At 38.8% G+C, this 117,313-nt stretch overlaps 1 protein-coding gene across 3 annotated transcripts; it reads left to right on the top strand.

The window, feature by feature from the left end:
• The first annotated feature begins 13,612 nt into the window (after window positions 1-13,612).
• On the top strand, window positions 13,613-115,289 carry LOC131685042 (neuropeptide SIFamide receptor-like). 3 transcript variants are annotated; one of them, XM_058968427.1, is made up of 9 exons: window positions 13,613-13,965; window positions 14,350-14,492; window positions 97,524-97,930; window positions 98,103-98,284; window positions 99,335-99,479; window positions 99,612-99,723; window positions 114,049-114,249; window positions 114,405-114,516; window positions 114,592-115,289. In XM_058968427.1, exons 3-9 carry the CDS (start codon window positions 97,689-97,691, stop codon window positions 114,924-114,926), a joined length of 1,329 nt encoding a protein of 442 aa, XP_058824410.1. In that variant the 5' UTR covers window positions 13,613-13,965; window positions 14,350-14,492; window positions 97,524-97,688; the 3' UTR covers window positions 114,927-115,289. The 3 variants fall into 3 exon arrangements, with proteins under 3 accessions (XP_058824410.1, XP_058824408.1, XP_058824409.1); XM_058968425.1 differs by having other exon boundaries at window positions 13,613-14,356; XM_058968426.1 differs by having other exon boundaries at window positions 13,613-14,492.
• Window positions 115,290-117,313: the final 2,024 nt, after the last annotated feature.

Here is a 117,313-nt window from a genome sequence, read left to right as displayed (position 1 = left end):
GTTACCTCCAGATGTCTTCATCAACCAAGTGGCAACGGAGGCGCTCAGTTCTTGCAACAGTTCTAATAACCAAATACAAAAATATCGAGGGAATTGGATTTCGGTTTGAAAAATGAGAGACAAATCTCGTCCTAACCTTGTACCACCATCCGTCCCCAAATCATAGTCCCAAAACGGTTCGACCTTGAATTTTGGAGAAGCTTTCATCGCCGAAATCGGAAGCCGGGAAGTCCCCCTTCCCCAACAAGCCGACAGAGACGATGTAAATTGATAGATGGAGGAGTGGCCCAGTTGGCATATTTATGTTTCCCCGGTTATCTATCTGCACACTAATGTGTTACTAGAGTGACCTCCGTCCGGTTTCTCGGGTGAGATTATTCCCCATCAGTTACTGATTGCGGCTGGCGATGAAAACAATATGCGGTATGATTAAATGCAACGATGGGGAAATTTCAAGATGTAGAAATATAAAGGCGGGAACAGTTGTCGTGTTTTGAGTGTGTGGGTTTCTGATTTGAGGGATTTATCATGGCGGTCGCGCCCGCGGAATCAATCGAAAGTGTATGTAAGGAGAGTGAAGACAACTGTCATGATTATCTGTCAGTGATATTTCAAACGAACAACCGACCTCTCAAAATATATAGAATTGACTCGTTTGGAATGACACTGACGATTAATCTCATTCACACATAGGTAAATGTAAACACCTTTCATAGTACACCGTGGAGGAATTCAACCATCCGATAGGATCCTTTAATCATCTGTAGTCTTCGCACAGCTTCGGTGGGTTCACTTACACGAACACGTGCCCTGTGCTGTAAATGTTTTTGAAATGTGAGAAACCCGGCGTAGGGAAATCTTAGCGGACGAACATATCGTGTTACAAATATCCAAAAATGGAACCTCTAATCTCTGGAGTATAAATAGACGAGTGATATTTATGATTCAGTATTGCTACCGAAGAAATATGCATTGAATTTCAATCAATCCTTTGTTCTTATGAGAAGTACACGGCAGTTTTGGTACTGTCTCTACCATGATTCGGTTAAGCAAGATTGAAGATTTTATGTAAGCATAATTATCAAAATTACCTAAAGTTTTATAATCACTTGTATCGTTTATTTCAAATATTTGAACAGATTGGACGAATTTTGGCATAAGAGAAAATTGATCTATTTTTTCGAATCTGAGGTGCTGTTCCTGAGATATGAGTTAATCAACTGTCACGTATGAAATTGTCATGTAAACTGATTTTAAAACAATGCAGCCACACTCTATCAATGGCACATTTGCGGAGCTTTTGCGTTCTATTTCAAATGAGTTCGTCGCGGATTCTTGGCGTAACAGAACAAATGCAAGAATAATGTCACGATCTCACCGATACGAAGAAGCTCTCTTGGTTTGGATTGGATACCTAAATCATGACACCTACACCTTACTGTCTGGCCCCTACACCTACAGAAGATTTCCGAGTCCAGTAAAGTCGAATGGTAAGCACCCAGCTGAACTATGTGTTTCCTTTGCTTGCTACTGTATAACTTATTTCTCTTCATTATTTCTCTTGTATATCGGAGTACAATCTTAGCAATACAAGTAATATATAAAAACATGAATCGAGAAAATCGTCAAGATAGTGCTCGAAAGATTAAAAGGACAGGTGCTCTATACCTATGATTCATGCTCGTAAATTCTTTGCACGCAGGATACCTGGTTTCGGATTCTAATCCACGCTCATAGGGTTGCAAACTTTTCTAATCCGAAAAAGTGAAACTTCTATAATCGAAACTAAAGAATAACTATTTGTTGAATAAAGTTGAAATATTGTGCACATAAATAAGAAAGAGAGAATAGTTGTGCGAAAAACAGAGAAGGGTGAACTTATAAGAGTTAACTGAGATCGGTGAACCAAGGAGAGTAAACTGAGAAGAGTAATCTATGAAGAGTAAACAGTGAACATTGAACTGCGAAAAATAAACTGTGAGAAGTAAACTTTGGAGAGTAAACTGTTAAGAGTAAATAGTAGAGAGAAAACTGAGAAGAGTAAACTGAGGAGAGTAAACTGAGAAGAACAAACTGGAACGAGAATATTGTAAAGAGTAAACTGAGCACCATAAACTTTCAAGAGTAAATTCAGAAGAGTAATCGGCAACTAAACTATGAAGAATCAACTGTGGATAGTAACAGGAGAGTAAACTGAGAATAGTAAATCATGAAGAGTAAACTGAGATGAGCGACCTGAGGAGGGTAAACTCAGAAGTAATCTGTGAAATGTAAATTGTGTAAATTGAACTGTGAGGAGATGACTGTGGAAAGTAATCTGTAAAGAGTAGTTTGTGAAAAGAATAAACCTTAATAAGCAAACTGCAAAAAAGCAAGCTGTGTATACAGCATAAACTGTAAAATATAATTAAACGGTGAAAATAGTAAACTTGAAAATAGTAAACCATGAAAAGAAAACGCTGAAAAAGTACTCTGTGAAATGACTAAATTTGAAAAGCATATACTGTGAAATGAATTAACTGTGAAAAAAGGAAATTGTGAAAAGAGTAAGCTGTTAAATGAGTAAAATGTGAAAAGTTAATTGTGGAGAGAGAGCGCTAGATATAGAGAGAGCGAGAGTAAACTGATGAAAGAGTAAACTATCAAAACTGAAACTGTAAGAAAAGTAAACTGTAAAAAGAGTAAACTGTGAAAAGTATGAACAATGATACGAAGAAAACTGTGAAAAAATTAAAATATGAAAGAGGTAAACTGTAAAAAATTAACTGTGAAAAGAGTAAACTGTGAAAAGAATGAAATGTGAGAAAAGTAAACTGTGAAAAAAATAAATTGTGAAAAAGTAAAATTCGTAAAGAGTAAACTGTGGAAAGAGTAAACTGTAGAAAAGTGAACTGTGAAAAGAGTAAACTATAAAAAGAGTTAATGGGTAAAAACAAATCTCTGAAACAAGTCTAATGATAAAGTAAAGTGCAAGTAAAAAGTAAACAGTGCAAAGAGTAGACTGTGATAAGAGTGGAGTATAGAAATAGTAAACTGTGAAAATATTAAATAGAGAAAATAGAGCAAATGGAATTAATAAGCAGGGATGCCAGGTAATATTCTGTGAAATCTACGCGCATCCTATTTAAAAATCTGTGCGAATCGCGCGAGGCAAAAATTGCGCGCGAGCTCAAAAATTGCTAATCTGTGCATTACAGAAGAAAACTGTGGAAATCTGTGCAGCACATTGAAAATCTGTGAAACACAGATTAATCTGTGGCATTCCTGTAAATAAGTAAAGAGTACAAAGTACAAAGTAAAGAGTCGATAACCTAGACTGCAAATAAAACGAATCAGCAAACTGCTTCTGACACATCAGTAGGCTGTTCTTTCTATTTACACCAAACCAATGTATATTAAATTTGCTAAAAAATGTTACTCCATGTGTGATACGGAGTTTTTAAGGAACGCTATCGTTTCTCTTCATATGGACGGAAAACAGAAGACAGAAGACAGAAGACAGAAGACAGAAGACAGAAGACAGAAGATAGAAGACAGAAGACAGAAGACAGAAGACAGAAGACAGAAGACAGAAGACAGAAGACAGAAGACAGAAGACAGAAGACAGAAGACAGAAGACAGAAGACAGAAGACAGAAGACAGAAGACAGAAGACAGAAGACAGAAGACAGAAGACAGAAGACAGAAGACAGAAGACAGAAGACAGAAGAGAGAAGACAGTAGACAGTAGACAGAAGACAGAAGACAGAAGACAGAAGACAGAAGATAGAAGACAGAAGACAGAAGACAGAAGACAGAAGACAGAAGACAGAAGACAGAAGACAGAAGACAGAAGACAGAAGACAGAAGACAGAAGACAGAAGACAGAAGACAGAAGACAGAAGACAGAAGACAGAAGACAGAAGACAGAAGACAGAAGACAGAAGACAGAAGACAGAAGACAGAAGACAGAAGACAGAAGACAGAAGACAGAAGACAGAAGACAGAAGACAGAAGACAGAAGACAGAAGACAGAAGACAGAAGACAGAAGACAGAAGACAGAAGACAGAAGACAGAAGACAGAAGACAGAAGACAGAAGACAGAAGACAGAAGACAGAAGACAGAAGACAGAAGACAGAAGACAGAAGACAGAAGACAGAAGACAGAAGACAGAAGACAGAAGACAGAAGACAGAAGACAGAAGACAGAAGACAGAAGACAGAAGACAGAAGACAGAAGACAGAAGACAGAAGACAGAAGACAGAAGACAGAAGACAGAAGACAGAAGACAGAAGACAGAAGACAGAAGACAGAAGACAGAAGACAGAAGACAGAAGACAGAAGACAGAAGACAGAAGACAGAAGACAGAAGACAGAAGACAGAAGACAGAAGACAGAAGACAGAAGACAGAAGACAGAAGACAGAAGACAGAAGACAGAAGACAGAAGACAGAAGACAGAAGACAGAAGACAGAAGACAGAAGACAGAAGACAGAAGACAGAAGACAGAAGACAGAAGACAGAAGACAGAAGACAGAAGACAGAAGACAGAAGACAGAAGACAGAAGACAGAAGACAGAAGACAGAAGACAGAAGACAGAAGACAGAAGACAGAAGACAGAAGACAGAAGACAGAAGACAGAAGACAGAAGACAGAAGACAGAAGACAGAAGACAGAAGACAGAAGACAGAAGACAGAAGACAGAAGACAGAAGACAGAAGACAGAAGACAGAAGACAGAAGACAGAAGACAGAAGACAGAAGACAGAAGACAGAAGACAGAAGACAGAAGACAGAAGACAGAAGACAGAAGACAGAAGACAGAAGACAGAAGACAGAAGACAGAAGACAGAAGACAGAAGACAGAAGACAGAAGACAGAAGACAGAAGACAGAAGACAGAAGACAGAAGACAGAAGACAGAAGACAGAAGACAGAAGACAGAAGACAGAAGACAGAAGACAGAAGACAGAAGACAGAAGACAGAAGACAGAAGACAGAAGACAGAAGACAGAAGACAGAAGACAGAAGACAGAAGACAGAAGACAGAAGACAGAAGACAGAAGACAGAAGACAGAAGACAGAAGACAGAAGACAGAAGACAGAAGACAGAAGACAGAAGACAGAAGACAGAAGACAGAAGACAGAAGACAGAAGACAGAAGACAGAAGACAGAAGACAGAAGACAGAAGACAGAAGACAGAAGACAGAAGACAGAAGACAGAAGACAGAAGACAGAAGACAGAAGACAGAAGACAGAAGACAGAAGACAGAAGACAGAAGACAGAAGACAGAAGACAGAAGACAGAAGACAGAAGACAGAAGACAGAAGACAGAAGACAGAAGACAGAAGACAGAAGACAGAAGACAGAAGACAGAAGACAGAAGACAGAAGACAGAAGACAGAAGACAGAAGACAGAAGACAGAAGACAGAAGACAGAAGACAGAAGACAGAAGACAGAAGACAGAAGACAGAAGACAGAAGACAGAAGACAGAAGACAGAAGACAGAAGACAGAAGACAGAAGACAGAAGACAGAAGACAGAAGACAGAAGACAGAAGACAGAAGACAGAAGACAGAAGACAGAAGACAGAAGACAGAAGACAGAAGACAGAAGACAGAAGACAGAAGACAGAAGACAGAAGACAGAAGACAGAAGACAGAAGACAGAAGACAGAAGACAGAAGACAGAAGACAGAAGACAGAAGACAGAAGACAGAAGACAGAAGACAGAAGACAGAAGACAGAAGACAGAAGACAGAAGACAGAAGACAGAAGACAGAAGACAGAAGACAGAAGACAGAAGACAGAAGACAGAAGACAGAAGACAGAAGACAGAAGACAGAAGACAGAAGACAGAAGACAGAAGACAGAAGACAGAAGACAGAAGACAGAAGACAGAAGACAGAAGACAGAAGACAGAAGACAGAAGACAGAAGACAGAAGACAGAAGACAGAAGACAGAAGACAGAAGACAGAAGACAGAAGACAGAAGACAGAAGACAGAAGACAGAAGACAGAAGACAGAAGACAGAAGACAGAAGACAGAAGACAGAAGACAGAAGACAGAAGACAGAAGACAGAAGACAGAAGACAGAAGACAGAAGACAGAAGACAGAAGACAGAAGACAGAAGACAGAAGACAGAAGACAGAAGACAGAAGACAGAAGACAGAAGACAGAAGACAGAAGACAGAAGACAGAAGACAGAAGACAGAAGACAGAAGACAGAAGACAGAAGACAGAAGACAGAAGACAGAAGACAGAAGACAGAAGACAGAAGACAGAAGACAGAAGACAGAAGACAGAAGACAGAAGACAGAAGACAGAAGACAGAAGACAGAAGACAGAAGACAGAAGACAGAAGACAGAAGACAGAAGACAGAAGACAGAAGACAGAAGACAGAAGACAGAAGACAGAAGACAGAAGACAGAAGACAGAAGACAGAAGACAGAAGACAGAAGACAGAAGACAGAAGACAGAAGACAGAAGACAGAAGACAGAAGACAGAAGACAGAAGACAGAAGACAGAAGACAGAAGACAGAAGACAGAAGACAGAAGACAGAAGACAGAAGACAGAAGACAGAAGACAGAAGACAGAAGACAGAAGACAGAAGACAGAAGACAGAAGACAGAAGACAGAAGACAGAAGACAGAAGACAGAAGACAGAAGACAGAAGACAGAAGACAGAAGACAGAAGACAGAAGACAGAAGACAGAAGACAGAAGACAGAAGACAGAAGACAGAAGACAGAAGACAGAAGACAGAAGACAGAAGACAGAAGACAGAAGACAGAAGACAGAAGACAGAAGACAGAAGACAGAAGACAGAAGACAGAAGACAGAAGACAGAAGACAGAAGACAGAAGACAGAAGACAGAAGACAGAAGACAGAAGACAGAAGACAGAAGACAGAAGACAGAAGACAGAAGACAGAAGACAGAAGACAGAAGACAGAAGACAGAAGACAGAAGACAGAAGACAGAAGACAGAAGACAGAAGACAGAAGACAGAAGACAGAAGACAGAAGACAGAAGACAGAAGACAGAAGACAGAAGACAGAAGACAGAAGACAGAAGACAGAAGACAGAAGACAGAAGACAGAAGACAGAAGACAGAAGACAGAAGACAGAAGACAGAAGACAGAAGACAGAAGACAGAAGACAGAAGACAGAAGACAGAAGACAGAAGACAGAAGACAGAAGACAGAAGACAGAAGACAGAAGACAGAAGACAGAAGACAGAAGACAGAAGACAGAAGACAGAAGACAGAAGACAGAAGACAGAAGACAGAAGACAGAAGACAGAAGACAGAAGACAGAAGACAGAAGACAGAAGACAGAAGACAGAAGACAGAAGACAGAAGACAGAAGACAGAAGACAGAAGACAGAAGACAGAAGACAGAAGACAGAAGACAGAAGACAGAAGACAGAAGACAGAAGACAGAAGACAGAAGACAGAAGACAGAAGACAGAAGACAGAAGACAGAAGACAGAAGACAGAAGACAGAAGACAGAAGACAGAAGACAGAAGACAGAAGACAGAAGACAGAAGACAGAAGACAGAAGACAGAAGACAGAAGACAGAAGACAGAAGACAGAAGACAGAAGACAGAAGACAGAAGACAGAAGACAGAAGACAGAAGACAGAAGACAGAAGACAGAAGACAGAAGACAGAAGACAGAAGACAGAAGACAGAAGACAGAAGACAGAAGACAGAAGACAGAAGACAGAAGACAGAAGACAGAAGACAGAAGACAGAAGACAGAAGACAGAAGACAGAAGACAGAAGACAGAAGACAGAAGACAGAAGACAGAAGACAGAAGACAGAAGACAGAAGACAGAAGACAGAAGACAGAAGACAGAAGACAGAAGACAGAAGACAGAAGACAGAAGACAGAAGACAGAAGACAGAAGACAGAAGACAGAAGACAGAAGACAGAAGACAGAAGACAGAAGACAGAAGACAGAAGACAGAAGACAGAAGACAGAAGACAGAAGACAGAAGACAGAAGACAGAAGACAGAAGACAGAAGACAGAAGACAGAAGACAGAAGACAGAAGACAGAAGACAGAAGACAGAAGACAGAAGACAGAAGACAGAAGACAGAAGACAGAAGACAGAAGACAGAAGACAGAAGACAGAAGACAGAAGACAGAAGACAGAAGACAGAAGACAGAAGACAGAAGACAGAAGACAGAAGACAGAAGACAGAAGACAGAAGACAGAAGACAGAAGACAGAAGACAGAAGACAGAAGACAGAAGACAGAAGACAGAAGACAGAAGACAGAAGACAGAAGACAGAAGACAGAAGACAGAAGACAGAAGACAGAAGACAGAAGACAGAAGACAGAAGACAGAAGACAGAAGACAGAAGACAGAAGACAGAAGACAGAAGACAGAAGACAGAAGACAGAAGACAGAAGACAGAAGACAGAAGACAGAAGACAGAAGACAGAAGACAGAAGACAGAAGACAGAAGACAGAAGACAGAAGACAGAAGACAGAAGACAGAAGACAGAAGACAGAAGACAGAAGACAGAAGACAGAAGACAGAAGACAGAAGACAGAAGACAGAAGACAGAAGACAGAAGACAGAAGACAGAAGACAGAAGACAGAAGACAGAAGACAGAAGACAGAAGACAGAAGACAGAAGACAGAAGACAGAAGACAGAAGACAGAAGACAGAAGACAGAAGACAGAAGACAGAAGACAGAAGACAGAAGACAGAAGACAGAAGACAGAAGACAGAAGACAGAAGACAGAAGACAGAAGACAGAAGACAGAAGACAGAAGACAGAAGACAGAAGACAGAAGACAGAAGACAGAAGACAGAAGACAGAAGACAGAAGACAGAAGACAGAAGACAGAAGACAGAAGACAGAAGACAGAAGACAGAAGACAGAAGACAGAAGACAGAAGACAGAAGACAGAAGACAGAAGACAGAAGACAGAAGACAGAAGACAGAAGACAGAAGACAGAAGACAGAAGACAGAAGACAGAAGACAGAAGACAGAAGACAGAAGACAGAAGACAGAAGACAGAAGACAGAAGACAGAAGACAGAAGACAGAAGACAGAAGACAGAAGACAGAAGACAGAAGACAGAAGACAGAAGACAGAAGACAGAAGACAGAAGACAGAAGACAGAAGACAGAAGACAGAAGACAGAAGACAGAAGACAGAAGACAGAAGACAGAAGACAGAAGACAGAAGACAGAAGACAGAAGACAGAAGACAGAAGACAGAAGACAGAAGACAGAAGACAGAAGACAGAAGACAGAAGACAGAAGACAGAAGACAGAAGACAGAAGACAGAAGACAGAAGACAGAAGACAGAAGACAGAAGACAGAAGACAGAAGACAGAAGACAGAAGACAGAAGACAGAAGACAGAAGACAGAAGACAGAAGACAGAAGACAGAAGACAGAAGACAGAAGACAGAAGACAGAAGACAGAAGACAGAAGACAGAAGACAGAAGACAGAAGACAGAAGACAGAAGACAGAAGACAGAAGACAGAAGACAGAAGACAGAAGACAGAAGACAGAAGACAGAAGACAGAAGACAGAAGACAGAAGACAGAAGACAGAAGACAGAAGACAGAAGACAGAAGACAGAAGACAGAAGACAGAAGACAGAAGACAGAAGACAGAAGACAGAAGACAGAAGACAGAAGACAGAAGACAGAAGACAGAAGACAGAAGACAGAAGACAGAAGACAGAAGACAGAAGACAGAAGACAGAAGACAGAAGACAGAAGACAGAAGACAGAAGACAGAAGACAGAAGACAGAAGACAGAAGACAGAAGACAGAAGACAGAAGACAGAAGACAGAAGACAGAAGACAGAAGACAGAAGACAGAAGACAGAAGACAGAAGACAGAAGACAGAAGACAGAAGACAGAAGACAGAAGACAGAAGACAGAAGACAGAAGACAGAAGACAGAAGACAGAAGACAGAAGACAGAAGACAGAAGACAGAAGACAGAAGACAGAAGACAGAAGACAGAAGACAGAAGACAGAAGACAGAAGACAGAAGACAGAAGACAGAAGACAGAAGACAGAAGACAGAAGACAGAAGACAGAAGACAGAAGACAGAAGACAGAAGACAGAAGACAGAAGACAGAAGACAGAAGACAGAAGACAGAAGACAGAAGACAGAAGACAGAAGACAGAAGACAGAAGACAGAAGACAGAAGACAGAAGACAGAAGACAGAAGACAGAAGACAGAAGACAGAAGACAGAAGACAGAAGACAGAAGACAGAAGACAGAAGACAGAAGACAGAAGACAGAAGACAGAAGACAGAAGACAGAAGACAGAAGACAGAAGACAGAAGACAGAAGACAGAAGACAGAAGACAGAAGACAGAAGACAGAAGACAGAAGACAGAAGACAGAAGACAGAAGACAGAAGACAGAAGACAGAAGACAGAAGACAGAAGACAGAAGACAGAAGACAGAAGACAGAAGACAGAAGACAGAAGACAGAAGACAGAAGACAGAAGACAGAAGACAGAAGACAGAAGACAGAAGACAGAAGACAGAAGACAGAAGACAGAAGACAGAAGACAGAAGACAGAAGACAGAAGACAGAAGACAGAAGACAGAAGACAGAAGACAGAAGACAGAAGACAGAAGACAGAAGACAGAAGACAGAAGACAGAAGACAGAAGACAGAAGACAGAAGACAGAAGACAGAAGACAGAAGACAGAAGACAGAAGACAGAAGACAGAAGACAGAAGACAGAAGACAGAAGACAGAAGACAGAAGACAGAAGACAGAAGACAGAAGACAGAAGACAGAAGACAGAAGACAGAAGACAGAAGACAGAAGACAGAAGACAGAAGACAGAAGACAGAAGACAGAAGACAGAAGACAGAAGACAGAAGACAGAAGACAGAAGACAGAAGACAGAAGACAGAAGACAGAAGACAGAAGACAGAAGACAGAAGACAGAAGACAGAAGACAGAAGACAGAAGACAGAAGACAGAAGACAGAAGACAGAAGACAGAAGACAGAAGACAGAAGACAGAAGACAGAAGACAGAAGACAGAAGACAGAAGACAGAAGACAGAAGACAGAAGACAGAAGACAGAAGACAGAAGACAGAAGACAGAAGACAGAAGACAGAAGACAGAAGACAGAAGACAGAAGACAGAAGACAGAAGACAGAAGACAGAAGACAGAAGACAGAAGACAGAAGACAGAAGACAGAAGACAGAAGACAGAAGACAGAAGACAGAAGACAGAAGACAGAAGACAGAAGACAGAAGACAGAAGACAGAAGACAGAAGACAGAAGACAGAAGACAGAAGACAGAAGACAGAAGACAGAAGACAGAAGACAGAAGACAGAAGACAGAAGACAGAAGACAGAAGACAGAAGACAGAAGACAGAAGACAGAAGACAGAAGACAGAAGACAGAAGACAGAAGACAGAAGACAGAAGACAGAAGACAGAAGACAGAAGACAGAAGACAGAAGACAGAAGACAGAAGACAGAAGACAGAAGACAGAAGACAGAAGACAGAAGACAGAAGACAGAAGACAGAAGACAGAAGACAGAAGACAGAAGACAGAAGACAGAAGACAGAAGACAGAAGACAGAAGACAGAAGACAGAAGACAGAAGACAGAAGACAGAAGACAGAAGACAGAAGACAGAAGACAGAAGACAGAAGACAGAAGACAGAAGACAGAAGACAGAAGACAGAAGACAGAAGACAGAAGACAGAAGACAGAAGACAGAAGACAGAAGACAGAAGACAGAAGACAGAAGACAGAAGACAGAAGACAGAAGACAGAAGACAGAAGACAGAAGACAGAAGACAGAAGACAGAAGACAGAAGACAGAAGACAGAAGACAGAAGACAGAAGACAGAAGACAGAAGACAGAAGACAGAAGACAGAAGACAGAAGACAGAAGACAGAAGACAGAAGACAGAAGACAGAAGACAGAAGACAGAAGACAGAAGACAGAAGACAGAAGACAGAAGACAGAAGACAGAAGACAGAAGACAGAAGACAGAAGACAGAAGACAGAAGACAGAAGACAGAAGACAGAAGACAGAAGACAGAAGACAGAAGACAGAAGACAGAAGACAGAAGACAGAAGACAGAAGACAGAAGACAGAAGACAGAAGACAGAAGACAGAAGACAGAAGACAGAAGACAGAAGACAGAAGACAGAAGACAGAAGACAGAAGACAGAAGACAGAAGACAGAAGACAGAAGACAGAAGACAGAAGACAGAAGACAGAAGACAGAAGACAGAAGACAGAAGACAGAAGACAGAAGACAGAAGACAGAAGACAGAAGACAGAAGACAGAAGACAGAAGACAGAAGACAGAAGACAGAAGACAGAAGACAGAAGACAGAAGACAGAAGACAGAAGACAGAAGACAGAAGACAGAAGACAGAAGACAGAAGACAGAAGACAGAAGACAGAAGACAGAAGACAGAAGACAGAAGACAGAAGACAGAAGACAGAAGACAGAAGACAGAAGACAGAAGACAGAAGACAGAAGACAGAAGACAGAAGACAGAAGACAGAAGACAGAAGACAGAAGACAGAAGACAGAAGACAGAAGACAGAAGACAGAAGACAGAAGACAGAAGACAGAAGACAGAAGACAGAAGACAGAAGACAGAAGACAGAAGACAGAAGACAGAAGACAGAAGACAGAAGACAGAAGACAGAAGACAGAAGACAGAAGACAGAAGATGGAAAAAATCGTGACCAAAGTAAGTTTAGTTTGTACAGGAAAAAACAAATCCATTTTTACAGAAATCATGAATCCGTTCACTGTTGAAGAATAACTCATACTTGCCTAAAGTCTATTTATCTTGAAGCATTAAAAAAATCTTTGCAACAAGTTTCCATACAAAGACAAGAATTGATTAATCATATCTTGTTTTAGTGGAAGAAGGAAACCTTGCGAAGGGGGCCACATGTTTTATGGGCTATAAAACTGACGAATCATCAACATAAAGCTGACACTGTACAATTAAATTTATTTCCTAATTTGCACCCTTCACCATCTTTGATATTTCAAGGTCAAGGGAATTGAACGAGTATGTTTTGTGCTTAGCATTAGTTTTATTTAAAGCGTGAGAGACACATCATCCAATGGATAAGTTTTGTTATCCATTGTATTGAGAATGAAATTGTCTGATAAATTCAAATTATTTTAATTAGCTGAATATAACAATTTGGATCGATTTTTCAAACTCACCCATACCCAAAAACATTGCATTAAACTTATTTTTTATTTCGCGGGAAGGGATTCAATCAATACTAATTACTCTTTCCGTTCAAGTTCAGCCCGCTAGTTGCTTGATTTGCTACAGATTTAACAGCAGGAATTAAGTTGACACCCACAACGCTTTCAAGCGCAAATCGTATGTATTTCAATTAGTACCTAACCGCAAATATATCGTCATCCCATAACAACCACCCTACCAGGAGCTCCTCCATGCCTTCAAAATCACTCACCGGTCCGTGGGCGCGTCCCACCATTTCAACCATCCTGAGTGCATTCATCTTTGCCACTCACCAGAGCCTTTTTGAGCGCCAGTCTTGTTTACCAGTGCCATGCCAACCATCAGCACCGTCGGCTTGGTGCGTCGCGACGACCTGCCGCAATAGTTTACAACTCGAATGTTTTCACTTTCACTACGACGGCGGCAACCGGCAAGAGTAGACGCGTGTTGTAGCTTGCGAACGAACGGTTTCGCCCGTTACCGTTGGTGTGTGCGTTGGTTGTTTGCGCGGACATGACTCGAAGCGGTTGAGGATTTCGATACAACACCGTCGCGGATGCCAACTCAGTGGACCATCCCGTTTCGAATGATGATGATTGTAATAGATGTTTATTATGTTTTCTGAGTGTGATTGTTGTGCTGTCCAAACCAGTACCGGTGTAATGGTACCAAGTACGAATATTAAGTGAAAGTAATAATAAGCCTCAGGTGAAAAAATTGTTAAATTTATGATGCCAAAAAGTTCTGTGTAGGATACCGTGCTTCAAAGTGCGGCTTACTGAAAAAAAATCTAATCTGTTGTGCTCGGTACATGTGATAAACAGTGCAGTTCCCGCCGAACAATAGGGGTCATGTCGAAGAATGCTTGTGCCGATCTTGAAGCGAACAATTTGCTAATATTATTAGTCCCAAGTGAATGCACCGTACCGGCTATGAAAGAAGCGAAACATTGGATGCCGCTTTTCAGTTCATAATTCCCCCGAAGAGGATTTGTGTTTCAAGTTGACATGAATGCTTCCCGTCGGATTCAAGGTTGCCGCTATTTACAGTGTGGATAACAAAAGACTTGTGGTTTTGTTTTGATCTTTACAGTATATATGTGAGTATGCGTGCACAACGGTCCGGGGGAAAGCGATACAGTGTTTGAAAACGTACGATTATTTATTAATACCAAAATTATGTGGGACTATGACATCTACGGAGGAATTAATTGATATTACCAACTCTTTTCTAAGGTATTTTGATTCCCTCAGCAATTAGATATGTGTATTAGTTTCTTTGTTTACAGGGTGTCGATTCCTGAATAATCATAGAATTTCAAGAATTTCAATATGACCTGGAAAAATCTTGATTTTTTGCATTTAACCCTCAAAAAGGCAAGGTAAAATTGTGACTTCAAGAACCAATGAAACCAAAAGCCTTCTTTCTGTCGTTTTATCAGTGTGAGAGTCGAAAGCCCGAAAGCGCTTGATAATTTCTATTTCAAATTACAAGTTCATTGCATTTACTAACAATTAACAACTTAGCATAATTATGTCTTCGCGAAAGTTTTGGTTGTTCGTGAGCCCATTATTCTGGTTAAAACAACAGTTAGGGTGGTTCCAATTTTACCAAGATCAAAGGATTATTTTTTCAATCATTCTAGATAGAGCACTGCAACCTCCTGTGAAGTTGGAGAACAATTTTTTTAGAAAAGTTTGCTGACAGCATATACGCTTTATTTTTCATACTTTTCATTTTACAGCAAAATTAAATTCGAAGGTTAGGGTGCTTCTTAGAAAAATTGCTTTGTTCAAATAACTTTTGCGGTATTGATTTAAAACTGAAATAATTTTCAGACAACTTTAAGATTGTTTTAAGGCGAATAATATGTTTCGTGGCACCACATATCGAACTATTATCGTTAAAAAGCTAGGAGCATTGTTTCGCCAAAATGGGTTTCTTTGGAATGCTACATATAAGGTCATGATTCGAAGTATAATTGCTAAAAAATGGCAAAAACGTTATTTTTTAAATTTCACAAAGTTGATTTCAAAGAAATCAGATTTCGATATTATAAGTAGGGTAAGGTGGGGCAAACCCGACCGTTGGGTAAACCCGACCCCCCCTCTGTTACCGAAAATCAGAAGCACTACGCGAATTAATATCAATGTTGTCGTGTAGAGCGTCGAAAATAATCATATTGGTGGTATGACAGCATTTTGTTAGTCCACATTGAGATGCTCATACAAAACAAAAAACAACTTTTGATTTGACTTATGTGCATCATTGACTACAGGATATTGCTGATTGTTAAAGTGATTACATAATAAATGTAAGTGGATTTAAATTCTTTGATTGAAGTCCTACAAAGTGCATAGATGTATTTAGTTCAACCTTTTTCATATTTTTTGCCTTTCTCAATAGAAAGGTATTGCAATTGCTCTTAAATACGACTTTTTAACGGAGGCCCGGAGGGCCGAGTGACATATACCATTCGATTCAGTTCGTCGAGTTCGGCAAATGTCTGTGTGTGTGTATGTATGTGTGTATGTATGTATGTGTGTGTACATGTGACCAAAAATGCCACTCATTTTTCTCAGAGATGGCTGAACCGATTTTGACAAACTTAGTCTCAAATGAAAGGTGCAACATTCCCATAGGCTGCTATTGAATTTCTAATGGATCCGACTTCCGGTTCCGGAATTACAGGGTGATAAGTACGAACACGCAGAAAATGTCGATTTTAATAAATTCTGCATTGAATGTATAAAGGTGAAAAATTTTCCAAAATATGACCACAACTGCTTCGATTTGTAGTATTAGGTCACTAACATCCATTCAAAGTCTATTTGACCACATTGGCCACCATCCTCGGTTCCGGAAGCCCCGGCGGAAGTATCTAAATTCAGAATAACAGTCACATCGGTTTCTCGGAGATGGCTAGACCGATTCGACTAAACTTGGCCTCAAATGAAAGGTATTGCGTCCCCGTAAATGGCTATTTAATTTCATCCCGATCCGACTTCCGGTTCCGGAGTTACAGGTTGTGGCGTGCGATCACATAGCAAATTGTGATTCAAACCGATACTCCGATGAAAGCAAAAAAGGTAAAAATTTCGCTAAAATGTCTCTCAAACAACTTAAATTTGTTGTTCTAGGTCACCGACGGCCAACCAAACTTTCGTTGACTACATTGACCACCATAGACGGTTCCGGAAGTGCCCGGGAAAAGCGGCCATCTTTCAAAATTTACGAACTCACATCAGTTTCTCTGAAATGGTTGGGCCGATTTTCACAAACTTAGTTCCAAATGATAGCTATAATATCCCCACAGATGTCTATAAAATTTCGTATGGATCGCTTATATGGGTCCGGAAATATAGACTAAATCGTCCGGTCACATATGAAATTCCCATATAAGCCAGAACTCAATTTTTTTTTCAAAGGGGGACCCCATGAAATTTCAGAAATCGAATTCGTATTTTTGATGCCAAACATCTTTAAAATGCATGAAACGTCGAGATTTTATGTTATCTCGAAAATTTTTTTTTTTTTGTAAAGATCGACTTTTTGGGACTTTGCCGATTTCGCACCTTTTTTCAGTTCAATATTACCGTGGCTGTTTTTTTTTCAAAATTTTAGAACTCGAACTCTTTTAATGAATATAAACAACGCACACATTCTCGTGATTCATAATTGAGAAAGGCACAATTGCACCGTTAGGTGGATTAAAATAGGTTTTTTTTAATTGCATCGCAAAGAAAAATGACGCGGTGGGGTAAATCCGACCGCTTTTTTGCTAAGAAAATTTTTATTGATCAAATTCAAATATCTTTTTATTGTTATTATTTATTATTTTTATGCAAAATGGTACATAATTACAAACGAAAGACACAAAAACGTGATGATTATAGTATTCGTCGAGCAATTGCTCCAATGCAAATGGGAATATCATTACGTGCTGCTGCTCGTGATTTTAGCATTCCAAGATTGATATTGAACTCCATTTTCTTCATGTTACAATTCAATAACACAACATTTATTGATTTATCATTGAAAAACCATAAAATTTGAATAATATCTGCACTCAATCAACCAAAAACATAGGGGGTCAGGTTTACCCCACCATTTTTGAAAACAGCAAAAATAAACATTTTTGTAAAACGCTTGTATCTCAAGATATTCCGAAGATCCAAATAAAATGCTACATACAGAAAGTTGTTCAGGAGTCTAACCTTTAATTTGGTATATAAAACGACTTGATCCTATGTAAAATGAACATTTTACAGCCAAAACCGGATCGGATTTACCCCACCTTACCCTACTTATTAGGGCATCGCAAAAAAATTTTTTTTTTGAATTCTCAAAGGCCCCCCCCCTCTCATATTGTGACAAATGTCAAAGTAAGATCAGATGCCAAATTTCACATCATTTGGACAATTTTAGACCCCCGCCCACTTCGCTTGAAATTTTTTGAAATTGGTAGTATGGGAAAATATGGAGGAAAACTACAATAAATGCTATAACTTTTGAAGTAGCAATCAGAAAATTACAATTTATACCTCTTTTGAAAGGAAATAATCTTAGTATTTGAATGGAGATATTTTTGTTTCTAGAAAAATATGGGAAAGTGGGGTACTGGGTCATCTTGGCCCCAAAATCAATATTTTTCAAGAATTTTTTGCTCCGTGACGCAAATCATACATATTTTGTAGTTTTTCTAATGTGAAAAAATTTCAAAAATCGAAGGGAACCATTTTGACCTTAGCCCGAATACGAGAAGCTGGGGTTATAGGGCTTTTTGTCATTCATATTAAATTTTATCATTTTCTCATACATATATCTCTATTATTCTTCAATCAATTTTCATAAAATGTAACTTGTTGAACGTGTAAAATTCGGAGGAATAAAACAAAAATAAAAACGTTAGAGTTAAAATTCAGAAACATCAAACTTTTTGATATTTACTTAACAAATCTCCAGGAATGAAACTTTTCTCATGTGATCTCTAAGCATATTTTAAACTAAAAGTAGTAAATCAAATAAGAATTTTGTTGTTAAATGGAGTTAATATATACGATTTTATGATAAAAATGTGAAATCGACACTCTATGTCAGATAATTTGATGTTCCTAAATTTTACGGGTAACTAATCTATTTTTGTTATAATTCTAAGCATTTTCCACGTTCAACAAGGTATAGTTTATGAAAATTGAGTGAAGAATAATAGAGATATATGCACGAGAAAATGATGAAGTTTAATATGAATGACAAAAGGCCATTTAACCCCAACTTCTCGTATTTGTACAAAAGTCAAAAAGGCTCCGATCGATTTTTGAGATTTTTTACATTAGAAAAACCATAAAATATGTATGATTTGCATCACGGAGCAGAAAAATCATTAAAAATATAAGATTTTGGGGCCAAAACGACCCAGTACCCCACTTTCCCGTAGTTTCTATAAACAGGAATATCTTTATTCAAATACTAAGATTATTTCCTTTCGAAAGAGGTATAAATTGTAATTTTCTGATTGCTACTTCAAAAGTTATAGCATTTAATGTATTTTTCCTCCATATTTTCCCATACTACCAATTTCAAAAAATTTCAAGCGAAGTGGGCGGGGGTCTAAAATTGTCCAAATGATGTGAAATTTGGCATCTGAGCTTACTTTGACATTTGTCACAATATGAGAGGGGGGGGGGGCTTTGAGAATCCAAAAAAAAAATTTGCAATGCCCTAGTACTTATACATCTTTTAAATAATACAAGATAGAGTTTTGATGTATTAGAAGAAAATATTCGTCTTCAAAACCTCTAAAAACTATCTAGAGGCTATGTGTGATGTGATGTGATATATAGCCACCATCAGCTCAAGGTTTTTCCAGTGCATGCGGGTAGACTTATCGTAGCTCCGAAGTAGTTTATCATTTAACCTTCATATTACTGTTGTTACTGAAGGGGGAACAAAAGGGGTTTGGGCGAACCCGTAAGCAGAGACACTTACGCGCATTCCGCGGGATGGAAAGGTCCTCTTCCAACAATAATATCCAGCCAAAGGGTAAAAAATTTCGCTATACGTGCTTGAACCCACCTGATGGTTTGTTTGGAGAAGGGTGCGTCAAACTCCTATCGGACCTTCTGAAGTTTCCTTCAAGTGACTTAGGCTGGCTACCCACGTTCCTTCGTCCAGTCCTCAATTTGTATGATACCCTGATGCTCCCATCCCCTATGCGACTTCATTTGTTTTGTAATGTAAATATATCATATAATAGAATATAATGCAGTACAGACAGATATAACGAAAATATAATATAATATAGTACAATAAAATGAATATATTGACTGTGAAAACAATATACAGTGTAGTATATATTTAAAAAATGGTAATAATGAATGTTTCGAGTGGATGTCTCCTGCCCTGAAAAACGCAAAGTGATTAACCTAATCCAAATGATGTATACGTAACAAATATAATTAAATGAAGTATGTAGAGTATATAATATGTATACCTGAAAATATACTGATTGTGGCACGAAAATGAAGTGAAGTAACATACAATATGAGTTTAATTGATATAACACATACAATAAGCGAACGTATATAACGGAAAATGAGTAATTAATATAATGCCTACAATAAATTTATGAAACATCTATGAAATTGGCTATAAACATAATAAATATGATATTCAATCTCCATTGTATTGAATGTACACGGATACACCTTCATATTGCGTTAAAATAATGTAGCAATTATATGTGGACATTTCTGTGTATATTTAATTTAAAGTACTATGGTTGCAGCATATTTTTTGAAATGATTCTCATATTATATAAATATTGATGACAAACGTTTTAGCTATATCTAGATAAATGATCCGAAATAAAACAAAAATATCTGAATTTAATTGAGAGGTTTTTCTTCAGGTGATCCTTACAATAGTTCCGAATTGTTTTCTGAACTGTTAGGTTATCGTACATCCCTCCCTACCCAGTACTATTTGTAAATAAAAGCATATGTAATATAATAAATATAATAAATGTAACGAAAATAATATAAGTCTTAAAAATAATTTTAATAAGTATGATAAATTTGGATACTTTTAAGGCAATTTAAAAAGGTGTTGTATATAACGGCAATAATGAGAATAAGGCATTGAACTAAATTAATAAACAAATATACTGAATATAATATGCAAATTCATGAGGCACAAAAATGTAAAATATTTACATTACAATTGTTGGGTACAGTTAATCAAATAAATGTAATAAATATAAGGAACGTAAAATATATACAGTTATATCAGGTATATAATAAAATATTATAAATAGCATAATGTGCATATTCATTCTGCTCTGTTGTATGTTTGCTAATAGATTGTGAATCATTATTTACTACCAAATATACCATTATAAATTAAACGTGATTATTAATAATCTTCGGCATAGGATATAATATATTGATTGTAATAATCATAATGCATATAATGAATGTGATGACTGCAGTACATGTAAAGCATGTAGTGATATGTTATAATTAATTCATAATATAATATATATTATATATAATTTATTATAAACTCCTCGCGGCCTTTCACATGATCAAAATGCCAAATTTATTAGAAACTACTGCATAAACTTCAGAAGCAGTTAAATTATGTAGCGCTACGCCATCCGATTCGACCGAACAGCTGCAAGACAAACCGCACACGTAGAGATATTTACGCACACGACTTCGGCTTACCAAGCCGAACTGTTCTCCGCCGATCACTACTACGCTACTCAAATACTTTCCGCAAATTTCCCTTAACATATCGAAAGACTACGGTTTTTGCTAGTATATTATACAAGGAGTTAAGAGGTAAATGTTGAAATGGCCAATCAATGAACAGAGAAGAAAGCAAACAAAGAGAATCTCTCAACGCCAACCTAGACCTAATGAAAATTTACCCCTGAAATCACGTAAAACAGTCACTAAAATATCCATGGTCACATCCGTAAATCGCTCTCGGAAAATCGTCGCACCAACACACTATGTTGAGACATAATGCAACTTTGTATGAAAAGACCACAGCAATTTCCTCAGCAGCACTCGTCGAACAGGCTATAAAACCCCTCCAACAACAATCCCACATGATTCGCATCATACCTAATGAACCGAGAGATGGGCCTCCTTCGCAGTTCAAGAAAAGACCACTATAAACCTACTTACACGCATAGTCCACCGGAATACCCTTACGTTCAACTGCGTAAATGGCTAACCCTATTTAAGGTGAAGATATGTGGAAGCCACGTTGCTAGGCACCGACTCGCTTGTTTACATTAGGAAAAACTGAAATCTGAAGTGAAATTTCAAATGCACAAATGAGAGTTTCCGAACATTTTCCTTTGGTCATCTGCTCATTGACAGCAAATTTGAAGTTTTGTTAGTAAACGATTAAAGTTTCGCGAGTGTTTTTGCAGTGGTGTGTGAAAATAGTTCATTTGAAAAAGTGCAATGAAAACGAGAAGAAGAGTGTTTCGAAAAGAAACCCCAAGTGAAGAGGGGTGATATTTTCGCACAAAATAGGAGCTACAGATGGCATTCCGTCAAAAATTCGGATTGATTGTATAAGAAAATATTCTAGCTTTCTTAAGTAGCAGTTTCGTGGGACACTAGAAAGGTTAGTGCGTTGAAAAACGTATTTTTATATTTGCTCATGTCAGATACATGGTTAGGCAGGGGAGAGAGGTGTGTGTGGCGTAGGAGCTATGTTGTGGCTCGCATGTATAATGTACTTAAAAGATCAATGCAAGGGTATTCACACATATGGACAATTACAGTCCTGTCTCTCAATACCCACACGGGAAAGTGAGAAATACGATACTCAAACACACTATGCTGAAAAGAACAAAATGATATAATGGTAAATCAGATTGAAATCACCCGTTTGAATTTTGATCCTAGCAGCCTGGATTCTCTCCTCACTCCGCTTCAACGCTCCGCAAACCACACACACCAAGCATGTGGTATTAGCACGTTTTGAATTTTTTTCTTCACTACCACTGCCATACAGACTATTTGTACATACATACACCACTAGGTATTATAGATTTTATTTATATATTTATTTTTTACGGTCATTTCAATTATCCGGCATCACACTTATATCATTATTATCTAGATTCACACCTTGTATTGATATTGGATTGATTTTGAAATGCCAAATATCCACAAAAAGCTCTTAGTTTATTCACTGCAGCAACACGCCATTCAAGCCAAGCAACTTAACTACGCCCGAGAAGCAGAAACAAAAATTGCGTCCGATGCCTTCGGCTCTCCGATCCGAACTGAAAAAAACTATCTAGAGGCTATGTTAGAAAAAATAAGAGCTGCAAAGTTAATATCAAAAATTTGTTTTTTCATGAATTGACCTAGTACACGGAAAAAATCCATTCATAAATCACTATTTCGTGAACTAAGCGATTTACGAAAACCCTCAACAAATTTCCGGAAATTATGAATAATAAACCTCGTATTCATGAAACTATTTGTGTTTCCAAAAAACTAGTTCGCCTTGAATACACACATGGTGTTACATTCTAATGCTTGGTTGGGAGACTGTTGTTCTTTCCTGGGCATGTAGTTCTTGTTATGATTCTTGTTCATAACTATGGAATACAAAACCGACAGTCAAACGATGTTCATGATTTCAGGAGCTTATTCGCGATTTTTCTTTTTACGATTTTCTTTCATGATTTTACTATCGGATTTTTCAATCAGAGTAGCGGGATTTATGTATATGATTTCAAGATCTTAGCTCCAATTTTCGTAATTTCTATCACGTTGGTCATGAGTATAGTAATTCATGTTCATAATTTCAAGATCCTGGTCACGATTTTTGATATTTAAATAACGAGTAATGTGATTTATGTTCGAGTACAGTTTTAGGTTTATTTATGTTAATGATTCCAGAATATTACTTATGTCTACTGCTCGTACTTATTGCACTGGTCGCTGGCAGCTGGACATTTCATGAAAAAGCGAATGGAACAAAAATTCCAAATTCCATGAATAATACTCCATTTTTGTGAAATGGTTCATGTTGAAATTTCATTACCTTGTTCCATAAAATTGAAAAAGTAAAAAAAATGCAAATTAAACTGCCTAAGAACAACGACGTCATACGGTATTTACAAAAATTGCTCCAATGACAACTTTGCTGAAGACCTCAACCATTACACTAAGTCCTTAGATCGTCGCTGTTGTGCTATCTTATGACAAGCGCCATTCAGCACTTTTCGAGAAAAACGTTTGAGATTGAGTATCTTGAAATTTATAAATATTAGAAGGTTTTCGGAAAAGGCACTTGATGCTTCTATGTAGTAATCCCTCGATTTATGCGAAGATCGGTTGACTATATTGACAGTTTTTGCTTAAAATGTAAACCAATGTCGCTCATTACGTGTGTATTGATGTTAAAATGTGTAAAACGTGTAACAAAACTGCACAGAACATTTCTTATAGAAAAGAATCATAAATGATTCGTAAAATTATGCGCCATAGATCGCTATGGTCAATGTTATATTTTTCCATGCGGTAGCAGCATTATCAGGTTACAAAATGATGGTATTGGAATACAATGTTTTTACAATTTTCCTTCTTTATTCGGGAAAAACAATATCTAATTTAGAGACAATATATATCAAACATTGTTATTGTTGTCAGGCGACTAGACGAAAAAAATATTCTTCGTGGATCTTGCATACATCATTACAATTCGGTATACTTTCAAAACTAGTGTAAATCTCAAAAGGAAATTTTATCTTTAAATCACAAGCCAACCATATGCAGAAAAAAAAACTTCGGTAGGAAAAGTGTTGCTCCCAAGGCAAGGACCTAGCTAATGATTATGGTTGATCTGCACAAGAATTACGTATGACATCAGAGACATCTGTTGACTTTTTGGTTTCAATTAGAACTTGATGCTAGGATTGTTGTCTGGTTTTGTGGCAACACTGTGTAGCACAACTCGATATATCGAGAAATTAGCGCTTGTCATAATCGTGTTGCGCTATATCTCAGTAACTCAGCAGAATTAAAAAATTCTGAAAACGCCACCTTGTTGAGATTTTAAAATTCAGTAACATGGCATATCTATCTCAGTTCACCCCAAAATGGCGTTTGTCATATGATAGCTGTCTCAGGAAGATTTATCCAGAAAGTCAGGAGCTTCTAGATGGTTGAAATAATAACTTTGAATTGTCCCACCAGGCGGCGCTAGTGCGAATGCAAATATTCAACTAATGTTAAAATCATTCTTTATTTCAATAACGAGAGAGAGGGGTACAGGCTTCAGTAAAGTTACTCGAGAAATCAACGACTACCAAATAGTGATAGATTAGTTTGGGATACTGTCATTATGTGGCGCTAGTGAGCGTACCAGCTTTCAGCATGTTAAAGAATATGAATGATATTTAAAGTCTAATAATACAGAAAGATGGTGTTTTCGGCAATGTTTTAGAGGAGGTCAAGAACTACCCGATTATGGACAAATCAAACTGAAATAGATCCGACAGGCGGCGCTAGTGAGCTTGCACTATTTTTAAAATATTTCATCTGGAGATCATGATAATTTAGGAGTGTGGTGTCTTCGGCAATATTCATCAGCGGGTCGAGTGCTGTCTGACTGCGAATAGGTAATTTCGAAATTCAGCCACCAGACGGCGCTACGGAGAATACATCTTCCAATACATGTTAGATGATGTTTTATTTCGAAAGTTTAATAATTTAGGAAAATGGCGTATTCTGTAAAGTTTCTGAGGGCGACAAGGGCTGTTTGATAATACAATGGTTGAATTGGATATCTCCCGCTAGGTGGCGCTAGTGAGCATACATTTTCTATTGCACTATCTCAAAATAATGGCAATTTAGGAGAGTGGTGTCTTCAGCAAAAAGAAAAAAACTGAGAAACACGAATGGGAGTTTGTCCGTTACATACAAACACAGACATTGTCCCAAGTCGTCGAGCTGAATCGATTGGTATATAAGACTCGGCCCTTCTTTTCTGCAACGAAGTATTTTCGTGCACTGTAAATAGTAGGTTTCGTTCATTTCATGAACAAGAATGATCGCTTGGTAAACGAAAGTTTTCGTAAATTTCACATATTTAGTGTACACTACACGAATGTTATTGTTGATAACGACATTATTTTTCATGAATGAAACGAAATGTTTCGTTTATTTAAATAAACGTTTGTGTATACACTCAGGTTTTTTTACGCGGGGGATACGAGCCGCGTAAATGAAAACCGCGTAAATGAAAACCGCGTAAATTTCAAAATCCGCGTAAATGAAAACCGCGTAAATTTCAAAATCCGCGTAAATGAAAACCGCGTAAATGAAAACCGCGTAAATTTCAAAATCCGCGTAAATGAAAACCGCGTAAATTTCAAAATCCGCGTAAATGAAGACCACTTAAATTTAAGAATCCGCGATAAAGGGAACCTCATTGATGGGTACCGCGTAAATTCCAAAATCCGCGTAAATGAAAACCGCGTAAATTTCAAAAACCGCGTAAATGAAAACCGCGTAAATTTCAACAACCGCGTAAATGAAAACCGCGTAAATTTCAAAATCCGCGTAAATGAAAACCGCGTAAATTTCAAAATCCGCGCAAAAAAACCGCGTAAAAAAATACCGCGCAAAAAAACCGCGTAAAAAAAAACTTGAGTGTACTACGAACGATTTCGTTGGTCGCACAAATTTATTTCGTTCATATTAGAAATTTTTTCGTATTTTTTAGCATTTTTGTTTTTTTTTCAATTGTTGGTCGCACGAATTTATTTCTTTCATCTAAGATAAGTTTTCGTATTTAATAGCACATTGCTCTGGTAGAGCTGAGTTTCCCGTGATTGATCAAAGCCTGTTGAAATTGTATATTGAACCAATTGTATGATATTTGAGAATAATACATCATACTCAACGTGCAGCCTAAAGAGATTATTATTATAGTATAACCAATAACGTAGATGGCCACGCCCATGCAGGTCAATTTTGGGATGGGAATGAATGTTAGCTCAACACTTGTGACTATTATGACCAAAGAATTTTCTGCATCATCATTTATAGAACTCACGCGCTCAACTCTTTTCATTTTTGATCAAAGTTTTCAGGAGTGCGACCTCCAGTAGAAATATGAATGCCGAATTATTATTCCGCGGAGCGTTATATAACAGGATAAAGTCGCGTGGAATATAATAGAGGTATCTATTCATCTATAGACAATATGATCTTAGCAATATGTACGAAAGTCTCTCGCAATCATTTTCCGATAATTTGTAACTTAAAGTCTTCCCAACAAGCTTCAGCAGCACGTGAATCGAGCTTAGTCGCACGGTCGACGCGCTACTGGGCAAACTGGAGGGATTTCGCGGATTTTTTTTGGTATATAAAACACTCAACTTTCTTAAAGTCTGTAAGTCTATTGTAGTTTCGCGTATCACTGGTGGGTTCACTAGTCACTGGTACGTACCGGATTGTAGACTATGTTGGCAGCTAGATGAATCGGCGAGCGCTCGCTGATCGATTTCGGTCCGAAATTGCCACGATGAATTTCCAATGACTGATTCTTGGGTGCAGGGTTCGATGCTGGGGTGGTGGGTAAAATTGCTGCCCCAGAAAGGCCTTCTGGCCGAGGTGTCCAACAGGCGCTCCCTACGTTGGCGAGATCGGTTGGCGACGGACCGGACCGGCTCTTGCCAGACCGAGTAGGGGTTGCTCTCATTGGTGTTTAGGGCTTTTGCCCGAAAGTCTTTGTTCCCGGTTTTCGTTGGCGACCAGAGGACTGAACAATGGTCTTTTACGGTTAGACGTAGGTGACCGATGCGTGTGCGATGTGTCTCTGTGTGGAGTTCGCAAAATTCCCAAATTATGGCAGGTATCAAAAGGTCCTGTGGTGAAGTGAAGAATAATTCCTTAATTGGAGCGAAGTAGCTCGATGATTTAATTAGGCACCAAGATGGCCTCCCAATGTAGTTACCACCTTAATCTTTATTTTTTATAAAACTGTATTAAAGCTTTAGACACGTCCTACGCACTCGTGCACTTGTTAGGTGTATTGGAGCTGTACTTTGAATCTCGTGTATGTTTTGAGTATATCTTAAGCAACTTGAATGTTTTGATGTTTTAATGTAAATAGCTACGAAAGTGTAGTTTTATTCCTGTAACGTTCGGTTACAAATGCGAAACGAGCAACTTGAACTCCGAACAGCCGGCCATTGCACAGTGGTCCCAAAGAACAAAAAAGGGGTTTTTTTAGATTGCGTCAAAACGGTTGACTTTAGCAATATGGTGTCTTTGAGAAACTTTCTTGGAGTAGAACTCCCCTTCTTTCTGTCTTATCGGATTGATGATTAATCTCCCTAAAAGTGAGTTACGAAATTTATTTTCATCAATAATTCAGATAGACAAATACTTACTTCAGCAAATTTGTAGAGAAACTCGTTACAAATATTTTACCTGAAGACTTCAACTCTCTATCTTTTAAGGTTTTTGAGATATGGGACGTTATTTGCGATAGGCCCCTTAAAAGCAGTTTTTTCATCATAAGTTTTCTTCTAGATTTTTTCCATTATATAAAGGTTCTAGAACATTGTTTAGACTTTTTTTATATTGTAACGACATATAATTAGCAAGGGACTGGAAGGTGAAGTATTTTTCAAATATTAAGAGCCATAGTACTCAAGGGAGAGCAAGGATTTGAAGTAAGAAAGTTTAGAAAAGCGTGGAGTAGGGTCAATGAACAAGCTTAGAGTTTCCCGGTTACTTAGCTTTTTGTCTTCTGCAGCGCAGTAGTCAGGATCTTTTGGCATTAAATGCGAATCACCTGAGTCTGCGGCATGTCCGGACAAGCGTAAAGTTAATTTAATGACCTATGCTGTCGGAGCCGACAGCATAGGTCATTAAATTAACTTTACGCTTGTCCGGACATGCCGCAGACTCAGGTGATTCGCATTTAATGCCAAAAGATCCTGACTACTGCGCTGCAGAAGACAAAAAGCTAAGTAACCGGGAAACTCTAAGCTTGTTCATTGACCCTACTCCACGCTTTTCTAAACTTTCTTACTTCAAATCCTTGCTCTCCCTTGAGTACTATGGCTCTTAATATTTGAAAAATGCTTCATCTTCCAGTCCCTTGCTAATTATATGTCGTTACAATATAAAAAACCTGTTTTAATCCACCTAGCGGTGCAATTGTGCCTTTCTCATTTCTCTAAACTATGGCACGGAGGCTTTTTATGTTCAACATAATTGTGGAAATATCCATTACATTCTTAGTACACTTTGCACTTATACACAATGGCATGCCAGCCACGAACTTGATGAGCTACGTGTCGACGGTGAAACACTTGAAACAAAAAAATATCATACTCCATTAGCCTAATCAGCATTAGATCAATGTTATCTGCTTGCTAACTCATTTTGCCATGCGGGGCTGGGTATGTGAAGAGGGCGAAAGTCCCATGAACGAACGACTCCCCAGCTTAAATTATTATGCTTTGTGATACAGTGGTGGTTTAAAGATGACGGGGTTGAAAGGGAGGGGTATGAGGGCTGGATGGGGTGGTGGTCTGAGGGGTGATTTAAGGAGATTTTTAAAGGAGGGGCGCGAACAGTAGAGGGGGGGGGGGTGTAACCCCTCTCCGTAAACCATCAACTACGCCTCTGTTAAAATCCAGAAACCCTAAACGAGTCGAAAAAAAAATTTGGCCGGGATTAGGTTGACGTTTTTCAGAGTGATTGCATAACCTTTCTATATGAGAAAGGCAAAAATGTGCCAAAATCCAAAAAAGTGAATCGTAGTCAAATTTTTTTTTCGAGTTTGCATCAAATCTCGACGTTTCATGCACCTTGAACACATTTAGCATCAAAAATAAAAATTCTATTTTTAATTTTTCCTATAGTTTATATGAGAAATTTCTGTGTGGCCGTACTCTGAAACCCGTAATTCCGGAACCAGAATTCCGATCGATCCAAAATTCAATAGCAGCCGATGGGAAGGTTGCACCTTTCATTTGAGACTAAGTTTGGGCAAATCGGTCCAGCCATCTCTGAGAAAAATGAGTGACATTATTTGACACATACGCACATACATACACACACACATACACACACATACACACACATACACACACACATACACACACATACACACACACATACATACATACACACACACATACAGACTTTTTCCGATCTCGACGAACTGAGTCGAATGGGATATGACACCCGGCCCTCCGGGCCGGGATTAGGTTGTCGTTTTTCAGAGTGATTGCATAACCTTTCTATATGAGAAAGGCAAAAAAGTGCCAAAATCCAAAAAAGTGAATCGTAGTCAAATTTTTTTTCGAGTTTGCATCAAATCTCGACGTTTCATGCACCTTGAACACATTTAGCATCAAAAATAAAAATTCTATTTTTAATTTTTCCTATAGTTTATATGAGAAATTTCTGTGTGGCCGTACTCTGAAACCCGTAATTCCGGAACCAGAATTCCGATCGATCCAAAATTCAATAGCAGCCGATGGGAAGGTTGCACCTTTCATTTGAGACTAAGTTTGGGCAAATCGGTCCAGCCATCTCTGAGAAAAATGAGTGACATTATTTGACACATACGCACATACATACACACACACATACACACACATACACACACACATACACATACATACACACACACATACAGACTTTTTCCGATCTCGACGAACTGAGTCGAATGGGATATGACACCCGGCCCTCCGGGCCGGGATTAGGTTGACGTTTTTCAGAGTGATTGCATAACCTTTCTATATGAGAAAGGCAAAAAAGGAAAAAGATTGACTCACTATAAGTCGTTAATAAAAAAGGAAAAAATTGTTTGGACTATTAAACTGCATTACTTTGCCGAAGACGGAAACTTGCTATCGCTAGTATGTGTGGAGATATTCACATTTTTTTATTGAAAATAGCTCTTTTTCCAATGCCGATAATTTTTAAACGGGCAAACCACTTTGTAAACAAATTAAAGTACAAGAAAAGCACAACAAATGCTGGAAAAATCAGATCTCCCCAAGGCGGCCCTCTATGGAAATACTTGAGCTGAAGTTTGTCTCATTCCGTCAGCAAATGCAATTGATTACTCGCCGTTTGGTTGCACTTGCGCCATTGTTATGAAGTAGGCGCAAGGGAATTGTCAGTTTCCGGTGTCAGGCGTATGCATTGAGTTTTTGAACAACTGTAACTTTTGACTCAAGCTAACAGAAGTTCGGATAATACTTAAAAAGCACACTTTAAAATTCACAAAAAGTTTTTAGCGAACTTTCAAGCTGCTCAAGCTTTAAGGTTGCACAGAGAATGCGCAAAATTCGCAAACGAAAAATGCAGTTTTTTTCCACAAAGTATGTCAGATCTTCATAAAAATCAATCAGCGTATGTAGAATGTTATTACAGTACTGCTGATTGATTTTTATGAAGATCTGACATACGGTGTGGAAAAAAACTGCTTTTTTCGTTTGCGAATTTTGCGCATTCTCTGTGCAACCTTAATAGAACTGCTTAACCCGCTATTAGAACATAAAACGTGTTGCAAAATTACTTAAGGCCCCCGTCGGGCTTCTTTTTCTTCTTATCTGCAGAATTGAGGATATCAATATAATACGCATATACGATACTCGTATGAATGTATGCGTGCACGCGAATGAAATGAATGATTTCTTCAACCCGCTTTTTCTCTCGCTTTTCCCATAAAACTACCCAAGTATAGTATACCAATGGATTCGTAAGAATCCGAGGAAACTAATGGTAGCAAGTAAAACTTGATTTGGAAAACTTCATAACAGCGTTTTTCAATTTTCCCGTCGCACGCATTATATCGTCGCTTGTTCTGCGCAGTAGAAAAGCACAGGGTTTGTGCTAAATTAGTACTACCCGAAAGCTTGGTGTAGGGGCTATTTATAAATCATGTAACACTTGTATTGAAGGAGGGACAATGATAAATTTCAACATTTTGTGAAATTTGGTGGAAAAAAGTAACCTGAGACATACCAAATGTATTTCTACCGAAGAAAAAAATATTGGACATCTTATTCGTGACTTATTTACCAAGGAAATAACCAATAACCCTGAGAAGAGGGAGGGGGTAAATGAAATGAAAATTTTGCGTTACATCATTGATAGTTGTCCTGTTTGTATTTTAGAACTCACAGATAAAGCTTCGTTTGTGGAGAAATCTACTAAAAAGCTTCGATTGTCGATTTCTTTCCAATTGATACTATAAATTTATAAAAAAAATTATTAAATTACTCATACTAGCTACAAGAAGCGCTAAAATATTGCACCCTTATAATAAATCATGATAAAAGAATGATTTCGTTTGGAAAACTACGTACTATATTTCTTTTGAGCTTTATGACTTTATGCTATGAATATATGCTAGCAATCAGTTTGCTCAAATCAATCTAATGATTATTCACCTCTGGCACATGGGCGGATTTTTCCTAAAATCCTATAGCGTGTTGCCTGTTTTTCATGGGTATTTTTTGCCCAAATTTTTGCACGGTTTTCAAAATACCACGTTTTTTAAGATAACGATTCCTTTCAAGTAATAGTTGATAGACCAAAAAGCATTGAATCCACGAATATGAGGTTTGGTTTTTTGAACTATGAGAAATAGTGTTATATTCAAAATCGTAAAAAAAAATCTATGCCAAATTTCGGTACGTAACTTGAACAGTTATTTCAACGGATATCTAAGTGAAATCCCAACGCTTAGAGCTGAAGAACTACTTCTACTAACACAAAGCGTCTATCTAGGTCGAGACTCGACAGAACAGACTAGCTATTGGAACCAGTGATTTTCCTATTTCTTACCTCCTGATCAGGGTATATATTATTACCATCTTATTATCATATTATACAGACAAAATGTTAATGAAACTGATTTATACCGCAAGTAATGCACTGGTACTATGAGCCAGTATGTCCAGTTGGACACCGACCAGTAAGTATGGACACCGACCAAGAAAGATCTTTGAAATTAGTAAGATTAGTTATACGGTAGAATAGTATTTTGATCTAAATATTTTCATACTACATAGAACAAGTTGTGTGTCATGAACAGTCCGTTACAACTTTATCGTTGAGTTTCAATAATTCACTATCCAAAACAATACCTTGGTACTAAGATAATTTTACAGTGCGATTGCAGGGTTAGTATTGCGATCCTACTTATCACTAAGAGTTCCTTCTGGCTGGGGCTCGAGCATACGCCGAGTGACTTCTAAGGTCATCTTAGTCTTTAGCCATTGAACCGCCAGACTAAGACATTTACAATAACGTACATGTTGTTTTGGGGATTTTAAAACACAAACAAGCATTCAATTAAATTGAACTTTCGAAAGAAACGTCGAAATTACTTGTTGTTAGTTTTTTGTCCAAAAACATTTGAAAAGTTAGTTGGGAAACTTAGTTGGGAAAAGTTAGTTGGGATCTAGTGTCATATACCATTCAAGTAGTACAAACTTTCTCGGTTGTGGTCCATTAGGAGGTAGATAACAGTCTATTATCTCTCTCTGGACTAAATCAGCCTGGATGCCGTTTCGCTGGAGTCCTGCTCTCACGTCGTGGAAGACAGCAGAAATAGGAGTCCCAAGATAACCTCTAGCTGAAAACCAAAAGGCTGGAAAGACTAAAATAAGTCAGTAAACGGAGCATAATTGACCTTTCCATCGCTGTGTCAACCGAAGCTCTAACATAATGGATGATTGTATGATTTTGTTGGTTATTTTCGGCAAATTTGAGACTAAGAGAAACGAAAGCAATGAAATTGAAAGACGGATAGGTATTCTAGAGTTAATCAGAACGGAAAACTAGGACTAAGCAGGCTCATATGGACATGATCGAAAGGAAATGTTCAGAATCCTTTGCCTTTTGCTAAGTAGGAGTTTGGCGTTATAATCATATTAAAACGCTGACGTCGGCGGTAAAGCATGATGATGAGTTATGTTCTATCAATGATCATGCGGTAGACTTGGGTACAACGCCCAACTCCTACTTAGCAGAAGGCAAAGGTTTCTTCACATTTCCTTTCGATCATGTCCATGGCCATGCTTTCGTTTGCCGAAAATAGCCAACAAAATCGATACAGTAGAACCTTGCGGCAATTAAAACAACAATTAGCCATACCCCTAATTAACACAAATAGGAAAGCATTATCCAACGTTTTCGATAGCTTCTAATTGTTGTGGGCTGTATTTTCATTGAAGAATGCTATTATGTTGAAAACTTAGCAAACCCCGTTTTCATTGCATTTAAAAAAATGCATGACCACTCCTTGTGAAATACCTAGTGCATTCATTTTTGCGTATAGTGCACAGGTCTTATATTTGACATAACAACTTACGATATTTTTGCTGTCAATCTGGTTGTTGACAGCATAGACAAGAAATACGTCTATTGTTCGGTAAATTTGCTACATATTACATCGCGTTTTGATGATTTTAAAAAGGTTGTGTCATATTGTGGTAGAAATTGTTTTGTACTCATAACGGGCAGTGCTACAAATTCTCATAATAACATTTGGGACAGCTCTAATAGTATTACTCATCAATTGACTAACGAGTTAATGCCAAACGACCACAAATATTCATTATATCATAAAACCTCAGCACTTGGAAACACATTATTTTTTTGCGATAAATGAGTCTTATTTGATTAGTTAGACCTTTCATCAGATGTCGAAGTGTGTCGTAGTGCCGGGTCTACAGGAACCTTGGTGACTTCCTCACTTGGTGAGTCATAAAATGTATTTTCCAACATTTGATTTTGACTTGGATAAAGGCGTCGAATTACACATTTTTTGTCATGATAGCGGTATACGAAGGAAGCTGACCCTCTTTGATTTATGCGTGTGTCTCAAAGCCTACTTTTATAGATTGTGAAACTATAACAAACCAGCATTTGAGCTCATTTTAGCATGTTTCAATTTCTGTGTATGATTAGCACTCTCCATGCATGTCAGAAAACTTGTTTCCGTAATTCGAAATTCCATTTTTCAAATTGTGCATCAGATATATTTTGCCAAGCAGGCGTACCCCTCGTTTACCATCCGGCTGAAGCATCCTATTGAAACTAATACCTTTGCTTGGTTGAACTCTCAATGTGTGAAATGTGGCCGAAAAGATGATAATCCGCGGAATGTACCAAAACTTCAACCAATCGAAGCATTATGGGAAGCTGCAGCACAATTAAAATCAAGGATATGCAGAGTAGATCTCAATGTCGCCTAGACCATGATGGAAGCAGTAAAGGAAGTTTAGGTACACTTGAGAAAGATAGACCATAAGCTGTCCTACATTTTTTTGAATAGCTACTAGATATAAAACTTATTTGTTATAAAGAAAACCTACCCTGGGTTTTAGTTTAGTTCAGCTACTTCGGACTCACCCGTTATTTTGCGAAAATTCGAAGTTGTAATCTTGCAATATCATGCAAGATCAAAGCAAAATCGCAGACCAAAACTGCCTTGTCGGACAATACTTGAGATGAGTACAGGTATAGTAATGATTGGAACACTTTGCTGTTGCATTGACGTTCTCTTCAGAGATATTGAGATACTGTCTGAGATATACTGTGAGTCAAGCCGTCAACTGCGAAAATAATGCTCTCCCAATGTAAAATCGAAAGCGGTTTTTCAAAACCTTGCTTGTGAAATTATTGAAAAAAAAATCTCTTCTCGAGTTGCCACGCGATGGAAGAAACAATCGTATGTCCGTGATCCGTAGAAAATAAGCTCAAAAAAGCACAAAGTCGAACCTAAAAGCCGAGCCATTCGAACTGGTTACTGATGTATGAGGCTCCGCCTGGTCACATTGGTCTGCTGGTGCAAGAAGAAGAGTGCCGTTTGTATCAAGGACAGGGAGGATTCTAAACAAATATTGCTCGAATGACGAAATAACCGGTCAATATGCTATAACTAATTTGAAAAACCTGTTTTAATCAACCTAGTGGTGCAATCGTTCCTTTCTCATATATCCAAGCTATGATTCCATAACTCAATAAGTCTGCTACATTCTTATTACGCTTGGTACCTATATGTATTTCGCTTTTGGCATTTGGCATGTAAAATACAAATTCGATTTTTGAAATTTCTGGTATTGTATCCTACATTTGAAACCAAGTTTGTAAAAATCAGTAAGCGTTTGCGGAAAAATAGGTGTTACATAAACTTAAGAACTTGGCATTGGTCATTAGTAAGAATGAAGAAAGTTATGAGAAGAGCTTGGAACCGGCGTCAGCGTGATGACTCCAGGGCTTTCAGGTCAGCTCGTAGTGCATATAAGAAATGTCTTAGGCCGCTTGCAGAGTGGCGGCGAGAAGCTGAGTAGGCGCTTGTACTGACAGTATGATGCGAGATGCGAGAAACCTGCTCGCAGCATATCAAATGGAGCCTGTCAGAGTAAACGCAGGCAGTCGGCGCCGATCCGCTCCGCTTTCACTCTGACATCCTTCCTTTGGTTTGCAGTAAGCAGGTTTCTCGCATCTCGCATCAAACTGTCAGTACAAGCGCCTGCTCAGCTTCTCGCCGCCACTCTGTAAGCACCCTTAGATCTGCAGAACGGGCTGGCTGGCAAAGCCTATGCACTAATGTCTCTAGTCTGAACGAGGCTAGCAGATTAAATAAAATTCTCTCCAAATCGAATGATTTTCAGATGAACTCCTTGAAAACCAGAGATGGTGTTTATGTGACGGACGAAAAAGATATTCTTAATTGTCTCTTCGACACACACTTTCCAGGCTGTATCGATCCGGAGTTGATCAACGTTCACAGATCTCATTCTGGTGATTCGGACTCGTGGGCGTTAGCACGCACATTGGTTTCCACTGAATCGGTCAAGTGGGCAGTTGACAGCTTTGCTCCATACAAATCACCCGGAAAAGATGGGATACTTCCCGTGCTACTGCAAAAGGGATTTGATATTCTTAAACATGTCTTGAAAAAGATTTTGCTTTCCAGTCTTGCTACCAGGTATATCCCGAAAGCATGGCGAGAAATAACTGTTAGATTTATTCCCAAAGGGGGGCGCTCAAGCTATGAAGAAGCCAAGAGTTTTAGGCCTATCAGCTTAAGTTCTTTTCTTCTGAAAGCTTTGGAACGGATAATCGATCATCACATCAGGAACGTTAGTTTAGTTGAATATCCACTGCACAAAATGCAACATGCATATCAGTGTGGGAAATCCACGATCACTCTGCTTCACGACGTTGTTTACAACATTGAGAAAGCCTTCTCGCTCAAGCAATCTAGCTTGGGTGTATTCCTAGATATTGAGGGTGCTTTTGACAATGTGTCCTTCCAGTCTATTCTGGAAGCGACGCGCGGTCATGGGATACCTGCATGTACCTCAGGTTGGATAAACGCAATGCTTAGTAATCGCATACTTTGCTCGTCACTGCGACAGGTTGAGATACGGAAGTTGAGTATTTGCGGTTGTCCTCAGGGCGGCGTTCTGTCACCTTTGTTATGGAACTTAGTAGCTGACGGCTTGTTGAAGAAACTTAATGAGCTTGGATTTCCAACCTACGGGTTTGCTGACGATTACCAAATACTAATTACTGGATTTTGCATCGGAACAATCTTTGACTTAATGCAACAGGCATTAAGAGCTGTCGAACAGTGGTGTCGACAAGTTAAACTATCAGTTAACCCAAGCAAAACTTCAATGGTTCTTTTCATGAAGAAGCGAATAACAACCGGGTTTCGTCCCTTGCAGTTCTTTGATTCTGAGCTACTGTGTGCAGAACAAGTCAAATACGTTGGAGTCATATTGGATTCCAAACTGAATTGGTCTGCTCACATTGAGTTCAGAGTCAAGAAAGCGTGCATGGCCTTCGGGCAGTGCAGACGAAGTTTTGGAAAGACCTGGGGTCTCAAACCTAAATACATCTATTGGATTTACACGACAATTGTACGTCCAATACTGTCATACGGATGCCTTGTGTGGTGGCAGAGGGGAGAGGTGGTGACAGTCCAGTCAAAGCTAAACCATCTGCAAAGAATGGCGCTCATGGCGTTGACTGGTGCTTTCACCACGACTCCGACTGCTGCTCTTGAGGCACTTCTAAATATCAAACCATTACACATACACTTAAAACAAGAAGCACTATCATGTGCATACAGACTGCAGGTTACTGGGCTTTGGAACAGCAATCATGTTGATCTTGCTACCAGTCATACACGATTGTGGTCACAAATGGTTACATGGGATGAAGATATTCTTGCTCCCAGCGATATTACACTCACTTGTAGTTTTCCTTACAGGACATTCCATGAGAAGATTCCCTCTCGAGAGGAGTGGTTGTCTGGCTTTATGGAAAGACAACAACAAACGCAAGTGGTTTGTTACACTGACGGTTCTCTGATGGAGGGACGTGCTGGTGTCTACTGTCGTGAAATGAGATTGGAACAATCTCACTCACTAGGTAGATACTGTACTGTATTCCAAGCAGAAATCTTTGCGATTATGTGCGGGGTGCAATCGGTCCTTCAACTGAGTTTGTCCGGCAGAGATATAAACTTCTGCTCCGATAGTCAGGCTGCAATCAAGGCCCTTAGCTCAGACAAATCCCGGTCCAAGCTAGTGATCGCGTGCCGAACCCAAATCGAAGAACTAAGCATTGTCAACACTATCTACCTTGTCTGGGTGCCCGGACATTGCGGTATTACTGGAAATGAATGGGCTGACGAATTGGCCAGGGCAGGTTCAGCGATTGACTTCGTTGGTCCTGAGCCCGCGCTGCCAATTTCGACAAGTTGGATAAGGGAAAAAATACGGTCCTGGGCTTCATCCGAGCACCGCAATTATTGGAGAAATCTACAAACGTGTCGCCAAACAAAGGCGTTTCTAGAACAACCATGCCCAGTGGTTTCGAAAAATCTCTTGCATTTTTCGAAGCTCCACTGCGACATGCTGACCAGGGCTTTAACCGGCCACTGCAAACTCAATTATCACATGGCAACTATTCAGCGCGCTGAGTCTTTTTCATGTGATCTTTGTGAATCCGACTACGGAACCTCATATCATCTGATATGCAACTGTCCAGCGGTAGCGCAATTGCGATTTCGAGTCTTCAGCCGTCCTTATATAGACGAAACCATGTTTGGTCGACTGAAACTCAGAGACATACTAAAGTTTCTTATCCAATGTGGTTATTTTTCCCACCCTTCCAATTCTACTTCCCGACACCTCCTTGTCCTTTCTTTCCGCTCAGGAAATGATGAAAACACACGGCAAGGCACAAATCCCCGACTATGTACGGGGAACGTGCCATTTGAGCCAATATATTCTGATTCCTGATCCTACATTTGAAACCAAGTTTGTAAAAATCAGTAAGCGTTTTCGGAAAAATAGGTGTTACATAAACTTAAGAACTTGGCATTGGTCATTAGTGATCTAGACCCGCAAATACAAAGAATGTTGCACCCATTATAATAATCATTACAGTACCTATTTATATGAAAATTTACTGTGGGATCGCTCTCTTCAACCTGTACCTCCGAAAGCGGAAGTCCGTTCAGTAAAAAAAAATAACAGCAGCTTGTGGGAGCGCTATACCGTTTGTTTGAAACAAAGTTTTTCCATATCGGTTCAGCCATGTCTTCCTCCTCATACTCACACAAACACACACAATGTATTAGCGACAGTCCGAAGTTACACGGGTCAAGCAGCGTGCTAGCAAAAGCAACGGATGAGGGGAAATAAGAACGTGCCATCGTTGGACAAATGAGAATTCGGTGTCTAGCTTCTTTGCCAGGAACTAACACGTTGATCGCGACAAAGCAATGAGCTCACTGGCTCTAAGTTTCGGATCGATGTGGAACCTCAATGGCTCAACAAATGCAAGAGTCCGCGGGTTAAGAAAAGAGCAGGTACAAGAACACAATCCTTCCCTAAGTAATATCTACAGAAGGTGTAGATTTAGTCTGTTGATATAATGGGGAAAGAATAGTATGAATCCGACAGTACCACGTACCAAGTCGTTTGAAGTTTCCCACTCGAGAGTAACAAACACAGATATTTTCTGATCTCGACGATCGTTCTCGTAGGTTATATGGTATACGGTACTTGGCCCTCCGAGACTTGACTGGAAAGTCGAATTGAAGTGATTGGAAAGCATTTCTCTACATCAGAATGGCAAAGAGGGGAGATATAATGCTGCACCAAAGTAATGAGACCCGAACAAGTTGCGTGTAAGAATCACAGAGGATATGAAAATTTCCGGAATCAAAATCAGGACGGCTTTCAAAGCAAATCTAGCACATTTCGGCGTGAATATAACCACCAAACGAAGCTAGTCGCAGTATAGTTCGAAATATACGCCGGAAGATTTCTTCGAAAATTGGGTTTATAAACTACAACTGAACTGTAAAATAAAACATTACGGCTAAAACGCGAGTTAGCAAGCTATACGACAAGGATCTGACCAAATTCAACAAGTTTGACTTCAAACAGCTACAAGATGGGTTGTCTTGTTTTGTCTTTGGCTTGTCTTTGTCTTGTCTTTGTCTTGTCTTTGTCTTGTCTTTGTCTTGTCTTTGTCTTGTCTTTGTCTTGTCTTTGTCTTGTCTTTGTCTTGTCTTTGTCTTGTCTTTGTCTTGTCTTTGTCTTGTCTTTGTCTTGTCTTTGTCTTGTCTTTGTCTTGTCTTTGTCTTGTCTTTGTCTTGTCTTTGTCTTGTCTTTGTCTTGTCTTTGTCTTGTCTTTGTCTTGTCTTTGTCTTGTCTTTGTCTTGTCTTTGTCTTGTCTTTGTCTTGTCTTTGTCTTGTCTTTGTCTTGTCTTTGTCTTGTCTTTGTCTTGTCTTTGTCTTGTCTTTGTCTTGTCTTTGTCTTGTCTTTGTCTTGTCTTTGTCTTGTCTTTGTCTTGTCTTTGTCTTGTCTTTGTCTTGTCTTTGTCTTGTCTTTGTCTTGTCTTTGTCTTGTCTTTGTCTTGTCTTTGTCTTGTCTTTGTCTTGTCTTTGTCTTGTCTTTGTCTTGTCTTTGTCTTGTCTTTGTCTTGTCTTTGTCTTGTCTTTGTCTTGTCTTTGTCTTGTCTTTGTCTTGTCTTTGTCTTGTCTTTGTCTTGTCTTTGTCTTGTCTTTGTCTTGTCTTTGTCTTGTCTTTGTCTTGTCTTTGTCTTGTCTTTGTCTTGTCTTTGTCTTGTCTTTGTCTTGTCTTTGTCTTGTCTTTGTCTTGTCTTTGTCTTGTCTTTGTCTTGTCTTTGTCTTGTCTTTGTCTTGTCTTTGTCTTGTCTTTGTCTTGTCTTTGTCTTGTCTTTGTCTTGTCTTTGTCTTGTCTTTGTCTTGTCTTTGTCTTGTCTTTGTCTTGTCTTTGTCTTGTCTTTGTCTTGTCTTTGTCTTGTCTTTGTCTTGTCTTTGTCTTGTCTTTGTCTTGTCTTTGTCTTGTCTTTGTCTTGTCTTTGTCTTGTCTTTGTCTTGTCTTTGTCTTGTCTTTGTCTTCTGTCTTTGTCTTGTCTTTGTCTTGTCTTTGTCTTGTCTTTGTCTTGTCTTTGTCTTGTCTTTGTCTTGTCTTTGTCTTGTCTTTGTCTTGTCTTTGTCTTGTCTTTGTCTTGTCTTTGTCTTGTCTTTGTCTTGTCTTTGTCTTGTCTTTGTCTTGTCTTTGTCTTGTCTTTGTCTTGTCTTTGTCTTGTCTTTGTCTTGTCTTTGTCTTGTCTTTGTCTTGTCTTTGTCTTGTCTTTGTCTTGTCTTTGTCTTGTCTTTGTCTTGTCTTTGTCTTGTCTTTGTCTTGTCTTTGTCTTGTCTTGTCTTTGTCTTGTCTTTGTCTTGTCTTTGTCTTGTCTTTGTCTTGTCTTTGTCTTGTCTTTGTCTTGTCTTTGTCTTGTCTTTGTCTTGTCTTTGTCTTGTCTTTGTCTTGTCTTTGTCTTGTCTTTGTCTTGTCTTTGTCTTGTCTTTGTCTTGTCTTTGTCTTGTCTTTGTCTTGTCTTTGTCTTGTCTTTGTCTTGTCTTTGTCTTGTCTTTGTCTTGTCTTTGTCTTGTCTTTGTCTTGTCTTTGTCTTGTCTTTGTCTTGTCTTTGTCTTGTCTTTGTCTTGTCTTTGTCTTGTCTTTGTCTTGTCTTTGTCTTGTCTTTGTCTTGTCTTTGTCTTGTCTTTGTCTTGTCTTTGTCTTGTCTTTGTCTTGTCTTTGTCTTGTCTTTGTCTTGTCTTTGTCTTGTCTTTGTCTTGTCTTTGTCTTGTCTTTGTCTTGTCTTTGTCTTGTCTTTGTCTTGTCTTTGTCTTGTCTTTGTCTTGTCTTTGTCTTGTCTTTGTCTTGTCTTTGTCTTGTCTTTGTCTTGTCTTTGTCTTGTCTTTGTCTTGTCTTTGTCTTGTCTTTGTCTTGTCTTTGTCTTGTCTTTGTCTTGTCTTTGTCTTGTCTTTGTCTTGTCTTTGTCTTGTCTTTGTCTTGTCTTTGTCTTGTCTTTGTCTTGTCTTTGTCTTGTCTTTGTCTTGTCTTTGTCTTGTCTTTGTCTTGTCTTTGTCTTGTCTTTGTCTTGTCTTTGTCTTGTCTTTGTCTTGTCTTTGTCTTGTCTTTGTCTTGTCTTTGTCTTGTCTTTGTCTTGTCTTTGTCTTGTCTTTGTCTTGTCTTTGTCTTGTCTTTGTCTTGTCTTTGTCTTGTCTTTGTCTTGTCTTTGTCTTGTCTTTGTCTTGTCTTTGTCTTGTCTTTGTCTTGTCTTTGTCTTGTCTTTGTCTTGTCTTTGTCTTGTCTTTGTCTTGTCTTTGTCTTGTCTTTGTCTTGTCTTTGTCTTGTCTTTGTCTTGTCTTGTCTTTGTCTTGTCTTTGTCTTGTCTTTGTCTTGTCTTTGTCTTGTCTTTGTCTTGTCTTTGTCTTGTCTTTGTCTTGTCTTTGTCTTGTCTTTGTCTTGTCTTTGTCTTGTCTTTGTCTTGTCTTTGTCTTGTCTTTGTCTTGTCTTTGTCTTGTCTTTGTCTTGTCTTTGTCTTGTCTTTGTCTTGTCTTTGTCTTGTCTTTGTCTTGTCTTTGTCTTGTCTTTGTCTTGTCTTTGTCTTGTCTTTGTCTTGTCTTTGTCTTGTCTTTGTCTTGTCTTTGTCTTGTCTTTGTCTTGTCTTTGTCTTGTCTTTGTCTTGTCTTTGTCTTGTCTTTGTCTTGTCTTTGTCTTGTCTTTGTCTTGTCTTTGTCTTGTCTTTGTCTTGTCTTTGTCTTGTCTTTGTCTTGTCTTTGTCTTGTCTTTGTCTTGTCTTTGTCTTGTCTTTGTCTTGTCTTTGTCTTGTCTTTGTCTTGTCTTTGTCTTGTCTTTGTCTTGTCTTTGTCTTGTCTTTGTCTTGTCTTTGTCTTGTCTTTGTCTTGTCTTTGTCTTGTCTTTGTCTTGTCTTTGTCTTGTCTTTGTCTTGTCTTTGTCTTGTCTTTGTCTTGTCTTTGTCTTGTCTTTGTCTTGTCTTTGTCTTGTCTTTGTCTTGTCTTTGTCTTGTCTTTGTCTTGTCTTTGTCTTGTCTTTGTCTTGTCTTTGTCTTGTCTTTGTCTTGTCTTTGTCTTGTCTTTGTCTTGTCTTTGTCTTGTCTTTGTCTTGTCTTTGTCTTGTCTTTGTCTTGTCTTTGTCTTGTCTTTGTCTTGTCTTTGTCTTGTCTTTGTCTTGTCTTTGTCTTGTCTTTGTCTTGTCTTTGTCTTGTCTTTGTCTTGTCTTTGTCTTGTCTTTGTCTTGTCTTTGTCTTGTCTTTGTCTTGTCTTTGTCTTGTCTTTGTCTTGTCTTTGTCTTGTCTTTGTCTTGTCTTTGTCTTGTCTTTGTCTTGTCTTTGTCTTGTCTTTGTCTTGTCTTTGTCTTGTCTTTGTCTTGTCTTTGTCTTGTCTTTGTCTTGTCTTTGTCTTGTCTTTGTCTTGTCTTGTCTTGTCTTGTCTTTGTCTTGTCTTTGTCTTGTCTTTGTCTTGTCTTTGTCTTGTCTTTGTCTTGTCTTTGTCTTGTCTTTGTCTTGTCTTTGTCTTGTCTTTGTCTTGTCTTTGTCTTGTCTTTGTCTTGTCTTTGTCTTGTCTTTGTCTTGTCTTTGTCTTGTCTTTGTCTTGTCTTTGTCTTGTCTTTGTCTTGTCTTTGTCTTGTCTTTGTCTTGTCTTTGTCTTGTCTTTGTCTTGTCTTTGTCTTGTCTTTGTCTTGTCTTTGTCTTGTCTTTGTCTTGTCTTGTCTTGTCTTGTCTTTGTCTTGTCTTTGTCTTGTCTTTGTCTTGTCTTTGTCTTGTCTTTGTCTTGTCTTTGTCTTGTCTTTGTCTTGTCTTTGTCTTGTCTTTGTCTTGTCTTTGTCTTGTCTTTGTCTTGTCTTTGTCTTGTCTTTGTCTTGTCTTTGTCTTGTCTTTGTCTTGTCTTTGTCTTGTCTTTGTCTTGTCTTTGTCTTGTCTTTGTCTTGTCTTTGTCTTGTCTTTGTCTTGTCTTTGTCTTGTCTTTGTCTTGTCTTTGTCTTGTCTTTGTCTTGTCTTTGTCTTGTCTTTGTCTTGTCTTTGTCTTGTCTTTGTCTTGTCTTTGTCTTGTCTTTGTCTTGTCTTTGTCTTGTCTTTGTCTTGTCTTTGTCTTGTCTTTGTCTTGTCTTTGTCTTGTCTTTGTCTTGTCTTTGTCTTGTCTTTGTCTTGTCTTTGTCTTGTCTTTGTCTTGTCTTTGTCTTGTCTTTGTCTTGTCTTTGTCTTGTCTTTGTCTTGTCTTTGTCTTGTCTTTGTCTTGTCTTTGTCTTGTCTTTGTCTTGTCTTTGTCTTGTCTTTGTCTTGTCTTTGTCTTGTCTTTGTCTTGTCTTTGTCTTGTCTTTGTCTTGTCTTTGTCTTGTCTTTGTCTTGTCTTTGTCTTGTCTTTGTCTTGTCTTTGTCTTGTCTTTGTCTTGTCTTTGTCTTGTCTTTGTCTTGTCTTTGTCTTGTCTTTGTCTTGTCTTTGTCTTGTCTTTGTCTTGTCTTTGTCTTGTCTTTGTCTTGTCTTTGTCTTGTCTTTGTCTTGTCTTTGTCTTGTCTTTGTCTTGTCTTTGTCTTGTCTTTGTCTTGTCTTTGTCTTGTCTTTGTCTTGTCTTTGTCTTGTCTTTGTCTTGTCTTTGTCTTGTCTTTGTCTTGTCTTTGTCTTGTCTTTGTCTTGTCTTTGTCTTGTCTTTGTCTTGTCTTTGTCTTGTCTTGTCTTTGTCTTGTCTTTGTCTTGTCTTTGTCTTGTCTTTGTCTTGTCTTTGTCTTGTCTTTGTCTTGTCTTTGTCTTGTCTTTGTCTTGTCTTTGTCTTGTCTTTGTCTTGTCTTTGTCTTGTCTTTGTCTTGTCTTTGTCTTGTCTTTGTCTTGTCTTTGTCTTGTCTTTGTCTTGTCTTTGTCTTGTCTTTGTCTTGTCTTTGTCTTGTCTTTGTCTTGTCTTTGTCTTGTCTTTGTCTTGTCTTTGTCTTGTCTTTGTCTTGTCTTTGTCTTGTCTTTGTCTTGTCTTTGTCTTGTCTTTGTCTTGTCTTTGTCTTGTCTTTGTCTTGTCTTTGTCTTGTCTTTGTCTTGTCTTTGTCTTGTCTTTGTCTTGTCTTTGTCTTGTCTTTGTCTTGTCTTTGTCTTGTCTTTGTCTTGTCTTTGTCTTGTCTTTGTCTTGTCTTTGTCTTGTCTTTGTCTTGTCTTTGTCTTGTCTTTGTCTTGTCTTTGTCTTGTCTTTGTCTTGTCTTTGTCTTGTCTTTGTCTTGTCTTTGTCTTGTCTTTGTCTTGTCTTTGTCTTGTCTTTGTCTTGTCTTTGTCTTGTCTTTGTCTTGTCTTTGTCTTGTCTTTGTCTTGTCTTTGTCTTGTCTTTGTCTTGTCTTTGTCTTGTCTTTGTCTTGTCTTTGTCTTGTCTTTGTCTTGTCTTTGTCTTGTCTTTGTCTTGTCTTTGTCTTGTCTTTGTCTTGTCTTTGTCTTGTCTTTGTCTTGTCTTTGTCTTGTCTTTGTCTTGTCTTTGTCTTGTCTTTGTCTTGTCTTTGTCTTGTCTTTGTCTTGTCTTTGTCTTGTCTTTGTCTTGTCTTTGTCTTGTCTTTGTCTTGTCTTTGTCTTGTCTTTGTCTTGTCTTTGTCTTGTCTTTGTCTTGTCTTTGTCTTGTCTTTGTCTTGTCTTTGTCTTGTCTTTGTCTTGTCTTTGTCTTGTCTTTGTCTTGTCTTTGTCTTGTCTTTGTCTTGTCTTTGTCTTGTCTTTGTCTTGTCTTTGTCTTGTCTTTGTCTTGTCTTTGTCTTGTCTTTGTCTTGTCTTTGTCTTGTCTTTGTCTTGTCTTTGTCTTGTCTTTGTCTTGTCTTTGTCTTGTCTTTGTCTTGTCTTTGTCTTTGTCTTGTCTTTGTCTTGTCTTTGTCTTGTCTTTGTCTTGTCTTTGTCTTGTCTTTGTCTTGTCTTTGTCTTGTCTTTGTCTTGTCTTTGTCTTGTCTTTGTCTTGTCTTTGTCTTGTCTTTGACTTGTCATGAAAATTTCTTTAAAACACATGCACATGGTGATACATGTCTCACCTTGCAGTACAGGGTAACAGAATCATTATGCAAGGTTTCGTAAACAAAAATATTTCTTTCTATAAAAATCAATTTGATCGTCCTCCCAATTTTTTTCCAACCCACCAATTTCCACTACTGATCATGGAAATTACTTGAAAACACATGGCGATAAAATTTTCTTCTTCTGATGGATACAAGATAGGCAAACAAAATCATCCGGCAAGGTTTCCTAAGCAAAAACAATTGTTTCAATAGAAATCAATTTTATAATCCTCTCAATTTTTCTAATTCACCAATTTCCACTACTGATCATGGAAATTTCTTGAAAACACATGGCAATAAAATTTTCTTCTTCTGATGGATGCAGGATAGGGAAACAGAATCGTTCTGCAAGGATTCTTTCTATAAAAATCAATTTGATCGTGCTCCCATTTTTTTCCAACCCACCAATTTCCACTGGTGATCATGGAAATTTCTTGAAAACACAAGGCAATAAAATTTTCTTCTTCTGGTGGATGCAGGATAGGGAAACAGAATCATTCTGCAAGGATTCTTTCTATAAAAATCAATTTGATCGTGTTCCCATTTTTTCCAACCCACCAATTTCCACTACTGATCACGGAAATTATTTGAAAACACATGGTGATAAAATTTTCTTCTTCTGATGGATACAAGATAGGCAAACAAAATCATCCGTCAAGGTTTCCTAAGCAACAACAATTGTTTTAAGAGAAATCAATTTTATTGTCCTCTCAATTTTTCCAACCCACCAATTTCCACTACTGATCATGGAAATTTCTTGAAAACACATGGCAATAAAATTTTCTTCTTCTGGTGGATAGGATAGGGAAACAGAATCATTCTGCAAGGATTCTTTCTATAAAAATCAATTTGATCGTGCTCCCATTTTTTTCCAACCCACCAATTTCCACTGGTGATCATGGAAATTTCTTGAAAACACAAGGCAATAAAATTTTCTTCTTCTGATGGATACAAGATAGGCAAACAAAATCATCCGGCAAGGTTTCGTAAACAAAAATATTTCTTTCTATAAAAATCAATTTTATCGTCCTCCCAATTTTTTTTCCAATCCACCAATTTCCACGAATGATCATGGAAATTACTTAAAAACACATGACGATACATTTTTAAATTTTTGTTTGATGCAGTATAGTGAAACAGAATCATTCTGTAAGGTTTTCTAAGGAAAATTAATTCTTACAATAAAAATCAATTTGATAGTCCTCCTAAATTTTTTCCCACCTTCCTATTTTGGGATATTGAAATAAAAAAGTGTGTGCTCACTAGCGCCGCCTTGAGGGTGATATCCAATTTAATCATTACATCATTAAATAGTCCTTGCCCCAGTAACAATTTAGGCTTTATGGTGGTTTTATAGCCACTCATGCAACCTAGATTGCACTTGTTGCGTGCTATAAAACTTCAATTGTGACGTAGATTACATTACAGTAAACGTCATTTTCCTAAATTAATAAACTTTACCTAACACGAATTGGAAGTTTTAGTCTCCCTAGCGCCGCCTGATGGGCGAATTCTGTAATTATCTATTCGCCGTCGGGTAGCACTCGACTCGCTGATGAATATTGCCGAAGACATCACACTTCTAAATAATGTTCTCGAGATTCAGAAATTGAAAAATAATTCATGCTCACTAGTGCTGCCTGGTATCTATTTCAATTAGTTTTGTCCATAATCGCGTAGCTCTTAACCTTCTCTAAATTTTTTCCGAGAGCACCATCTCCTCTAAGTTATTAGACGTTTGTGACATTCTAAATTCCACATTGTGCTGAAAGCTGGTACGCTCACGTTAAACTTTTTCAATGATAGTTGCGTTTACGAGAGGTTAGATTTATTTACTCAATTGTATAGCACCCCTGGCGCTGCAGTTATCAATTAATTGGATATCCAATTGTTCTAAATTGTAGGTATAAGCAAACACAAAACAACTTTACCAAATAAAGTATGGTGCTAAATGTTAACTCAGATGAAATATTCGAGCCCCAATTAGTCGAAATCCCATAAGCTAAGTGATTCCTATTAGGTGGGTACCGCACAATACGAATCCACGTAGTAGGAATCAGCGTAGTAGGAAAAAATGAAATTGATCTAATTATTATTTCCTTATTTCAATGAACTTTAATATTCAATAAAGCGATAAAATATTATCAAGTGATTCATTTTCAATCGTCCTGGTCGGGACTATTGATTGATTCATAAATGAAATACGATACGGCCGTTATAAAATATACTTCCTGAAAAACTCAAATTTTCATGGTGTAATAACGCTATGGAAACAAAAAAAAAGTTGTTGCTTTCAGCGTGATTTTCGTGATACCTACTCTCGAATCTCAATAAAACAAAAGAAAAAGAAATATTATCAAGACAAATATATTATTTTGGTTTACAGTCTCGCAAAATGCGTCATTTAAATTTTTTTAAATCCAAGTATCAGTATGATAATTATTCCATGAGAATCTGAGGAAACTTTGCTAAGATTTCTGTAAACACGAAACAACATCTGTGTTCAAAAATGTTTCAAAGCAGTCAAATCCAGTATGAAAATTAATTATAGGGATCCCAAAAATTCGTTGGTATTTGTGGAATGTCGAAAATATTTGCTTCAACTGTTATAAATTTCATCAGGTTTTCATCAATGCTGTGTGGAAATCGGTTTCTGAGAAATAAAACCAATCTTACAAAAAATTGTGACATGTGATAATTGATGGAACTTCTAAATAATTTTCAATTTGGCAAGCCTCCATTATTGTTTGGAATAAAGCCAAAGATGTTTTTAAATATGTGTTATCAATTCAACACAAAACCATTGGTTTCAAACGATCATTAGTTTCAAAATCATCAAATATCAACATGCAAATTCGACATAGAAAATGTTTTTCCATTATTTGGCGTATAAAGATAAAATAGCATCGCGGTTTGTTTCAGTCTCGTAAAATAATAAAATATCATAGATCTTCCAAGAGAATCGAAAATCATCAAGTTTCAATGAAGAAATTTATTTCAAATCATTTTCAACTATTTCTACATTCAGAATTAATCAAAAACAGTTGTGCTAAAAGCTTTCGATATTTCGAGCTTTCGTAGCACGCCATCTGCATCAACCCAAGGATAACTTTTAGTACACTTGTTTTTCTTTTCGTATCTTTCCACGCTGTTTCGCGTGCGACGGTACACTACGTATCGCGAGGAAAATTGAAAAACGCTGTTATGAAGTTTTCCAAAACGAGTTTTTCTTTGTACCATCAGATTCCTTGGTTTCTAACGAATCCGTACATATGCAACACTTGGGTAGTTTTGTAGGAAATATCGAAGAAACAGCAGGTTAAAAATATTGCTCCACTTTTGCGCACCTATACATACAAATTTTACTTTAGTTGTGTCTGTGCGGGTGGAAAAACTGCTTCTAGTAAAATGGAAATTTTTCAATGAAAAGCGGAAAATATGGAAAATCGGAGAAAATCACGTCCTAGAAAAATTGTTTAGCTATGTTGTATTGGAAAAATCAAAATTTTAAACACATGATTGCAAAAACTGTGTGCTTTTTCAACCGGAAAAAGCACACAGTTTTCCGAGTTGGAAAATTTTGAATTTTCCATTTCGGCCAATTCATAGTAAAAACAATTATCTAGGTCGTGATTTTTTTCTTTTTTCCATATTTTGTCATTTTCTTTGAAAATAAAATAAAAAACCGCAAAAAAACACGAAAAATGGCGGATTGCCCGACGGGGGCCTTAAAACGAGAAGCTTATGTAGTTCCTTTGTATCAACTTTTGGTTGCTTGGGTATTTACTCAAGCTTACAAAAGTAAGAAAGGCTAATTATTACGACTTTTAGCCTTTATTTCAGAACAGTAGGGGGTGGGTGTAGCGTAGTTGGTAGATCGATTGCCTTGTACGCAGCGCACCTGGCTTCGAGTCCCGACCCCGCACATCGTCGCTGTTGTGCTATCTTATGACAAACGCCATTTTGGAGTAAACTGAGTTAGATATGCCATATTACTTGTTTGAAAAATCTCTACAAAGTGGCGTTATCAGAATTTTGAAATTCTACTTGGTTACTTAGATATAGCGAGAAACGTGATGTGAAATTGTGAGATTTTTGCTTCAAATCACTGTATCTATGGATTTGCTCAAGTAATATTGAAGTTTTAGATGTTTTTATATGTGAAAATGTCTGAGGAATACAATGGCATAAACGTTTTCAAAAGAAAATCACACGAGTTGTGAGAAAAACACAGTTTTAGTTTTAAACTGTAAAGAAAGGATATTTGGCAACACTGTAACCAAAAATAACTATTTTTTCTAAATTCCCTGACTCATTTCCTTCAAAATGCATTTCACCGATTGTTTATAGACCATGTGAACGCAAAGATATGCATAAAAGTTAAAAATTGATGATTTTTTTCTATGGAAATTTTTCCATGCACGATTATGACGTCATACAAATTTTGTCATCAATACACGCCTATGACTCGTGTGAGTGCGAATTTTGTTTACATTCATAGTAAAATCTCGCAACATAGTCAACCGATCTTCGTAATATTTGAGAGCTTAATGCAGTATAGATAGAAGCATCAATTGTCTTCTTTGGATTGTTTATACCATTTATAAGTGTCAAGATATTCAATCTCAAACTTTAAAAATCGTATTTCTCGAAATGTGCTAAATGACGCTTATCATAAGATAGCACAACAGCGACGACATAGAAATTTTTCATAAGAGATTTTTCTAATCCGAAGAGGCGAATGACCTTAAGGTTAAAACCTCTATAATCGAAATATAACTAATATAACTATAATATAACTAACAGTAATATATGGTGATGTATTTAATGCCGGAACAGCTCTAGTATGGACAAACTTAGGCTCTAGTATTTCCATAGAGGGCCGCCTTGGGGAGATCAGATTTTTCCAGCATTTGGCCTGCGTTAAGCCAAACCGAGCTAAGCGCCATAATTTTTTTCGTGTATTTTTCGTACCAAAATTAATTTTTCGATAACTTATCATTTACATAGAAAGTTAAAGAACACTGGCTTGCTTTCGTTTGCTATTTGGGTTCCCAAAACATAACAGATATTAGAGTTCCTGGTGCTACATTGGATGCTGGAGCGATTTTAGATAAAGTACCTCAAAATGGCGCTTGGTCCTCTTTGGCTTAACACAGGCCATTTGTTGTGCTTTTCTTGTACTTTAATTTGTTTACAAAGTGGTTTGCCCGTTTAAAAGTTATCGGCATTGAAAAAAAGAGCTATTTTCAATCAAAAACGTGAATATCTCCACACATACTAGCGATAGCAAGTTTCCGTCTTCGGCAAAGTAATGCAGTGTAATAGTCCAAATAATGTTCTAGAACATTTATATAATGGAAAAAAATCTAGAAGAAAACTTATGATAAAAAAAAATGTTTTTAAGGGGCCTTTTACAAATAATGTCCCATAACTCCAAAACCTTAAAAGATAGAGAGTTAAAGTCTTCGGGTGAAATGTTTGTAAGGAGTTTCTCTACAACTTTGCTGAAGTAAGTATTTGTCTACACGCAAAAGAATTGTGCATGTTTGATTCTATAAATTATTTCTTCATTTTTAATCGATAAAAATTCTTAATTGTGAACCAAGGAATTTATTAAACCAAACTTAAAATCGTGGCTGTTCGGCCATCTATGGGAGCTGTCCATCAATGTCAGCTTCTTTCTCCGAACAGCCTAGATAAGCCGTGTAGTGTCGGTAGTGGTTGTTTCAACCGGCTAAGAATTACACTACGGACTACCTGTTCCGGTGGTAACACCAAACAGGGAACCCCAGTTCCATAGTGTCATGCGACCCGTGCTATGGGTAAAATTGTTGAGGGGGTTTAAAATATTCTCAATGGCGAACGGAGCCTGGGAAGAGCCGTCCCCAGTAACTGGCTGTGGTCCACTAGGAGGTTGATAACTCTATTATCTTTCTCCGGACAAAACCAGCCTAGAGGCCGCGTGGCATCCGGCGGATTTGAAGTATGTCAGTTATGGAAATAACTGTCAAATTCATTCCCAAAGGTGGCCACGTCACTTATGAGGAGGCAAAGAGCTTTAGACCGATCAGTCTGACCTCCTTCCTTCTCAAATCAGTGGAACGTTCAATCGACCACTACATTTGGGATGGTAGCTTGGGCGAGCACCCGTTGCATGCAATGCAACATGCATATCAGCGGGGGAAGTCTACTACCACCCTGTTACACAATGTTGTCTACAACATTGAAAAAGCTTTTTCACAAAAGCAATCAAGTTTAGGAGTTTTTCTCGATATTGAAGGTGCTTTTGACAACGTGTCTTTCGAATCCATTTTGGTAGCAGCACGAGATCATGGAGTACCTTCATATATCACGAACTGGATACACGCAATGCTTAGCAACCGACATCTGTGCTCATCGTTAAGACAAGTAGAGATGAGGAAACTGAGTGTCTGCGGATGTTCTCAAGGTGGTGTGCTGTCACCACTTCTATGGAACCTTGTCGCCGATAGCTTGTTGAGAAAACTAAATGAGCTTGGGTTTCCGACGTATGGTTTCGCCGATGATTATCATATAATGATCACCTGTATTTGCATTAACACACTTTTTGATTTGATGCAACAAGCCTTATGTGTTGTTGAGCGGTGGTGTCTTCATGTTGGACTATCAGTTAATCCAAATAAAACCTCAATGGTGCTTTTCACGCAACGAAGGATTACAACCGGAGCTCGTCCATTGCAGTTTTTTGACTCTGAAATTATTGTCGAAGATCAAGTTAAGTACGTTGGGGTAATTCTCGACTCAAAACTTAATTGGACAGCTCACATCGATTTCAGGCTCAAGAAAGCTTGCATGGCTTTTGGCCAATGTAGACGGGCTTTCGGCAAATCTTGGGGACTCAAACCCAAGTACATTCAGTGGATCTACACAACAATTGTTAGACCAATACTGGCATACGGGTGCCTTGTTTGGTGGCAGAAGGGAGAAGTCATGTCAATCCAATCAAAGTTAAACCATCTTCAGAGGATGCTCTTGATGGCGATAACTGATGCGTTCTCGACAACACCTACTGCTGCTCTCGAGGCACTCTTGAACATAAAACCACTACATGTGTTTCTGAAACAAGAAGCACTTTCTTGTGCATACCGTCTTAAGGTTACTGGGCTCTGGAACAGTAACCCAATAGATCGTGTAACTAGCCACACAAGACTGTGGCCCCAAATGGTTACTTGGGATGAATATACACTTGCTCTCAGTGACCTTACACTCACATGTACTTTTCCTTCTAAAACTTTCAATGTGAGAATTCCTCTTCGTGAGGAATGGCTGTCTGGCTGGATGGAGCGACAACTTGAAGAATACGTAGTTTGTTATACGGACGGTTCTTTGTTGGAGGGCCGAGCCGGTGCTGGTGTCTATTGTCATGAGATGAGATTAAACCAATCTCATTCGCTTGGTAGATACTGTACCGTATTCCAAGCAGAAATCTTTGCGATTCTGTGTGGCGTACAATCCGCACATGCCTTGACAGTCAGGCTGCCCTGAAAGCACTTAGTTCGGCAGATTCGAGATCGAAATTAGTAATCGCATGTCGAACTCAAATCGAAGAACTTAGCATTTCAAATGCTATCTACCTTCTATGGGTACCCGGTCATTCCGGTATTACTGGAAATGAATGGGCGGACGAATTGGCTAGAGCTGGCGCTGCGACTGATTTCGTTGGTCCAGAACCAGTTCTACCGCTGTCAATAAGTTGGATAAAGCACAAGATTCGCTCTTGGGCTGCATTCGAACATGCCAACCATTGGCGTTGCGTTCAAACAAAGGCTTTTCTGCCGGATGTGAGTCTGAAAATGTCAAGAAATTTGTTGCTTTTTTCCAAGCACAACTGCAGTATTCTGGTCAGGGCACTGACTGGACATTGCAAACTCAATTATCACATGGCTACTATTCAGCGCGCTGAGTATTATTCATGTGATCTTTGTGAATCCGATTACGGAACATCATATCATTTGATATGCAATTGCCCTGTATAAATGCAATTGCGCATCCGGATTTTTGGTTCTCCATACATAGATGAACCTATGTACAGAGAACTGAAATTTAAGGATATGCTTTTGTTCCTAAACCAGTGTGGTAAAGAGCTATAGTTTTTTAGTCGTATTTGAATGACAATATCTCTTCGGGGGTGTTGTCGTTCTGTTATCCCAAAATCCCCTCGGGGGTGTTGATATATCCGCTCACTGTTTGAGTAGAGGTTCTAAATCCCTCCGGGGGTTGGAAGTTTTATTCCTGCTGTTGTAGCACCTGCAGATCGTTCAGCATCACTCCGGGGGTGCAGAATGCTCTGTTTTAATTGTTCTGTGTCGTTGTTTTCCTTACCCCTAACCTTACCACTTCCCCAATCCTTCCCATCAGGAAAATGATGAAAAGACGATTCTTGGCAAGGCACAAATCGCCGATCAACATGGGGAACGTGCCATTTGAGCCAGACGCTACTGATTCCTGATTCCTGAACTCCAAAACCTTAAAAGATAGAGAGTTAAAGTCTTCGGGTGAAATGTTTGTAAGGAGTTTCTCTACAACTTTGCTGAAGTAAGTATTTGTCTACACGCAAAAGAATTGTGCATGTTTGATTCTATAAATTATTTCTTCATTTTTAATCGATAAAAATTCTTAATTGTGAACCAAGGAATTTATTAAACCAAACTTAATTTTTTGGTTAGATCAACCAAAATATCTTTTGAATCAATCTTACAAGTTTTGTTAGATGTGCTTTTCGAAGATCGACAAAATTATTGTTAGTTCCAAACAAATCAGTGATTCTAACAAATGCATGCAGCTAATTGATTCAAAATGACTGAATGCATTACATAAACAGTCCTTGTTGAATTGAAACAAATAAAAAATAAAAGTTGCTACGAAGAAGAAAACTTTTTCCACGTGCGTCAATGCTGGAGAAATTCGCTATTTTTAAATCAGGGAATTCAGATTTCGGTAAATTCTTATAGTGCTCAGATTTTCCGGACTCGAAGGGCGCAAGTGCAGCTTGAAAATAATCATGATGTCGCACAAAGGTTAGTGAATAAATTAAGTCGAATGCACACGGTGCGTTTTATGGTGCCTTCCTCTATTCCAGGACTCAAACAAACACCCTGTGTGGCTTAAAAACGACAATCGCAGAACTGAAAACACGTCACCGCACCAGAGATAAATAATACCCGTTCGAGAGGGCAGTTTCCTGTACTTCACCATCTCTGGTCCAACAGGAAGACACAGCGTATTCGTGCGCCTTCTGCAATCTTTTTGGAAAAGCCGAGACTCTGAAGCACTACATTATAGCGCATATCTAGAATAAACCACGCGCACGGCCAAAGGTACTACATGAAGGGACGGTGATTGGAATCGTATGCGCTGCATGTAATAAAATTTCATTTCATTCCAAGCAAACCTACTCCGGAACAGGTTTGGAATCCCTTATGGATTCTCGCTCAAATGCAACAAACGATTGAGTCGGAATCGGTTGTTGCCTTTGAGCTGGAACTCATAATGAATCCATTCAGAATTCCTAACCGATCCCAGAATGGGTTTGACTGGGCCATACTGCATCCATTCAGGATTCCGAAGCGGTTCCAGAATGATTTGACTGCGTAAAATTAATGCGTTTATAGCCTGTTTTTAGAGAAAGGCCAATAAGTCAATGGCAAGTACTTACTTTGTGAGGTTCATTTGTACTGATGTTATCTGTGTCAGCGAGTAATGGTTTGTTCTAAATTTGTCACCATGACAGTTGGCCTTTGGTTCCTATTAAAGAATAGGCATATTTTATATACAATAAAATTGGTTTTGCTTCAATATTTGCTATGCATTGATTCAAATATTTGTTAGGTTTAAAACAATAAAAGATATTATTTGATTTAACAAAAATGTTTTTTGTTTTGAACATTTGACATGCATTGATCCAAATATTTTTTTAGGTTTATTCAACAAAATGAGCTCATTTATTCAACAAAGTTATTTGTTGTTACGATTGTTGTTATGATAAAATCAATAAAAAATTTTGTTGGTCCAACTATTTTCCATGCTTGATCCAATAAATTCTTCAGAATTATTTCAACAATTGTTTTATTTAAATAAACATGTATTTTTTATTGAACACAGAACAACTTGGTAAATTTATTATTTATTTGACATTAAAAATTATTTTTCTGCGTGTATCTGAATTATTGGAGAAAATAAATTTCGTAACTCACTATCATTAATCTGATAAGACAGAAAGAAGGGAAGTTCTACTCCAAGAAACTTTCTCAAAGACACCATATTGCTAAAGTCAACCGTTTTGACGCAATCTAAAAAACCCCCTTTTTTGCTCTTTGGGACCACTGTGCATTGGGAGTATTGCTTCTTATTAACTCTTCAATGATTATTTCCAAAGTCAGTACAAAGCAAGCGTACAAAAAGTATAAAAGATATCCCAAATGAATTCACTGCGAAATGTTAATGACAAGTTGGCATCTCCACTCTCCCTATCAGACACGTTTCCATTATTGTGTTAAATGCCAAATTGCAAATGACATGTGTCAAAAATATAATAAACACAACGACAAGGGCTTTTAATCCATCGGCAGTTCAGAAGAAGAAGAATGGATAGGAGAAGAGCAATACTGGCAAAGACCGACTACCATATGAGCGGTTCAAACTCGAAAGAGTGACCCAGAGTACTGCACTGGATGATTTTGAAGAAAAGGCCAGGAGTGTAATTTTACGAAGTTACAGCTTCCGATGACTACATTTTTTGACAGAGTGAAGTTCTGGAGTGTTCAAATGTGCACCACTGTTTAGGGAAGCAAAAGTAGTACAAAGCTAGTGTGAGACCTTCATGAAACCTCCAGAAGTCACTTTTGGACGTATTCATTCGAAAATGTAGATTTGTCGGTAGACTTAGTGTAGAATTAGACTTCATCCGTTACTGTTATTGTACAACCGCCAGAAGAAACTTAAAACGTTAATACACAGTCGGGAATAGTGAATCAGAAAAGGTCATATGATTTACTCAATATAGAATGGATAAAGGCTATGATGCAAAAACTTAAGGTCCGTCCAGGTTAAGTCTTCGGTACAGATCAATACCTTGACCTAGGAACTCCTAGCATGTTGTTAATCGCCGTTCCCAGTGGTTCTATTCTCGGATGAAATAGTGCAAAAGAAAATTTAGCATGCCCGACATTTAGGCACAAGGCATCATTTTTTTACATTGGTCCGGTAGAGCAAAACTCAAACTTATTCATACAAAACCAACTAGCATTTCGCGGTGGCTGAACTGAATCCGTACTTCCTCGGATTCTGGATCAACTGGAAGCGAAAGAGGTTCAGGAAAATTTCCTACTGAAACCGGTGGAAACAGATACTTTTACTTAATAGTCAGGCCGAGACCATCGTGATGATCAACAATTATCTGACGTATAGCAACAAGGACTCCAAATTCTACCTCTATTGAAGCTCTTTTGACGTTGACGGTTTGACAAATGGTGTCCGTAAATATTATAAAGACTTTCGTATATAGCAGCGAACAATTCGTTTGAAACCGTTTCGTAATAAACCAACGAAAGTCGTTTCGTGGTTTTCACGAAAACTCGTAATAAAAAATAAAAGTGTTTCAAAAGAAATACGAATGATTCATCACATGTAAGAAAAATTCGTATATTTTATGAAAATTTTCTGTGTGAAACTAATTCGTAGCGATTTACGAATATATTCTATCAGTGTGGGTTTAACTGGAATACATCTAAAACTCTATCAATGCTCCTATTATTGGGTTAATTCAATCATGATCTTATCTTATCAGTTCATTGAAATAATGTCCACCCCTTTATTTCATCTTCCATCGTTGTGTCAATCAGGTGCACTAACAGACAATGCCAAGTATTTCCAGCGAATAAAAACCGAAGACGTTGATTAGACCAGCTGTTAATATCTGTTGGCAGCCATTAACACACCTTCGTCAAAGTGTAGAAAACGTCAATAAATTTCCACTTAACCGGAAAAGTGAACTTAAACAATTCGACAAACTGTCTAGCCCAGGTTATGAGGTTATTTTCTTGCTCAAGGTGAAGAAGATAAATTATATGATGCATATTCAAAAGTTTCCCCATCAATCGACCATGTTTGTTTCCGTGTGGTTCGTATTACATTCTTCACCAGCAGCAGTTGAACTTTTCGTTACTACAGGTTTTATGGCTTACCTCGACAATGTGTGGTAAAAATAATCGAATTTATGCAAAAATCTCATGTTTTCAGTCATCGTAGCAATGCGGGTAGCTACACAGATTTACTGGTGAAATTACTAGGTTGTTTTTTTTCGCTCTATAGAATTTGTTTTCAACCATCTGTGGCTCTTCGCCAAAGTTTTATACAGTACACTTCAAGTGCGGTAAACGTTCAAATCTCCTTTCCTCTAATAAAAAAAATGGGAAAAATATCCTCTTACACAAACCCGCTTGCCTCTTATCTCTCGTATCCCGCGGGAGGTAAGTATGGCAGATATGTTTGTATATAAGTAAACTTTCAACAACTTCTGGGGGTAGGTTTGACTTACTCACTTTGTAGGTCTCTTGTGAGGGCCGTTAATAACTGGTCTTATTTTTGATCTGCCGACAAGTGGTTTGTTGTGCTGTTGGTGACATATTAAGTATTTGAGTTTTATTTGGTGTGGAAGCATGAAATCGATGACGTTGAAAATGCACGTGGTTTGCATCGGACCGCCGGAAAAAGGCACACCTACCTTAGGAAAATTGTTGTGAGAAGGCTTTATAAATTTTCACAATCAAAGTGATTTTTAACCTTCACCCAACGAACATTCGCCGGCAATCTCGGCAAACCGCACGGAGGCAAGCGGTGCAACCCGAAAGCAGCCCAGCAGCAACTGTTACACCACAGCGAGCCTTCAAAGTAAAATTTTTCCCCCAGCTCGAATATTCCGTCTCTGTCTCCTGGCGGTCATAAATGCCACACTAGACGCTACTTGAAAGAGATTGCTTCCTTTTCCATTCTTTATTTGTGGGTTTCCCGTACCATTCCGTCTCGGTATCAGTACATGTACACCGGAATGGTATGTTGCGGGTTTGCGATAGGACCACTTAATTTTTATGGCGACGAATGACAAAAATGTTGTTTATTTTTACTTTAGACGTCCGGTTCATCGAGAGTAGTGGTATAGAAGTCACGTCAGTTGAAGTGAAACGTGTACAAATGGAAACTGCCCATATGTACCGTGAAAAATCTATGCGTTCCGTATAAATGTTGAAAAGCTCGGATTTCGGTGACCTATGTCAAATATTTTGAATAGCGATCTATTTCGATTGTCGACCTTTTCTCCATCCATCCATCCATCCATTCAATTCAAATTTCCGAGATTTGATTTCATCCCAGTGGTTTAGGCTGGTAATCTTTCGCGCAGATAGCAAGGAGCGATATGTTAATTCAATCTACCACATCGAATCTATAAATAAATTTCTGTATTTGGCTTCTTTAAGTATTTCACTTTTATTCTACTATGTTATACTAAACTGGTATGGGGTTTAAGAACTACACTTGTGTACACAGTTACATTGGTACATCAAAATATACATCCCCTCAACTCTCACAGATACGTATTTCGACTCTTTTATAGTTATCATGAACACCTATAATGACCCTTTAGGGAAAATCTTCGCATAATAATTTTGTTGTCTTGAAATATTTCTGAAAATTTGGGCAACTTATCAAGGGTAAAGCTACCAGTACACTGTTTGTCATAACGTAAAATATTTGATGAAGCAAAATTTGATCAAATAAACGTGTTTGACAAACAAATTTGACAAGGCCAGTACACGAGATCAACTGTTTAACAAACTTTTTTCATCAAATATGTGCATTGATGCGTTACTGGACGTTACGCCTAATATTGTTTGACAAACATAATAAAACAAGTTTGATGGATCAGTACACTGCACAGTGGTCCAGGATGCGAAATTAGCGGGAAACAATTCTTAACGCATTCATCTTTAGGTTTAGAGATTTGGTGTCTTAGAAACATTTATTGTGCGTGACAAACTGCATCTTTTGACTGAAACGGTTTTAGAGTGGTGCTTAAAATGTCAAAGTTGTAGACATTATTTCATATTATAGTTCAGAGAGAATGATACTTTCTTCTGCAATATTGTAGAACAATCAATTTTGAGCAACTTTGTTGAAGATACTAACTTTGTATCTCAAACCGTTTTCATTTTATAGTGAGTTCCATATCATAACTTAGGGTGTCTCTCAAAAAAGCAGCTTTCTCCGTACAGTTTTTTAATATGATTTTTCTACTCTTCAGCGCACTTTTAGAGCATGATTAGAGGCAACTTTTGCTGAAGAAAGGAAAATTTTATCTTGTTTGGTTCAAAAGTTATACTTAATTTTCACTTAAAAATACGCCCTTTTCAAATGTCGATATCTCAAAAGGGGGCAAACAAAATTTTATAATTTTGATTGCATTTGAAAGGATGTACTTTTGCCTACAATATATTGAAAAATTGAAGAACACTTTTTTGTCTTTCTCAAATAAATCAAATTTAAGTAAAAGCATTTTTGCGTATAATCATACAGCGCTCATATTAAAAAATATTTGTTTTGCGCGGATTCTGTGAATTCTTGTCAAGACTTTTCAAGGATCGCATACATTTGCAGGTTTTTTATATTTCAAATAGGGTGATGACCCTATTTTGGGATCACTCGATAGGGTGGCGCACTCTATCATTAATTACTCGACCTAAGTACAATCGTTGAAATGCATATAAATTATGATCAATGCGTTGTGGTCAATATATTTGCTTTATTCCTGAGAACCAGTATATTAAAGAACTTGTATACGAGTGTAATAGAAACTAGAATCGCTTTCCTCTTACTTCCACCCTACCATACCACAAACAAACATAATGGAGCTATCGAAAATGCATATATACACTGAAGTCTTTTTAGGCGGTTTTTTATGCGCGCACCCCCTACATAAAGAAGCCTAAGTGTACAGTATGTAAAATAATTAAAGACACCCTCGTTCTTTTCTATTTAATCCCATTACCACTACTACTATTACGACGACTAACTTATTCAGTTTTTTATTTGTTGGCTGTGAAACGGTAAATCAAAAATTTTATAAGAATGCTCATCGTACAATACAACAAACCTTTCCTATGACCAAAACTACTGAAACGATATAGGGGTGTCTTTAATTTTTTACATACTGTATATAGGAATTGTTGCATTCGCGCAATTCTCTGTTTTCATCTTCGTCGATGAATCTTTGATCATACCCATTAATTTTTGTAGATTAGTTTGATGATTTAAAAACCACAATAAGCGCGTCTTTTAAAGATTACTGCTAGTGTGTGTAATACTGGAAAACGTTACCAAACATCTTAACTGTAATGAGTCGAACTCTCATCAGTTCTCCATTTGATAATCAAAATCATGCTTAGTTTCTGGGTTGCAGTATTGCACTCGATGTACTCAATTAAGCGCTTTGCAGAGTGGTCTGCCAAATCTACGACAGTCGTTTTAAAGTACTTGAATGATTCTCTTATTTCATTTAAAAATATTAAAAACTATGTTGAATAATTTGTTGCGTTTATATAACAGAAGGATATCAGATTTTTTTTTACTTGAACAATACTGTTATATGAAGGTCAATTTTGTTTTTGGTTTGAGGTTAGTAGATTGCAGATCTTGATACTGCTACCTGCTGAAACCGTTCCTGCAAATGAACGAAATCGATTGTAAATTTGTGTAGATTTTGGGAAATCTTGGCAATAATTGGGAGCAAATTATAGGTCAAGTCATTGGTGATTGGTGGTTTTTACCCTATCTGCATTATGAAAAGCCTGCAAATGTATGTGATCCTTGAAAAGTCTTTATAAGAATACACAGAATCAGCGTAAAACAAATATTTTTTAATGCGAGCGCTGTAGGATTATACGCAAAAATGCTTTTACTTAAATTTGATTTATTTGAGAAAGACAAAAAAGCGTTCTCCAATTCTTCAATATATTGTAGGCAAAAGTATAGCCTTTTAAATGCAAATAAAATTATCAATTTTTGTTTGCCCCCTTTTGAGATATCGACATTTGAAAAGGGCGTATTTTTAAGTGAAAATTAAGTATAACTTTTGAACCCGACAAGATAAAATTTTTCTTTCTTCAGCAAAAGTTGCCACTAATCATGCTATAAAAGTACACTGAAGTGTACTTTTGTGAGAAAAATCATATTAAAAAACTGTACGGAGAAAACTGCTTTTTTGAGAGACACCCTAAGTTATGATATGGAACTCACTATAAAATGAAAACGGTTTGAGATACAAAGTTAGTATCTTCAACAAAGTTGCTCAGAATTGATTGTTCTACAATATTGCAGAAGAATGTATTATTCTCTCTGAACTATAATTTGAAATAATATCTACAACTTTGACATTTTAAGCACCACCCTAAAACCGTTTCAGTCAAAAGATGCAGTTTGTCACGCACAATAAATGTTTCTAAGACACTAAATCTCTAAACCTAAAGATGAATTCGTTAACAATTGTTTCCCGCTAATTTCGCTTCCTGGACCACTGTGCACTGTTTGTCAAATGTAGTCAAACCGGCATGTACGTCAAACAAATCGCCATGCGAAAAAAAATTTGGGCTGTTTGAACTTCATGAATTTTTAAGAGTGCAAACACATGAAATATTTGTGTTAGCGCAGGGATGCCAAATGATTTTTCAGAAAATTTGTTTTGTTTTTATAAAAAATTGGAATTGTCAAAGCAACTATATCGCTTTCCTTTGTTCGTGATTATGCAGAGCAAGGTGTTTAGAGTTCTATGGTGATTCGTCTTTGGCAGTAGCTAGGTGAGAAGCGAGGTAAGCTTGCAACTGGCTGCGGAGGTGAAAAATGACAGCAAATAACTTTGTGTGCAAACTGAAATCCAAGAAATCATATATCGAGACGAATGTTTCATCACTAGTAACTAGAAAACAATGTTGTTAGCTCGTCGCTGTTGTGCTATCTTATGACAAGCGCCATTTAGCACATTTCGAGAAAAACGATTTTTAAAGTTTGAGATTGAATATCTTGAAACTTATAAATGGTATAAACAATCCAAAGAAGACAATTGATGCTTCTATCTGCTCTGCATTAATCTCTCAAATATTACGAAGATCGGTTGACTATGTTGCGAGTTTTTACTATGAATGTAAACAAAAGTCGCACTCACACGTGTCATAGGCGTGTATTGATGACAAAATTTGTATGACGTGTCATAATCGTGCATGGAAAATTTTCCATAGAAAAAAATCATCACTTTTTAACTTTTATTCATATCTTTGGGTTCATATGGTCTATAAACATTCGGTGAAATGCATTTTAAAGGAAATGAGTCAGGGAATCTAGAAAAAATAGTTATTCTTGATTACAGTGTTGCCAAATATATTTTATTTCCAGTTCAAAACTAAAACTGTGTTTTTCTCACAACTCGTATAATTTTCTTTCGAAAATGTTTATGCCATTGTGTTCCTCAGACATTTTCACACATAAAACCGTCTAAAACTTTAATATAACTTGAGCCAATCCCTAGATATAGTGATTTGAAGCAAAAAACTCACAATTTCTTATCATGTTTCTAGCTATATCTAAGTAACCAAGTAGAATTTCAAAATTCTGAAAACGCCACTTTGTAGAGATTTTTCAAACAAGTAATGTGGCATATCTAACTCAGTTTACCCCAAAATGGCGTTTGTCATAAGATAGCACAACAGCGACGAGCTGTCGTTTTTAAAACCAGAATGGCTGATCGGTGTTTTAGATAATCGTATCACCTGAGAATAAAAGCTTCTTGATCCAGAGTGGAATTTAACACCTCGAAAATCATTAACGTCATCATCGATTTCTTGTAGCAGATTTCAGTGTCAAAATTCGGGGAATTCGTTCGAAGTTAAATTCGAAAATATGCAGGAAGATTTTAGTGTCTCAGGAAGATTTGCCCAGAAAGTCAAGAGTTTCTGGATAGTGGAAATAATAAATCAAAATAGTCCCATCAGGCGGCGCTAATACTAATGCAAATGTTCAATTAATGTCAAAATCATTCCTTGTCTCATTAACGAGAATATTTAGAGGGGTACTATCTTCAGTGAAGTCTACTGAATCAGACTACTTGGTGATAGATTAGTTTGGGATTCTCTCACAATGGTGCACTAGTGAGCGTACCACCAAATCTACATTATAGAATATGATGCATCTCAAAAGTCTAGTAACATAGAAAGATGGTATTACCGGCAAATTTCTAGGGGAGATCAACGGTTACGCGATTACGGTTAAATCAAACTGAAATAGATCCGCTAGGTGCAGCTAGTGAGCATGTACTATTTTTTGAAATTCTATATCTCGAAATCAAGATAATTTTTAAGTGTGGTGTCTTCGGCAATATTCATCAGCGGGTCGAGTGCTATCCGAAGGTGAATAGATAATTTCAGAATTCAGCCACTAGGCGCTAAGGAGAATATAACTTCCAGTGAATGTTAGGTGATATTTTGTCACGAAAGTTTAATAATTTAGGGAAATGATGTGATGTGAATGATGGGTTTTGATAATCCAAATTTTTCTACAATATGGCAATAAGTTTTATTTTGAAGGACAATTTCTTGGCAGATGAAAACCAATTGTTTTGGACATTTTCAATGCACAGGGAGTTCCAATGTGTCAAAAAATAAAGTTTTTCAACATTTTGGGAATGAATTTCACATTGCAAGGCAAGTTGTTGGCAGTTGAAAACCAATTGTTTTGGACTTTCTCAATACACATGGGGGTCCACACATTGGCGATTTTTTTCAACTTTGTTGGTGTGAGTGTTATACTGAAAGGCAAGTTTTTGTCAGATGAAAATCAATAATTTTGGACTTTCTCAATACACAAGGGGGTCCACCAATGTGTCAAAACGATTTTTTTCAACTTTATGGAAGTGAGTGTTATATTGAAAGGCAAGTTTTTGTCAGAGGAAAATCAAAAATTTTGGACATTCTCAATGCACAAGGGGTAGTTAGTTTTATATTGAAAAGCTAGTTGTAGACAGTTGTAAATCAATAGTTTAGGACATTTTCAATGCACATGGGGATCCATCGATGAATCAAAATAGAAATTTTTTCAACTTCATGGGAGTGAGTTTTAATGGTAAGTTGTTGGTACATGATATTCAAAAGTTTTGGGCATTTTCAATGCAAAGGGGGGTCCGCCAATGTGTCAAAACGAAAAAAATCATTTTATGAGAGTGAGTTTTATATTGAACGGCAAGTTGTTGGGAGATCTTAATCAATAGTTTTGGACATTCTCAATGCACATGTGGGTCCGTCGATGAATCAAACTGGAAAATTATTCAACTTCATGGGTGTTGCTACAGGAACAACACAAACGACAACACTGCTTGACAAATCCCGTGGACAGTGACCTGTCCTTTTGGCCTGTCAGATGAAAACGAAATGTTGGCAGAAGATAGAGCAGCGTAGTGCCTACTGCCTAGGTAAATGTATCCAAAAAATCATATTTATAAATTACAGTGAATTTAAGACTAATTCCTAGCTGTGTTTTAGCTTTCCAACGGTAGGTTTAATTTATAAGAGTACTATTGAATTATAATTTAATAATCATCCTAACAGAAGAAAAAGAAATAATCGGCTACTGAAGGCCAAAGAAACCACATGGTTTATTGAAATTGTACACTACTTTGTAAGTTAACCTATATACTTTATTTTCTACAATTTTCCTAATCAAACCTGTATTTACAGTTTGAAGCTTTTTGAATAATTGCTCTCAAAATAGTGTCCTTTGTTCTACCCGAACAATGGGAGAGAGTTTTATATTGAAGGGTAAGTTGTTGGCAGATGAAAATTAATTGGTTTAGTGCCGCATAGTGAGAGTATCCCAAACTAATCTGTCACCATCAGGCAGTCCTTGACAGCTCGAGCAACTTTACTGAAGACCGTCTTTAGAAGATTGAAATAAAAAGATGTTTGCTGACTAGCTACGCCTAGTGGGTGATATCTAATTTTATTATTACATGATCAAACAGCCCTTGTCGTCCTCAGAAACTTTACAAAAAACATCATTTTCATAAATTATTAAACTTTCGTGACAAAACATTCCCTAACATGTACTGGAAGTAGTATTCTCCCTAGCGCTGCCTAGTGGCTGAATTCTGAAATTATCTATTCGCCTTCGGTCAACACTCGACCTGCTGAAGAATATTGCCGAAGACACCACACTTTTAAATTATCATGATCTCGAGATATAGAATTTGATAAATAGTACATGCTCACTTTAATTTGATTTGCCCATAATCGCGCAGCCCTTGACCTCCTCTAGAGCATTGCTGAAAACACCATCTTTCTATGTTATTAGACTTTTGAGATGTATCATATTCTATAATGTACTTTTCGGTGGTACGCTCATTAGAGCCTCATAATGAGAGTATCCCAAACTAATCTATCACCATCTGATAGTCTTTGATTTCTCGAGCAACTTCACTGAAGACAGTACCCCTCTAAGAGACCATTCATAAATGACGTAGTATTTTTTGAGTGATTTTTAACACCCCCGTTCCCCGTCACAAACCTCTAAATACCCCCTGGTAATTTCGTAGCTTGACGGTAACCCTTCCCCCCTTGTCCTCGAAAAAAAAATTAAAAAAAAACGATGTTAGTTAGATGAAACGGGTAAGATTGTCGTGACATCAGGTTAACCCCAAAGGCCTTAGTACAAAGGTACGCAAAGGTACGCTGCACAGGTGTCAGAGACGGATTCCAATTATGCTCGATAGGTAGACTTTTTTGACATCACTCTTTGCGCAACTGTTCTCTATTAACTGTGGTCAACCCCTACTCTGCCCATGATCGCATATCAGTCCCATAAAGATAGGAAATCCCATGGAAAATGGGACAACTTTGCGATCATGGGTAGTATTCCCCTTTAAAAAGCTACGCAGCCTCTTACCCCCTGCCATCACAAAATACAAAACTCCCCCCTCCTCCATATAATGCTACGTCACTTATGAATGGTCCCTAAACATTATCGTTATTGAAGCACAATATGCAGATTGTAATTAAATCAAAACAAACACCAATTAATATTCTCTGTTACACCAAGTTTAAAGTTTAGAAAACGGGTCACGGGATTTCGCACGGAATTTGACCAGGGGAAAACCTAAAGCTCTGCCACTCTAAACAAATACCAACAATATCAAAATAGCGCCGAATTTTACACCTTAACGTTTTTTTTCGTTTTGACAACAATTTCTGAATCAGTTTCGCGTACGGCGTATTTTGCTATCCTGAATGAGCAAAGCATGTTTGTCAAACTTCACCATCAACGAGTTTGACAAACTTCTCCATCAACAAGTTTGACAAACTTCTCCTTCAACAAGTTTGACAAACTGCAGCGTTACGCTGTTTGAAGTTTTGACAAACTGGTCAGTAGACTGTTTGACAAATCGACAAATAATCGCCTTGACAAACACGAATAAAAAGTTTGGCAAACTGTGTTTGATCAAATATTTGAAGAGCCAGTACACAGCAGTTCAAATTTATTTCACGAAAGATATCAAATATTTGACGTTATGACAAACAGTGTACTGGTAGCTTAAGAAAAACAGTCGTTTTGATGAAAAAAAAATATTTTTGTATGTCTTGACTCCAACAGCTTTATAAAAAAACTAGAGACAAATTTGATCATGAGGAAATCGAGTTTTTTGAATTGTAGGTCCCTTCTTAATTTTAAAAGCATCACTTTAAATAAATACTACTTCCATGCACATAAATTCGCCGAACAGTCCAACATCAAACATCTTCCAAGATGTGGCGCATTATTTAATTCTACAGTGGTGGCCGACCACCGAGCCATTAAAAACTAATTAATCCTCTAACATCTACTGCTAATTTTGGAACAAGAAATTCACGGAAAGTTACTCGCTTCAATGACTTCTATTTTTCCGCGTGCATTCATCTATTTGCCTATGTTTCAGCTCTATTTTCCCGCGGGGTGGAAAAATCTTCGCGTGTTTTCGGCATTTATTCATCGCCCTGCCTCCGACTTGCTATATATATCATCCAACAGTGGGAACGGAAGTTGTACAAGAATTGATTGCATGTGAAATGAGCCGTGCAGGGATTCACACCAGACAAGCTCAGTTTTGACGGGCGGCTGTTGAACTTGACACTCGTGGAAGTTCTGCTGAGGCAAAATTTTTCCTGTTTGTGAAAGATGATCGCTTTGTTTTATATTTCCCAATTTTTTAGCATTTCGTCATTCAGGTGTGAAAAACAAGCTTGAAAAACTTTTGTTTATGGTCTGTCGCAGAGCGACATTTGTTTGAATAGAAGAAAGTCAGTATTAGTATTTACGAAGGAGAGCGTGTCTTTCTTATAAGGACATGAATGGTGGTCGAAACATTTCCGTTGCTGTCAGCTCACAAAACTTTCGTTCCAAGTTTTGCGAAAGAATTTTACGCCATAGATTATTTGAAGGTTATTTGAAGTTTTTGTTGACTGTTTTGTTGTTTGCTTTTCCTTACATCAAGGTAACGCTTAGAAAGAACAGTTTTAATCATTTTTGTTTTAATTTTGTTACGGAGAAATAGTATGATCAAACAATTAAATATAATGAAGCAATATTTAAATAATATTTTCCGAAATTTTCATTGCCAATTATTATGATAGATTTTTTGCGTAATAACGAGAGTTTTATCAAAACTCTTGTTATTTTATTCAATAGGTTGCTTTGACACGGCTCATAGCGGTAACTTAATGGATCTCTGATATATTTCCAATATGTATAAGTGAAAATATATTTATTGATTATACGTTGGACCATATCAGGCGTGTGAAAACCCAAGACAGTCTAAAGGATAGCTCCAGCGCCCTCCTCTCGCTGGAACAGAGAGTGGCAAATTTCCCAACGGTATTTCGGCTGTCATAATATTTTTTTTTTATTGTCTAGCCTACAGAGCTCTCCCAAGATGTCTTTCGTGCTAATTCGATCTCCGAGCACTTCTTTGGATTTGCACTCAGACGGTTCTTGCTAAAGCATAATCAGCGAAGGTTTTCTACAGTTGTTGGAGAAATTTGCAAATGTGCAATCATCAATTGAGTTGGAGTTAGCACTACATACATGCCATTGAAGCAAAGCAGAAACATCAATGGTCCCAAGTACCTTCCCTGTATTATTCCTGATTACGGTATTTGTACGTAGAAGTTTGCCTCTCATTGGTGCATAGCGTAGATAATTGGTTCCGTGAGTTTTGAGTTTTATAGTCAAATAGGAGGCAATAGGTCTTTCGACCCGCATCCTCTCCACTAAAACACCATTGGGAATACCCGGGAAGAAGTTTCTCCAAGTATCAGGTGTAACGGATTCTACTTCTTCGTATTACGATAGGCATTTTACAATTATCGCAGGTACGCGCCTTATCTTTATATAGTCACAGGCCCGTGCGCAAGAGGAGGGGGTTTGGGGGTTCGAACACACCCCCCCCCCATGAAGGTTTTGAATTACTTTTAAAAATGTATTAACTTCCTGTTCAGGAAAAAAATATACTGCAAACCGTTTTGACAAATAAAATGTCATTTGAGTTCGGTAACTCTAGAAACAAGTCGATGAAGAAACCAAGGACGAAACTTTGCGAGGGTGGCTGGAAAGGAATGTATGTCAAGTTGGACGGCTTCTCTGAAGGATCCGTTCACGTTTCGACAAGCTTCGATATTAGCAACAGTAGTGAGTAGACAGCAGATGTCGGTCAGCGGGCTAGCAACGGCAGCTAAGGAGGAAAAAACACGAAGTTGGAGAAAATCGGGATATCGTTGTCTAGAGAAATTTTACCGCCGATGATTATTCCGTTGGAATGGTAGCGAAATGGATCGCGAAAATGGGCATCGGTATAGGGTGAAATACCGCCGCCGAGAAGTTCTCAGCACCAGCTTGCAGATAAATAGGAACGACTAGCACCAAGAAGGGTAGGAAGCCCGGCGAAGGTGGCTGTAAACAGATGTAAATCCTTTTGGTCGACACCTCCGGATCGGTTCATATCTCAACAGGTGACGATATTTGCAGCAGACCTGAGCAGGTCAGATGTATCGCGAAGGTTGGGCAGCAAGTAAGGAAAAGTAGCTATGGATAAAACATGACGATTAATACAAAACAAAATAAGTAAGAACACAAAACAGTACTTAACGGTTGCCCCGGATGGATGAGGTTTGCGAGATACAAGAGGTTTAGTCGGTTGGCTTAACAACTACTACAAACCAATCCAAATCCACCACGAGCCAGCAGGCAGCGCACAGTGGCCGGAAATAACAAAAACGTTCTCTAGAGGCCAAACCATCGAATATATTCACAGGGTGTCTTTGGAGGAATTGTTCGTATGAATATTCTCCACAATCTGATAAAAATTGAATTGGCTAGTTCAATCATAGGCATGGCTTACTATGATTGAACTAGAAAAAAAAAACTTTTTATACTGACGAGGTAGAAAGTTGATGTCTTCGACAAAGTTGTAGAAACGCTCGTAATGAAGAATTTTATTGAACAACTTGAACTTGTAGAATTTAATGTTATCGATTTATAAAGCGTTTTCTAAGGCCCTTCACATTTGTTTGGGACATGGTTTGCACGAAAAGTCACAGTGGAAAAAGTTATATTAAAAAAACTAAATTTAAGGGTGTTGCTATAGAAAACGCTTTATAAATCGTTAATTTTAAGTCCTACAGTATAAAAAGTTATTTTTTTAGTAGTAAGCCATGCCTAATTTTGATTTTTTCTCAGTTTTTGGGGAATATTCCGACAAACAATTCGTCCAAAGATACCCTGTGAATATATTCTATGGTTTGATCTTGTAAGTAGCGGTTTGCCCACTACTCGGGTTCTGATTGCCCGACGAACCCTTCTTTTCAGGGCATCCTAGGTGCCTCTAGAGAATTTCGGATTTTTGTAACATCAAAAAAAGTGAACAAATAAATAAATTACTTTTACTGTGTATTCTTCTTCAACACTTCACTGGTCGTTTCTTACGCTCCGCTGCTGGTGACGATGGTGGGAAGGCGGACGGTTGCTTCCGGCCGGCCGGGACTGCAATGGCCGCGTTCTTCTGTGATCGTTGGCTGCTCCGGCAGCGGTCCTTAACAATTAGCCAGGGAGATGAGCTTTGCTCCTTTCTCGGAACCTCCCTAGTGACGGTGGTGACGAATCACCGGATTCTTTGCTCCCCGCAAAGAAGTCCGGAAGACACCGTATTGTTCTTCCCAGGGGGAGCAGCTGTCCACCCTGCTTCGCCATCTTTGGCTATTAGCTGGGAAGGAGAGTAAGGCTCGTTCCGCTTATCCTTCCCAGCGAGGACGGAATGGTGCGTCCGAATCCTTTACGGTTAGCCGAGGAAGCGAAAACACCTTATAATTAGCTTCTCCCGACAGAGATCCAACATAACACACAATATGAGTGCCCAAACCATGGGCCGGCACTTACCGACGAATATCTTCCGTCACACTCGCGCACTTCGTACAATTCCTGTTGTGACTGTTAACTTTCTTGGAACGGTTTGTCGAGGACGTCTTGCATATACCGTGGTCTGTCACTAACTAAACTATCACCGCGATGGCCGCCTTCCACCCGACCAAAACAAAACCGAAAAACCGCCTCGGTGCATAGCTGTCATCGCCCTTGCAGTATATCCAGCAACCAATTGTACAGCAAAAGGAGAACGGTGACCTAACTAATCCCAATGTTATTTATCTACAAACATAAAACAAAAATTATTTAACCCAACTACACGAACAAAACCGTTCACTTACGCGAAAATGAACAAAATTTACATGAAAAAGTGAACGGTATCGAACAGCGGTGAGCATAATTTTACATGTCAACGAATACACTGTACGGAGTGTATACCCACAAATAGGTATAGTTCCACCCAGAGCTAAATTGTTACCGTGACGTGTTACAAGCTCTAATGAATTAAGTTCACGTTTTTGGGCCTTCCGACCACTATGTGGCGGTGTCTTTTGATGACTCCTTCACGATAACAAACATTTACCCAATTTGTTGAGCTGAGTCGTTTGGTTCACAAGACTAGGTCCAAGCCTCTGAAAAAATCTTCAAAATTTAAGGGTTTCTGTACGTTTCTTTTAATATAAACGTTAAAAATATCAAAACCAAAACCAATATCATATACACGTAAATCTTAGTTCCAACGTTGTTACTTTCAATCACATATTTGAAGTTGTTCTGCAGAACGTTTTTGGCAAGCGTGTTGAACGATATCAATAATGCATTGGAGAGATGATGATACTGAAGATAGGCATCTTCCTTAACCCTCCGGAAGTCGCGCTTATGGCCCACTGGAAGAGCAACCGCTGGTGCCCTAAGACGATTTCGCTAGATTTTCAGAGCATCGTGCACTCAGTGCACAAGCGCGACTGCCGGAAGGTTAAGGGGTTATATACAACGCTGGAATTCAAAAAATCGAAGAAATTTTTATTGAATATTCTGAAAGTAAATTCTTTTGAAAATATCTGTGCGAAATTTCATCCAGATCGGAGTCCTAAATTTCAAACTACAGCCGTTCGCAGCGCGCTGGTTCTTCCGCGTATGAAGTTAACACAAAACTTTAAACGCAATTATCTCGGAACTAAGTTGTTTGAAAAGTACCGTTGCGGTGAATGTGATATCTCAAAAATAATTCATCCGATTTTCATTTTTTTTAACGGTTCCTTTCTCATCTAAAATTTTTTGATTCTTAGTCATGAATTTTTATTTAAAATTTTGCACACCACAAAACTCACAAAAACATTTTTCTTTAATAATCTTTTTACTTTTTTCACCGCAAACCTCTGCCAAAAACATGCTTCGGGGATGGGCCATAGCTCCGCTTACCTTCAATATTTTTTTTAATTCAACTTGTTTTTTCGAACTTCGATAGCATTATCAACGAGCTGTATTTTGCTTTTTCAAAAAAAAAAAAATTGCAATAAACACTTTAAAAAATCACGAATTTAGCTAACTTTTTCGCCACAACTTTGTATATTAAGCTTAAGCTGCGTTTTCACCATAAGAACGTATTCCACTTCAGAAAAATTGGTCGTATTCAACAACATTTAAAGTCAACGACCGCAGCTTTGGGTAAGAGCATTGTTTTTTCATCAACTTTACTCATAGCAAGAAGAAATACTATGTTTCCTTTGTTCTAGAGACAATGTACTCTACATCGAGAGGTTGCTAGTTGTCGTTCATTTGGCTCGATTGTACGCAGAAGTAGAAAGTAGACTGAAGTTTATTATTCTGATTTATTTCACAGTAACTAAAAACCAAAAAAAATTTTAGCGGATATCGTTTTTTTGCTTCCGAGTAGTCGAAAAATTCGAATTCGATGTAATATTGATGCGAAAAGACGAGAAAGTTTTGATACTATCATTAACTGCACATATTTACTCCATTTAACAAAAAATCTTATTTAATTTACTACTTTTAGTGTAAAATACACTCAGAGATCACATGAGAAAAGTTTTATTCTTGGAAAATAGGGACATTTAATAAAAAAAAAGTGATTTGAAGAGTTAATATTCAAAACTTTGATGTTTCTTAATTTTACCGGTAACGAAACTATGTTTGTTTTATTCCTAAGAATTTTCCACGTTCAACAAGATACATTTTATGAAAATTGATTGAACAATAATAGATATATATGCACGGGAAAATGGAAAAAATTATCGTGAAGGACACAAGGGCCTATAACTTCAACTTCTCGTATTCGGACAATGATAAAAAAGGTTTCGTTTGATTTCTGAGATTTTTTTCACATTAGAAAAACTGCAAAACATTTGAAGCGCGGAGCAGAGAAATTATTAAAAATGGGGGATTTTAAGGATAAAATAACCCAGTACCCCACTTTCCCGTATTTTTCGAGAAACAGAAATATCTATTCAAATATTATTTTCTTTTAAAATAGGTATGAATTATAATTGTCTGAGTGCTACTTCAAAAGTTATAGCATTTAATATATTTTTTATCCGTCTTTTACAATAGTACCAATTTCAAATATTTCAAGCGAGGTGATGTGAAATTTGGCATCTGAGCTTACTTTGACATTTGTCACAATATGAGAGGAGGGGTCTTTGAGAATTCTATTTTTTTTTTGCAATGCCCTATTGTACAGCTCATAATTTTTTTCTTCTCAGCATTGTAGATTCCTCTGAGGAGATTCACAGTTTGCTTTAAACAGCTCAGTACACTGGTAAAATGAATTCGTAAATGGAATGAAAATGACTATACAATTCTCGAATTCATTCGTCGTTTTCTACAGTGAAGCATTTTAGTGCATTGTAAATAGTTGGTTTCATTCTTTTCACGAACTAAATAAATGGCGACTTGAAGGACGAAAACTTTCGTAATTTTAAATATTTAGTCTATTTTGCACGAAATTTATAGTCGAAGACGAAAATTTTTTTCCGTGATTGAAACGAAATGTTTCATTATTTTACTAAATGTTTGTGTATACCACAAATATTTCGTTGTCGCACGATTTCGTTTTCGTTCATCGAACGAAATTTTCGTATTTTTACTTGTTATATTTCATCCGAGCTTTTAGAAGCGATATTTGACACCATCGATTTTTTTCATATGAAAGAAACTGATCTGACAAAATCGATTTTGTTTCAAAGCGATTGAGTACAAGAATGATTATGATATTTTTTGTTCACAACATTTACGGATAAAAAACCCATGATTAGCCAAAACAAATGTCTTGGGTTGATGACTAATCTATTTCGCAAATACGTGAATTACTACAAACGTCTTTCGTAGCGATGAGCAATTTGAAAAAAAAAAAATTGATTTTACCAGATCGATCTCTTTAATGTAAACATAATCGATGTTGTCCAACATCGATCCTAAAACATCGAATGAAAAAATAGCCTATGAAAATACATAATATGTATATACATTTACTAAAAAACTAATCATTTCGTTTCAAACCCGAAAAATAGTTTCGCATCGGCGATAAATTTCATACAATGTATGAAATTTATGTAAAATTACATAAATGTTCGTTCTTCAAGTCGCCATATTTTTTTAGTTCGGGAAATGAACGTTATAAATCCGCGGATAAACCTATTCGTAGCAGATTTGCGAATAAATTCGTTCAGCGATATGCACAATTATTTTGGGAATTCTTCGGAAAAAAAAACATTTGTATAACGAATGATGCTCGTAAATATTTAAAAGAAGTTCGTATATGTCATTAAACAATTCGTTTGACTAATGAAATAGATTCGTAAACAGCCTACGAAAGCCGTTTCGTGGTTTTTACGAAAAACTCGTAATAAAAATAATAACATTTCTATAGAGCTGCGAATGATTCATCATATGTTGGAAAAATTTGTGTATTTTACGAAAGTTCTTTGAACGAAAGCCATTCTTAGCAAAGTTACGAATATATTCTATCAGTGTGTTTGTTGATTTTATATCGAAGTGTAACATTTGACGTTAATGTAATTTATTGTTAAATTACTGTACTGTCACAGTGATAAATATGGTTTCGTTACTGTGCATTTCTATTCGGGATGTCAACATTATGGTTTAGGGTGCTTACAGAGTGGCGGCGAGAAGCTGAGCAGGGGCTGGTACTGACATTAGAATGCGAGAAGCGAGAAACCTTAGAATGCTTCTCGCTGCCATTCTGTAAGCACCCTTAGAAACAAGACTACGGCCTTCCGATAATTATAATTATTATAATAACTGCCGATAAAATTATAGTGCGTTTACCGATATTCATTAATACAATCTGGCCACCCTGTTTATATCTTTCATGAAAAAATCGATGATCATTTGCTGGCGATTTTGTATACAAGGCTTGAAGACCTGCTGATGACTTGTAGACGTCTTGGTTAACATAGATTCATCCGAACAAGATTAATGATTTTATACTTCAAAGAAAAATGGTGAACATCGACAGCTCAAATAGTTATATTTCGCACTTTTTCTTCTTTTTGTCAATGCGACTTCTACGAATTTCACATTATTCCTGCTGAAGACTATACAAGAATTCCTAAAACTATACTAACAGCTTCTCAACCTCCCCCAACATCAACACCTGTATCTGCTAGGCTTCCAATATAGGTTGCTTCTTGTTTTTCTACATCAAAGCAAACCAACATGCCACAACACACCTTCTCAAATTTTCCGAAGACACGATTAGTTTCAAGGCGAGCACGTTAGGAAAGATTTTTTTTTTCTCGGAAGTTTCAGCACCAAAAATCGATCCCGGCAATAAATTAAATTTATTCGTCATTTAATGCGAATGCTTCTGGGTAGGCACCCTTTTCCGATAGGCAGCGCGGCAACACGCGTGAACTAATTCACACCTGTTTCAGCATAATAAAGTTGTGGCTGCACGAAACAAAGGTGTGTAATCGATTTTATATAGGATTTTGCAGGAAAATTTGTTCCAAATGGCACCGCATGAGAAGGTGCCGTTAAGTGCTTGATAAGGGTTTTGTTTTCGTGAGGTACACTGGTTTTTCTACAGTAAACATCATAAAAGTGTGTTTAAATTAGTATGTCTAACAGAGATGTTGCGTCGTTTCCTTTAAATTTGTTTGATTTGTATTCTCCTAACTTTGCTTGTATTTCTATCGTTATAAATTTGATAATGTTACCTAGTTGCTATTGGGTTTTACACCATCCAACATAACCCCACAAAATGAGCCAGATGAACTTCTTTTGACAACTCGCGGTGGTTTGTTTACGTGGGAGTTATGTGAGAACTCAACCAACTACCAGAACTACCGAGAATTGTCAAACCTGAACTTCATTCATCATGAGTTCATTCGTGTCGTCATCTTGTGGAACTTAATTGCATTATTCACAGTTGGCTAAATTTATGATTTTCTCGATAAATCTACAAAAAACAATATTTACGGGAAGTTAAATTTACAGTGAAACCCATATTAGTCTATCTGAAAGCGTAGAAGCCCATATTCATAAGAAGATTTAAATGGGCTTTTCTGACAGATTCATTAGTAACGAAATATTGCGTACTTTAGAAATACTATAAGATTAATTATCTTCTGCAGTTTGTTCACTAGCCTCATTGTATTGTATTTTCTTGGGAAGTATATTTATTTGAACAAGGATTTTAATTTTGAGTACGTGTCAGCCACATTCCAAGCCGTTTGTTGCTTCCATCAAGCACCACGACCGGCTTCCTCGTTCTGTAAAAGAAACATTAGGATAGCCGGTACGTACTTATCGGATAAAGATCCGAAGATAGCGCCATAATTTTTGTCCCCCGCCAGTCTGATAACAAGCACCTTCTCTGACAATCCTTTTCTCTATCCGTCTGATGCGTCCGTCGCAAGGGGAATGAGTTGGGGAGTATCGGGTTGAACATTCCTTTTGTATGACTATTTGAGAACTGAACAGTGCCTCAAAAACACAAATCGTGTTTTCGTTTCTGGAGCTAACGTAACCTATAGAGGGAAATGGGGAGAGTGAGAATGCCAGCTCCCTATCGACAATGCGTGGAAAATGGGCGGGCTCATTTCCCCACCCATTGGGACATCTCTCTATATAATGGCTTGCTTCATAACTTGAAATAGGATTTTGTCACTGGAAGGTGAATCTTTGTAATGCTCGTGAAATACGCGTAAGTGTATCTGCTTACGGGTTCACCCATTTTCTTTTTGGTCCTTAAAACAGTGACATACTGAATATAATGAGTATGTGAAGCATGAACAATTTATTTTAGAGAGACAGTCCATTGCTACTGTTTTTTACTTCATTATTCCTGGGAATGTTTTTCACCTTTTCTTACTTCTTGGAAAAATAAGCTATCCGCCGTTGTCGTCGATGATAGCATTGATTTCGACAGACAACCTTCAACATTAGGATAACGTTTTCGGTACGTCGTTGAATATTATTTTACGCTATCGGGCTTTTCCTTCGTTTTCTTCTCCTTCAGATTCTCGCACCCCAGAAGCTAATGCTCCACGTGAACCTCATAGAAAAAGTATGGTGGGATGCTAACCTTTCCGTGATTCACGAACTTTCATTCCATTCGAAGTCGTTCTTTATTCGGCGAAGCGGCCTTTTCGACTTCAACTTTCGTGATGACTGCTGCGTGGGAGAAAACCGATGCAAGAGCGAATCATAGTCAATATTATGTCGCCAGCGGATGGTAGGAAATGAAAAGTTCGAGCAATACAAATTAATCCGATTCGATTCTACTGGTCTAGGAGATGGACCGGAAAAAAGTAACAAAATAATGTCGAAAGCCCAGGGGAGTCGCAAACCTTGAAATCGGCATTTTAGTGTCCATCGATTTGTCACGATTTTACAAAGCAAAAAATCACACTGAAAGACTGTCGGAATATTGAGATAAAATAACAATAAAAAGGATTAAATCAATTTCAACGAGTCAGGATTACTCTTAGCCGGCCCATGTGCCGATGGTGATTAGTTTTTCTTTACACAGATGTTGTGAATTGACCCGTACTGAAGGGATAACTCATGTTTGTTAGCAGTTTTCTTTTAAATCTTCAGTGTTCAAGTTCAAGGTTAAACTAATTCAAAGAATATTAAATCAACATTATTATTACTTAACGATCCAGATGATATAGCCTTAACACTTGTCAAGACTGTTGTAATAAAGCTACCTCAAAATACCGCCGAAAACATCCCCAAATCCCCACTCGGCATTGTAAGACAAGTTTATGGAATAAAGCTTCTTGTTGCGGTTCACTAGGGATACGCTAACGAATTCAAACAATCTTTTATTTCAGTGAAAACTTTTCAAACATGCCGTCTGTCTGTTTTGTGTTATTCGCTTATCACTTATTTCAGAGCTAAAAATCAACACTATGATAACACGACCGCTGTCCAATTTGACCTGTAAACTCTCCAGAAAAAGGGACGAAAATCTATCCAAGAAAAGTTAGCCTTATCGTTTTTCCCCAACCCACGAATCAGCCCGACGCTTGCCAAAAGATAGGAATCACTCCTTCCATCCGTGTTCGAAATCCCCGATGGTATAGGCTTGATAAATGGCATGAAGCGGGTAAGTTTATTGCGTATCCCCCACGTACGAGTTTGATTGCTCTTTCGTAACCCCCTAACAGGGGTGCTGGCGAGTAACCGATCTTTGCAGCTGGCTTATTTCGTCCTCCACCCTCCATCGAGTGCCATAATATGGTAATGCATGTGTGTATATATAACCGGAAACGAGGAGCCAAATCGGCAGTTTTACGACACTGCACGGATACCATGCTACTCTTCAAATATTTTGATCGTAATCACGCTAGGCAAAAAGTGATTTCCCGGACAGGGATCTGCGTTGGCGGACATATGGTTCTAGTGCATGGTTGGCAGTTTCACATGCCTCCTGATAAAATCATCTAGTGGTGATATAGGACTTTGATTGAACAAAGCGCGACATTCACTTCATTGCATTACTTGTCTTGTCCAACATCTTTTATGGGTTTAATCTTAGTGGTTTCTTCGATGTTTTTAGCATTGGTATTATAACATAAAATGCGGTTATTTAGAATAAGTTCAGTTTAATATCGTTTTTTTTAGAATCGGTTTTATCCCACTGATTCAAAATATTCTTTTCTATCCATAGAATATTTTCTAAAAATCTTGGGCTCCGTTTAATAATTCATTCTCAATCTCTACTAGGGCTTGTCACAATATCCGATTGCACAGAAACACAGTGGAAACCAATACCGTTTTAGAGTCATTCATATTGCTGTGGTACTTAATTTGTGCATTGAATATATATTCATCTCGGTACAAATATGTGGTACCATATGTGATACAAATCAAAACTGTAAAGGTTAATTTAAAAGGCTGTATGATTCGTCCTTCTGTTCGTTGATGAGGTAACCTGATTGAGGAGCAAAAATTTAAATTTAACGGAAATAAATAATACAGGTTTTTGAAATTTTAGGTTTAGAGGATCAAAACGGCCTAATATATTCCGTGAATAATGGGATATTAAAGGAGAGTCGGGATCTAAAAGACTCAAAAGAACGGGAACAGTTCCAGCGAGGCTCCGGGATAGCAAAATAAAAAGGTGCGATAATGCAAAATCAGCTTCCTTACGAAATAATACTTTGATTCAGTTCCGTGGCGGAGAAGGCAAGAAGAAGAGTAAGGAGTTTTGTAATGGTTATTTACGAAAGTGAGTTCCACACTATAGGCCAGACTATTGCAGCTTTTTGAACCACAACATAAAACACACACACATACACATATACGTATAGACACATACACACAGGGGGCAGCATATTTTGCCCCCAGAAGTAATACCGAGAGGTAGCTCCTGGGAGGAATGATGGCGGAGCCCAATGGAGTTTAGTCGGTATTAATGGCTGGTCACCATTCGAGTCCGACACGCCCCCAGTGCACCCCGTGTGGTAGATTGGACCCTACCGTTAGCACGTGTACTGGGCTAGGACATAAAGGTCTTCTCCATTGTAAAAAAAAAAAAAAAACACAGGGGGCAGCATGAACAGGAAGGACAGAAGTCTTGGGGCTTCACGACCCGCCCCCCTTCGGACATCCTGATTATGGCATACTGGCCATGGCGAACGTTAACGGACAGGACACGAATCACGAATTGGACTCCCTGAGTAAGGAAGGATGACACCGACTTGAAATGGCGAGTGGGCTAACAGGACGGCTGCCTCCAAAACCCTGACAGGTCTCCAGGTACGTTCAAAACTCGTTACCATTTAGTTGGTGGAGCATTCCAGATTTTACGCCGATCCGGCTCTGAACACTACTCCCCATGAAGGATAATGTCAACCCAAGCATGACCTCCCTGCTCGCATAGATAACCTTGGGATCACAAGAGGCGACTATGTACATGGCTAGTGGAGATAGCTGCCTGGAGTTAGGAACCACCAGCATGGAGACATCCAAAAAACAAACACGATTGGAGAGGCAAGCGGAGCAAAGAAGGACACGAATGCGTTTGCAAGAAGCGGTAAGCTGCAGATATCATTGGTTACGCCACCTGTAGCCACAGCGAGTACCAACTGCGGCTTGGTACACAGTGAGCCACGAGTAACTCAACGTGAAATGGGGTTGCTGAATTGAGTTTTCACCCCGAGATCAAGTAGCGGCACCCCCCAGAATGGCTCACATCTTGGGAAGTCGTACTTGACGGATGTGAGGAAAAAGAGCGACGATTTCCATGAATCCGTCAAGGACAAACACAATGAGCACACCAAGGTGAAGCAGCTAGTGACAATTAATTAATCGGCCGTAACAGCTGCTAAACGCGAGCAGAAGGCGCTCATGATGAAAGCTGAATCAGCCGAAAAGGCTCCGATGGAAGTCGCAGTTCTCGCGATGGCAGAAACTGAGGTGCACCGAAGAGTCACTACAATACTCGCTCGGAGAAAAGATTGCGGAACATGCCGGGGGAGCAAGAGAACCCGAAAAAGCAGAAGAGCGAGCTGGAGGGCTCCAACGACCAGAGGAACGTTAGGAAAGACCATGGCTGGTGCATCGCGGGAAGCCAGCGGGTGAAGCGGAAAGAACGTAATCAAATGGAATAAAAGAAGGAACAAGAAATGAAAAAGAAACGTAAGCGACCACGGGAGAAGTACAAGGGCGATGCACTGATCATCGAAGCAAACGATACGACGTCCTACGCCGCTCTTCTCAAGAAACTGAGAGAGGGCCCAGAGCTGAAGGAGTTGAGAGAGAACGTTGTTAAGACGAGGCGCACTCAGAAAGGCGAGATGATCTTGGCAGATGAAGAAAGATCCTTTCATCAAGAGCTCGACCTACCGCGAGCCCGTTGCTAAATCCTTGGGCAGCGAAGCGAACGTGAGAGCTCTGTCGCAGGAAGCCGTAGTCGACTGCAAGCGTCTAGACGAGATAACGACCGTAGAAGGCTTAAGGGTACACTGATCGAGCAGTGCAAACTAGAGTACTGGCGACTATCCGAATTGGGAATCGTATGGAGGCACTCAAATGGCGGCGATTCCACTACCAGTGGTCGTTGCCAACAAACTGGCGGAGACCGACGAGATAAAAGTCGGATGGTCGGTGTGCTCGTTGAGAGACGCTCCGCGAGTTACCAAGGGATAGAGCGTTGCTTCAGATGCTTGGACCTCGGAGATCAGGCGAGGAATCGCAAGGGTCCAGGCAAGTCTGCACTGTGTGGAAAAAGGGCCACGTTGCTAGAGACTGCACGAAGCAACCAACGTGCATGACATGCAAGCCGGAGGACGGAAATAACCATACGATGGGAAGCTTCAAATGCCCCGCGTACAAAAAGGCGAAGGCAGGCCAACAATGTTGGAGATAACCCAGTTTAATCTCAATCATTTCGACATTGCACGGCAACTGAAATGAAGTGCGACGTTGCAATTATTGCAGAGCTGTATCATGTTACACGATACTGCTAACTGGGTGGTGGATAGTGATTTGTGGTTTCCCCGTCCAAGAGGTGGTCACGACGGCTTCGTGATCGCCAAGATCAACGGTGTATTCGTCTGTAGCTGCTATGCTCCCCCAAGATGGACACCAGAGCAGCACAATCGGATGCTGGACGCACCAACCGACTCGTTAGTCGGATGAACGCCGGTTGTTATCGGAGGAAATTTTAACACTTGGGCCGTGGAGTGGGGTAGCAGGCTGACCAACGCAAAAGGTTACAGCTTGTTGGAAGCCCTAGCGAAGCTGCACATTCCGTAATGACGGTTGGAAATCCATCATCGACATAACATTCGGCAGTCCTTCGCTGATGGATAACATGAATTGGCGAATTAGTGAATAGTACACACATAGTGATCACCAAGCGATCCACTATAGCATAAGTCAGCGGAATTCTACGGTAACGCGGAGAGTGATGAGCGTCCAGCGGAAGTAGAAAATAAAGGACCTTTTTGTGGAAGTACTTCGTGCTGACAGTCTCGCTCCAATTCCAAATGCCGATGAGCTGTCGGAAATAGTAGCGAGAGCATGTGATGTAACAATGCCGAAGAAAATGGAGCCGAGGAAGTACCGGCGTCCGGCGTACTGGTGAAACGAAAAGCTCAGCATTCTCCAAGACGCGTTCAGAGAGAAAGATCTTAAGTAGTCAGAGAAGAGTTTCAGGTAACTTTCCGAGCGGCCAGGGCTAATTTTAAACGCGAGATAGTGCTATGAAACTCCACCTGCTACAAGGAGCTGTGTCGTGTTGGCCAGGGTCAAGGGTCCGTTGACGCCAGTCGAAATGTGCGCTGACAAAATGAAGGTTATTGTGGAGGGTCTTTTTCCGAAGCATGGCCCAACTGCATGGCTACCTACACCGAAATTCGATGCCGACGGTGGAAATGTTGGTGACAATGGAGTCTCCAACGATGAGCTCCTTATATTGGCAAAAGGTCTGAAAGCGAGGAAAGGTTCCGGACAGGGCGGTATCGCCAACGTGGCATTGAAGACCGCGATCCCGGCGTTTCCGGAAGCCACCAAGAGATCCAGCTTCGTATCGGCCTATATGCCTGCTGGATACTCTTGGTGAACCTCTGGAAAGGGTCATTCTCAACAGGCTGACAACCTACGTTGAAAGCGGGAACGGATTATCGCAGATGCAATTCGGGTTCCGGAAAGGGATATCGAAGGTAGGCGCCATCCGCACAGTCATCGCGAGCAAGCAGAAAGCATCGAAGCAAAGGAGAAGTGGCGATCGCCATAGCGCTTCACAGTATGCGGGTTCTGAAAAGTTGTTTTCAGAACCGAATACTGGTCTACGAAACGAACATGGGGAAGAGGTCGATTAGGGTCACAGTGGGAGTGCCTCAGGGTTCCTAACTCGGTCCAACGCTCTGGAATATAATGTACAACGGAGTGTTAACACTTGAACTGCCCAAGATAGTTGAGATCGTCGGCTTTTCAGATCACGTTGTCCTGATGATAACCGGCGAGACCCTTGAGGAGATGGAGATGCTGACGGCAGATACAATAGGCATCGTGAAAACCTGGATAGCTGACATCGAATTGCAGCTAGTTTACCACAAGACCGAGGTAGTGCTGGTCAGCAGCCGTAAAAAATCCAGCGTGTCATTATAAGCGTCGGTGGACAAGCCATCCCATCGATGCATGCGCTGAAGCACAGGTGATGATCGAGGATCGGTTAAATTATAACAGCCATGTCGACTATGCATGTGAGAAGGCTGCAAAGACAACTAACACATTGGCAAGGATCGCGCCGAATAACGGAGGAGCAAGAGGCAGCACGAGATCTCTCCTGGCGGGTGTCTCATCCTTAATACTGAGGAATGGCGTACCGGCCTGGGGTGCTGCGCTGAACTCACAGCGGAACCGGACGAAGATGACAACCACGTTTCGCCTAATGGCTGTTCGTGTCGCGAATGCGTAGAGAACGATATCGTCGGAGACGGTATGCGTAATTGTCAGGATGATCCTTATCTGCATCACTCTGGCTGAGGATGTGGAATGCTACCAATGGAGAAATGCACGTAATTCAAGGAGACTGGTTTGAGCAGACCCGTTGGTTAAGTGGCAACAAGAGTGGGACAACGCTAAGAAAGGAGGGTGGTTCTACCGACTCTTCCGAAATGTGTTTGCTTGGGTACATAGTAAGCATGGTGAACTTCCATTTGACGCCGTTTTTGTCCGGGCGTGGATGCTTCCGGAAGTACCTGCATCGGTGTGGACTCGCTTCGTCACCCCTTTGCACGCAGTGTGTGAGCGTGCAACAGGACACGTGGTCTTCGAATGCTCTAGGTTTGAAGAAGTTCGGAGGGGTATGTTTTGTGTGACACTTGACTACATCTTTGAAGAGGTGTGCCACGACGAGCATGTCTGGGACGCTGTCAACAGAGACGTCACAAGTATACTCTCTGCGCTGCAGAGGATGTGGCGAAGGGACCGACAAAGTAGCGCCATTGGCTAAAAAGCCGCCGTGAAACCATAAATCGGGTTTCGGGAGAAATTCCATCAGGCTTCACCGGAATCGTCGGACTCTACCGGGTGGTGAGTAGGCTAGATCCCCCGCCAGGTATTAGACCGAGTAGACCGCGGCGAATAGCTAGCAGTGGATCGTTGGAGCGCCAGTAAACCGGAAGCAACGTTTCACCCGTCATCGCTGGATGAACCTCCGCACCGCGCCCAGTCCAGATCGAGTAGACCGGGACGAAGCGGGGAGCTAAATGGCTCACGGAAACGAACATCGGTATTGGGAAAAATCTACCGCTAGGGAATTTACAGTAGGGTAGATTCGCTGCCGTAGACTATCCGACTAAATCGTGGCAAAAATGGGAACTAATTGGCTCACGAAACAAACACCGGTATGGAGAGAAATTCCGCTGCCGAGAAATTCTCAGTCGGAGTAGGGTAGTTAACCGCCGGATAATATCCGAGTAGATCTCGATTAAGCTGGGAGCTAAATTGCTCAAGGAAGCGGGTATCAGTATCGGGAGAAATTCCTCCGTCGGGCAACTATCGGTCGAAGTAGGGTAAGTTCACCGTCGAGAGCTATCCGAGTAGATCGTGATAAAACCGGGAGCTGAATGACACACAGAAACAGGGGCTATAATGCTCATAGAATCTGCATCTAAACGGCTCACGGGGACGGTTATATAATATATGGAGGCAAGAAGCAAGAATTTATTGACCATTGTGATGGTTATTACAAACTAAGTTAGCATAAAAAAATAAACTCAATGCAAATATACGACTTTTTTACACATTTTAACAAAATAAAACATTGTTAATTCAATGAAGCTGTGATAATTGCAATATTTTCAAGTGACTTATGCCAGTGATTCTGATTGGAACTTTAAGAACAGAAACAGCTAAAATTTTTGCTTATATTTTCAAAATCCGGTTGGGGTATAATAACATGAAAAACTTTTTTTTTCATCTGTAATGATCATGATTCCATATACTAAGCAAATTATAATCTCCAGCAGAGTTCCATCTTGAGAAAGATTCCATCTGAACTCTGTGAAGCTTTTCTTCAAGTACCTGTTAAGAATACTACTGAAATCCAGCGGAATCCTGAGCAACATGATAGCCGAATCCGAATGTCACCAAAATGTTGAGAGCAAATTCATCGGAATTCTGAGCTAGAAAATGTTGAAATAGATGCCGTACCCAAATTTTATTTGAACAATATAAAATACCAAACGGTTCTCACATACGCAACACTTCATTTAGACTATTTATTTATTGTGGTCTATACAACAATTTTGGGTTCTCTACTTTTTAACCCAACCCTCTAAGTTTGTTCTAGGAGCCCACCCAACCAATGTTACTTCCTCCTATTGTGCGATAGGGTAATTACATTTTCATCGTCTGCAAAAGTCATTTGGCGAACCCCCAAGGGTTAACTGGCTTTATTCACTAATTTCCACACGGCCGCCTTCTTTCCTTCTAGAGACGTGTCAGAGAGATGGAGAGCGTCTAATGATATATGTTCGTTTTGTCTAATTTTATTTACGTTTCTCACATCAATCATCTGTAATGGGATGTTCTTTTTAGTTATTTTAACATTTCTTGCCAGAGGTTCGAGACTAACTTTTAGAACTCGGAATGATTTACGCTTTTTAATGCGAGGGCGTGCTGTGAGAGCCGGAGTGGGGGCGGAGGGATGGAAGAACTTCTATCGTGTTTGTAGGTGAAGGTCCTTTCGAAAATCGTTAAGAATTGGGCGATTCGAGTGCTGACTAAAACCGACCATTTATTCGGTAACATAATATGGCTCTGATATATTAATAGATTTTTTTCGGATTTATGTCATCGCGAACTCCTATGATGCCCAAATTATCCCCGTTAACATTGACCCATATCTGGCTTTGATTAATGATCCAAATCCCTTTACCATCAAATGTTGATGTTAGTGCTGATTGGTTATAATGTTACTCAGACAGATCATTATTGAATTGCTCGATGGGAAAAATAGAGTTATGTTCTTATATACGTTCCTCATCACACAGTAAATATTTTCTGCGCGGAAAAAACACCCGTACCGGATGCAGCGGTTTTCCCACGAAGCGGGAATAGGCGCGCCCATATTTTGGTCCAGCCACGTCTTCGCCTAGGACGCGTGCGAACCTTCTTGGTCCAGTAGTGCGCGTTGGGAGTTGATTTATGGCCGTTACTTAATCTTGTCTGGAGGGATATGCCGGAACAAAAGTGGGATTTTCTTTCGCTATGTATCAGATGATGTTTGCTAGCCTTGTAGTGAGTGCGAGGCTAAACTTCGGACAGGCGGGTTGAATTTATTGGAATCATTTGACCAATGTCTCATTCATCCTCGAGTGCTCCGTAGAGCATTTTTTTTGATAATTGAATGTCGGACAATGTTCATTCATATATAGAGATGGGTTTGAACTCTAAGGGCGTGAAAAAGCATACTTGCGTTGCTGTAGTACACATTCATAACGCATATCGTAGACCAAAAACTGTGTAGCTGACTAGTCTTCAGCTGGACGGAATAAGACGTAAGATAGCATATCTGAGCGTATAAAAGAAACATTTGGCAGAATGGGTAATCTAGCAGATGGTTGGGAACTGTTCCAGCTTGTAATTGGATATGGTAAACGGTTTTTTGGCGAGAACTGAGAAAAATAACTGCGACGGAATTCTTAACGAATGGATGACTTGTATTGTATTCTACAAAAATGCAGATGCTGAGCATATAGGTATACACCTATGCATCTCATATTTTTTTTTCAAGCTTGTTTGTTGGACCAGAACCATTTCTAGGTATATCTACCTGTGCCATCAAACTAGAACTTTCGACTTGGGCAAGAGACCAACTACTAAACGACTGTGAACTGTGGACTGTGGGTTATAGATTGTGGAAAATCATGTAGGCGTGCAAGCTAAGCACGGAAGAGTTCTATTCCAGAATCTGAAAATAGCTTCCCTCACCTAATCTGGTAAGATATTAAGATGATGTTCAGCCATGTGGATAGAACTGATGGGAATCGAATGATAAAATGATACTAAATAACCTTATGGGTTATACCACAGTTCAATGTGTGCGTTCTAAAAATCTATTCTGCAACTATATCGCCATCGCTTTTTCATAGTTAGATTAGTTAGTCTCGCTGGATCATGTCGGAGATACCCATATCAAACTCAGAACTCCCATGTTTAAAGCATAATAACAATAACAATCAACCTGCGTGTGTGTAATCGTAAGACAAAGTCAAAAAAGCTTTTGCTACATGAAGCTAGTTGCTTCCAAACAAAAGGCGCCCTAATGTATGCTTTTTTTTCTTAGATGCTAATTTCAGACATGCAAGCTTAAATTGTTGATATTACACAATAACTACTACATATTATTGACAATTTGTTATAATGCTGAAGGAGACTCATCGCAGGTTGTTGCATTTCTATTATATACTGGACGAATCTCTGTTCTATTTTTTGACAATATAACTGTTAACAAGACCGGAATTATATTAAAACTTGTTACGAAAAATCGTAATTGTAAAATAACACATTCCGTCATAACTTCTTTATTTCATACTGTTCGGGATTCCCTACCTATAAGACGGGTCGAAATAACGATTCGCAATACCACCTATAAAGTGTTCTCCCTTGTTTTGTTTATCAGACTGCACCCGTTAGCTAAATTCTTTGTCGGCGGATACCAAAGTGGGCTTTGAGACACATGACCAACGACGGACCAGATGTTCATTCTGCGATAAATTCTTGATAAATTTCGGGAATACAACTTACGAACACATCATCTGTTTGTGGATTTCACGGCGATTTAGTGAAACGAAACGAACCGTTGCAGATAATGCTTGAACGGTTGCAGATTGTTCCAATGGTTTGCGTCATCTGCTAAAGTCCCGTAGTATACGGACACCCACAAAACTTGTTCTATGTGATTCGCTGATACGCCCTGTTATGTACGGCCGCGATAGAGGATGGATTCATCATGTGCGCGAACTCTACCAAATTACAAATTTTTTCGACCGCTTCGAAAAAAAGTTACGAATTCTCATCAGAGTCGGAAAATGTTTTTTTTTTTATTTGCTGAAATCAGGCGAAACTGACTAAATAACGAAGCTTCTTCCTATACCACTTGCACTTTGTGAAATCGAAAATGAGACACGGCCTAGGACAAATCATGCGTGTACTAGAGCGTTTTCATTATTCCCTCCGAACATTCGTTTTCGCTTTGAGAGTCAGAATGATATTTCAGAGCTGTAGCAACCTAAGGGGCCGCTGCACCACGCATGCTTCTCATATATGAAATAGATACTAGAAAGAAAAGAACGAAATTAAAGAATAATCAAACAAAAAAAAACAGCAAAGGTATCTATTTGTATAGTTTATACTATAATAATTAGTATCGGTCCGAAATTTCACCGCCGCAAATTGTCACAATACAACGCTGCACGGCGTATGCTTGTGTTGGTAGTTTACTACTCGGTAAAAGGTACCTGGGCGGTTATGGTATAGGAATTGGTCCGATACAACAGCGCGATCCCAGTACAGCTTGAAACGGGCAGTTTCCAGAACAAGCACAGACAGACAGATATAGGTAGTTCGGCACAATCTCTTCCAACAGACCATTTTGCAGGTGTAAAATCTTAGCAAAGCTGTTGTGACGGTCGGTATAGGCTGCGTTGACTAGTACGCAGCAACCTGCCATAATAAGGTCGCTTGTCTCGCGCGATGAATGGCATATATCCTCAACGTCTTGGTGGCAAACATACCTCCTGCAATTCCTCGACGGAATTGTCCTGTCGTGGATGGCAGTCATGCCGGACTCGATCACTAAAGAGCTTACATCGCCTGAACCACAGGTTAGATGCAGCCTTGTCGACGTACCGATATATTTATACGATTCGCCGCGAATCGTATCCCGAATCATCTTACCTTAGTCGATCTCCCAGCCTCCAGACTCAACCAATCGTCCTGATAGTAGTTGAATCGATCGGAATTTCTCTAGGCCAAACGCCATGCCGATGTCACCACTAATTCTTTCGGCTAGCTTGATGACTACACCCAGTCGTTCTGTCGAGTCAGCATAGATCTTGATATCGTCCACCTAGAAAGTATAGGTCACCTCTTCCGGTGAGCTTTCTCTATACCTTAACTGATAGCCAAACCCGTTTCGATTGAGTGTCCTACTGAGCGGGATAAAAGAGTCGTCTTGGAAGGTTCCCCTCAAGATGCGGAACATTCTAGACCGCAACACATCTTTCCCACTTCTGAGCTAAGTAGTGTCCCTCTCCCCATCACCTACCGCAGGAACCTGAAACTACAGGATCAACCTTCCACATCTTCAATACCTTCATGAGGAGCGAGAGCGGTATGGAGTTGTATGCCTTCTTGTAATCGATATAGGCCATACTAAGGTTCTGTTGATTACACACTACTTCTCCAACAATGAATGCATCGATGATGGCTTGACCTTTCCAGTCATGTGTGTTTTCCCTTCTTCTCACAGTGAGCCATCACGTATGTAGTGATGAAGGTGCTCATGATCTTGTGCAGACTTGTTAGACAGGTAATTGGTATGTCCTTGGGGAGGAGAATTGTGGTACCACGGGTGATGAAATCCGGCGTTAAGTGGGTTTCACGTAGCGCCAAATTTCTAATGTATCGCGTACCCTCGCGTAAATCATTGGTTTCGACGGAGACAGCTGACATCTCGTCAATTTCTTCGCCTGCTCATTCCTCCGCGCGCTTTAGCCATGGTTGTCCTTCGAGATATTGTACTGGTCCAAAAGCTAGTGACATCGCTGATACGGTAGACCTTCGCTGAAATTGTGCTTCTTGTGGCTGATTTGGTCAAAGAAGTGTAACAGCATGTTCAGGAGTGTTTCAGTTCTAGATTAATAATTTTGACAGTTCTATTATATAAAACTGAAAATTTGAAAACTAGAACTTGCTGTCCCCAGCAGCAGTTTTAGCGAATGTTCTATTCAGTTTAAAATTCATGTCACGCCGTGCTTTCAGCGTCACTGCATTCAAATTTATTTTTCCCCAGTCTATCGGGTCTAAGTGTCTGTGCTGAAAACTTTGCACGTATTTAAAACACAGTTCTAAACGTGTTTTAAAATCAGCAACAAATAGAACGGCGTCGTATAACAGTTTTAAATTTTAAAACAAAACTGTTCGAAATTATAAAACAAAACGCTCTGCTGGGGATGTGAATGTTTCAGTTCCAGTTCTACTTTGAAACTCTTATACAAAATAAAACGCTCCTGAACATGCCCTGAACATGCCATTACGCCTTAGCCATTTTGATAAGACACTCTATAGCTGTATTAGTGAGTCCTTTTTTTTCGTCAGCTGGTGAACTCCTAGCATGCGAAGCTCAATAGATGCAATGATCGCACATAATTTCGCCGATCTTTTGCCGTCTCTGTACGCGATCAGCCTTGCAATAGCGCGGCACAGTTGTTCGAGTTCTGACTTTCCAATCTCCGCTACCTTGGAGGTACGTGCTTTTTCCGTTGATGTTGTGGCGGATCGCCTCTAGGTGTAAGTCAGTATCCTAAACATCTTAGGCTACCACTGCAGTACAGAGGTTCTGCATTGGTTGAATTGGAAGCACGTTACCATTCATGCCCTGAAGTTCACAGGTCAACGCTAAAGAATACTGCAGCTTCAGGATCTTGGGGCGCGACATTCATCCACATTAAAGACCAATCCGGTAGTAGCAGCCGATCAAGGTGTGCGTCATCTGCCAACTATTCTCTTTTTTCAACGTTAGTAACAGTGTTGCGAAATTTCAAAATCAGCTGGCTATTTCTGCTTGCATTTACCGAAACCAATATTCAGATTCACCGCCTCCCTCATTCATTAACTTTACAACTGACTGAAATTTCATGCAAAGTCGAATGCTTGAGTGCAGAGGAAATATAAATTCATTCACCACCTAAAGGATTAATTGATTATTATGTGAACGGTTTGAAGGCAGAAGTTGGCATCTTCTACATTTTCGAGTATAAGTGAACTGCGTATATCTGGTGCACTTTTGCTAAATAATCCCTCTGAAACCAAACATGTCCGAACCTGAATGCGCTGTGTCGGGAGAACGAATGACGAGGGAAACGACGCAAAAAAATCATTCATCGCGGCTGTGTGAATTGAATTTCGTTTCTCTTTCAAGTTCACGCAGGTATGTCATTTTTTTAAGTATTGGTTAGTAACATTCATTGAATGGAATTAAATTACATAGAGCAATCTATTCAGTTGGAAAATTAATCACCAATTTTATATTAAATTTCGGAGTATCTATGAATTTCTAGAAACTTTCGGAAGTGTCGTAAAAACCCGAAATTGTGTAGCCTATTTCAAACAGAGCCGTCAATTTGGTGCACCCAAGAGACCTAATCGAATAATGGGAAGCCACGTAAGTTCCGTATTTTTGTGCTAAGTCCACCATTCATCGTTCGCTAGTCGAAAGCGAAGCATGTGAATTGTGCGGTAAAGAGAAGGCAATCAGAATTTTCGTCGCCCATATATTATTGCGCATATTATTTTCGTTAATCAGCCTGACTACAAATCAAAATCAAACGGGTGTCAGATTTGATATAAATCACATTCGTTATTACAACAATTATAACATTTAGTAGAAAATATTTTGGGTTTGTAATATTTTACATTAACTCTGAAAGTTATGAATATGTTCGAATAATAAGACAAGATTTGTTCAGCCTGCTAATAAAAAATTCAGGTGGACAATACATGAGAAGTGTCCTAGAATTTTCAGCTAACAGTTGTAAGCTTACTTTATACAATATTTATTTGATTTAGGAATCGCGACAAATTCTGCGCGGATTTGGCGCGAGTACATTCTGTCGTCTTCGTAACACGAAAATGTAATCGAAGTCCAAAAATACTTTTGTCTTTCAACCACCACGCTCCGGAATTCCAGTTTTGGGGTTAAGGTTCAACTGAGAAAAGCTGCCTTATTTGAAAACGAAATAAGCAGTGTTTTTTCACACCGTTGCGTTGGTAAAATCTTCATGAAAATCAATCTGTAAAGCTGTTCGCATACGAGGCGACCGGATACATGCCACAAAAAATATTCACTATAGATTTTGTTCCAGCTATTCCAATGCACAGTGGTCGGAAACGCCAAAAACGTGAACTTAATTCACTAGAGGCCAAACCATCGAATATATTCACAGGATGTCTTTGGAGGAATTGTTCATATGAATATTCCCCACAATCTATTAACAATTGAAATTAGGCATGGCTTACTATGATCGAACTAAAAAAATAACTTTTTTTACTGACGAGGTAGAAAGTTGGTGTCTTCGACAAAGTTTTAGGAATGCTCATAGTGAAGAATTTTGTTGATAAACTAAAAAAACTAGATTTAAGGGGGTTGCCATAGAAAACGCCTTATAAATCGATAACCTTTAGTCCTACATGTAGTTTGACATGAGATTTTGGCGTTCAGAATCTTTTTAGTTGGACAATGGTCCACTTAGGGGAGGTCCTACTAAAAAGTGGTCTAGGTACAATGTAACCCACCAGCGAATCACGGCGTTATTAAATGATGTGTAAAAATTTGTGACTGTGGTAAAAACCACAATGAAAAGGTGTAAACCGTTTTGATGGAACGATTACGTGGTCAGAATTTCCATTAATTCTTTTGTTTTACAAATTGCGTTTAATCCTAGGGGCAGATCACTCTAGGAATGTATAACAAATTTGCGTCAAATTAGAAAAAAATGCATTTAATTTCCATTTTTTCATCAACTTTACATTCTCTCGCACAAAAGTTTGTTTAACAATCGTCCTACGCTGATCCACTTTGTTCGACGTTGTTTTGTATATAGGGCTAGTTTTTTGTAGGGTTTTGACCAGGGTTGTTAATACGATACATTTTTCACGATAATTTATCGGCGTTACTCGTTAACAATAATGTATCGTCATCGGAAACTCCGTTAACGATAATGTATCGTCGCCTTCATCGTCATCGTCGATAATTGTATCGTCGTTTTCATCGTCATCGTCGGTTCATCGGTTATCGCGATACATTTTGCGTTACTTTCCCATTTATTGGAGTTGAAGTTGATCCGGTTAATTTTCAATTGTTTAGAAATAAATACCTATTGAAGGACATGTTGTTGGCAGTTGAAAATCAATAGTTTTGGACATTTTCTATGCACAGGAGGGTCCAATGATGCGTCAAAAAGAAGTAATTTAAACTTTTCGGGAAAGTGTATTATATTGAAGGAAAAGTTGTTGGCAATTGAAAATCAATAATTTTGGACATTTCAATACGCAGAAGGGTCCGACGATGTGTCAAAATTGAATTTTTTCAACTTTTCTAGTAAGTTGGTGCACAGAAGAGTCCCAGGTGCACAGTGTTTCCTAGCGGCAAAAAGGTGACCAAAATTGTTTTGACCATGAAGAAAACAAATTTTGAGCTATTGTGCAATTAGTAATTTTTAGCAAGCAAAAACATATATTGAAAAAACTAATAAACCACTATTATTAGGCCATTCACAAATTACACTAATTTAAGTCGTGTGGTGATTAACAGATTTTATTATAATTTTAATTTAAACCAGAAGATTTCGGATTTTAAAAAGGAGAATATACATACATATTTCCAACGTTTGATTTCCTTTTCTAGTTAGGAAGCATTTAGCCCCCTCCTCCGTTTCTTCTCTCCACTATGTAACAAGATGCTTCATGCTTCCTTCTTTTACCCTTAAATATGTAGTGTAATTTATGTACGGCGTCATAATAGAGTTTTATTCGTTTTTTGAATACAGTGAAGACTTGTTTTTATCAGCCCCTTGGCGAATTATAGGCTGATAAAACGATGACATTGACAAAATCGGCACATATTTTTTCTGGTTCTGAAGAGACGAAGTCGAAATGCAAACACCTGGACTAACATTTTTTTTCTTTCTTTTTAATAAACCGGAGCGGTTAAAATATTTTTCTTTAGTTCCTTGACAAAGCCTCATAACCCGTTCTGATCACTTAGTAAAAATTTCCCTTAAGGAGGTCTTACAGTACAGTATTATTATTTTTGTATATTTTGCATCTCTAAGATAAGAAAAATATGCTAAAGAAGGAATTTACTCGAATTTGACTTGAACGTAAACTAGAGCCCACCAAACGATTTTGATAGTGTTTGTTTTACAGATTCGTATTGGTATTCGTCTGCGGAAATTTGCGGCTTCCGCACCAAAATATTGCTTTTTGGGCATTAAAAATTAAAAATTTGGGCATTAAAAAATTCTGTATTTTCTTATGCTGAACAACATCTTGGCACATTTTCAAATTCTACAAAATTACCAGGAAAAGTATTCTGAAAAAAGCAATTTTCAGGGGTATATCAAAGAAATCTCCACAAATGTAAATTACAATCGATAGATAGACACATAGTCTCTTCAGCGAAGTTAATACTTAAGATATTCTCAACAACTTTACCAAAGAATTTTTTTTTAATTTTCATAAACATAAGCAAAAAACTTTCTTCTCAGCTTTAGAGGGATTAATCACCCAACTAATACTTTTTAAATGCAAAAAAATTTAAATATACTTTGCTGAAGACACTATAACTAAAAATGTTTTTCGTGGTTCAAAGAATTTCTTTCACTTTTTGCCAATTTGGATCCTCGTGTGAATTGAAAATGTCCAAAACTATCGATTTTCAACTGCCAACAACCTGCCCTTCAATATAAAAAGTTCGCGAAAAGTTGAAAAAAATTCTATTTTGATGTACCGACGGTACATTGAAAATACCCAAAACTATTGATTTTCACTTACCAATAACTTCTTCAATATAACAAACTTTCTTCAAAAGTTGAAAAAAATCATTTTGACACATCGTCGAACCCCCTGTGTATTGAAAATGTCCAAAACTATTGATTGTCAACTGCCAATAACTTGCCCTTCAATATAAAACTCTCCCGAAAAGTTGACAAAAAATTCCATTTTGACACATCGTCGGACCCCCCTCCCCCTGTGCATAGAAAATGTCCAAAACTATTGATTTTCAACTGCCAACAACATGTCCTTCAATAGTTATTTATTTCTAAACAATTGAAAGTTAACCGCATCAACTTCAACCCCAATAAACGGGAAAGTAACGCAAAATGTATCGCGATAACCGATGAACCGACGATGACGATGAAAACGACGATACAATTATCGACGATGACGATGAAGGCGCCGATAAATTATCGTTAACGGAGTTTCCGATGACGTTGACGGGTGGTTAACGTTATCGACGATGACGATTAATTATCGATTAACAACCCTGGTTTTGACGTCTTTCATGCAACGCAAAATACATTTTGAATTTCTATTTTGATGGAAAGAAATGCATTTAATTTCGCTGATTTTTCAAAATGCATCACAAGGGATCTGTCCCTAGTTTTAATCCTTCAAAATGCAATGCAATGCACATTGAATGATTAAATATTTGAAATTAAAATTTGACTGAGTTGTAATATATACGTGAAAATATTTGTCTAAATTATTTCTGGCAAGTCTAAATGGCAACTTTGATTACGTAGTCGTTTCGTAAAAACTTTATCTAATACTTTTAGTTATGGTTTTTACTTCTGAAAATACTGTCAAAATTTGAGCATATTTTTCAATATTCACATTCGAAATTATGTTAATTTATGAATAAATCGTAATTTTGAGATTACAGAAACTGAGAGTTTTGGATTCATATTTGTACATTGACATTTCCAATGATTTTTTGGAATATTTGACCAATAGAAAAAATCACCATAAAAGGTTATGTTGAAAAATTCCTACTTATTTTGTTACAAAATACAAAACATGCTGTGTTGGAAAGTAATTTTTACATACGGGCCAGTGTATGCCAGTTGTGACTAGTATTTTTTCTTAGAGCACTTTCCACTGTCCTTCTCATTGAATCTAAATGTATTCCACATATTTCCACATCTCCTAGTAATTGACGTTCACAATGGCGGCATTTTTAACCTACTTTATTAAATAACTCTTAAGTTTTGAAATGAAAAATGTTGATGTCTTCGACAAATACCTGTAGTTTCCAACCATTTCTTAGAACATTTAAAGAATTGAAAAAATCTCAGAAAAAAGTTATAATGAAAAAATGTTTTTTTGAGTACCTTCCACGAACAACGCGCAGTATCTCAACACCATTGCATTTTGGAGAGCTGGCATGTTTAGCTAATTTTCTCGTAGTAGAATTTTCTATAACTTTGTCATTGACATCATGACTCTATTTCGGAAGTTAGTAGAAATAAATTTTCTATCTCACTTTTAAGTGGATTGATCACAAATCAGCACACATCAAAAGAAAGGGGCTTCCATTCTGAAAAAGTGTACCTAACACACCAAATCGCTAAAATCAACTCCTAGAGCACCATTAATTAAACGCACGTTTTGGTACCATTGCGACCACTGTGCACAGTGCAACGATGTTGCTGTTTCCGCGTTGGAATTGCTAAAACAGAATCCATGGTGAATTTTTTTCTTTGTGGCGTGTGTCCTGTCGCCTCGTGTACGTGCAGCTTACTATATCTATATTCTATCAATGCCCCGTATTCATTGATTGATTTTCAAGAAGATTGTGTAAAGAGTAACGCTTTGTCGATTTCAAAGATGGCCGCATTTTGGAGCAATCTTTATATCACTCACCATATACTGTCTAATTTATGTAAAAGAAAGCCACTCCAATTTACTTTCAACATATTTTCCTCGGAACCATTATTCAACATTTCAACACTGACAAGTTAGCGAAAAAGCTAAGCATTTCTCAATTTATTGAACCGTTTCAGCCGATTGTCTCCGAATTCCGAACTCACCCCCGTCTTCGTAAGAACAGTCACCATAAGCAGGAAAATGCCAATCGGTCGGAAAACGTGCTAAATTACCGCGCCCCCGTCGCATCATCACACTACCATCCGGCTGGCTAATCAGACGTTTCGCAGCTCAGCAGCTCAATGGAATTCAATTCAATTAATTGTACCGACAACATCGGCTCGAGCCACAATTGGACCTGTTTCGTTGTTCACTATGATACGGAGCCGGTACTCTCCGGCATGGTCCCGTCTACCGGCATCAATCTTAGCACACTGCAGCTCGACGGGCTGGAGCTTGAGGCAGACCTCAAGGACTACACGCTGCTGAAGTTCGATCCGGCGTACCAGCTGCGGTACGGCGTACTGGGGACGGTTCTGCTGAGGTTGGTATTTTTTAAGAATTTATTTCCTTTGAACTGTTTGGAAGTTTGTTGCGGACATTAGTTGCCAGCAATGGACATCCCTCTTCAGTTCAATCGATTAGAAAATCGCTATCAAATAGTTAATTTCAAGTCTTTCTTTTTAAAATTGTCCCATTGCTTGTTCCATTTCCAGCGTGGCGTACTCGTTGGTCTTTATCGTCGGTCTACTGGGGAACATCTCGGTCGTGATTGTGGTGAAGAAGAGCACCATGATGCGCTCGCCGACGAACCGTTTCATCGTGAATCTGGCGTACGCTGATTTATTAGTCAATTTTATATGTCTGCCGTTCACCCTGATAGGGAACCTTTATCCCGGTAAGTGTCATGAAGTATATTGCCAATCGGATTAAAAATTAAATTTAATATCACTCACACTTCGACCCAATGCCATCCAATTAAGCTCAACAGGGGGAAGGTGTGACTGACGTGTATAAACTTTGTTCATTCTTACGAAAATAGATGTTCCTCTAGCAAAACGATCATACGTATAAAAAATTCTGCCAGTATTTATTTAGGTTAGACATCCCACAGGCGCTCATAGCACTAAAAAATTGCTCTCCCGAAATGCTGTTAGAAATCGATCAATTCACAAATAGAAATAGCCCACTTTAGCCAAGAGCACTTCAAATATGGTATGTCACACGTACAGTGGAATTTATGTCAACATCGCAACATTGTATGTACTTATCGAGTTTCGTCGATACGTTTTTCTTCGCCGGAAGCTAGATTATGAGTAAAGAAGCGGAAAATACGTCAAATGGGTCGCATCTAGGAACTTTTAAACGACTATTGGATTATGTATGAAATTTATACCATATAGATTTTTTCGTACTATTTTAGATAGGCACTTCCATAAAAATTAATTTAAATAGTTATGAACCTTATAATTATTAGTGGCTTTGATCGCAAAGTTTTTTGTTGGATGCGAAATAAATAGCGCGTGTTTACTAGCCCGGATTTGAGAAGAGTAGCTTTTTGCAGTCTCATAATTTTCGTCCTTCTGATGCCGCGCTAGACAGAAAAACGCATCGACTCTTACTATGTTGCCTGATAGCATTTGTCTCCGCTAGACGAGATGGTTTTATTGCATGCCATATTCAAGCTATTGATGACCTTGATAAACTGAATTAACGGACTGCGAACAGTAGCATGCCATACAGCCAATTCCAAGTGGTTTATTTGACATGAAGACGAGGGACTTTAAGTGGGTAGATGAAAAGTTTTGGATTTTTTTTGAATTTCCCCCCTTTTTGATTAATTATACGAACTCTTCTGAAGCTTAATGCGCGTAACGTAACCTAACGTAACGTAACTGAAACGAAACGGCTCATTGTAAATTCCTTTCATCATTTCATTTCTCTCCAGCCTGGATCCTGGGAGTGTACGTCTGCAAAACCGTATCCTATCTTCAGGGCGTCTCGGTATCCGCCTCGGTCAACACGCTGATGGCAATCTCGATCGAACGCTGCGTGGCCATTTCGTTTCCCATCTCCGGCACCATTACCACCAGGTGAGATAATCTACTACTCCCCTCACGGCCAGCAGCGGTAGCATCCCGCACCAGATTAAGTGCGGGGACATAATTCACCCGAGTCTGTTTATTTTTTTTTTGCATAATTTTTCTCTCCGTTCTCCCTCGTAGGCAGTACCGTGTGATCGTTTCAATTATCTGGACAGTCGCCCTTAGCATAAATCTTCCGTGGCTGTTTGTGTTCACGTTGAAACCGATTGGGATTCCCGGCAGTCTGGCACAGGTAGGTTGGTTCGTGTTTTGTGGGCTGGTGGGACAGTTGTTTATAGTCTTACAAAAATATTAAACATGTACAACGAAGTTTGCTTCCCCACTGAACAATATTTGGGTAGGTGTATCCCGGCATGTTCCATTGATAAAAAAAAAAGTTAGACGGTGCACTGCAGGGCCAATGAAAAACATGTTTTATGTAAATGATGTTTACGATGAGGAGGAGTATAATTGGTTACGAACCATACACCCTACATTTTACGCTTTCATCAAATACGTTGCTTATAATTATGTTATCTGACGTCTTCGTCCAGTCTATACTATCCTAGTCTATCCAGTATGCCTGCCACATTCTTACATGGGATGGTAGGTGTTTTGAGTTACATTTTATTTTTGGAACAAAAGCAACAAACAAATGTGTAAACAGTGTACCAAAAAGTTATTTAGGATAACAGCTATTAAAAATAGATACGCCTAAATTGCAAGTCCTTACATTTATTTATATTGTTTTATTCAATCATATTTTCAGTATACATTACATATCAATTGGTTATCGGTATTGGGTGTGGTAACTTTTTATCCCCATTACTTTCGTGATTTGATTATTTACTATTAAGATATAATATGGTTTGGATCTATTGTAATCTACCAAAGACATCGGTTACGAAAGACAGTGTGCTTTCTAATTCTACCCGAGTCAGCGCAAAGCGAACGACAAAAACAGTTCCTTTGTTCGTGTGTGCATAGTGAGCTAGTTGAACGCCATGGCGCCATTTTAATGAAGTTTAGAGAAAGTATAAACAAATATCATGCATTCGACGGATGATTTTCAGCGAGGTTTTCATGCACATCATCCATCTAAAATGTTTTCAGTCCTCGATATTTGGTGTCTACTCGTCAAGCCTGTTTCAAAAATATCCAAACTGATTGGGTTTTAGAGATTTTCGCTTAATGCGGAAGTCGCCATCTTGGTTTTCAAAATAGCCTCAGACTTCGACATCGGCGTCTACTCGTTAGTCCTGTTCCGAAGCACCCATATTGTTGAATTACGGGCCAAAAGGAATCTTCAAGATCCATTGTTCCCACTTTTCCGAAAATCTTCAAAGTTCATTGCTATTAAAAGAACTCAGAATAAAAGTAAAAATCATGTTATTTATGTGTCCGTGCAAAAAACTTAAAAATTGGACTAAGGCTCAAAAAATTGTTGGTAAAACGGTGTTAATTGCAGAATCTGAAATCATCATTTTTTCTAATATCTTTTGCATTCAATGTAAAACGTTTTTTTGCATAGTTTTTTGGAATTAGGGCGGTTTTTTACATTTCCGGAATTAACATGGTTTTTGCCCGGTTTTCTGAATGAACACAATTTTACATTTCTTACAAAGAAAATGTACAGGATTCGCTCAAACTTGAAAAACATTTTCCGAGGCCCGGACAATGTCTGTGTGTGTTTTTTAGAGGGCAGAAAAAAAAACTTTCAAAGAAGCCCTGAGTTAGCAGGAAAAAATGTAAAAACTCCAACGTCTCAGGGAACGAGTTTGGGCTGCCACCCAGTTTCCCAGCGGTGATTGCTCTCCCGAAACCGTTGCTCGCTGCTCTTTATACTATTTCTGCTGTAAGCCGGTCATGATCTGCGTCACCCCTCTGTTGACCACGTTCCACATGTTGGCAGTCGCTTGTCATTCTGTTGACGACATTATCCAGATTGATGTCCGGTTCTCCTGTTTCAAGCGCGTCGCCACGAACCTCGGATATTCGAAGACCACATGCTCCGAGGTCAGGAGCTGTGTCAGGTGGAAGTTCACCTTCACCGTGCTTTCTATTGACCAATGTCGACAGGTGTGAGATGAGTCGGTAGGTCTTCCCGTCTCCTTATAGTTCCATTTCTGCTGCCACCTTGCCATCGAAACGATTCTCACCATCTTCCTCACGTTCCTGTTATCTCCGATTGTAGCACTCGATATCCTCCGCCGATGCAGATGGGGATCATCCCGGCGATAACGCATACTGCCTACGACAATATTGTTCGGTACTCGCTCGCGACTCCTATGGCCAACAGCCAGAACGTCCTGTTTAGTTTCTCGCGGTTCCGCATGGTTGTAAGCGCCGCACCCCATGCAGGAACCCCGCATCGCTGTATTGATGACGAAACACTAAATAGCAGACGTCCCGTGCTGCTTCTCGGGCCGCCGACTTTTGGCATGATCCTCGCTATTGCGTTCGTTGCCTTCGCCGACTTTTCACAGGTCGACGTGGTTGTTGAGGCTCAACCGGTCATCGATTATAACTCCCAATTGCTTCAGTGCACGCTTAGATGCAATCACGAGCCCGCCGACGTCGATCAGCATCCACTGAACCGCTTTGCAATTGCTGACCAACAACACCCCCTTGTGGTGAGCAGACAGCTTGACCCCGTTCATTCAATTCTCGATCGTGCCTATTGTCTCCGTCACCGACACTTCCTCAAGTGCCTCACCCATCACCGTTAGTGACTACAATTTTCACTTTCCTCGTCAGCCAAGACCCCATCATACATCCCGCTCTAAAGAGTTAGACCGAGAATGGAACCCTGTAGAACATCCGCTGTGACTCGCATAGACTCGTACAGCAGCACTCTGCTCTGGAAGTAGCTCTGCAGGAACTGGCAAAAACAGTCGGGGACCCTCATTCTGTGCAACGCAGCGACAATGGCGCTCCAGCTGGCGCTGTAAGATACATTCTTCCCAACTATCGTGACCACAGCGCAATATCGATCTTCTCTTCGCTTCCGTATAGATGCCTTCTCCGTACTCTCGAGCACTGTCCGAATTGCATCTACTGTCTATGCTCCTTTGCGGAATCCAAACTGTTCTCCCGGTGGTTTCCCCGCCATTGACATCAACACCAGTATGTGTAATTCTGTAACTTCCACATTTCGGGGAAGGTGTCTTCATCTAAACACTTCTGCAGCACCATCCCGAACATGTCCGTGAATGTTAGGATCGCAGCTTTTGGCACCATGTTTGGTATTGCATCAGGAACGGGGGTTTTCTTTGATTTCAGTTACTTCATGCTTCTGCGAGCTCGAAGTTACTCACTTGTCGACCGTCCGTGTTTGCTCCTTCTTCTTTGCCATACGGTGTCTGTAGTCATGTAGTTGGATCGTGCGTCGGATAGAGACCCTCTACTCGGCACAGCTCATTGTGGCAATCTTCCGTTTTAAAGCGACCCTAGCTTTCCGAAATACTGCCTCGCACTCCTCTCTATCTGGCACCGATACTGCTATCCGAACCCGTGTTCTAGCTCTGAGACAAGCAGCGCGTTGCGTGCTGAGCATCTTGTTCCACACGTAAGCTGGACTTGAAATAAATAAATAAATAAATGAATAAATCTATTGCGTGGCTCCGGTTTTAGCGGCATTGTGGCGTCACATGCCGACACAATCCTTCTTTCTAGGTTAGTTACATCCACATTCTCGGTCCTGCCGTCTAGCCGAAATGCCTCAACGAAAAGGTCTTCGTTGAAAGCTTTCGCCTTCCACTTTAGCTCGCCGGTCTTTCTTCTCCGTGCTGCAGCAGGGCTTCGTAGGCAGATACCGTAGCGAATCGCCTGGTGGTCACTATGCGTATACTTCTCTCATACTCTCCAATCCATGTTCGCCGTCAGTGAAGGCTACAGAATGTGACGTCGATGATAGACTTCCTCTCATCTCTCCGAAATGTGCTAACTGGATCTTTATTGCACAATCGTTCGTCTAACTGCGCTAGAGCTTCCTGCACGATCTGCCCTCTTTTGTTGTTTACTCTACTGCCCCAATCCATAGTCTAGCTGTTGAAGTCACTACCAATGACTACCGGCTTTCGGCCTTTCAACTGCTTCAGCATTAGCCTAAACTGTTCCACTGTCCACCTTAGAGAAGAGCGTAACAGCTGCACACGAAGCCACCGTTGATTTTGGCGATCACGAAGCCTTCGTATGAGCGTTCTACCACTTATTGAATGGGGAACGTACCCATACCCCATACCCATTCGCATCACAGTTGTCACACATTGTTTCCATCGTAGACTGCCACAAGAGTTGCTGTGCGGTGTCACAGTGAGTCAGATTTATCTGGGTTATCTCCATTACCGATGGCCCGCAGTCGCCATCTTGTAGGCGACGTATTTGAGCCCCCTGTCTCATTGTGGGTTCTGCGTGCAGTTCTTTGCAAAACTGCCCGTCTCTCCGTATTTCCAACACATCCTAGATCTATCCGGACCTTTGCAAGCAACTGCCAAATGTTCATAGCCTAAACACTTGAACCATTTCTCTGTTTGTGGGCGGCTCTCAGGCATCTCAGCCACCCATCTGTAACTTTGGCTACCTTCAGCGCATTGTTAGCAGCGGTTTCCAGTAAACGAATCATCGCTGTCTGAGTTCTGCCGTACCCCTTCTGTAATCGGATCGTCATGTAAACATCGCCCAGGTTGCAATGCTGCTTCAGTGCACCTCTCTGTTCGTCTTCCGTCGTGATTTCATCCACACAACCACCGTGTCCGGGCTTAAGGCATTAACTTCCGCCTTTTCACCAAGTGATTTGGCAATAATCTGTTGTTAATCGTAGGATCCACCTCCAACTGGGGTACGCCTGGTTTTTACTACGTTTTTCTCCAAATCCAGCTCCGGATCCTTTCTGACCTTCTTAAATAACGCTGCATACGTCGTCGAGTCATTGGTGTTGACTAGCACGGCTTCTCTCTTTGGCGCCTTCCGACGAGCAGGAGGTTTTCCTTTCCTCTTCTGGTCCACTTTTCTCTCTTCCTTGCGCTTTTGATGTTTCCCGCGTTTCTCCTTCCATCCTAGAACGGTACTCCAACTTTCTCCCTGTTGAGTGGCCTCGTTACCGTCGGTAGTAAGAGCATCCGCGCGAGTCTGCCTCTTAGGCCCGCCTGGTCTTTCGGCTCCTGGCGAGGTTTTTGCACTGTTTGGAGTCACGGAAGCTGGCGCATTATCCACTCCAATCAGCTTCTTCGTCCGATTCTTCGGGCTGGGGGAGGGTATAAAGATAGTAGCCTTAGCTGACGCCAATGCTCGCTTAGTTACATCAGCGTAGTTGTGTCTTACTGCAGATATAAGCGCCTTTCGGGAACAATCGCCTTAATGTCCTCATGGACATTGTTTCTCGCGTCCACAAACTCCTCCACCAAGCTTAGCTTTCACTACTTTCGGCCTCTGTTGGGTATTGCTCACGCCGCTCTGACTTGACTGTTGGTGGTGATACTGCTGCTCTTGCTGCTGCTTCTCCTCCTCCTGCTTTTGCTGAATAACTTCAGCTACTGCCAACATTTAGTAAAATACCCTACACAAACTGGATTTTGACTACATTCTGATAGTGTTTGAACTCACCAGAACTTTACCAGAACTTTGAAATTTTACTCTAACTAAACAACTTAGCCTTATTAAGTCTTTGGAAAAAGTTCTTGTAGTTTGTTAAAACAACAGATAGGGTGGTGCTAATTTTACTAAGATCAAAAATTTACTTTTTATTATTCTAGTTACCGCCAAACGTCCTTCAATAAAGTTGTTGAACGATGAAATTTTAAAAAAAGTTTGCTGAAAACATGTTAGCTCTATCTTCCATAATTTTTATTTTACAACGAATTTAAAGCTAGAAGTTAGGGTGTTTCTTGGAAAAGCTGTTTTATTCTAACAACTTTTGCTGTATTGATTCAAAACTGAAATAGTATTCAGACAACTTTGAGATTGTTCAAAGGCGAATAATTTGCTTCATGGCAGCATCATTGAAAAGTTATGAGCATTTTTTTGTCAAAAATGGGGTTCTTTAGAATGCAAATATCACTCGTTGTGCAAACAAAAGATCATTTTTATTCATCTACATATAAAGTCATGATTCGAATTATAATTAAGCAAAAACTGACGCACGCGATATTTTTTTTAAATTTAACTATATTGATTTCAAAATATCTATTCTTGATATTATAAGTACTTATATATTTTGAATAAAGGAAGCTAGAGTTTTGATGTATTAGAAGAAACTATTCATCTTTAAAAGCTCCGAAAAACATCTAAAGGATATGTTAGAACAAAATGAAAACATTATATTAAAATTTGGTTTAATGAATTTGACCCTTAGAAGTATGTTTAAATGATTTTCACGATTTATAACTTAACAGATATAGTTTCGCTTCAATCTAAAATTTTGCACTTTACAAGACTTTTCTGTTATTTTAAATAGTTGGTGGTTCTAAATTTATTAAAATCAGAAAACAAACTTTTTAATGCTTCGAGATAGTTTCGTAGTCTTCCAAAAAATTGAAAAAAATCAAATTTCAAAAACTTTGTCGAAGACACTGTAACTCCTTGTCTGCTACTTTTAATTTTTCATGAAATTTACTCAAAAAGTTTCTTAAAAATGGTTTTATTTAAGGGGCCGTACACAAATGACGTAGCTATTTTTCGACGATTTTTGACCCCTCCCACCCCCCTCGTAGCATATGGTCACAAAATTCTAACCTCCCCCTCGTAAATAACGTAGCATTTACCTACCCCCCCCCCCCCCCCCCTCATCCTGTGCAACGCGACCGGAGGATGAAAAAAAATTACATATGTTTTACAATTATGTCGAATGCATGTCCTTTCAAAATGTTTGACGACTTTTATCAATATTTTCATTATAACACAAATTGCGTACAAAGTAAGCTCATTTCATGACAAATATAGTGTTGATAGTTTTGTTTTGAATTTTATATGTCATGGAGAGCATGAAGAGAAGTTCTCTCAGTTCGAAATCCTGCAGCTGCCAATGGTTCTAACAAGAATACGTTCATCTAAATTACTAATTTTTATTTAGTTGAATCCGAAGAGAAAATTTAATTCAGCTACCAAACTAAGTGTATTAGTTAGCAACATTAACTAACTAATGCAGCAAATTAAATCCGCATACAAAATCTTTCCGTATTTTTGCAAGCTTGTAATTCCACGAATCGTAAAATATACATCATGAAAAACCGCATGAAAAGTAACTTGTGTGAACTTAAATTTATTTCTCTTGGGAATGGAGGAACATTGAATTGTTTTCTCTAATCAATAGGTTTTGATGCCCGTCAAAAAATTTAACCTAATGCTACGTCGCCCGACTACTAACCCTACCCTCCCCCTCGTCACGCTTCGTCACAAATTTGGTATACCCTCCCTACCCCCCAAAATGCTACGTCATTTATGCATGGCCCCTAAATAAATTTTCCAGTTTTGATTTTTCATTAAGAGGACTTTATTTATTTATTTATTTATTTATCGCACGCATCAACAGGCCGCACTCGGCCCCAATGATGGAAACTTAAATTAATTACATTTAAAAAACTGCAGGAATCGCTTTCTTAAAGTTATCCGAGACAAATGAAAGTCGAACAGGTGCGACACACGATTGAAGAGGCGTTGTAGTCCCGTGATAGCGGCATTAGCTGTTTGAATAGTTCGTCGAAACGGCACTCTCAGAAGAACGTTTCCGCGTAACGTTCTGGACCTTGCTTGGATGTTGACTCGCTCTAATAAATCTGGAGAATCGATGCGTCCTGACAGAAGATCAGAGATGAATAAGGCTCTTGCAGTTTCTCTACGGCGCTGAAGGGTATCGAGCTGGATGAGTTGACACCGACTCTCGTAGCTTGGTAGACGAAAAGGATCGCGCCAAGGCAGGCGTCGAAGAGCATACCGTATAAATTTTCGTTGAACGCCTTCAATTCGATCGCTGCTGTTCATGTAATTCGGGTTCCAGACTGACGAACAATACTCCAGCGTGGAGCGCACTAAAGAGCAGTAGAGGCTTTTGAGACAATAAATGTCTGTGAAGGATTTAGCCGTACGGAAGATGAAGCCCAGGCTTCGCGATGCTTTACCAACAACATACGAAATGTGATTCTTAAATGTAAGTTTCGAATCTAACAGCACTCCAAGATCCTTAACGCAGCTCACCCGGGAAACAAGAGCTCCAGACAAGTTATATTCAAACTCAATGGGATCCTTTTTTCTGGAGAACGATATCACAGAACATTTCGCCAGATTCAGATTCATTCGGTTGTTTTCACACCATCTGCTGAAAGTGTCAAATTGCTGCTGCAAATAAAGTGCGTCCGTTCGGCTCTTAATTCTGTTGAAAATTTTCAGGTCATCTGCATACGACAACCGTGGCCCTTTCAGCTGATAGTTTACATCGTTGAAATAGAGAGTGAATATCAAAGGTCCGAGATGACTTCCTTGCGGAATTCCAGACGTTGCGGAGAATAGTTTGGAGTATGCATCACCTATGTTCACACTGAGTTGACGGCCAACGAGATAGGATTGGAACCATCGCAGGAGTGATCCACTGAAGCCAAGTTTTTCCAATTTAGCGATTGCGATATCGTGATTGATTTTGTCAAAAGCTGCAGATAAGTCAGTATATATAACATCAGTTTGTTGACTCGCATCGAACCCTTCGGACACAAAAGAGGTTAGAGATAGTAGATTCGTCGACGTCGATCGATTCGGCATGAATCCATGTTGGTCTTTAGAAATATATTCCTTACAGTGAAAAAACACTGACTCCACCACGACTAACTCAAAGAGCTTGGAAATGGCACAGAGCGCAGAAATTCCTCTATAATTGTCAATGTTCCTCTTATCACCTTTTTTGTGGACAGGAAAGATGAAAGCTGCTTTCCACAATTGAGGAAAAATCGCGGTTGTCAGTGACATTTTGAATAGTTGACAGAGTGGTTCCACCAAACCAGATATACACTTTTTCAAAAATACAGCAGGGACACCATCTGGCCCGGGAGATGACGATGCTTTAAGCTTGGATGCTGCTGATACAATATCCGAGTGCTCTACACGAATCTCATTCACTGACCGTTCGAGTTGGGCCACGCCGCTAGCTGCAACGTCAATCTGCTGCGAGGACAATGTCTCACTGACGAACACACTCGCAAATTTAGAGGCGAACAATTTGCATATGGCTTGTGAATCATGACCAGCTTCGCCATTCAAAAACATTGCAGAAGGCAAGCCGGTTTCTTTCCGCTGGTCATTGACGTATCTCCAAAACGATTTAGGATCCGACTTAAGCTTACGTTGCATTTTTCGTTGATAGTTTGAAAAACAAAAACTGTTCAGTTTTTTAAAATCGTTATTGAGCCTTACATAATAAGCTCTCAGTGACAAGGTACGGCGTTTGGTAAACTTTCGTAATGCTGCTCTTTTCGCAGTTTTTAGCTGACGTAGCTCGGCTGTCTGCCAGGGGGATTGATCACTTCGTTGATTACACTTTGGGACATGACGATCGATAAGGTAGCTCATTATATGGCAGAACGTTTCAGCGGCGGAGTTCACATCATCCTTACTTAGCACAGAATCCCAGTTAATACTTTGTAAAATATTCAAAATGCTGCTATAGTCGGCCCGCTTATAATTGTAACACACGGTGGGCGCGTGGCTCGAAAACTTCATAGGCGGTACGTCCTGGAGTGTAAGATGAAGAGGCGGATGGTGGCGAACATACTTTACTAGCGGGGCGAGGGCGGTGGAAATATGCGGCGATTGATCTCTGGCATTAACGAAGCATAGATCTAAAATCCGGTCGTTCTCGTTCGTTGTGCTGTTAATCTGCAGAAGTGTAGCCGTGCTATAGCCATCCAGAAGAGTAATGCTGCCAGGATGAAAAACTGATTCGTCTGGGTCGGGTTGTAGAAATCCGTTATGAATGGAACGCCACTTTATTGTAGAAAGGTTGAAATCGCCGAGGATCATGATTTCGTCAGTGGGTTGCGCCATCGCAACAACAGAAGTCAATGATTCAGAATGAGAATCAACTAGTGCAGAGTCGCGAATTTTATCGGGAGGGAAATAAACCACACATATATATAATGTTCGATTTCTGGTTTAGAAATGCTTTCAGATATTTTGAAGGAGAGCAGTTTGCCTCAATATACCAAACCTCTAGCTTCTTTCGTTAATAGTTATTTATACTTTTTATTAAAAATCAGCTATTTTTTGAGTAATTATTGCAAGAAATAAAAAAATATCGTATTTGCTCCTTTTTGGTAATCTATACTACAAAGCATGCATATTCATGACAGCAATGGTATTTAATGTTAAGTGCCCTAAATGAAGAAAATACTGTTGGAAAAAGTTATATATTTTATGTAAAAGTTATCATAAATTTGAAACGAAAAAAGTTTAGGCATTAATGTGTTAAGGTTTTATACACAAAGTTGTAAGTCAAAAAATCGAAAAAAAATTATTGAATATTCTGAAAGTATATACTTTTGAAAATATCTGTGCGAAATTTCATCCAGATCGGAGCACTAGATTTCAAACTACAGTTGTTCGCAGCGCACTGGTTCTTCCGCATATGAAGTTAACACAAAACTTTACACGCAATTATCTCGGAACTAAGTTGTTTGAAAAGTACCGTTGCGGTGAACGTAATATCGCAAAAACTATTCATCCGATTTTCATATTTTTTTTAATTGTTTGTATTTACATTCTCGTGTACTTGAACGGCTCCTTTTTCATCCAAAATTTTGTGATTCTTTGTCATGAAGTTTTGTTAAAAAATTTTGAACACCACAAAACTCAATTTACAGGTTAACACTTTTTTTTGCATGAAATTTATTTTTTTTTGGGAAACCGATCCGTTCAAGTACACCAAAATACATTTTTCTTCAATAATCTTTTTACTTTTTTGATTTCAGTTGTGCGGTTCGGCTTGGAGGGCGTTCACCGCTAATCTGTGCCAAAAAACCTCGCTACGGGGGATGGGCCATAACTCCGCCAACTTTCAATATTTTTTTTAATTCAAAGCAAGTTGACTTCTTCAAACTTCGATAGCACTACCAGCACTACCAAAGAGCTGTCTTTTAATTTTTCAAAAAAAAAATTGCATAAATCGCTTGGAAAAAACCTTATCGAACTTAGCTCAATTTTTCGTCACAACTTTGTATATAACCCCTTAAAGCAATTTATGAGCCTTGAAATAATCTTCAAGTTTTCCAAAGGGTACTTTAGTGTAAAATAAAATCTACAAAATTTGTAAAAATAAAACCGTTTTTTAAGGAACACCCTAAAGCTTACATTTGGGTTTCTCGAGCAATGGGTACCGTAAACCGGGGTGACATTGATCATTTTTCTAATTACATTTTTTTAGACGCAACAGATTTTTTTGATGTTTAATATTTTTAAACCATGTACTGATGTATGGAGAACAATATTGGATGGTTTTACCTAAAATTGTCCGCTTACAGCTATTTTTCCAAACATGATTTCAAGTTGAAGTCCGTTTTCGTATTCCGGGGTGACTTTGATAACCTACATGTTTACCCACATTAAGTTATTGATGTCAATGTTTTTCGTTCAAACGTTTGTTTAAACTAATTCTGGAAAGATACTCATTGTTAAATAGATGTTAATTGGTATTATAAAAAGTATTTCAATGTACTGTAAAATTCGAGTACCCAAAATTCGTATAATTTGTGTCCAACTAGAATAAAAGATTCTGAAAACCTTCAAAATTGCTAAAATTATTTTATTTCAGTGCTTTATCAATGTACAAAAACTTTCATCCATTTTAACACGTTGCAATATTGAACAATAAAAAAATGTTGCGAATATTAGCTTAAAATAATTTGAAATAATTGCCAACTAGTTTCACAAAAAATGTATTTAAAATGAACAAACTCTTAAAACTAAATTTGGCACATCCCAATCTAAAGAAAAATAAAAACTTGCTTGTAGTTTATTACTCTTGCTCAAATCTGAGATTTATTTGTTTTATAAAAAATAGACACTTTACGAAGCTTCGTAAAAATAAGTAAAGTCAAATTTCGGTTCTTTGTAGTTTTTGTACCCAAAAACCGAAAAATATACTCAAAAAGTGTAACAGATCAGTATGCTATATTTATAACAGATCAGTATTTTATAAATTTAGAGAAAAAATCATTTCAAAATAAAATTATTCGGTAGACTATTCTGGTTTAATAAGCGATCTGCGAAAAAAGTTTCGAGTGATCAAAGTCACCCCGATTATCAAAGTCACCCCGGTTTACGGTAGTATAAAAGATAGTATAGCTTGCGTGTCTTCAGTAAATTTGTCTGAAATTTGTTGTTCTACAACTTCATCGAAGAAAGTCAAGCTCTTTATCGAACCGTTAAAAAGTTCAATTTTAAATCTTGCTAAAATTAGAACTGTAGCTTCTGTTTAAACGAAAACAGGGGCCTTACAAAGTACAAAAAGTTTCCTAAACATATTGTAAGGCTAAGTAATTTAATTATATCGAAAAACTAAAATTTCTGCTAAATTTACATTCTGGACCACTGTGCGATGTGTTCATAAATTTCGATCGACACTGTAGTTGTGTAAACTGTTGGACTAGTTTAAACCTTCAATATGTCAGTTGTCCGTTTTACAGTACATTATTTACTTAATCAGACTAAAGTCTTAAATTCGCTTTTGTACGTGAAATGTATAGAACAGCAAGCTGTTTTGTACCTTCTAATGGAGAAGGCTGATGGAAGAAATTATTTCTTTCAAAATGACTACATCAATAGTAGTAAGAAATTACAAATTCCGTTGAAACTGCGGACTATTTTACGCATACAGTAGATACTAAGTGTAATAACAAAGTAAAGTATTGTCTAATTTATATTGAAAATAACAATCCATCGAATCATAGTTTAGATAAGAGAGAAAGGCTCATTTGTACCACTAGGCGAAAAGGGGTAAGTGTTTCGGAAAGCTTGAGGCTCCTATTTTATGGAATGATTTTTGTTTGGATGAAAACACAGACATTTCCAAGTCGCTCACCCTTTCTGTGAGAAATCAGCGTACGGGGCTATTAAGACCCCCTATGCCTTCAACTACCGTTTTGCAGCTTGCGAACTGCACACGCCACAGCCGCACAGGAGATTCTACAATAAAGATTTCATATGTAAACATTCTTACAGGACAATCCAGACCTTAACTTTTTTTAGTTATTTTTTTTTTAAATGGAATTGCTCCATTGTACAAAAAAAACTAAAAAAATGAAGGTCTTGATTGTCCTGTAAGAAGGTCCGAATAACCTCTGCATTGTAAAAGGATGAAAAACGTAGTTTTGCTAATCGTCGCCTAGCGCTGCCATAGAGCAGTGCAAATTGATTTTTATGGCTCCAAAATGTAACAGAAGCTTCAAACTAACAAATAGGCCCTTTGACCGACAAATTCTTTCACATCTATCCACCAAAAAGGGCGATTTGCTGAGGTAGGTCTGAATAGCCCTAACAACAAAACTACAATTAAAATAGAGATGGCTATGTAACTTCTTATAAAATAAATCGTTTTTTTTTTCATGCTCATTTTTCAGAAACAGTAACTTTTAATATTAACATGCTGTGTCGTTTATTTCTTGTACAGTACTATTAATTGTTACTAGAAGATTTAGTGTAAACCTACTGAAATAAATCCACAAAAAAACAGAATAAAAGTAGTAATAAGAACCATAGTATCTATTGTTCTATGATTGAATATAGGGTAAATTTTATTGTAAATTCCGTTTTAGATGTTTGTTTATTTTTATTACCGTGACTTTAAATTTGTTTGCATTTGTTACGCGGATAGCATGTAATGACACTTCACAAGACGCTTGACATCGTTTGGGCGGCAATTCAAACACACATGTCCAACATTATCAAATAAACAACTGAGTTTATGCCGATAAACATCGCAAACAAAACACATCCACTACCGTTTGATGGAAGAATTCGTTAAGCTTCATTAGCAGAGTCTGTTAGACACATGAATTTGCATTTTGATTTCATTCTGTTTTCCTTCAAGCTGAAGTTGCCTTTGCTTCAACTAATACTTATCCATATACATTCAAATAGACCCAGACAGTAGCCCAAAGTGCGCGTGGCTCAATCTCGTAGATGGTGCTGAAGCCTTATGTGAAAAACGCAATTTTCGGAATCCTTACATGATGCGAGCGACTGCAAAGTTTTCTCCATTTTCTTATGGGTACTGGTCTGGCAATCGCAAAACATTCCGAGACAGAATATTTTATCACAACATTATAAATCCAATTGACAAGAGACAGAGTTAATATTCGTTATTTACCCTCCAGACGCGTCAAAGTCTACATTGAGGCAACCGCCTGAAGTTTAGAAGCATTCGATAGACTTTGTGCACTCATAAATCGCAAGCACTGTTACAGCCTGTACTGTTTCTCCACTCGAACAAGCAGCTTCGTTTGTTTTGCGAATCGGGCACCACTTTTAGTCCTTTTTCTACTTATCCTTTCTCATACAGCAGATAAATGCCTAATCTCGTTTTCTGCGTGTCGCCTTCCAGATCTGCACGGAGCTGTGGCCTTCGCCGGCATCGGAAAGTTGGTACTTTCTATTTGCGAACCTATTCCTGTGCTATCTCGGCCCGCTGATTGTGATATCAATTTGCTATCTCATCATTTGGAAAAATGTCGCCTACCGGAAGCTTCCCCGGGATCTGATTATCAGCCGGAAAAATGAGGTCTTTAACAAGAGCAAGGTGAAGGTTGGTGTCGCTTTTTTTCTCTTTTGTAGTTTTTTTTTCCTGCTTACAATAAAGTACGCTACGACTCCACCAACTGTGAAAATAGTGGCTGCGATGGAGGCGCAGTATGTATTGTAATAGATTTACGACTCACACCCCATTCTATGATATTGCAGGTCATCAAAATGGTACTCGTTGTTATCATAACGTTCACACTCTCGTGGCTGCCGCTGTATGCGATATTCTGCTTCGTCAAATTCGCCGGAGATTTAATTTACGAGGACTCAGGTGAGCGAATTTTTTTTACTACATACCTAAATAGTGTACGAAGACGTGAACTCACACGCGCATCCATCATTACAGTGCAATCATTCATCTTCGGCATCCTGCCGATCGCACAGTGGCTCGGAGCAGCCAACTCGTGCATCAATCCGATTCTGTACGCGTTCATGAACCGCAAGTTTCGGGCCGGATTCCGTCATCTGTTTAGATCGTGCTGTTCCACCGAAGACGTCGAATGGGACCTTCCGACCACGGTGATCCGACACGAGGAGTCCCGTGATCAGATTTTGCGAAGAATACGCTCGGAAAAGCATTTCATACGTAATGGAACCAGTAACGGACATGGACCAGGCCAGCGTCATCCGCTGCGGCACACACAATCAACGAGAGTGCCGCAATCGCGTCGTGGAGTTTGAAGGGGCTTCGTGCCCCATTAAGATTAGTTAGTTGTTCTTGCTAAAACGCTCGGAACAATCGATAACAATGGTTTTCAGAACCCTTACAAATTGGTCGAAACGTAGTCTAGAGATTGTATTTGTATATTAACGGTATATCGATAGAAAAACTTACAAAGTACAAACAATAATACAAAGCATAGTTGCTGTAGGTGTGTTGCAGATCTCAGCGAAAAAGAAACATTCGCCATCGAATAGGAACATATACTAAATGCTAACAAAATCTATTTTCGTACCGTATTTTTGTGATATTTATAGATAAAAGAGGAAAATCTTTATTGTGATTCCCATTGGAAATAAATAAACTTATAAAGTTGAACAACATTTCTTTATCGATTTTAGCTTAGGATCTACGCATGGACATTAATCGCAATACATTGGCAACTCTATATTAATAAATTCGAACATCTGAATATCTTCTTCAACCCATTTGAAAATTAGACTTTTTTCTTGTTCTCATGACGTACTTCCTACTGAACTATTGCGTATACATTATTCTTCTATTCTATTCCATCTTTATAACCCTCGTCCTACCTCTAGGTTTATCTATATAAATTATCAATATCTTTGCCTTTTTTTAAAGAACCAGGGTAATAACAGAATGGCAAGAAAGTTGAGAAATAAAAGGTGTGTCGTTAATTTTTGTGACATTTTAGATTGATTGGTAAATCGGCTTTAGTTATCGAAATGAAACCAATGTGGTTCACAAGGGGAACGTCACTTCAGAATAATTGTTATATTCCGTTCGGTTTTGCATGAATTCGTATTTTTTCGCCCATTTTAGAAAATTTCAACAATTTTCTATCAAATTGAGTATGGCTAAAAAGTAAATTCGAAAAAATATCAACAAATTTGTGTCCAATCTCAATCCAGTTTTGCTCGAATTTAAGTTAATGTAACTGGCACCTCTGCATGCTCTATTTTCGAATCTTTCAATAATTCTGGCAACAATGTTTTGTTTTTATTTCATTACATGACAATAGGGGGGGGTGTCGTTTTTGTTCCAATTTTACGTCAGAATGCTAAGATAAGATGTGACAATAGGAGGGGCCGTTTTTGTTCCAATTTTAAGTCAGAATGGTCCAGCTCCTGATTGGTTGATTCTGACTTTTTTGCACCATACGCAATGTTACTGCAGGGATATCGAAATGATGTTTGGCAGTGTTGCTATATTTATAGGTGAAGATTATCATTACTTTCGACAAATAAAATTATTATCGTTAAAAAAGTAAAAATGACTAAATTGAACTGAAATTGTGCGGCAAAGCGATACAAATGATTATGTAACCGTCGGTTACCATTCCAAATTGTTGGCTCTGCCACAATGAAATGAGCCTTAGACTCGCTTGTGAGCTCCCACTCCCTAAGTCCGACCCTCACTTTGACTAGCAAATCCTCTCTCCATACCACCGAAGGTACTCACAGTCGCATTCTAGCAAGAGTGGTATTTGTTTACAGCGGGTTAGGGTATCGGTCGCCGAGGGCAATCCACGGGTGAAGCGACCAAATAACGGCTGCTGAGCGGAAACACAATCATTGTCAAAGTTCGGGTGATTTCGTTATTTCTCCGAATCAGACTCACTGATCGCGCTTTAATACGCTCAGCCAAAATACTGAACCTGCTTTCTGTCCGTGAATACCAACGAAGTTAGAAGTGCGCGACGGTTCTAAATTTTTCTGCTTAAAATATTTTTGAGTCTAAGAATAAAATTGTTACGAATAAAAGGAGGTGACATATACATACGGTGTTAAAAGTAAAAATTTAAGAGTGTAAAATTGGCTAAAGCTAAAGGCACGAAATTTGTTAAAAGCTAATTAAAAAGTGTACTAACGATAAAAAGGTTCCCAGTGAACATTTTTATCTCGGGCTTCGGATCTACGTCCGTAAGTCGCTCTATTCACAGAAATTATCATCAGAGACTGTATCTGAATGAGCCATCTATCACGGCGAAGAAGACTCAACGCATATAAGGACCAGCGGACAGATTGTACACGGCTCTCAGACGCTATTACGAGAGCAATATCGCACCTGCTGATGGAATTCGGCCCTACACCACGTGGTCAATTCCGTCACGACAAGGCAGCTTTCACATCACATCCACGTGATTGCCCCCGAGAAACGACAACTACATCGGTTCCCGTAACGACACGCTAATATTCGGATCGACTTCAACTACTACAAGCAGTCGACAGCAGTCCCGGAAACCTAGCCCGAGATCACCCTAGCACACCAGCATAACTTAAAACCCAAACCGCAAGTAGAACGTAGTGACGTCACGTAGGATATAGAGTTCATGTTAGCAATTAAGAATAAATCCATAATGTTACCGAAGTGCACCGTGAGTTAG

This window comes from Topomyia yanbarensis, chromosome 2, assembly GCF_030247195.1.
Source record: "Topomyia yanbarensis strain Yona2022 chromosome 2, ASM3024719v1, whole genome shotgun sequence".
NCBI classification, from domain to species: Eukaryota; Metazoa; Arthropoda; class Insecta; order Diptera; family Culicidae; genus Topomyia; species Topomyia yanbarensis.
This window is presented reverse-complemented; position numbering and strand designations above follow the sequence as displayed.

Bases quoted from the DNA above. Each gene is read 5' to 3' on its own strand.
- LOC131685042 (XM_058968427.1), top strand. From the start codon at position 97,689: ATGGAATTCAATTCAATTAATTGTACCGACAACATCGGCTCGAGCCAC. The intron at 99,724-114,048 runs GTAGGTTGGTTC...GTCGCCTTCCAG, and splicing joins TTCCCGGCAGTCTGGCACAG to ATCTGCACGGAGCTGTGGCC. The intron at 114,250-114,404 runs GTTGGTGTCGCT...ATGATATTGCAG, and splicing joins TTAACAAGAGCAAGGTGAAG to GTCATCAAAATGGTACTCGT.